Source organism: Lonchura striata, chromosome 9 (assembly GCF_046129695.1).
Source record: "Lonchura striata isolate bLonStr1 chromosome 9, bLonStr1.mat, whole genome shotgun sequence".
Taxonomy (NCBI): domain Eukaryota; kingdom Metazoa; phylum Chordata; class Aves; order Passeriformes; family Estrildidae; genus Lonchura; species Lonchura striata.
Window position 1 is genome coordinate 19,641,229 of NC_134611.1, and position 143,814 is coordinate 19,785,042.

Consider the following 143,814-nt stretch of genomic DNA (forward strand, 5'->3'; position numbering starts at 1 on the left):
ATGAACCCTTTTGAGGACATGGAGCGCAGTGTCAAGATGATCTTTAAGGTGTAAAGCCCTGCGTGCCCTCCAAGAAAGGAGCTGCACTGTGACCTGCGGCGATGGCAGGCACCAGGCGGTGCCCGGCGCGGCCCGGCCCTGTGCGGGCTCCGCGCTGGGGCAGCCCCGGGCAGCGGGGCCGGTCCGCCGGGCTGGGCGCGGGCGGCGGAGCGCCAGCACGGCCCGGCCCCGCGTGGGGCCCGCGCACGGCTGCCGGCTGCCTCCTGCCGACGGCCGCTCCCAGCCCCGGCCCGGGCGGCAGCGCCGCGCCGCAGCTGCTGCCGCGGCCTGCCGGGTCATACCCGCAGTGGGGCCGGGCCGTGCGGGGCCGGGCCGTGCGGGGCCGGGCCGTGCGGGGCCGGGCCGTGCGGGGCCGGGCCGTGCGGGGCCGTGCGGGGCCGGGCCGTGCGGGGCCGTGCGGGGCCGGGCCGTGCGGGGCCGGGCCGTGCGGGCCCGGGCCGTGCGGGGCCGGGCCGTGCGGGGCCGGGCCGTGCGGGGCCGGGCAGCGGCCCGCAGCGGCACCTGCTGTAGGGGCCGGGCAGCGCCGGGCTCTGAACGCCATTTGCCAGCGTTTCGGGACCGTTTAGCACACTCTGCCCACCAACCTCTGATGGGATTTCGGCTGGACTGCGAACCCTTCCAGCCATAGTTCTGCCTGCCTGAGCACCTGGCCCGTTAAGCAAAGGGACAAACTTCTGCAGACACCTTCCCCGAGGCTCAGCAGACGGCTGTGCAGCACTCGCTGTGTGGAGCCCGCATTCAGGTCAGAGAACAGCTGTAGCTCGAGGAGAGTTTACTTTGCTAGCCAGACCATCTTCAAAGTGTCTTTGCAGTAATAAAAAGGAAACATTTTTCCTTTGCAGTTTTTACTTACTCTACTCATGCTGCAAGAGTGACCTAATAAAAAAAAGTCTGATAGATATAGCAGTCATTTTATAACAAGTACTGGAATATAGCAGTAACAGGCTTCAGTCACCTCTGATGGATTTTGGAGCACAACAGAAAGTCTGTTACTGGTTCTCTTTGTTCTTCCAAATAAATTATTCATAGCCAGGGCTCCCACGGTAGGTCCTGAGCCCACTGATGCCAGGCTGCTCCTTGTGATGGTGGCCGGCTCCAGCTGTTGTGTTACCACGAGGCCATGGCTGCATTGTTTAATAATTTTGCTTTTGTTTTCCTTTGCAGAACTGTTAAAACCAGCAGATATTCAGGCAAGCAGACCAGGACTGGCAATGCTAAATGTTGCACACTCAAAACCATATGAACAAAGTGTTTGTTTGCCCTCAAACCTAGGGAACTGCCTACAAACACAGGTGATGGATGATGAAGGGTGGGCTGCAGGAACTGGAGGTTGCTGGGAGTGTGAGAAGAACCAAGAGTGTCTGGCTGATGAGGCTCTTTGCCTCTTTGGTGCTGCAGGGGGTGGCCTCCCTTCTTCCCCATTTCACGCAAGGGCAGGTGGGCTGCTGGGTAAGGATCTGAGAGGGGGAATAAACATGTTCGTGGGCATCCTTCAAAGACACATTTAATTTTCTTTAAAGATCTGTGCTCTCTTTTCTGTTAAGACATATGGAAATTGAGTGCATTGTGGCCTATGTGGATATTGTGTCATGTGGATGTTGTTTGTTCTGTTGTGACTAAGGATTCAATGCTGTGTAGAAGCCTGTAATGTGGTCTGATAGAGCATCTTCAGCTTGCCACTGTAGACAAGTTTCTGTGATTGCTTTGTGACTAATGCAATTGGAAACATATTTCAAACACAATGATGGGAAGAAAGGGAGGCCTGTATTTCCCTTCAGTGCTCTTCATGTGATCTCTCTGGATCATGTACCCATGCAGTTTTCTGTGGTTCTTTTGCATACACCAAGTGAAGTAAAAGGAGCTTTCTTGACCTAAAAGGAGCTATTCTTTCAAAGAATGAGGTTTTCCAGGTTTGTAATACATGTATCATTGTGTTTCATAAAGGTAGAGCTTCTGCAAGTGCAGTTCATAAACAGTGTCGTGGGATGTTTTCAGAGCTACTCAAGGTTTGCTCGACTTCCACAGAAATCATGAAACAATATCCTGCTTTACTTCGAGTTCTTATTCCAGCAGAAGAGAGGTTTCTCATGGTCCTATGTCATATCTGCAAGCCCCTTTGTGAAGCTGTGTCAGACACTGATTTACCAGAGGTGCAATAAAATGCTGCTTCCTACCTTCAAATTCCTAGAGACAGAAAGTGAATTCATAAGCTTTGGTCTGCAGGTGTCAATGCACAATTGTGTCTGTCCAGGTGGGAGAGTTCAGTCCTCTCCATTGGCTGCATTCAGGGTTTTCAAAGACCTCTATTAGCATTTTTCAAGCCTGTACACACTTGAATTGGAACAGTAAGGAAAAATCCACAAAACTCAAGTGAATGGACTGGGGAAAAATCTTGAAAAAGTGAAGTAGAGATCCAGTAACTGTGTGTCTGATCCATTCTTGTTTCTCTATGTTCTAAAAATTCTTGTACCATGTTGAGCAAAGACACTGCTGTGTCCAAACCAGGTGGGATCTGGCAGGTTGGCATCCCAGAGGTGCATGTACCACTCCCCTGTAATGCCTACTGCACTTGAAAGGCAGATTTTGTATTAGCTTTGAGACAAGATGCAAACTCCAATCCAGCCATGAGAACAGCAAGTGTTTGTCCATGGGTATAGTGACTTGCCTCTTTTCCAAATGATCTAGCTCTGGGAAAGGAAAATATAAGGGTCTTACACTAATGTGAGCTCAATGATTTGGGAATTTTTCTGTATGTAGTGGCTCTGCTAATTGAGTTGAGTGGAAAGACCCTCTCTCCTCTGCTCCTCCTGTTCTTTCCAAGCTGAAAAGAAGAAGGTAAGGACACAGCCTACCTGGTGTGTGCAGACAAACAAAAGGGGAGGAGAGCACCCTCCTTTCCTTGTGTCTCCAACAGCCTGGACACCAGCAGTGTGGAGCTCACCTTGTCCTTCTCCCTGGCAAACCAAGCAAACCAAGCTACAATTTCTGAGACACATTCTGCTCACCTAGATTTAAGAAATCCACACAGGAGTAAGTAACACAAAAAGAGTGAAATGGGTCTTAATTTAAGGGCTCTTCAGCTACCACCAGCCCCAGTTTCTAAAGCTAGGAGTTCATCCTTGTTCATTACATGCTTAAAGCAGAGATCAGCTCTTCCTTCCTGTTCATGCAGCTCTGAGAAAACTGGTTGTACTTTATTCAGAGAAGAATAAACAGCAACCACTAACATGGTCAGCTCATTCCTACCATCATCACCGAGACTGATCTGTCAACTCCTTTTGTTGCTTATTTGCTGGCAAAGAAACTCTAACCAAAAGTCTTTTGGGAGTTGCAAAGACAATAGAAGGAAATATTTGCCTGATATCTGATATTACCACAAAGAGCTGGCCAGTGCACATAGAAATATTGGACTTACGATGGAAAATTTAATGGGGAATATTGCAAGAATAGACTCTGCGCTTCGAAAGGCTTATCTGTTCCCTGACATGTACTCCAATTGTCTGTCCTTTCCCAGCACACACCTCCCTCTGGAGGAGGGTACTAGTCACACCATCTCCCCTAGTCATTCCCTGTTTTCAATTCCTAATCCTAATTTCCAGACTTCCAAATTTAGACAGTGCTTCCCATCTGAATAGTTCTGATGTGGAGTCCTTATTTAATTACAAGACACTGACTGTCCAATCCTTCCTGGAGCTCTTTCTTAGGTGCATTTTGGCTCTTCCCTCTTGCACAAGAAACATCCTGCTTCACTCACAAGCTGCCACTGCTCTGTGTAGCTGCTGCTTGTTATCAAGAGGTTTATGAGTGAAACAGAACCTAGTTATAAAAGAAGGGGGAAATGTGGATTCCCTTGAGCTGGGCATGAGGCTTTGGGACTGTCTTAAACCCCTGGAGATTAATTTCTGGTCCTGCAAACAAGCTCTGAATGAAAAACTTTGCCTAGCCAGCTACTCCCACCACAATTAATGTGTAGGAATTCAATATGTGAAGGTTGTATCTCTGGAGGAATTGTAATGGATCACTGCAGGAAACCTAGAAAAAGTGGCATAGTAAGTGGGCATAAATTGGAAAAGTTAGGCTGTTTTCAATGAATTTACTGTGGATTTAGTGACATTTATTTGTCATTTTATAAATATTCAGATTTACTGATTAGCCATCCAAGCAAAGGGGTTTGCAGTGGAAGCAACTGCAGATTGGGGACAATATATGTGAGTACCAGTAGAACTCATGCCACAGCAGCATCAAGCATAGGGTTGTGTAATTTGAAAGTTTTATTTGAAAGTGTCTATTGCACTTAACTTGAATTTGTTTTGCAGTGGAACTCATACAGGAAAGATAGGAATGGCTGGTTTTGAAGTAGAAAGACAAAAGAACAAAGAAGGGAAAAGGCACACACATAGAGGGTGTGCAAGAAGTATTTAAAGACACGTTCAACAACTGGTATTCAGATGTGAAGAAGAAATTCTGCAGTAAGCACAGGTAAGACAAGCTGTTCTATATAAAGAAGAAAAAAAAAACAAAGAAAAAAGGTGGTTGAGAGCTAACAGCACAGTCTCTTTTTCCAGAAGTTTGGAACTCAAGTATAGAAATTTCATACAGGGAGTAGTATAGAAATTTCATATAGGGAAAACCAGGAACATAAAGCTGCCAGTCTCCTCCAGGCCAGAATTGCCACAAAATGGCATTTTGAAACTACATTGATATAAGAAGCTTTCTCAAATACTGGGAAGCAGGAAAGAGATGGTCACAAAGCTAACTTCAACTGTATCCAGTATGCTGTTCCAATATAATGTACTGATCTCAGGGTCCAGAGGTGTCATTACAGAATAATGAAGTGTGGCCTCACTTCTCCTTACTTGAGAACACACATGCAAATTACTGCAGGCTGCATTAACAAGAACATGTGTACCTGAGACTACAGAAAAACGTAACACATGCCAAGCTAGCAGCCAAATGTGGTTCAAGAGTCACAGATGGTAGAGGAAGACTCTGTGTCACATTAAATTATGAAACCTTGTTGTTGTTAAAAGATGAGCAAAACTGGGAAAAGCAAGAAAACTGTTCAAGTTTTGCTGAGTTTTCAGATCTGAGTCTGCTAAATTAATATTTTAAGTAAAATAACACAATTTTATAATATGTTTCCAACTAGTCATTTTACAGCTTTCCACAGATGGTCTGAAGTATGTATGAAAATATAATACAAGTGGAAAATTACTTGCCTTTAGAGCATCCTTATGTGTTCTCTCATATGCACCTCCTGCATGTCCTGCAGCAAATGTTTAAATGTTACAATTTCATGACCACTGGTTGTTTTTAGGTGGTGAAGTGAAGCTGGAGAAGTGGAAGCAAAAGAAACAAAGCAAGAAAGAGTCATGCTTCTAGTAGGAAAACAGAGTGTACAAATGCAAAGGACTTGCAAGGAAAAGTAAAAGAATCAGAGAAGGTGATGTGAGCAGCACTCAGTTCATACAGGAAAGGATAGGGGTTGACTGAGATGCAAGGTGGAGAGACACCCGTCAGGAGTGGGGACCAGCAGAGCTGTAGATGTTAGCTGAAGCCCTCCAGGCAGATGAGGTGGTCCCCAGAAGGTCACCCAGGGGATATTTTGTCCTTCACAAGGGAGGAAGGAGTAGATAGGCTTGCTGGAGACTCCCAGGTGGACAGGGCAGGGAACAGACGAGGGCAAGGAATGATGAATAATGTGCCTGGGGATTAGAAGGAGGACAGTGGGTCCTGGTCCAATGGTCTTTGTGGAAAGAAAGAAGGCAGAAGAGAATAAAAGCAATTCCATGAGACAGAACGGAATACAGCTTCAAAGGGAACTTGTAATTAATGGCACCAGAAACAGTGACACAACCAGAGGGATGAGGATAGAGATGGAGGAGTGAAAGGCTGTTAAACTTAATGGTGCAAACACTGGAATAAAGGTATAGATCAAGGTTGTTAGGGTGAGGGTAGTGTTAGCTGTGGTGCTGGTTGGATTCTCCCATTCAGAGAACAAGGAAGAAGAAAGGTATGTAAGGGTGGGACTTAGGGACAAAGGGAAATTATAAGATGCTTACCTTGGAAGTCTTGATAAAGGAGCCTGAAGGACAGCGATGATTTGGAGCTGTGAAGAATTGAGTAAGGCTAAAGGAGGTGGCAGAAGATACAGTTTCTGGGGTATTTGGATAAGTAGAAGCAGAGTAATGCCATTGCCTGTATAAGAGCCAGGGAGAGTACAGGAGAGGAACAAGACCCGGCTCAGACCCAGGAGAAGCTGGCAGTACCCTTGCACAGGGGTAGAAGAAAGAGAAGACCTGTGTGAAACAGTAACCTGAGATGGTAGGCAGGGGGTCTAAAGTGAAGGAAACTGTAGGAGGACTGGGAGAGAGGATGGAGCAAGAAGTGTTAGGAAAGCACAGATGATGTGAGTAGTAGGAAGATAAAGAAGGAAAGGGTAGAGCAGTGCAGCAAAGCTTTGTGTGCATGAGGAATGCAAGAGAAAAGGGGATGGGAGTCAAACAGCAGAGGTAGTGTGAAGGGGGGAAGGATGGAGAGATGGAATTATTCCAAGGTGGGAGGGAAGAAGACAAATGAATAGGCAAATTATAACTAATGCAATAATTAACTGCTACAGCAGTAATCTGATTGTCACCCAAAAAAGAGGATGAGGCAGGGAGTTCGTGAGTGAGGGGGAGGCATGATCAGGCTGGCAGAGAAGCAGGAGTGGGCTGAGCCCAGTGGGGTGCAGAGGCAGCATGGCAGGGAGCAGCAGGAGCAGATGCTGGGGCTGTAGTTCCTATGGCAACATACCAAGGCAAATGCAACAAGTGTGCCAACGTGGCAGCGCTAGCAGGGGACAGCTCGGTGCCTTTCTGTGTCACACTCCTCAGGGTGGGAGTGGAGCCATTCCTGGGCACCAGGGCAGCATGGCTCTGCCCCTGCAGAAACCAGCACAAGTACTGGCACGTTTTGAGGTTGGCCCCCTCACTGCTGCTAAATGGGTGTCTTGTGCTCTCTTTCTCCAATCCTGGGAATCCCAAAGTGCAGCTGAGTGAGAGCTGCTGAGCATCTTGCCACTAGTGAGGCGCCTGTGTGCCACATGGCGAGGGGATAGCTCTGCAGAGAGCAATGGGAAGGTGGGAGAGTGAGCATCACCCCGCCTCATGGGCTGGGGGCTTACATCCCCCATGCCGTGGCTCAGCATGGCCTGGCACATACCTCCAGGCACCTGCAGTGTGTAGGTGCCCTCCAGCAAGGCTGTCATAGTGTGAGCCCAGTCTGCCTAGAGCACGCAGAAAAAGCACATGGCTTTCATAGGCTAGGGCCTTATTTTTCACTTATAAATTTTGGCAGAGTTTTCCCTTCCTTTCCTATAGTATCTCTTGTAATTAATCAGCAGTTTGGGACTGCAGTTACTCCACACCATTGTGCTCATGTCCTACTCTAAACAGCTGGAGACAGACCATAAAGGCAAATTTCCCTATTGCTCTGACACTCGGACAGAAAGAACAGCCCTGCGGGGCGAGCAGCAAGGATGCTACTCCATTTATTTATCCTGCCCCGCCGGAGATCCATCCTGCTCCGGCAGCAGCGCTCGGGCTTTCCGCGGGCTCGCAGCTGCGTCCAACAGCAGAGGGAGCTCCGGGAGAAGAAGAGGAGCAGGAGCAGCTCGGCAGGAGCAGCCCCAGGGAGGAGGGCAGGGGGGCACGGAGGTAACTGCAGGCTGCTCTGCTGCACCAGGTAGGGAGCTTCTAACAGCGTGAATGGACGAGGGGAAAAGGGGTCTGAGAGAGGGAATAGTTGAAAAGCAGCCGCCATGGAAACAAAATGCGAGGAGAACTTTAGGTATAAAAAACCAAGAACGAGACAAGCAAAATATGTGTCTGGGTGCCCTAAGATTTAAGACACAGGCTAACTTCAGGGTATCTTGGGCTAAATAGCTGTAAGGAGGAGGAGAGTATCTTAGTTACTTGGGGAGTGTTTTTTGTATATTTAAATGCTAAAACATCTGGCTGTATTTTTTTTTCCGAGGAGAATGCCCTGTGTTGAACACTGTTGTCATGTCAAATTAATTTCAGTGACATTTTGAGAAACTCTAGTGCCATGGGTTCACACTAGGATCAAAGGAAAGCAGTGAATATGCCTTTGTGACAGTGGAAATGCACCCATTGGTAGTTGATGGCCATTTCTGCCGCACTTGGGATGACAGCAATACCAGCCAGCCACATCACAGCCCCTACAAAGCCAGATCATAGCTATGACTCTCTAGCCACAGGGATCAGAGCAAGGAAATAAATATGTTGGTCTTTCCATCCCTTGTTCTCCGCAGTCCCGGGTGCAGCACAAGAGCGGGCATGATTCATTCTACGGTGTCTGGGCAACCCAAGGGAAAATCGCCTGCTAATTTCAGTTTCTGATGTCAGAACATATAATTAACCTGACAAAGCAAAACATTATTTTAGGTTAAGGCATGATCAGATCTTCCTTCTCCCTTTACCTATTTCTAAATGGTAATAAGTTGAAGGTGTCTGAGGCTGGGGAATATGTTTTGTGGTGGCTATACAGTGTTGGCAGTGAATTTGCTGCTCTTATGCTCTCTAATATATAAAAATATAACCAGTGCCTTCTCCAATTAATTTATATCTGAGTTAAATGCAGAGAAAACAAATTATTTGGATATTAGAGTAACCTTCTTCCCTGTCCTTCCCTGTGTGCAACACTCCTTTGTATCAGTCTTTGGAACAGGAGATTAAGTAGGCTTTAAAGTTAGTGTGCTGAATGCCATGGTGGCTGTGCACAGGAATCACAGGAGTCCTTGGAGTCTTTAAGGTGTGTTTATGTTAAAGTGGACAGAGTGATGCTAGACTGACAGTGGATATCTAATTGTAGAATTGTAGTGACTGGAATACTTTGGTTTACTGTTAATGTATTTAAAAAAGTGTTGGGAAGAGAATTTCAGAGGTGAATTTATATCATGTTGTTGCTATGTTTTCCCTTGGGTAGAATTGATAGAATGGAGCAATTGATTTTGTTTGATCTATGTGTACACACTAGCAGAATGTGCTGCATTTAAGGTAAGAAGATTAATATAGCCCATTTCAAGCAAAATCAACTTCTTTTAGTGCTGTGTTGGCAAGTCTGGGTTCTGTAGGCTTCCAGGCACAAAAAAAAGAAAGCAGCCTTTTTTCAGTTCTTGAGGTGGGAAAAGAGCTCTAAGTACCTCTGGGTCTCTGATTAAGGAGCTCCATTTTAAAATAAAAGTTCTGTATTCTCCTACAGAATGACTAGTGGTTTCTTTGTTCCACGGTAGAATAGGAAGGCAGAGAGAAAATGCAGCATATAAGATATAAATATTACTCCCTTATCCCTTTTTTCCCCCCCTGCTGTTTTTGCCTGGTATTCCTCAAATTTGGTAGTTTTTTGGTGGTTGCAGGTTTTTTGTTGTTTCTGGTTTTTTTGTTTGTTTGTTTGTTTGTGTTTGGGTTGGGTTTTTTTTGGGGGGCGGAGGGTGGTTGTATGTCTGGATTTTTTCCTGATCTAGTTGGGTGAGTCCTTAATCTTTAGCCATTTGAATGACTGGAGATCAGTCATTTGTAGGCTCAGAGCATTTTGGTCCCACATATGTTCTTTCTTTTTCTTCCTGCTGCTCAGAAAGCTTTGCCTAGCTGTGCACCTCATTATGCCCTTGTGGCTAGGCTGTTTTAAGGAAACTTATTCCAAAGGAAAAACAAAATCAGCAAGGTCTAACTACTGTACCTGTGTGATTGAGGAAGTAAAGGTTAAGTGCTAGCACAGGTACAGCTCAGCAGTCTGAAGATAACTGCCTTGCCATTTCTTTAAAGGCCACTATTGTCCTAGATCCAGGTAGGGCACTCAGGTTTTGTGTCACTCCGTTTGCACATGGAGCCACAGCCATTTCACTGAGAAAGCCAATTGAGATCTGAAGGGGGAAGAAGGGCTTTCAGGCATGATTTGAAGAAAGAAATAACAGACTGAAATGTGCTGGGGAAAGCTGGGAAACTGTTCCAGAGAGCAGGGCTGGACAAAGTGTGACACCTGAAAGCTTTTTTTGGTCTTACCCTGCTAATTCTGATTATGACAGCTTTTTATTTCCTGTTCAGCCTCCGTATTTAGCATTTAGTAATTGTGGAAATGGTGTTGAGCAGAAGAGGCAGAGATCAAAGAAGCAGTAAAGTGCAAAATAAAGAAAATAGGAAGAGCTACGTAGATTAAGTGGACTGGCACAGACTAACCCCTTCTGTCAGCAACTGGTTCTACAAATCTGAAGGTACTCAACATCTCAGCAGTGATTCCTGCCTGGGCACTGACTATACAGATCCATGTTACCAAACAGTACATTTGACTGACACAGGCTCTCTCTTGGGCTGGCCAAGCAATGCACAACCATATTCTTGCTTCTGCTAAAGTAAAGTCCTGCCCTGGCAAGCTGCCAGGGTGAAGGGCAGGTTTGCCTGCAGCTCAGTTTCTGGCCTTCCTGCCATGCCTCTCATCTCATATGATGCTGTGTGTTTTTAATAAAGGACTTTATAGTCCTTTATTGATAAGTACAGAATGAAATAGATTGGCTACCTGTTTGCATATCCACTGGATGAAATTTGAGAACTCACCAAAATTAGGTCTTCTGTGTAATCAGAAGCAGCCAACATGTTCTGCCATCATTTGAAAAACTTTGCTGAGGTGCAGTGTGATAACACACACTCCTTGCAATACACACTATCATGGCTTCTGCTCTTGTTTCAAAATACAAAGGTGCTTTGCTAAGAATGAGGCTTCAACCCTCAAATTTTTAGAAATGGAACTGCACATTGGGTGGCTGACATATTGTCACAAATGAAACAAAAGAACTGGTGAGAACATTGTGGAGTTCTGGATGTAAGTAGAAACTGCTGTTTGTGTAAAACAGTCATTCATTCCTTTTTTCAGCACAAAAACAAGGTAAGCAGTGATTTTTTTCCATCCAGGAAGTTCAGAAGCTGGGAGAATCCCAGCCAGAATAGGCTGGCTCTCAAGGTCTTTAAGAGTCACTGTGTTTTTAATACAGAAGCTGCTGTGCCAGGTGTTTGAAGACATGCATAATAGCAAAGTATCTTCAGAAAAAGTGGTAACACGGGTCTGGATAATTGTTTATAATGGAGTTATATAATGGCAAAGAAAGTTGGTTAGCAGGAATTTTTAAATATAATTGATGGAATTACAAATGAACCTAGTAGGGACAGGGTTTTGCAATGCTTTTTATATCAGAAAACCATGCTTTTTTTCATTTCTTCAATATGTTTGGGATTGTCAGTAAAAAATGTATCAAAAGGAGGATTGCCTGATAATTTTATTAGACTTTCTGAAAGCTTTGGTAGCTTGCCGTGCTGATTGGGCAGACTGAGCTGCAGCCCCATCATCCTGTCCATGTGTCCTGGGTGAACACCACGGGCTGAGCTGCTCAGCACTTAGAAACACTCTTTCTTGAAAACAGGTAGCCAGTAGCCAAGAGGAGTGATTCATATGCATCCTCCTCCTTATTTAAACTGGAGTCTTCCCCTTCATGCTTTGCCCATTCCATGAAGCCAGACTGCTGTTTCTGGAGAGGGGAAAGCCAATTCCCCGCCTGTGCCTCTTCTATGTAGCCATCCACACTTCTTCCTAACTGCTACCTCAGCTACTTCTTAATAATAGAATCATAGAATAGTTTGGGTTGGAAGGCATATTTAAATGTTATCTTGTCTAATCCACAGTATCAAAATTCCCCTTCATCTTAAATTTGCTTGGAAGAAAAATTTGTCAGCCCACTCAAAGACAGGACTGAAATACCTACAGGTAAGGAATTTTCTCACCATTTTCTGAGGAACCAATGGTGCACTCTATTTTTGACACTATCTCTTCCTTATGTTCACCTTCTGCTGGTGTTTCTTCTGCAGCTGGCTCCCTTGGACTGAACTTGGACCCCTGCTGGACAATGTCATGCAGGTATATATGAGATGTACAGTATGGCTGTTTGAGTGAAAGAAGGAAAGTACTGGAAATCATCTCAGAATAAATGGTCAGCTTTCAACCTGGCCAAAACTATAATTCTGTTGGAGGGCTAATATTTTCTAACATTTTTTAATTATATAAGAATGAGGATAAAAATAAGATTGAAAAATATGACATATTTGACTACTCAAGGTTATGGAATTTGAAAAATTGAAACTAAAATGCAGTTGTAAAACCAAACAGGATTGATTTATCCTGTAAGGCATATGGCTACACTGCTATTGCTTGTTAATGTAATCACTAACTCAGTTCTCTGAGCCACAAATCAAAACAACAATATTAGCTTATTTAATTGTACAGGGCTAATGTCAAAACTGTGCAAGTGGCAAAGATCCATTTTCCCCCCACAGCCTCTGTTTTCTTGCACCTTTTTTTTATCACATGGAGTAACTTGAAGTGGGCTGAGTTGTACTTTTGCCTACAGCCTATAGCAGGATAACAGAATAGCTGGGATTTTTATTTGCCCCACCTCAGCATGTTCTAGGTGGTCAGAGCCAGAAACAGCAATCTAGAAAGAGCTGCCCAGAAGTACTCAGACTTGAGCCTGGGGAAGACCAAACCTGAAACACTGGGAAAAGTCTCTACAAGCTAAGCTTGAAAGAGGATATGGGGAGGTTTAAATTAAAACCCATTTGGGTTACCTTTAAATACATACCAAAACAAGTGAAAGAAAAAACCAAACCAGCAATCCAGCATATGTTCTGTAGGAGGTAAATCCTTCACACTTGTGTTTGCCCTGTCGGAAAGGGAGTCTTAATTGGATCCGGATCTGCCCAGTTCCAGGTGTCTTCTCTCTCAGGTCCCCAGAGCCATTTGTTTGTTTTTCTGGTGTGCCTCAGCTTGGCAAAGTATTTTGATTGCTAAGCAAATGTGGATTCAGCCAGCTCTGACCAGCTCTGGCATTTAAAAAAATCCTTTTTTCTTCCGCTTGAATTTCTCTGCCAGCTGCCTTCGAGTCAGGATTTCCCAGCCAGCAGCTCTTGTTATTATCTGTTTTCACTTGCCTTGATGTTTACCAGATTGGACTGCTTTTATCTCTATTAACCCTCCCTCACTGTGGAGCCCCAGTATTACACACCCTATATGCCTTGGCCACTGGGTCAGAGCAGAAATAAGTAAATAGATAATAAAATCACCTTATTGAGAAAACAGTGAGGTCTAAAATATTGGCCAAAAATAACACAAGTGATGATGATCTCAGGGAAGAAAATAGCTAAAAGGCCAAATGAAGGTATTAAAAATCAAAGCTTAAAATAATTGACTTATTAGCTCATTAGACTAAATCTGAGCTCTGCTAAAATTCCCCACCAGATGAAAACTCTGGTATGAAAATAGTGCCGAACAGCTGAGAGCAGGACAAGCTGGCCTGATTTTTTCTGGTCTCAGAGTGAATTGTTGCTAAGTTCTTTAATTTGTAATCTTAGATACATCATACAGTCATTTAGACCAGAAGGTCTGATTAAAAATGCATCTAAAAATATAAAGGGGAAATTCTCAGTCTTTAAAGGGCCACAAAGCTGTTCTGAACAAGCACTTCCCATCTCTTCCAGTTCTTGAAAACATGGGGAGAAAATACAATATGGAAAAGATAAGCTCGTATTTTTTTTTTTAAATTCTGTTCTTCATCAAGACCAATATACTTTCAGAAGTAATAGAGCACATGCAGTTAAAAAGACCCGCAGGTCTGGTCACGTGACGGTGTTTAAGAACTATTTAAGGATCTCGGTGGCTTTTCAGTAAAAGGAGGAAAAAAATTTTCTAGTGGATTTCGGGATGAGGATCAGGGTCAGTTCGGCTTCTTCCTCAGTGTCCTGTGTTCAGCCTCTGGAACCGCCGTGGAGGAATCCATCCCTGCGATCCTAGCTTTGCCGCCCCCCGCCCAAGCTAAAGCTGCCTTCGACTTTTTGGTTCCCTTAAGGGCTGAAGATACACAAATAAGATAACTTTCCTCCTTCCCCATGATAATATTTTAATAATGAAGCCACGCAATTTGAACTTGTCGCTGCTTTATTTGGCTCACGCACTGCGCTCCATTTACCTGCGCACCGAGAACACCCCGCAGGCTTCGCCGCCCGCGCTTGGCTCCCGGCGCGGCCCCGCGGACTCGGCCCGCGGCACCTGAGCGCGGCGGCTGCGCGGGGGGCGAGCGGGCGGGGCCGGCCCGGCCCGGCCCTCACATGCGCGGCGCCGCGGGAGCCATTGGCCGCCGCCCCGCCGGCCCCGCCGCCGCCGGCAGCCGGTGCTGTCCGCACGCCGAGCCATGCGGGTGCGCGCTGCAGGACGCTGCTAGCAGCCGAGCCCGCCCCGCCTCTGCCCGCCCGCATGGCAGCGCCGCGGGACTGACCGCCGCCGAGAAGCTCTGCGCCCCCGCCGCACGCACGGCTCGGCTCGGCTCGGCTCGGCCGGGCGGCTCTCGGGGTCCGCAGCCCGCAGAGCCGTCCCTGAGGTGAGGCGTGCGCGGGGCCGGCGCGAGGCGGTCGAGCAGGCGGCGGAGGGGCCGCGGGGAGGGGGCGGCATCTTCACCGGCGCCCCCGCCGCTCCCTCCCCGCGCTTTGCCTCGCGCTTCTCTTTATCTTTCCTGCGTGCAGACCGGCCTGGGCCGGTTCGCGGTGCTGCTGCCAGCGCCGGTGCGCCGCGGCGGGACCCCGGGGGCGGCTGCGCTCGCCGCGCTGTTCTCCCGCGGGATGCGCATCCACGCGGGACGTGCCCGCATGAGCGGGGGGCCAGCGGCGAGAGCGGGGCTGGGAGGACGGCGTGGTGCTGGGGAATGCGGCTGGAACTGCCAGCCCCTTTCGAGGCCAGTGAGGTTGGATCTGGCCCCTCTGGGGGCCGCCAGCTGTGCGGCTTTTGTAAGGGGTCAGCTGTGCGTCGCAGATTAAAGCGGCCCAAGCCAGTCAATAAAGCACATCTTCAGGGCAGAACCGGCCCTTGTCAGATAATCATCTCTGTTTTTTCGAGGCGCGTCTCCTCCCGTCCCTTTGCTCCCCAATACGTGGCAATACCGACTCCTGCTCTTTTAGGATCCCTGAGCTTGGCACAGCAGCTCCTGTCTTGCAACCTGCATTTTCCCTCCGCTCCCCGTCACAAGTGCTGCCACTTCTCTTAAACAAATACGAATTCAGGCGCAGAAGGCTTGTGGCTTGCCCAGCATCCTTTAGGGGAGCTGATCTGCGGTCAGTGGGGGGATTCAGGCTCTGCGTTTTCAGCACGCCTGCAGCCCGTGGCACTTTCTCCTCTGGATGTTCCCAGTGTGTAAGAGCCATGAGATGGGGTACTCAGACTTGAAAATGGAGGACGGTAGTGGTGGTGGTGTTGTTTGGTGGATAAGTCTTAGCCGTACTTCCTGTAATGGTGGTGCTGAAAGTGATGTTTTACTTGACTTAGCTGCTGGTGCAGAGAGCACTTTAGGGTACCTACTACTCCTAAGCTTTGCCAGTTACGGCTTTAAAAAAAAAATCTCCAAACACAACAGGGAAGTATTTAATGTTTTTTCAGCATTATGTCTGTCACCATGATAGGAAAGGATAGTATTTTCTGCCTGTAAAACTGAAGGTGGAGTGTGACAATGCCCACTTGTTTGGGAGAGAGGGCTCTAGAATGGGAGAAATTTGCATGAACACGGGTGAAATTTTAAGCCCACTGCTCTGAGCGATGGAAAAAACCCTCTTGTGCCAGATGGGGTAGCTAAGTCTCTTTCTCTCTATTCTCTCTGTTGGTGTTTTTTTTTTTTTTTTTTTTTTTTTTTTTTTTTTTTTCTGTCTCACTTCTTGTTTTTCATGGTGGTGTTTTGATTTTTTTCCCTTACCTCTTCCTGGAGACAAAGGAAACCATCTTTCTTCAAACTTAGGGTAAGGTTCATGTTGTGTTATCTGCTCTTGATTGCCATCTTAAATTAATTCACCAAGCTTTACTTGGGGCCAGGATCCTAGTCATTCTTTGTGCTGTACAAATGTCCTAGAAACCTTTTATTGTTAGTTGAAACTGATTTATGAGGTCCTGACCTAGGAATATACTTCTGTGGCTATATTTTTTTTATACAATTTTCTCCTGTGTCTTTAGGCAGGCATTTCCTTTATAGTAAACTCATTTGGTGCTTTGCCTATATCTTGCTTAGTGTCAAAAACACTTGTCTTGTTTGCTGTGTCTGTTTTCTTGCACATAATAGCAGGGAATATTAAATAGATGCTGTTATTTGTAATTGTGATGACTTCAACACAAAATATTAAAACTTTACAACAGCTGTGTGAGCTTATCCAGGGAAGGGAGCAGTGTTAAGCTGTCATTTGTTTTGTAGAGAGTAGGTATGCACAAAATAAACAGTCTTGGCATTGTTGAGGGGATGGTAATCTGTCCGGTGTGTTGAGATTTGGAAAAGGCATTCTAACCAGCAGTGCCAGCAATGAAGAAAGACTGTGCTGCAGTCAGAGGAAGGTAATCATTAATAGGAGCCAACCTCTATAGTAACAATGCAGAGAGAGTGAAAGCACCTGGGTGCTTCCCCTGGAAAGATTAACTAGTGAACTTGTACTAACACATAGCTGTACACCTGAAATGTGGCTCTTGTATTCCAGTTCTTTCTTAGCCTTTTGTGCCTGTTGCCTCCTTCTTTTGTGTAGCAATACATAAGTGGTGGTACAGAGATACCACAGCTCTGCCTCCTGTTTATGGACAGTTTTCTTGAGTGCGTGCCTGGGTAGGGATGAAAAAAGCTAATGCTGTTTGTGCTATGCTTGCAGGAAGTCCTACCAGTGACAGAAGGATAAGAGAATAAAGGCTAGTGGAGAAAAGGGTATGTCCGTCTCTGTGGTCAAAAGCACTTGCAACTATGTGTGTTGTGGCTTGGCACAATTTTATAAGAAGGGACTGTCCTGAAGTTTCTTGGGTTGAAGTTTGTTTTTTTTAAATTCTCTAGGTCTTCCCATTTCTTCTGTGTATTGAGGTCCCATTCAAAGTCTGTTAAAGCCAGTGGCAGTAAGTGGATTTTGAATCAGGCCCTGTACACAGGCTGTGTGTTCTGTGATGGCACGGCGGCTGCGTCAGCTCCTGCCGGTGTGGCGTTCTCCAGGGCTGGCTTGGGCTGCTGTGCAGGCAGAGTGCTGACTCAGCACCTCAGCCCAGGGTCTCCCTTTGCTTTCTCCTGCGCCTCTGAGAGCCAGGGGGGTGCTACAGGTATATGGACACTGTGATCCCTGACTTGGTGTCCTGTGGCTTAAAGCACTTCATCTGTGTGGGGCTGCTGAAGGCTGTTTCGCTGGGAAGTAGCTTGAGTCACAAATGGGGGGACATGAGGGAACTCAGTAAACAAGTTTCTCAACTGGATGCAAAAAAAAAAAAAAACAAACCAAAAAAACAACCTTGGGGTTCCAGGGTAAGTATTTTACGAAATAATGAACTCTGAAGATTTTAATTTCCTTTCAGAAAAGCAGTCTTTATCTTCCAATTCATGAAGTTGCTGAAGATCCCTAAATATTATAAAACACAATTAGCAATTTTTGTTATACTTAGATGTTACATATAATACCACACTAGCATTAACTGGAAAGAACAAAACCTGTTATTTCAGATTCTGCTATTTAAATTCTTCAATTTCTTGCTAGCATTGAAATAGGGCTGCACAGTTCTCCTTTTGTGTTTTTTTTTTTTTTCTTTCTGTTTTATTTATTTATTGTCTCTTGGTGGTGGGGAGGTTATATCCTAACCAACATAAAAAGAAAAAGGTATTGCTGTGTTAAGAAAAATGGAAATATTTTTCCCCAGAAACTTCACATTTAGATAAAGACTTAGCTTTACATAATTGACATTTTAAATATCCTTTTTTTTAATAAGCAGTGAAAAGTCTGTGGACTTCACCATGCAAAGACTTATGTCCATGATTAATTTTCCATGTATGTATAGTTTCCTGAGTTCACATGCATGCACGAGGCTCTCTGGGGTCACAGTAGTCCTGCTTGGAAGTGTTTGTTCTTGGCTATGATGATGAGCTGCTGCAACTCCACACAGGGCTGAAATATGAAGAAAAGTGTTTGTGAAATGCAGTTTTCTAGCAGTTACTAGCGTTATGTTTTGTGAAAGCAACTGTAATTACTGTTTCAAGGCTATCCTGTGCTTCTAACCTTGAGAACACTTTGAGCTATGTTTTTTAAGTTTGACTTGCTTGCGTTGGAGATGGGTTTGGCTCAAGATCTTTTGGTTGGAGCAAATTGAGTACAATTTTCTTTTAACCATATAACAAAGAATAGGTACCAATTGCATGCCAAACAATTTCTCCCCTCAGAGATTACAAATAAATTTAGAAAAGAACAAAGCCAGGATTTCTAGTGTTTAACTTCTTGAGAATCGTCTTGGTTTTGGCACGTTAAAAAGAAAAGTGCGTCACAAGTCAAGTTGGCACCTAATACTGTCAGTAATACTAATTTCCACATCATTAATTTTAACTGACACTGCTTCAGTCTTTCTCTTACCACAAATTTATTTCATTAAAAAAATTGGAACTCTTTTCATTTATTTCTGTATTCTCTTCAGCTCTAGCAAGAACAGGTTCTTGTCCCCCTTCAGGAAATGGATAGGAAGAGAAGTTAAAAGACATTCATGTAGCAGCTACCAGAATGGCAGATATCCTTGGAAGGAGAAAATTTATTTTCTTGAGATCAAGCCAGCAAAATGCCACTTTTGCCCAACATTTGGAGGCAAGCAGTAGTATGGGGAGTGAGTATGGCTGTACCAAGGACTTGTTTGTTAGAACTGTTTTAAAAGAAATACCTTAGTTTTTCTTCTTTACCCTCTTCAAGTATAAATCAGGATACAAAACCATATTGTTCATGTAGCCTCAAAACTAATTTTCCTTCTTTCCAGTTGGGCTCTTTCTTCAGAAGTGATTTGTTCTGAGACCAAAGTAATTGCAACATTCAAGACTTGAGAAGCAATCGTGGTGTAAAATACAATCAGCCTTAGGGAGGAGGAATGATAGTTGTTGCTCAGCTATTTTTTTCTCTTTGGAGGCCCTTTTTTGTTAAAAGTAACTCTAAGAAGTAGAAAGAAATATCAAGGCTGAAAGTGTGTGACATCCAGCAGTGAGTGAGGATAGCATTTGTGTTTATCATGGTCTTGCTTTTTGTACTGTATGATCAGTAAAAGAATAAATAGTCTGATGCTTGTGATCTGCCTTGCTCCTTGTTAGTGTTTAAAAAAACCTCAAAAACCCCTTGTATATGGTCTTCTTGTCAAAAGTTAGGCATCTCAGGTGTTCTATCTTGTGATGGCCTACTCTGAAGATCAGAAAATTGCAGTGGAGGATTTCTCAGACCTAAGGGTTGGCTGCTACAGATAATTAAATGCTGTTGTTACCTTTTCCTATCAGGTATCTCTTCAAACTGTTTGCTGTGCTTATAAATTTGGAAAAAAAAATGCACAGTTCTCAGACTGGAGTTGCAAAAGCTCTCTATTCATTTGCCCAGGATTTTTTTGAGTCATACCTCCTGATGATTTCCCCTGCATAGCTAGACCATGGATAAGGCAGACTAAAGTGTCTGTTACTGTTTTACATGTCTTACCTGTGACACTCATATAGAGCTGGTAAATATGATGAGACCATCTGCTGGAGACAGTCATGCTCAAGATGAGCTCCCTCCCTGCATTCATTATGTAAAGATACATAGAGAAAGGAAAAACCCCATACATAAAAGTTCTTTATGGTCCTGATGAAGCAGTGAGACAGGCTCCTGCCTGTCCTCATGCAACCTACTGGCTACAAAGTCACAGCCAAGATACAGGTTTGTCTTTTTTCCTCTCTTGAACTTCATTCTTTTCGAGTCAGCATTGAGATAATTTCTTTATAAAAGTATTCCTTGTTGCCCTTGGGTCTTAAAGAAGCCAGGCTGCCACGCCTATAATGTTTTCAAGTCTGGCCAACTGCGCAGATACCAACATGCCTGTTAAACCAGAGATTTTTTTGTATGGAAAAAATTTTGAAGCACTTTACTCTTGCTGCTGTGATTTTCCAACCTGAGATTATAGCTTTAAGTAGAGAACAAGTGCATGGGATGTGTATATGAATATGATGTCTGAATATTTACCTGTTATTCATCCATTGCAGGATAGGAAGGAAAAGAAGCTTACATGCTATTAACTGGTGTGAGAACTTGTATAAAAAATGTGGATGCCTGCAATTACCCCAATGCAGACTTGCTGAATCTGTGTGTGCTAGGGATGGATATATTTTGATGTGGGCACATAAAAAGTTGATTTTTTTTCATGTTATGTCAGTAAAATACATGGTTTGTTGTCTATCTCAAGTAGACTGATTAAATAACCAAGATTATACAACACTGATTTGTTAATCATTGAAAATAACCTTTTGGTTCAAGAGCTTCCTCTGTGAGAATTAATATTTTATACAGAAGTGTTATGTAATAGACATTTTGTTGCCTTTGCAGTCCTGCACACAGGAACATGGTGTTAAGCTGATGTAGTTTGGATTGTTCTGTATTAATTTGTCCACTAAACCAATGCAAATATCAATGAACAAGGGGTAAAAAAAGGCCCATGTTGCATATTTGTAAATGGTGGTTTGTGTACAGATCATGGAAGGGGGGGATAGGAACTGCTTTGGTCTGATGGTCTCTGCATTAAAACTTGAGGGAGCAGTGTTAGAGGTAGTGCTCTGGTTTGCCTTGTTTCCAGGCACCGCTGAAGTTACACACACTTTCCACATGCATTAGCAATTGCCTTCATCAAGGATGCACGGAGCAGCCAGACTTGACGGTTAATCTGACTGGTGTTTCAAAATACAAACTGAGAACTCCACATACAGGGTTCCTCTCAATGACTGCCATTCAGAAGCTTTTATGTACTTACCTTCTCACTAGTTAAATTAAGAAACAAAGCCTAACCTATCTCGTTTAGCGGAGGAACTGACAAAAGGGAAATGAAACCTTTCATGCACTTGAGTTTTTTTTAAGTAATATTTGATGGTTTATAACCCATGCTAAATTTTTTCACAGTTTTGCCTTGTTGGCCTTGATAGCAGAGAGAAAGGAAAAACTGGTTTGATGGTTTTGCTCCTCTCCTTTTCTATCCTTCTGACAACAAATGTATTGGCTCTGGAAACAGGAAGTGGAGGAATGCAGATACATAAAGGCTTGTTGGTGCTGCAGAAATTGTGACTTTAACAAGTGTAGGTGTCCTAATAAAAAGTGGGTAGGAAAGTGTCTAATAGAAGAAAGGTATTCTTAGAGAAAGAAGTGGACTGAGAGAAACAAAATTGTGCTAATAATAATTCAGAAAAGTGAAAGATGCACAGGTTTAGACAAGAATATTTTTCCAGTGTTTAAAACTTCTATTTATGCTATGTTTATTTTCAGTGAAAGTTAATTTAATATGTAATTAGGTTGAAAGGTAAATTTAAGAGTGTCTTTTTTAGCATCGATGAGTTTAACCCAAACAGATTTTCAAGAAAGAAACCACTGAGGCCTGAGTTACAGGAGAAAAAAGATAGTAAAACCTGGAAATAAAAATATGAGAAACATGCAAAAATACAAAAGAAAGTAATATTGAGGAAAGAAAAGGAGATAACAAAACTGTGGAGAGAAGTGTGAGTAAATATATCATAAAATTATAAATCATGAGGTTATATATGCTCACTGCATGAAATGTAATGGGTGCCTGAAGCTTACGGGTGGAAATAGTCCAAGCCTTGTTTGGAGAAATGAGGCACGTGCAAACCATTAGTATTTTAAGTTTTGTAGTCTGTCCAAGTGCACAGTGGCCCAGGGCAGCCTGGAAACAACCTGTGTGCAACTGGGCAGCGTGAGGAGCAGAGTGCCCCTTCTCTGCTGTTTCTTCTGTGTGTGAAGAGAGGATGGTGGCCCTCCACACTCTCATAGCTGCTGATTTCTGTCACCTCATTCATGTTAAAACTTCTTCAGTGTGTGATTATTTACCTGCTTGCTGTTTGACTTTGTAAAATCTTAGATCTGGTTTGCTGTCTGCAGAAGAGGGTAAAAGAGAGTGACCAGCAGCAGCCCCCTCTGGTACTGCCTGTGGTCAAACAGTGAGCTCGCTCTAGCAGTGAGGAGGTTTCCCTGCTTGACCAGCAAGGTTTGATTTGTTGATGCCTTTGCTCTATTCCTGCTGTCTGCAGCAGAAGAGAGGAAGTGGGGAGGAGCTTGCACACAGCCTCTGGCTCATGGATGGGGGAAGAGGAGGTGGCCACCAAGAGAAGGGAGGCATTACAGGGAGCTCCCAAATTGAACTGGCTGTTGGGTGTCATGTGAAAAGCAAGGCCTAGAATGGACAATGAACTCCACAGGGAGTGGCAGTGGGATCCTGTAGGCTCCCATGTAGCAGGAGCAGTGCCTGAGGTGCTTTCCAAGGGGAGTGTGGTTTCAAGACCAGCTGGAGCAAATTTGAACTTGCACTGCTGTTGAAAGGGGAAGTCCTGCCTTCCAGCCCACCCTCTGCTTTGGGCAAGATGCCTTTCCCAGGCACATACCATGGAGAGAGCAGGAATGTTAAGTAGCAGGGTGGCCACAAATGAGCTTCAGCTAATTGCAAAACTTACTTAGAGATAGCAACAGAATCTGCTATTTATCTGGTTAGGTTACAAGCTACTTTTGACAGTATTTTTACAGGACATAACCGTGCTGGGGGTTTTTCTTCTCTCTTGATGAAATTACACTTCTTCTGTGTGCTGGTTTGTTGTTTTTCTTATGCAGCAGCAAGGGAGGAAGATGGCATTTTAACTGAAGAGATTGTCAAATGTCTGCTGTTGTCTGAGTACTTTGATATATATGTAGAACTGAGACTTACTCAGCTGTGCTGAAATTAAACCTCTAATGACTGGAACTGCTTACTTAATTAGCTGGGGTGTGGGGTTTTTTTTGTTTGTTTGTTGTTTTTTTTTTTTTTTTCCCAAAATATCTACTTCTTCCCCAAAATACCGTGACTTCCCTCCTTTTCATTTCTTTACAGAATTCATAATGATTTGTTCTAAGAGGATTGTTTGGGTTTTTTTTCAGTCTGTTAGCAATGATAATACTTCTGATGCTTTTAACAAGGAAATAGTTTTCCTTAATGGAAAAGATGTTTGATCAAGTGACTGTACAAATGGAGGCAGCCACTGTATATAGGACGTGGCATTTGGAGGTTGCATGTGTTATGCCTGAAGTGCCAAGTGCTTGGCTGTGATTCAGATGAAATTGGTGCTGGCTGATGCCAACACCCCAATGTAAATGTGATGTCTTTCCCTATGCTGTAGGGCCCTGAAAGAAAAGTATTGAAGAGAATGAGTGCCCGAGGGGACGAAGTTAAAGAGAAGTGGTGCATGTGCTCCTTATTTAATCTCCTTTGTAGCCACTGTACTGCATACTGACTATACCAGTGGGTGTGTATTCTTGTATCAAAGCAGATGTTTCTGTTTCTGAAGATGTTGCTTTGTTTTAATAAATTGAGGTTGTCAGTTCAAAAGTGGAAGAGGGAGGTGAAGGAAGTAGCATAAAGTGAGAATTTGTCAAATGGGATTTGGAACAAAATCCATGAGAATATTTGTGGTAAGAACTGCAGAGAAGAATCCTTCACTGGTCTTGGCATTGTCCAAACATCTACTTCTGCACTGCTATGATTTATATAAGAATTTCTTTTTTTAGATTGTTTTTTGGTTTGATTTGTGTTTTCTTTTGTTTGTTTTAAACCAAAATTTTGTGTTTTGTCATTTCTTATCCTTCATATATCCTCCAGGTGTGATCCAATCCATGTGCTCAGCCTATTCTTGGAAGGGGAGGGTGGTGGTGATGGACCTCAGCAGTCTTTCAGATTGTGATTCAGCTCGTGAAGACAAGCTCTCCTGTTCTTCCCATGCCTTACCAAGTGTTGTGGTGGTGCTGCTCAGCCTCTCCTGGCTCCTTTCCTTAAATGCTGATACACTCTCAAAACACAGCCCTCCTACTTTGAAGGTGGGAGCTGCCTTTGCCTGCTGGTTTTGGAAATGGGTTTGTTGCCTTTGGGAGCACTGCTGAGGAGGGATTGGAGGGCATGGTGAACTCTGTTCGGGCCCTTCTTGCATGGCTCCCTGACCTCGTGCAAAACAAGGGTTACAGAAGCAGCCAAGGTGAATGGCCTCGTGGCTGTGAGTATTTTCTGTTAGATCTCAAGTATGATCCAAAGGTCTGTTCTGAAGCTTGCTTGCTCTAGGTCCTTGGAAAGTATCTAGTCACAGTTTTTTTCCTCCATGTATTTAAAAACCTAGAGTTTCTGAAAACTCCATAAAAAGATTTGCTTCTGCATAAAAAGATTTGATTCTCCTGAGACTACTTGATTACCCGAAGCCCTTTCAAGAAGAAAAGTCTATGAGGCATATTTTATTTGAGGATTTGACAATGTTTTCCCTAATTTTTCCTTATCCTGGTCTATACTGTGAAGAAGAAACCTGGAACAGCAGGTTCCTGCTGACCTTTAAAATTATCTCAGTGGAAGGCCTGACACAGGGCTTGTTCCTGTGTGCTTCTGAGTGCCAGTGGGTGGCACCGCTGAAAAAGCTTCAGAAAAACAAATTAGAGGGAGATTGGGGGGGGTGGGGTGGCTTGTTTGCATTTTTTCTGCAGTGGTTTGGGAGCAGCTCTAGTGGATGAGTGCACTGCTCTCGGTGCTGGGTGCAGACCCTTATGGCAGAACAGCTCTGCTGCAGGCACTGCTGGGGTGGTGGGACTGGGATGGGGCTGAAGCAGGGGGTGCAGCTGGTTGTCCCTGCCCGTGGAGCATCCTCTGCTCTGGAGGGCTGTCCCTGTGCTGTGTACCTGCGGCTTGCTACCCTTGCAGAAGCACCTGCTGCACTGGTGTTGGCACCCTGGCACAGTGTGCTGTGGTTGGCAGTGCTAGGAATGCCTTGGGCACACAGCAGTGCTGCTTGGTGGGCAGCAAGGCAGTGGCAGCCAGCCGGCTGCACAACGAGAGTCCTGTAGAATCCTGCCTGTTGCTAAGGGACTCCTTTTGCATATGGAACAACACTGGTTTACATAGCAGCTTTCCCTGTGTTTGTTGATTGGAGGCAATTACTGTAAAATACTTGATTTATAACAAGGCATACTTAATAAGCAGCAAACTAAAATAAATATTCATGAATTACCTGCTGGAGTCTGGCTGTTATTTTTGCTGAGTTGTTGCTTTTCATCTGTATGCTCTGGAAGCCCTGGAGCCTCTGCATTGCTGGAGGTGAAGGCAGCAATGCTGGGTCTTAGCTGGTGGAAGCTTTGGGCTGAAGAATGAGGGGTACAATTCCACTTTTTCTCTGTTTTTTGTTCATTCCAGAGGATAGAGGTATTTTCCTCAGATTTTTCCAAGCAGTTCATTTGACTCAAAATGGTCTGCTTGCCTGGTATAGAGCTGTAATGCAGTAGTTGAAGTGTCATCAAAGTGTTTGTGTGGAACACGTGCCCTGTACAGCTTCCACATCATTGGGATGTGGTCTGGTTTTTGTGGTGCTGTAGGGAGGTGATGATGTACAAATAGCAGTGCTTTTGGTTAAGTTAGGATGAACCAGTATGTTTAATAAAATGTGTGGGAAATGACAAATTGCTCATTTGGGATCTATGCTCTTTGAGAACAGGACAACTCATTTAGAGTAGTTCCAAAGTTATTAAAACAAGGATCTGCTCAGTCTTCCCTAGAGATGAAGCACAGTCAGCAAAAGGATGAGTAACCTTTGTCTTCTGTATTGCTGAGTGGCATTCCTCTGACCCCCGCTACCATGACCACTTTATTTGGCCAGTTTGATTCACAGGAGTTTGTTTTTATTTAGGAGGAGTCTGTGGCACTTGTAAAAATGAGAAAGTGATCATCAGAGTCTGGCTTGGTATTCCTGCTGCTGGAGCCTTCAGGAGCCAGCACTCAGCCCTGCTGAAGCCGGAGGAGGAGGGCGGAGAAGCACAGCCTGATCAGGTACTGAGCCAGTAATGGGAAGAGTTGTCTGATGCAGAATTTAGTTGTGGATGATCATTAGTTATAAAAAGTTACATTCTTTAGAAGGTCTTGTTAACATGTGTGATGCAATGGAGGCCCAGTAAAGACAGTCACATCTGTGGGCCTGGCATGGGTGCATGTTATGAGTTCTGTAACAGAGCTCAGATGAACATAAACAAATGCAACACATTTTCTGAGGTATTCGATTTGCACGTCTAATGTGCAGTACAACTCAGTACGTGTTTGCAAATACCGTTTTCAGGCTTCATGTTGTAAAGAATGGGTTAGGAATACTCTTAACAAATGTTTGAATGTTGAAAAGCAGCTTGATGTCTTGAGAGAAGGTTTTTCCTCAGCTTTATTATTTGTTCTAGTAGGGAGACTTCAGTGCTAGCTTTTGATGAGCATTATGTTATGTGGGAACTGTAAAGCACAGAGAGGTAGCAGACTGATGGGTTTTAAGACAAAACCAACTGTCAGTTTCCTTGTTATATTTTTATTTGCTGAGATATCTGTAACCATTCCTGGAAACTAATATTTATTCTTGTATTCACATCTTTCAGATTGTCATACTTGAGAAGATTTAGCTAGGTTCAGCTTGTATGAAGACAGAAGTACAAGATTTTAATTTATTGTAATCGATTTGGGCTTTTTGTCTTATGTAACTGTACCTTCCAGTTTATGTGGAACTCCTGCTCTGAGGACCATCTTTTGAAAAGACTTTGCATATTTTTACATGCCATTAGAGATCCTTTAAGAACAGGGCTAGTACTTATTTTGGCTTGTACAATGCTTGGAGTGGCAGTGGCATGCAATTCACTTTTAGAGGGAGCATTCTATGAAGAGGCACAGTGTATTTGCACTTCAAGTGATGCTTTCTCTCCAGAAACACCAGCCTCTGTGGCTTAGACTGTCTGAATTTATTAGTCACATTTTTGTTATTTTATTATTTATTATTTATTGACCAGGTGGAAGCAGTGAGTGTTTGTTTAAAATCTGTTAAGAAAATTATTCCTAATGTTCTAGAGGTAATTTCCAGCTCTGATTATATCTTTCCTAGTGAGGTTAAAAGAGACTCTTTTTCTAGCATCCATTGTGAATACTTCATTTTTTTTTTTTTGTCTTGGGAAATAAGGATCAGCATTTATTTGATTCAACAACCAGCTTCCTGCTTCCCAAGGAAGAGATAGTGGCTTTTTTGCTTGCAAACATCCCTCCTGTGGAGTCTTTGTTGGGGAGTTAGGGGAAAGCTAGCAGTTCCTAGTGAAATAGCTGTGTAGCAGGATGAGGAGGGATTATTGAAGCATTACTAGGAAATTCATGGCTGTGTGGAAGACCTTATGTACTCCACAGACAAGCTGACCTAAATTCTGCAGCCAGGCCTTACTGGTTTCTGTGCTGATGTGATGTGGCAGGCTGGATAACCTGCAGCAGATCTGAGGATTAAAAAAAAAATGCAGAGGGAGTACAGAGAAGGATTTGTGTTTGAGTGGGAACACAGACAGGCAGGTCTTTAAAAGTGTACTGAATCTGTCTTAATTTTTTTTTGTTGTTTTCTAACCCACACTACTCTTAGTATTGAGTAATTTCCATGTAGCCAGGATGGGTCTGTATTACAAGGATACTCATTAGGAAAAGTGGAGATGTTGTTTACTCTTGGATGGGGAATATGTGGATGGTTTTGCTCATAAGAAGCTTGGACTTCTGAGATAGGTTTTAGCAAAGAAATTGTGCTAAGTATCTTACCAGTAGTGAAACAGTTAACACAACTGACACTTGAACTCTTCAGGAAAATAGGATTAGTATCCCCTTGACATAAATGGAATGGCTTATGCTTGAGTTTCTAGGTGATGTTTGTTTCCAAGATTATACATTACACAAAACATGACACAAAAATCCAAATAGAAAACAAATTCCTGATCTATCACAGTCAAGTTGGTCAGTCTGACCTGCGTGCAGTGTTTTCATGCTGTTACTTCTTGTAGTAGTGTTGTGACTTTGCAGTTCAGTTTCTGCTGGCACAGTTGTGGTGTGAGGGCAGTTACTGCTTCCTGCCTTTTTCTGTACACATAAGCTAGACTGATGCAATGCTCTCCTTTGCTTTCACCCTTCGTGCTTGCACACTTTTGTTACCTGGTCTCACTGCTTCCTTCTCAGGTTCCTCTACTGGTATGAGAGGATTTTTTTTGCTAGTACTGCTTATACCATGTCCTGTGAAAGGAACAGTTTATGCAGGCAGAAAAATTTTGCAATCACTAGAAGGGCTTTTGTGGTAAATTTTTTGCTGGCATAGTTGGGAAGCAAAAAAAAAAAAAAGTATTGGCTGATGCAGTTCAATGAACAAAATGTTAAAGTGTGGCTAGGGGTTTTGCTGTGCAAGTGTGCTGGTCTGGTTACTGTGATGGAGTGTGTGTGTATGTATTTATAAAACATTTCTGTCTGGAAACCTCTTTTTTGTGGCAGCATAAGCTTTAAGTCTTGATTTGTTTTAGAGGAATTTCTGCAACTGCAGCATCCTGAAGTGCCAGGGGAAATAGTGATATTCTGAAACATTGCTGGCTTATTTTAGATCACATTTCACTTGATGTGCTTTTGAGTTGTTTTAAGAACAACTTGTCTGTATGAGCTATTTGTTTACTATATGCACGTAATAAGCAGCAGTGCTGACCTTTGACTGGAAACCAGAATGACTGCTGGTCCTGCTGCCCCGCTGGCAGGAGCAGGTATGGTGAGGTGGTTGGAGAGCAAGGGCTGTTTCCCTTGTGTGTGTTTCAATATCAGAAGCAGTAATTAGAAGCTTATTAACTGACAGATAAATTAAATAGATTGAAATTCCCTCCAAAATGATAAACTGGTTTTTGCTTGCATTTGTGTTATTGCCAAGGCTACCTCAAGGCAGAAGCAATGTTTTCCTTAGTGCAGATATAGATGTCATTTTGAGTAATTCTTTGCAATAAAAAGAACTTCTGTGTATCTTGCTCCAATGTTACAATTTTCATGTTGGTTTATCTTTTCTTTCTTCCTGTCCTTCCAGCAGAATTTTCAATGCTATTGTTAGAGACAGAAACTGGAAAATAGCTGCAAAACAGCCCCACTTTGGTGTTTTTTTCACTGTTTTTGTCTCCTATTTCTTTGCCTAGACAGGAGACTTGTCCATTACTGATAGCAGAAGCCAGTCCTCGCAGCGACGGGTCAGTGAGCTGAGCTGCTTCCAGCTTGTCTTTCTGGAGCCTGAACCCAGCCTGGCTGCTGGCAGTGGCACTGACACAGCACAGGGGAGGAAGGGGATGGCCCTGGCAGGGCTTGTCACCAGCTTGCTATAGTAGAGAAAAATCTGAGCAGGGTCAAAATGCAGCACTGCTCTCTTTCAACCTTCCCTGGAGTAATGGCTTGTTGCATGGTTTTGTGTTCACAGACATGTTTTGTACTGGATGCATATCAAATTCAGTGGGCTGCAGTATTTTTAGCTGTCTATGTGTTTTGACATATTATGATGTTGTTTCGAAATACTTACCTGCTTTCAGTTCTCGACTGGAATCTCAGGAGGTGCCTTTTGGATAGATGGGAAGTGATTCTCAATATATTGCTCCCTCAGGCTTCATCTGTTATCTTTGGTAGGTGATGCTGTTTTGAAGAAGGCAGCACCGTCGCAGTTCTTGTTCTCTCGGAGGCTGGGTGAACACTGGAGCACTGAATCGGTGTAGCGAGGTGCAGCATCAAAGAGTAAGGTCTGCCTGTCCTTGTCCATACCCAGTTTGCTTTCAGGAGAGACAAAACCCTTCCAGCAGTGGAGAAACCACAGGAGAGATTGGACTGGGGAAAAGTTGACCTTTTGAACACTAGGTTATCCTTGTCTGGATGGGCACAACATGACTCGTAGTGCTGTATTTGCACATGATGGTAAAAAGGAGATACTGTAAGATGTTGGTGACATTACTGCCTTGCACCTCATATAGTAAAGATTGGGGAAGAGAGAGAGATTTGCGAGGGAAAAAATGAACAAACAGCTCTTTGTTGCTCAATTATTTTAGTGCTTCTGTGGTTTAGCTGTTATATTGTGTTACTCTGTCCACAGTTTTTTATGGACCTCTTTTAGAAAAATTTTAAATTTACATAATTCGTTTCTCTAGTTCTGTTTATTATTTAAAGTGCTAGAATATGCTTGCAATTATAGCATTCCACTTCCTTTGGTGATTGGATATATAAAATCTGGTCTTCGTTGCTGAGCAATGAGCTCCCAAACTTTCTGCTTAACTGACTGCATTTCATGAAGTAGGTTTTGCCCAGTGTTTTACTGGAAACATGGAAAAGTTTTCTATGCAGAATTAGAATTGTTTTGATCAATAAACCATCAGTCTGTTTTCCATTCCATTAACTCTTACATTCTGCAGGAGCTGGGCAAAAAAAGTGATTTTTTTTTTTTTTTTTCTGCTCATAAGTTGGATCTACTACTTTTTGAGGTAAGATATTTTTCCAGGCAGACTGCAAACAATTTTCATGGGCAGTTCAAGTCATTATTTAAGGAACAAAATGATTGTTAACATTACTGGTATTTGAAACATTGGGGGAAAAGATTGTTGCTTGTACCAGAGCTGCACTCTGGTGTCCAGCTGTCCAGTTTGCAGCTGGATCTGGCAGTCCCTCATGCTTTGCCATTTTGGCAGGTTGGTGTGTTTTGGTGACTTGCTGCCTCCCTGACAGCAGGGTGAGATGCTGGTAGTGCTGCTGAAGGCTGGGAGCAGCGTACATTCCTGTGCCGTGGGTGAGGTTGGAAGGACTGGAAATAGGGATGCTGCCTGGGTTTTTCTTTAGATGCAAGAAGCAGTGAGCTGTGATAGAACCAGACAACCACCTCTCAAGTCACCACCTTTTGGCTGATGACTGATGGCTGGTTTTTCCTCAGTCTCTGTGGTCTCTAGTCCTTGGGCAATCACTGATTAGTGGTAACTTGCAGTCAAGTTCACAGCAATACCACTTTTTCCTTTTCAGCTCAGGGAACAGGATGGGGAAGCTGCAGGTAGCCTCTGCAGGATCTTGGTGAGAATTTATGAAGGCAGATGTGGGTGGTGGTGGAGCTGGGAGGTATCATAACAGAGAACATGGAACATAAAGCACAGCCAATCTTGCCAGGAGTGTATTGGCCGACTCCTCTGGATTGTGCTGTCCTGGTATGTGTATTTAAACAAAGACAATCTGAAATTACTGGCTGTCAACTTGTTAAAATAATCAGGTTGCCAAGAACTCTATCATTTCGTTAAGCTTCATTTCAGATTTATTGTGTATTTTTTCACCTTTAACACAACTAATTCAGGGGATGCAAACGTGAGGTTTAGCACACTAGTTCCACTCCCTGCAGTTAATTTAAATTTTCTTTTAATTTGCTTTTGCACCCCTGCTCTTTTTCAATCAGGGTTCAATCTGAAGGCAGCAACTGAGAAACTATTCTTTCACTGAAAGGGTATGTCTAGGTTGTAGGAGATAGGAAAATGAGAATTGGAGCTCTCATCCATAAACATTAAATAAAGCTTATTTCAACAGCCTCTTCTGTCTTTGTTAGAATAGTTGAAGGTATGCCAACCTAAAAAGCCCTAAACCTGCTTGAATTTAACTTTCACCTAGGTCTTTATGTGTCATATCCTAACGAGGCACAGAACTGCTTCTGTTTTCCTTGTATGTCGGATAGCACTTTCATACACTGATTGTGGAACTTGGATGGGTTTTTTGCAGTACCATTGAGGTTTTTTTCCTTGTGTGGGCTGTTCAAATAGCTGTGCTACTGGGAAGACAAACACTTAAAATTGAAAAATATGATGAGGCAAGGGCTGTCAAGTATTATGCATCAATTTTGTACTTTGCATGCTGAGGTCTTGACCTACTTGAGGTCTCTAGGTACTTTTGCAGTGTAAGTATTTAGCAATGATAAACTGCAATGTCTGGCAGAGGGATTTGGTGTGCAAGGACACCTGAAAAAACAACCTTTAATCCTTTCCCTGAAATGAGCTGGTTTCCAGGTTTCTGTTTTTTTCAGAGAGGTTGGACAGGGTGCTTCCAGTCAGTGTGTGCTGGCACGATATTCAGTGCTCAGCACCTTGTTTTAATAGTTGTCAGCCAAGTAATATTGATAGAGCTGACTTACTGGACTTTTTCCCTGCATGTGTGTTGCATTAATTCTTGAATGTATTTTTTTTCTCATAATTAATCAAAATACCAGGAAAAGCCCTGTTCACCAATAATGTCTGAAAACAGTAAAAAGAGCAGAAGACCAGAAAGCCCCCAGATATCCCTAAATAGCAACAACAAAATGAGCTATAATGTGGTCAGGGGGAGAGCTGCTTGTTGCCAAAGGCACTTGCTAAGAGGGGGACAAATTATGAAAGCCCACCATTTATCTTGGATTTTTGAATGAAGGAAAATGTAATTGTGTTCTCTAAATAAAAGAGTGGAGTAGTTATGTATTGTTCCTTGCAGTATTAAATGACTTGTTAATATTAATAGTTTCACAGCTTGTCACAAAAGGCCTTGGTGTTTATTCTTGGTTTTCTAGATAGTCTGATAACAGATGATAGAACTAGACAGGCTAAAGGGTCATGGGATTTTAGAAAGATATCCTCTAAATTAGGATAGGACCTTTTAGAGTTAGAGGTGTCCCCAAGATAAGTTGTTACTGATCTGAGGCGACGGATACGAGTGTTTCTTGCTTATTAAATGCCCCAAATGTGAGTAGATGTGTGTATAATTAAAAGGCTCTGTGGGTCAGCACTGGCTGAAAATGTTTTCTGACTTTTGTGTAGGTAAACAGCCTTACTGATGTTTCTTGACACCTTTTCTGCAACATTATATACCCTATTAACAGCGTCTGTAGGGGATGGGCTTGTTTTCTTTCTGTGCCATCAGAGTGTGCATAAAGAATGTGTATCTTGCTTTCATAGCAGTCACAGACCAGTGTCAGGAGCTGACTCACTGCTATTTTGTAAGCAGGGTTTGCCTTCCTTTTATGCAGTTCTGCATTTTTCCATTCCACAGTCTATGGTAATTTAGATCTTAAGTGTGCTGGTGTTAAAAAGCCTGCTTCCGAGTAGATCTTATCTCCATGTATGTGGCGTGTACTTGGCCTAATTTGATACTAATAAAAGTAGCTTTTGATTATTTCACTTTTTTCTAGTTGGGTCCTAATCATGTTGTGTTACAAAGGCACTTCCCCTACAGCTAACATACATGGTCATTAACAAACAAGTATTAATGGTTTGGAGGGAATGGTATTTGGTCTGTTAGTTATTGTTATACTGTCAAACTTGTAGGGGCTTGTTTTCAAATATTCCTGCACAATATTTGACTTCCTTGAGTGTTAGATTGTCTTGTTCTACTTGTGTTGTAACTGAGCTTTGCTATTGGGATGTCATGGTAGGGTGGGAGTGGTAAAAATGGGCCACTGGAAAGATGCAGAAGGAAGGCAATGGCCCTCTATAACTTGAACATTCAAGTTAGAATTTCTAGTGTGTAGCATACCTTGAGTAACAGTGGATTCCATTATTGACTTCCAAAATCGCTTAAACTCACTCTCACACCTTAGTAACACTTTATTCATGGCAAGTCAGATATTTTCTTGTGACTTTTTACTACTTGCTTTTACTTGGCTCAGTTAGATGATTTTTTTTTCCATGCTGGCATATTCAGAGGAAGTAAAGTGCCAGAAATCTTCAGTGCTGTCATTATTTTTATTTTTTAATGAATAGCTTTTCTGAAAATAACTGGATACCAATGTGTAAATCAAACTTTTCCCAAAGTACTGCTACCTTTGTAATTTTTTTATAGCTTTTCTAGGTAAAAGTTGGAAGATCAGATTGTTTTAATTGATGTTTTTGCAAAACTTGTGTGGCTGGAAAACTGACAGTAGTCATGTGAATTTCGTATTACTTCTGCATGATTAAAATCAACAGAAGTACTCTGGGCTACTACTAGAAATATTTCCAGAAAAACCATACAGGAGACACTAGGGGAGATAGCCCAGCAGAGACTTTTTTTTCCTGTTCCTCGTATTTTGTGGTAGCTCCAAGGCTGAGCATAGTAGAAGGGAAAGATGTAAATCATTCTTAGGGAAAAAGGTTGACGTGATACTGGTTTTCTTGGTAGTAGCCAGGAGGCTGCAGAGAGGAGAGAAACAATAGGAAGCTTTTTGTTTCCTGGGTGGAGTTTTACATTTGGCACTGGTAAGTGGGGGAGCCTGATCTGAAGACATTGGGGAACAGCAGCACCTTCCCTGGGAGCTGCTGGACTTCAGCCTGGGTGTTCCTGCAGGAAACTCCACCCTCTCCTTCTGTCTCTTTGGTACGTTTTCTAAGCCTTGATGTCGTCTTGTTACTGCTGGCAAAAAGTTACATGTGTGGGAGATATGCAAATGTATTGTAGTGTTCTGATATAATTTTAGCACAGGAAAAGAGCAAGCTCTGTGCATAGGTATCACTAACCAAGCTGCAGTCTTGCAGCTCAGTCTGTTTAGTAGAGCTGTCAAACTTTGAAAAGAGATTTGCATGGATATGGGGTATAAGATCAAGTTTGTAATTTTGTAAACTTAAAAAGTAGCTTCTATCAATCCACAGTTCTATAAATTCCTTTAGAGACAGTAGAAATTGTCTGAATGAGTGTAGAAGAATTGTATAGTTCAATGACATGATAATTGAGGATTTCTGATTATGTGAATCTTCTTATTATTTACAGCATATACCATTGCTGGAAGAATACTGGCTTTGCAATGAATAACTGAGGTGGACCTTATCTTCTCTTGTTTCTCTTCAGTGTAAAATTCTAAGTACTGTTTCCCCTTTTCTCTTTTTTTTCTTTGCAGCTTTTTTTTTCTTTTTTTCTTTATTATTTTTTTTTCTTTTTTTGGTAGTTTTTTTCCAGGTATAATGAGGGCTTGATGATCTTGTGGGAGAGGAATGAATCTGCTAAAATCGTTTCTCATATGTGCAGGGTTAAGTATCACATTCAGGAGGGTAATGTTCCAGTGGAATTGCAGTCTCCCCATAACAGTTTAGACTTTGGTAAAGCAAGTGGATGAGTCATTGCAGGGATTTGATGGCTGAAAAGATTGATTAATAATTAATTTAAAAACAAGATGCCCTTTCCTCTGTGTCCTAGCTTTCAGCCATTCAAAAGATCATCAGATTCCCACATGTAGTTTAACATTTGAGTACTAAGGATGTGTTTACTTTGATGTCTTTCCCTGAACTGCAAATGTTGCTTTGTCTTTGCTTTTGCTCACACATTATTTATAGAGATATAAATGTCAAATTTGACTCAAGTGTTCTGATGAGGTTACTGCACTTAGAAGGAGCCAAATGTTCCCATTTGGTGTGCTAGGGTTATACTTGCTTCATGACCTTTTTGAGTCACTGGTATTCCAGGTGCTTAATGGATAATGGTATTCCTGATTTTCAGGAATTCTTGCATGCAGATTCTTTGCTTTTCTTCAGTCGACATTTGTCAGTCAAGGATTTGTAGTTCTACAGGTTTGCATTTGAGCTGGGTGTCTAATGGGAAACCCTGGGTCCAGGGTGCTTTCTGTCCTTATAATGGGCAGATAGGATAATGGTACAAGTGAAGAAGGCTGCTGACTGCAGTGTAACCCTGAAAGGATGACTCAAAATGGGCCTTTTGAATTCAGTTAACATAAATAATGTCTGTTTGAGGGGGGTTCAGCGGCAGTAGGTCAAAGATGTACATCAAGACATCTGTTTGCTGACAGTGTACAAAAGGCCACTGTCCAAAATTTCATTTTTACATATTTATAAGAGTGAAAGGTGAATGAAAATGCGTACTAATCTTACCTTGAGCTGTTGCTATCATTCATAATTTAAACCTGAAATGCTTCACATTTTCAATGTAATGATCCCACTAATCATTAAATTCTGAACTCTGGCTTGGCTGTAGTCTTCTGATCAGGCTTCTGTAAAAAGTAAAAGGCTGCCAGATATTTGTTACCAAGATGTAGCTACAACCTTCTGGCATTGGTGTTTGTGACATTGTGTGTTGTCAGATGCGTAAGGTACAGCAGCTGACACCTTGCACTTTGAAAAGCCTCAGTCTGCAGATTTGTCTAAATTTTCCGGCTTGCAGGTAATGAAATACTTTGGCCTCCTTTGACTGTGAACATTATTTTACTATAGTCAAAAGTTAATATTTAGTTGCACTGTTTTATAAATGCTGTTTAATAGTTATTGTATACTGCAGAATTATAATAAGTAGAGATTTTGGCCTTTGCAAGGATAGCATTGGAGTTAGACTTCAGGAAGTTTTGTAGAAATAGGTTGTTTCTTGACCTTTGTGATAAAACCACCATTTGCTTGTGCACAGAATATGGAAGTGGAAAACTCTCCCTCCCACTACCTCTTTAATTTGTGTTAAAAGCACTGAAAATAGGAAATGTGGAGATGAGATGTTAGTTGCACGAAAGAATATGTAATCTGATTTATAAAACTAGGTCTTCTTGAATGCTTGTTTTACTCCAGCAAAACCTCCTTTGGTAAACGTCATGTGCAGGATTGAGTGGGTGTTCACCTGCTGGTTTGTCGAGAGAGGAGGACAGGAAAGCAGTTTGCTCTTGAGGGGTGTTGGGAAGAAGTGGATGATTTCACAGCTTGAAGTGTGCAAAATTTGCTCCGGTGTCAGTATGGGCAGTGGAATTTGACAAGAAGTGGGAGGGGAGAAGTGTGTGTGACTAGTGTGGTACTTTGCATTCTGGAAGGAAGAAGCAGGGTCTGGAATTCATAGTTTGACATTTTTGGATGTGGGAAAGAAGCCAAAGGAAGCTAGCGGGTGTCGGGACATGACTGATTTGCTCCAGTTTACAAAGTAGGTGTGGACGGCAGAAATCAGAAGGACAGCAAGAAATCACCAGGTTTTGTTTAAACTGAAGAGGCAAAAAACTGCCAATGGAATGGTCAGCCAAGGCACCCTGGCCTGCTCTAGTCCTGATTTTGGAGCCTGGCAGTGCAGCTGTTTTCAGTTCACAACTTGAGAGCCACTTTGCTCTGGATTACTGCCATTGGGAACATCCTAAGACAGAGAAGTCCGTGAAGAGAAGTAGTTGCAGTTACATTAGCTTTTTCTCTGGGATCACTGTGGGACCCCTGGATGGATGAGAGATGGATCCATGTTTCCTCCAGGCCTTATCAGATTTGCCTGTGGAGAGAGTTGAGCAATGGTGCTGTAAGAGGATTCCAAGGCAGAGCGGGTGAATCTGGCTACTGGAACTTGCCCTAAGGAGCCAGACTCACCAGGGCAGCTTGCTTGAGTGTCTTGGTCCAGAGCCTATGGAGTGGGAGTTAACATACACAAAGTATGTGGCTGGGCAATCATTGTGCATTAACTTTGGTAACTTTTATAAGGTATCTCCTGTTAATTACCTTGCTGTTGAATATGTGAAAAGTAAGATTGGGGTTTTTTTTCTATTAAGCTGAACTAGAAATAGTCCCTATGGGTTTTGAGGCTTGGACAAGAACATTATTTATCATGTGGTGTCACATCAGCTGAAATCCTCAGACAGTAAGGCTGCTGGATTTCCCGACACTTGCCTTTCTCCTAGTCTGTCACAATTCTTCCAGCATTCAGATTGACATTTCTTGTATGTTTGAGTTACGGGGGTAACAAAGCTTGTGAAACAAGACAGTCTGTGAAAAATAACTCTGTAATGTTCCTTCAGCTTTTCCACTGGGATAATTTTTCACATGTACATTTGCATTAATAGCAGTTGGCTTCTAGTTAACAAATACAGTGCCCTGTGAAATTAATGGGTTATTAGGGTTGGATGGGTTCCTGTGGTGCCCTTAGTGCTGCAGCTTTCACTAGCTAGCTGTGCCTTTGCTTGTGTGCACAGCAGAGTTGTTTACATGTTAGGAATATGCTAGAGGCAAGGAGAAAGGAACAGCTTTAATGTGATGCAGCTTAGATGCTCTGTGGGGGAGGTCTCAGAATTGTTCACAACAGGATCAAATGTCAAATCAGTGTTTCGAGAAGAGTAAAGTTACTGTTTATGAGAAAATTAAAGAATAGTATATTACATGCTTTTCCTCCCATCTATTTTTGACCCTGTCTAGGAAAATGTCCCTCTCCTGTGGTTCTCTTGAACCCTGTAAGAGTATCAGTGATGCTTAGGAGAAGCATCTGCGCAGACCTCTCCTTTTGGCTCCAGCCACTCCTTTGGGCTGCTTTTGGTAAGGAAACAAGTAATAATGCCAGCCAGCTTCTTTCAGCTCTTGCATGAAAAGCCTGGTGATTGTGTTGCTGAGGACGCTGCTGGAAAATTGTGGCTACTATTAAATTTCTTTTACAGGCACATCTGGGGATTTTCTGCTCTATAGAGTAAGAAAACAGTTACTCTGACATCAAGCCATGAACATGAGAAAATGGCTTCTCCCTCATTGCAAGGGAGGAGAGAGAGAAGTGGAGAAGAAAACAGCTGAAAACCTCCTCCTCTCCCTCCAGAGCTATTTTTTGCCAGTGACAGAGAACGGTGGGATGAGCAAAGCTGATCTATATCTGCAGCAGGCTGTGGCTCTGATCCGAAGATGCATCCCCAGGAAAAAACAATGAGCTTAGCTGTGGGGGAGGGAGCATCCGAAGTCAAAGCACTTCTCTGCTGGTTGTGCACCTGCAGGTTCTGTTCCAAGCTGCTTTGCACAGTAGGCAGGTGATACTTAAAATTTGTCAAGAAGGGACTGTCACATTTTGTCTCAGATTATGCCCCATGTGTCAGCCTGTTAGGGCAACAGGCTGGGGTTTGGAAGAGCAGCTGGGGCATGCAGCTTGGGGAGAAGGGGTAGGGATAGGGAGGGAAGGGCTGGAGAGGAATTATGAATAATTATGTCAGAATAAAAGGCTTTTCAAGCCACGGCTAGGTGCCTGCTAGAAATGCTTCTCTAAAACTGGCAAATACACAGTCAGGAATTCCATTTACCAGAAATAAAGCTTTTCTGATTGTGTGGCTTCTTGAATTCTTCTTAGAATAGTTTGGTGTTGAACCAGTGTCCTGATATGTTGTGTTGTCTGGGCTTGTCTCCCAGGGGAGATATTTTGGACAGTTACTCCCAAATAAATTGTGTGTCATTCTGGAGTTAAGGGCTTGTCTTCACATGCCATTAGGAAATCATTCAAGTCAGCTGAAGATGTGAATTTAAAGTGAATTGTTTCAACTGTTCTACATCTTTGACGCAGAATAACTGAAAGTCACTCTGATTCTGAAGAAGTGCATCTGAAGAAGGTTTAATCAAATCAGTTTAATTTGCATGGTTTTTGTCTTAAGAATTAATCCAAAGTGCCTTATGCAGGCAAAGCTTCAAAGTGGATTATATTATATAGGAATGATTCCTCTTAAGGATTTTGAGAGTTTATGTGGATGTAGATGTATTACTAGTCAGGAATAGCACTTGTATTTTAAAGTCACCTTGCACTTTCATCCTAATTCATGTTTCAACCTTCTGACTGCTAACCTTAAGCAGAAATTACAAGAAGATGTGAACTGACTTTAGTCTCTGCAATAGATCTTTAAAATGCTGCTGGATGGCATCCTTAAAGCTATCACTAGTCATATAATGACTGAAAATTTCAGTAGAAACTTCTAGTTCACATATTTAATCTTTTATAGTGAATGGAATGCACTTTAATGGATAAAGGGGCTGATTTCTTCTGAGATTTTCTAAGCTGATGGGAGGAGGGTGAAGGAAATTAGAGGAGTACAAGTCCTCTGAGCAAATCTTGGACTTCCACCCCAAACTGAAATTCTTCCTATCCCATACAAAGTTTTTTTTCAGATGTGTGTATGAAATAGGGACCTTTAGCAAAATCTGGGTAGTAGAAAGGCTGAATGTTACCTGAGGCTTTTGGCAACCTGCATAGTTAGGTTTACCTCAAGCCTGAGAGGAAGAGACAGAGGAATCTGGCACAAGGATTGTGCACTTTGGACTGAACTGTCTGTGCAGACTGGCAGTTCTGAATATTTGCTGCCTAATTCAGGAGGAATTTTTTGAAGTTACAGACAGAGCTCTCCATTTTGCATTTTAATGTATTGCTACAATCTTTTTCCTTCTTTACTTCCCTTCCTTTTTAATAAGAAGAGGAATGTCTGAATTACTGTAGGTATTTTTCCTTAATCATTTTCAGTTGTGCAAAATAAATTGCAGTGGCTGATGTACAGCAAGAAAGAACACACATTATTGCCTTTTCAGTTACTGAATTTAGACTTGTGAAACATAGGAAGGAATTTCTAATTTAACTAAATTCATGTAAGTATGTGTCAGCAGCCATGTGAGATTAAGTGGAAAGGTCCATCATGTATGTTGAACTGCAGAATTCCATCTGTAGACTGCTACTGCCATGCTTCTAGAACACATAACAGATCACTCTGTGTGGATAGTTAGCATATTATTTAAATAAGGTTGTGAAAATAGGAGGTTGTGAATGTTTTTCTTACTGTTGAGGCGATTATAAAGTCAAATATTGTCATTTTCTTGCTGAGTACTTTTATTGTCCTGTGAAAGACTTGGTTCTAGAGAATAAGGACTGATTCTGCGAAGATTAAATAGACAGGATTAGTTAAATTTAATTAATTCATTAAATGAAGGTTTGATTGACAGGATGGGCAAATCCAGGTAGAGCAGAGATGTCTTCACCTTGGGCAGATGTAGGATGTTGTATCTATGCTCTGAGTGCACGTGCTTTGCACTGCCTTTCTTGGCTGAGGAGCAGTGCAGTTTCTGTGGCAGTGTCCCACTGGGATCAGGCTGAGGTCAGTTCATTTTGCCTTGTTCATCAAACATGCAGCAGATGGCTGGGCTGTGCAGAAGCTGTTAACCTGAGTGAGGGTCAGGCTGATGGCAGGAGTCTGAATTTGTACATTGCCCAGTCTGGTTGACTTACCAGATTGGTTACTTGGTAAATACCTCATCTTAACAGTCAAGGACTAGATTTTGAGGTGCTTTATATAAATGTCTGAAATGGCTGATCAGGAAGCGTTAGGTTGGTTTCCCTTTGTACACCCTGTTTAGTTTTGTTTTGGTTGCCTCCGGAGTGATTTCCATGATCCCATTGGCATAATGAAAAGATGTTCAGTGCCATGAAAATTTAGCCCATTGCAGGTCAATTCTTGTTTGACATCTTCAGCTGGCAAAGGTACTGTGGACTTTGTTATCACACGGCTAGAAGTTGGTGGGTTGCCATGGGACCATTGAGTGTGACCCATTTATGTAAAGGATAGGCAAACAGCAAACAGCCCCAAAGAAATTACACTTAATGCTTCAAAACAGCATATTTGTGATCACAGAGAACTCAGTGTCATTGTTGGGAAAAAAAAAAGTGAACGGAAAACAGATCCTTGTAATAAGATACTAAATGGTCCAAAAGGTGAAATTCTGGTTTAAAGAAAGACATCTACGTTAACAGCCCTCTGGTTTCAGGACACGTTTAGAAATTTAAAAGAAAAGCCAGTAATTAAGGGGAAAGTGGATATACGGGAATGCAAGTTAGAAGTTAAGGAAGTAAGTTAAAGAATTAACTGAATATTTCCTACAGTTCAACTATGTTAGGAAATATTCAAATTAATACTCTTCCATATTTGGGATAGTGTAGAATGTGATACCATCAGTGCAATTCCAACAGAGAATTAAATCTGATTTAATAAATTAAGATCTCTTCTAGGGTTACCCATATGCAAATCAGCAGTGCTGTGACTTGATTGTTCTAAAGACCTTGGTGAAAAGTCTGTAGGCATGCAGGCAGTTTTTAATAACTGTCAGTATTGGTGGTCTTAAAACCAACTGTGCCAGAATAGATAGGGAAAAAGTGGGAGACTGACTTAATCATAATCCAGGTAGTTTGACATTAATAATCACCAAAACACTGAACAAAATTAAAGCAACCAGGACTCTTGAGATGTAGTAAAGCTATGTCTTCAAAGACATCTAATGCAAGGGGCTGTAGACAATTCAACCTGTTATGGTACTCTGCTACTCCCTCGCTCCTTCCAAGTCCTGTCTCTCCTTCCCTCTCACAGCAGCAGCAGCAGAGGTAGTCAGCGAGGGCTGCTGTGCCCCCTGGGGCCTCCTGTCCTGACACGTTACTGCTCTGTGATATTGCAAAAGTAAATGGATTAAGAACTGAATAACTGATGTTTGAAAGTTAGTCACTTGTGGTGAATCATTGTCAAGCAGGAATGCTTCTAGAAATCTCGTTTGAAGGATTGGAGTGAGGGCGTATTCCATTGAACTTTTTCATCAAGTAGCTGGAGACAAAGGCAGGATCTGTACTGAGAGAATTGGCAGGCCATATCACACTAGGCAGTGTGGTAAACAAGGGCAAAGCAGCTTGGACACCGAAATTCACACAGCCTGGTGAACTGTAACAATCAAAGGTGCAATTTGATATAATCTGTAATATCATGGGGCCTGCAGGTGTTAGACTTCAGGGTAATGACAGAATAGGATTTCGGGGAGAAGACTACTTGGGGGTACTGTGAATCGACAACTGGACGTGACTGCCATGTTGCAGGGCAGCAAAGGGGATAACTTTGGGTGTAGGAGGGGCAGTGGGTGAAGGAAGGTGAATTGTCTACAATTCTGAGATCCAGAGGAGCCTATTGAAAGTGGGAGTTCATGTAAGATATTTGAAGGCTGGCTGGTGTTCCACAAGGTGAGCCTCAAAGGCTCATTCTGTTGCTGGGTTTGTTGTTTCCTGGTAGATAAGTGGAGGAACTTGATAATTGGTGGGAAACACCTTCTGAGGGAGAGCGCACTGGAGGCTAAAATGCAAACAGAAACAGGCCTGACGCACAACTCATGGCTGGAAGCTGCAATCAGGCAATTGGAAATAAGTGCATTTGTAATGGTGAGAGAGCATAAGTGCTAGAACAAATAAATAACAAAGGAAAGTGGTGGACTCCACCCAAAATGTTCCCAGAGCTGAAAGATTCTCTGGAAGTGTCCTCTGTGCTAAATACAGGAATTATTGAGAGTAGTGGTATGTGATGTCAAAATGACTTTAGTAAATCATAGATGGGACTATACAAACCTGCAAACCAAAATGTTCTTCATATGTGCTGCATAGTTGAGCATCAGCTGGCCTCTCTGCTAGAAAGTGTGTGTATATATATATATAAATATATATCTATATATATATAGCATATGTGTGTGTGTATACTTCAGGAGAGGCATATAGATGGGTGGTGCCTCTTGGTGTGAGATACGTAGCTCCTTTGTTAAATATTTCAAGAGCAACTGAAGAAACTGGAATCCAGAAGTGGTGACCAAGAGTTTCCTAACCATGCATATGGTTCTTCATGGACTTAAACTGGGAAACATGAGTGCATTTCCACTCTGCTCATGCTAGGAAATAATTGCTGTCTGCAGGGCAGACTAACTTGTGTGTAATGCTGTCTGAACTCTTCTCTCTGGAACTGACCTTTCTTGTATATAACCAGTTTTGGAATCTTCGTGCTGCTCTTCTCTTGCAAAGCAGAAGCTTAGATGTTTCTGTTCCTCTTCTTGAAGGTGCATCTAAAGGAGTGTTGAGGAAAAGTAGAACGGAATGGATTAAGTGTGACAGAAGGCTCACAAGCAATTAATTTATAAGTAATATTTGGGGGGGGGGTGTTTGGTGTAGCTTTTTATTTCTTTTTCAAAGTGGACAGTTAATTTATGAAACTCACTGCTACACGATATCAGTATGGGTAAGAATTGATAGGATTCTAGGAAGGATTAGGCACCCAGGAAATTATTTATTTAGTTTCACATAAATTTATATTATTCTCTTCTGCACTTAGAAAATAGTTGGTAACAGTGGGGTCTAATGTGGTGGACTGATTATTGCATAGCTGTTTACTAGGAAACTTCTTTTGCTGTATCTGTTTCTAGCTACTTTCACAACAGGAACTGGTGATTCAGAGTTCTGTTTCTAAATTTAATATGAGAAGGAGAGTAATTCAGGCTGAAGGAACACTGAGGGTGTGTGTATGAAGGGGAGGTGGTGATAAAGGGAGAACGCACCCTGTGTGCTAAAATGTGTCATTGTGCCTCTGATTGCAGGGCATACATGCTGATATACAAACAGAATATGCATGGATCAGAGTAGCAAACTGCTTTTTGAACACTCAGCTTTTCAGTGATGATACTTGTACAGTATATCTCTGTTGTACTAAAGTAATTGATCTGCAGGGAAAATTAAGCATCTTTGAGGAGTGATACCATCAGAAGTGGAGAGAGAAATAGAGCAAGGAGACTTAAGTTATGGAAAGAAGATGGTTTAGTTGTGTTTTTGTCAGGCAAAAGTCTTCCATTTCCTTTGTAATTACCTTTTGATACTTGTTTTGGAGAAAACTGCTCTCTGTTCTTAAATGAAGAGTTACAAATGCTGTAATTATCAGTACTTTTTTCTTTTCCCTTTTTTGCTTCTCTGCGTTACATGTAGGTGAGACAGGCACATCCACAACTTTACTTGGTGTGTGACAGTTGCATCTGGTAAATACAAGTAGACAGAAAGTATTGATTTTTGGGAAGGATTGATATCGGGAAGGTGCCAGGTACAGGCATGATGACTGTGAGGGTTGTTTCACTGTTGCTCCCCTTTCATGGTTTCCAAGCCCTGGGATAGCTGCTCAGCACTGTTAGCAGTGTATGCCTCAGTGTGCAGAGAGCTCCTCTGTGTTTGTCACTGTGTCCACACAGTAACACATGTATGTGATCAAAGCAAACAGGTCAGCGCTGCATGGATCCTGCAACCCATGTCTGTTCACCACTTGGTGGAAAGCAATCTGCAGTATTATAGAACATGAGAAAAATGATGTGGTTAAAGTTTTAAAACTTGAGCAGGTTCAAAAGATGAAGCATTTTTTTTAGCATTGCTGTCCTTGTAGATGAGAATGTTATTTTGTTGTCATGCCATTTGTGACTCAAAGATGGGGACCAGTGAATAGATTTTCTTCGAAGTTCTTTGCAAGGATAAAAAGAACACATCAGTCCTACCTCTACAGGCTGCCTTTCTAGCTTAATGTAGCACTAATCTGGCAAAGAATCAAGTAAGCATAACTGGACTCTGAACAGAGGAGAACACGATGTTGAAGTCGGATGCTACGAATTGGCTCTTAAGAGCTGCATCAAGAAACACAGTGAATTGTGATATTTTGTGGCTTTTGTGTGACTGCCATATTTTTCCCTGCATGCAATCATTCCAACACAAGTTAAATTCTTTGTTGTAGAAAAGCTAAATATTTTTGAATGCTGAGTCTGAAACACAGATGATATACTGCAGCAAAAGACTCTCATGGGATGTTTTTATGAGATGGCTTTTATTTGTTAAATGAGTTTTCAGTAGTTCTTCAGTGCATGCTATTGTATTGTTTGTGTGATGTCTTACAGTGTCACTGGTCTGATCTGGACTGTGATGACTGAATAAATTGCATCATTTGCTGACTGTGGAAAGATGGCGTGATCTGTAAGACACATTTGTGTATATGTGCATTTTGTAATGTAATCATAAATTAAAGATGTTCAGTTAAAGCCAAATACGAGCTGTATTCATAACTCTTGCTGTTCTTGCCTACCCACAGGAGTTCCAAGAGTCAGAGGGGATCACAGAGGAAACTGAAGCTGCTTTTGTACTTTAAGGGGGGGAAGGTAATGAAATATGTTATGTAGTCTAAGACATCTTGAAAAGGGAGACTTTTAAGTGGTCTTTGGGCTTCTACCAAGGAGCATGCTGCTGGCATTTAGGTTTTGTGCATTAGAGGAAATAAAGCACTAGAAATCCCTTGGCTTTCATCTACAGAGAAATAGCTACACTTTGCTGCTGTGTTTTGGCCATGTTGGGTTTTGGCACAGTTATGGTAATTTATAATTCTATCTCCTGTGGGTTTTCAGTGACTTAAAATTACTAAGAAGCTTGCCCTGAAGTGGTTGGTGAGATGGTTTTACAGTTGGCAGGGAGACCTTCTCTAGGAGTTGGAGGATCAGACCCTGAGTGTGTTGTGGCTTTGACAGTGACAGATGTGACAGAAGAGGACTAAAGAAAATTATAGTAGCTGGCTGTGGTGTTGTGATGTGGTTGATGGTTCCTTGCTGATCCTTGCCTTGGATGATAGAGGTGTAGGCCTTGTAATTAAAAAGCTCAAGTGCAAGTCTCATTGGGAAAAGTGGAATATCTTATGTTAATATGATTATGCTTTTGCACATTGCTAAAATGTTGAAATTTTGAGTCTGTGTTATAGTGAGGATATATTGAGATCTCTGTTCAAATTGCAACTATTCACAAACAATAACTCAGAGGGAAGAAATAATTTTATGTAATTTAATTTTAAGTGGTGCCATTGGCACATTATTTTTTTTGTTAGCTGAAGGCAATAAAGATTCTCTAATAAATGATTCATAATAGCATTATTGCTCTTATATAAATAACTTGAAATCTTGTAGTCTAATCCTGTTGGCCTTTACCTCCATGACTGTTTTAATTTTTGAAAGGGATTTTGTTTCTGTTTTAAACCACTTCATGATTAGTCAATTCCTACAGTCAGTTGTTTTCTCCCCACTTTAGGGGTGGAACTAAAACTTTATTTACAACTTGCTTCTCGTAATTTGACAAAGTGAGGATCAGTGAATATGGCCAGCTTCAGCAAATAAGTCTTTGTAGAGCACTAAGAAGCACTATACTCAGACCAACTGTGCAGAAAACTTGGCTACACTCCCAAAGGAAGAGTTTCAGTAACTGGAGAGAAATGGTTTTATTTGTGAATTGTACACCTACATAGACATACCAAAATTTCCTGCTACTTTGTATCTTTCAGTGATAACATTTGTTCAATCACTTTTCATAGTAGAGTTGCTTGGTAAGGAATAATTCCAACACACTGCCAATACTTGAAAACTTTTTTAGGATGACTTTACTTTGTGATTACTCCCGAGGTCAACGTGTTGCTAATGTAGAGAATAAAAGATTTATTCCAATTTCTAACTCATGGCAGAAACTTAAAGGTTCTTCCTTTTCAAAACTGGTCAGTCCTGAAACTCTGCCTTCCTCAAACACTCTGCTGCGTTATACAGTATGAAATCTGATGCAATTCAACTGAATTTTTGGGTCATAATCCTTTTGAAACAAGATGATGCACTGTATAATTGCAGTAAGGCTTTGATATAGACTAGGGTGTCAAACCTTTTATGCACTATAAATATCCGGTCCTAGCCAAGTCTTAAGTCCAAACAAATCACTTTTTTTTTTTGTTTGCGTCAATTTGAAGAAACTGACAAAGATGGAGGAGGTGGAGATGCAAGGCACATGGAACATACAATTCAAGTGTTGTGAAAGGTAGTGAGTGGCATCTGAGGCTTGGCACAATGAGACAGAGTGTCCCTACTGAGTCAGGAGCAGGATTGTCATAGTGCTCTGTCTCATACAGAATGCTTTAACCCAACAGGAGCTCTGTCACTCACAGCAGAGCAAGCAGCACAATAAGCTCTTAGCCACATTTCAAGACTAGGCTGTAACAACAGTGCCTGCTGATGTGTGATGAGCCAGGATCCAACTTTGGTATTGTGATCCAGAATGTGTCACAGTGAACGTGGACATGGCTATGTCCATATGCAGGAATTTAGAGCTCATAGCAGCAGCACATCACCTGCCTCTTTAGGGTCACTATTTTGGATCTTACCTGCTAGGTCAGTTGGTTTTGTGTGCGGATGTTGTCCCAAGCACTGTGATGAGAGAACAGTACTTCATCTGGCTTCCTAAAGTAAGTCTATTCTTGGGAAATTGAAACCAGTGCAGGCTTAAAGAAATAATTTACTTAGATTTTCATTAATCCAAAGTTGCTTGGTGGTTTTATATCTAAGAGAAAGGGTTTTTCTTTTAGCCTTTGAGGAACTTGAAACTGAGATTAGAATTGCTGTTTAGTCTAAGAGGGAACAAAAACTATAACAGAGTTCTGGGCCTTGATAAAATTTTTGTTGTTAAAAAAAATGTACTTCAGGCATGTTTTGGCAAGCAGAACTCTTGGTCAAAGGCTGTTAGAAAGCTTTATCTTAAATGGATGGTTACAGTCTGGCCTTGACAAATCCTAAACTCTTGACTGATGGCTCATGGGTATGTATGTGGTCGTATGTATATTGCTGCTGTACACCCACATGCACAGGCAGTTGTCCAAGTGGGTGATGAGATAACAGGAAAATGTAAATAACGTGGTTGGCTAGTTGTCCTAATGTTCTTGAGTAGATCCTTGTGAAAATAACGCCAGTCAGACTTACAAATAGGTCTGTATGGAAGATGATTTGTGTTCAGCTATGACGTGATACAGGTCACTGTGTGGGAAATTGTGGCCATTTTGCGTTTTATTTTGTGTTGAGTCAACAGCCTGAAATGCAAACCAAGAGCTCAGATAATCCCTGCTGTCCCTGTTAGTTGCAGGGTGTCTCCAGGCTACCCTGATCTGAGAGGGGTGTTTGCAGGCCCCTGCCCCCTCATCACTGTGAGTGTCTGGAGATCTCTGCATGCCTGGGAGGTTCACTCTCTCACCACCACTGCTGCACCAAACTGGTGTTTTCTGGTGTTCCTACAAGAACCTCATTTGCTCCACTGGTTCTGCTTTGATGGATGCCTGGTCCATCACACATGCCTGTAGAAATACTGCTGCATGTGATGTTAAGAGTTTGCCTTAGTTCTTGTTCTGCTCAGGACACCAGGGCAGTCAGGGGGCTGGATTGCACCTCTTTCTGAAAGCCTTGCATTATGCTTGATGGAAGCCACAATGAGAGCCAGGATGCTGAAATCACTGATGTACTTGCAGAACTTCAGACTTTCTGTTTCCACTTTTTTTTGAAATCTTGGCATGTTGATGGAAGGTGATTTAGAAGGCAAGGACAGGTCAGTATGATGTAGTACTGTGTCCTGAACTTTCCTTGCTGCTTAGTCATTCTTGCACAGAATCTCCTGGGGACCCGACTGGGGCCTGCTGAAGGATGTGAAAATTGCTTACAGCAGCAACAACAAAACCTGATTGTTTTGTTTTCCTCCAGTTAGAAGGCACTCTGTTTTTATTTCTGTAGCAGGCTAGGGAGCAGCTATTGTGCTACCCTTAAGTGATGTGAAACTTGCTAAAATGAGTTCAAATGGAGAGCACCTGGGATAAGGGGAAGCTGCCTACAGAATAAAACAGCTGCCTCTGCACTAATTTTCTGATGTAGCCATCCAAGCAGATGTTGACTGTAAAAGTCAGATAGTGACATGTTACATGGGTGCATGCGTGTGAAGGTGGCTGCCAAAACCTTTATTGCAAGTGTGTGTAGAAGCCTGGAGAAATCATGAAAAAGTCATAAGGGATGGAACAGTAGTGGTATCTGTCTGTAAATGGGATTGAATAAAGTGTCTGTGTTTTATTTTACCTGAAGTGAAGTATACTCAACTTCATTATCTATTTTAAAACAAATTTGACTGGAAAGGAAAGCTTCACTGTCCATTTCACTGGAAAGGTAGGATTCAAGAACTATTACATTTAGTGCCTTATTTTTGAGATAGCATCATCCTCAAACCAGTGGGAAGGAGTATGGCTAAGTGTATAGGAATGCTATAATTGTGAAGGGATTTATCTGGACATAATGTTAAGCCTTCTCAAAGATTGCAGTGCATTAAAACGTTAAATTTGATTATACTTTAATCAGGCTGTTATCCCACTTTTTTATTTATCTTTCTCTGGAAGCCTGAGGGAGTTTGGTTTTTTGCTTTGAATGTTAGAGCCACAAACATGCTTATCATTGCCTAACAAATAATCACTTTTAGATTGTGAACCTGCAGGGACAAGGGTTGTCTGCCCACTCCCTGCTGGAGGGCCCTCAGTTCAGAGGTTACAATTCCAGCTGGAGCATTTGAGTCAAATCATAATATAAATTTAGCAATAGTGAATATTTAAATTGGAAGTTGTGTGGATCTGTTAGTGCTGGTGAATGGCATCAAGTGATACAATGGAACCTCACTGAACTTTTTTGCAGAGCTGAAAGCCTGCTTATTAGAGCAGGAATGCTGCAATCACTGGTTGGACAGCAAGTCTTGGAACATTCTTTCTGTTCTTAAGGCAATGTTTTGAATGGGGTTTTGAGAAAATAAAGCATAAAAAGGAAGGAGGTGATCTGAACTCATCAGCAAATTTTCAAAAGAGCTTCCAAAGATGTGTTGCAGCACAGTTTCTTTTTATGTCTAAGTACTGAAGTACACACCCTGAACCAAACAATTATGGGACTAGATGGACTAAGCAAATAGCTTATCTCTTACAGAAAGCAGCTTAAGTTTAGAAGAGGAAAAAGAATTATAGTAAACTTGAATAAATCCCTTTGAGGATAAATGCTTCAGCTGCAGGCATTTTTCCTGGCATGAAATCACTGGATGTTCAGCTATTGGAAGCTTGGCAAGAATGTGGTAACATCAATAACTCACTCTTCATCTACTGATCAAGAGTTTTATGTGAGAAGTCATCGTTGGTACCCATCTGGAAGGATGTATGAGGTGTAGGAGATCTCTGTGCTTGATAAAGAGCAGGTAGGGTTGGCTGTCAGTTGTGTGTGACTGCCTGGGTCGGGGGAGACAACATGCTGGGGGTGTCAGGGGCTGCTTGGCTGCTACCTCGACTAGTTTCTGTGTCATGGCTTTACAGCTGGACCTTGGCTTGAGCGAGGAAGTATCCCCTTCTCCCTGGGGATAAAAGAAGCTGTGTGACATTTAAGTAAGAACAAAGTTAGACTGTTGTCCCATAAAGAGTGGAGAGACTGTGTATTTGAAAATTGATGGTGCAGCCTATTTACTGAGCTGTAAACTAGCATTTTAATCTTTTCATCAAAGCAGCAGAGTGGGTAAAAGAAAAGGTGGACTTTGAGTGTGCTTTTTCATATCCTGATTCTCAGCTGCATTTCATGCACCTTCCTACTGCTCTTGCCACAGAAAAGGTCTTGGCAGAAACAGAGGAACTCTGATGTATGAGTAGGAGGCTTGTATTTACATGTAGCTTCTTGTGTGACTGGGCACTTTTTTGTGTGTATGCATGTGTCATTTGCTTTTGTTATTTGAAGTTTTTTATTTAAGTGTGACCTTTCCTAGTTTGCTTTTAGCTAATGGGTATAATGAAAGTGCCACTGCTGATATTTGAAAATACAGTAGTTTGTATATGTGCAAATCTTTATGAAACTTCTGTTCCATATGTAACCCAGTGAGAGTCACTGTGTTTGCTGGCTGGAGAGATGAACCAGCTAAGATAGGGAACAATGGAGCCTGTTCTTGTCTCTAGATCTCCATGAGGATGCTGTAAATGTTCCAGTTCAAGGTTGCTGACATGTCCATTAAAATAAAAGGAAGGAGAAAGTATTCATTGAAAATAATTTACTTTAGTTACTCAGTAAACCTGCTTCCATATGGATGGGAATGCAGTTTAGAAATTAAGTAAAGTCAGAGTTTAGTACTGTGAGCTAAAATACTAAGGAGAGTTCATTTTGCCCTGAAGAGGAGCTATTAAAATCTGCAGTAAAGTGAACTTTAGCAACACATTTCTTTCTCTTTGGTAGGCATTCCTCCTTACTTTTTAGGTACATTTAGAGTGTGTAATTAGAGCTACTAATATATTTTGTAATAAGATTTGTATCTTTACATTCTGTGGCTTAAAATCACCAAACTATCAGCTCTGTCTATGCCAGGTTCAATTTGTTACCAGTTTAAAGTTGCCCTAGTTCCAAGTGAATTCAGAAGGAGACAGACAGACTGGCAGTGTGCGTGGCTGTGCATCAGAGTATTTTTCAGAGGAATTGCATGAGTTTCTGGGTGCTGTCTCTATCTGAGAGAAAGCAATTTCATGTAACAAACTTTGTAGCCATGTGGACTTATTTATGTAAAAGGAAATTGGAATAACTTGGATGTAAACAGTTTTAAACTGTTCTATTTTTCAGATTTCTAAACTAAAAAGGAAATAAAATTTTGGTGGGTTTTTTTACTTCTCTTCCAATCCTTTAAATTTGTTTTTAATTGTATTTCTGGGTTGTTTTTAATGATAAAAAGTAGCCTCTAGGGACAAGAGTAACCAGATGTGCTTTTATTTTGGTGCAGCTTGCTTTTGCAACTTGATAAATTCCCAAAGTGCTCTGGTTAGTAGAAGTGCCAGATGTTTACTGTGTGTTCCTCTACTTTTGATAGTGATCATGAAAACACTGCAGAAACCTCATGACCTAAAAGATAGGGAAACGGCAGATTAGAAATGGCAAAAGGATTAAATATTTATACTTGAGTGCAAGCAGCTGTTAGTTTATTGTATGGTGTAATTTCTAATTGCATTGTACATCCATGCCAGTGCAGGTTAAATGCACTTCAGTAGCTTTCAGTTGTGTCTGCACTTGAGTAAAAGTGCTTGGTATTAAGCTGGGAGTCCTGCAGACTCCAGTTGGGCTGTCTTTTCAAGATTACTGGTCTGGCTGTTTTGGGAATTCGGTGAAATGAGATACAAAGTGTCTGCTCACTTCTTTTCACTCTGTCTAGGTGAAACAGAAAATGCTGTCGGGAGATTTGGTTATTCAGCCGTGGCAGTGCGACTTTGATCACTGGGAATGTGCTGCCTCAGCTAAAAGGATGAATTGGCATTGCATAAATAAGAGGGGCTGTAGCAGCAGTGTAATGGTGGGATTGCATGTGCTAGGGTACATCCAGGGCATAGTCTCTGCCTTTCTGTGCCAGGTGCTTGCCAGTCTGCTGTAGAATTTCAGTTCTGGTAGCTGTGCCCCTGAAATGCCTGTGCGTTTATGGACTGTTGCTTACAGGTATGAAGAGCATCTTAAATTGAGTATTCACCCTGCTGGTGTGTCATTAGCCACCTCATTTGGTTTCTTGCATGTTGCCTTGCTAGGTGGTTTGTTTTGTAACTGTAAATTCACATGTGGTTAACTGTCTGCAACTGGAACACATCTAATCCTGACCTCTTTACCAGAGAGGACCACTCTCTCCAGTCTTGTTTGCTTCTCCCATCTCTTCTCTGCTGCCCTTCATGGTCTCTGACCTTGCCAGCTTGTGAGAAGTAAGGATGGAGCAGTGTTGCTGAACATCCAGCTCTGGGTCTGCCTGAGCTTTCTGAGGTACTCTGGGCACCAGCTCTGCACTCTGCAGCGTGGGGATAAATGTCAATACAACCTGAAGCAAGCACTTTTTGTCAAAGCAGCTCTTTCATAAGAGCATGCTCAGGAGTACTGCACTAGGCAAAGTGAGAAATTCCTCATTTTCTGTGCTCTGTAGACACAGAATTTGCATGCAACAAATACAGAGCTAATTGTGTTAATAATTTTGGGTTTTTTAGGGAGTTTTAATTGTGTTAATAATCTTTGGGTGCTTTGGGGAACTACTCAGAAATGTAAAAATGGGCTCCTGTTTTGAAAGTCATCTTTAAACAGACCTTTCCATTCATTTACAGCAAGGCAAGAATGAGGTAAGATTTGACAGTTTGTTGTGAGGGAAATAATGGCTGCTAATACTGCTTTTTAAATATCACATTGATTACAAAACCATTTGTGTAGGAGTGGTATATGGCACTAGACCTTCAAAGAACTGGTAAACAAGGAAGATTCAGTGTAAACACTTAAATAGCAGTATCTAAAAGTAGGCTAGAGTGTTACACAACCTGAAAAGCCCAGCTTTGAAGGATAGCATTTTTGAAGACTTTAAAAAAAGAAAAAAATGGTTTTTTATGGATTTCATTTTTGTAAATGATATTAATTTGACATTGATTATGTAAAGAATCTTATTTTTGTCTCCAGCTTACTGATGTCCAATATTTCTTTATGCAGTCCAAGAGAAATAAGATTTTTTGTTTTGCAAGTTACTGTCAGTGAGGTTCATGTTGTTCATAAAGGTGATGCTTCCTTAAGTGGAGAATGTATTTGCAGACTATACCAGAGATTATATATATTATGTATATAAATATATAGACATATATATAGAGAGAGGCATGATATATATGCCTTAAAGGAAAGTCCAAAATTAGAGCTGTGCAGTTTGGGCAGTGAGATGGGGGAACTAGGGAGATGGGTTAGATGTGGGGGATTTTGTTTGGTTGCTTTTGTTTCTCAAACAATCACTGTATGAGTTATTGTTTAATTAAAAGTTATTGTAGAACTCTTGTTCCTTAGTTGAAATGTTTTTTCTCTATAGGAAATATTCTTTCAGCTTTGTGTTCATTGTTTTTCTTTATCCAGTCATCATCCATTACAGGGTAGCAATACAAAAATAAAACAAACTAGATCTTGCAGATTAATTTCAAATTGGTAGATTTGGTTGCTGTCAGGTGTTTAGGGGAGAAACAGCAAGTGGGAATTCTTGTCATTCTGATTGGGGGGAAAGAAATAATGGAAATCTTTTTTTATGCAGTTTTTTATATTAAATCTGGTTTTGATTTTCCAGAGATAAAAGCACTGATCAGGAAGCCCCATCCTGGTGTTAATGTTCTGCAATGCCTTCCATCACTGAAGTAGCACCAAAGCATTTCCTATAGTAGAGAAATACTATAAAAACACCCATGTTGTGTTTTCCTGTGAAATGTTTCCTGAACTTTTCAGGCCATAGAGACACTTGGTGCACAAATCCATGCTTAGCTTAATTTTGGGGTTTGTTTGCAGGATGGTTGAGAGGAGGACCTGTAAGTAGCAGTTATACCTTCAGCTGGTTTTGTAGCTTGAGTCAGCTCAGGTAGAGTAAAGCACAATAATCCCTTGTGAAATAAAGCAGCAGAGAGCTAAGTCCTCTTAGCCAACATATTAGGAGCTGTAAACCAGGCTAGGGATATAGCAGGGCACTTTATTTCTTGATCACAAAGCCTACTGGTGGTTAAACCTTCAGTTTGTTTTAGGCTTCTCATCTCAGAAACTGAGTAACCAATGCGGGTATGGCTGTGTCTGTATGCTCAGAATGCCTAACCTGATTTGTAGACTTTCCTGTATGTCTTTGTGCATTATTTCACAAGGGTCCTGGGACTCCTTGTACTTGGTTTGGTGGAGAAGAAAAGGAGGGAGGGGAAAAAAAAAAGGATAGTGCCATCTTTTTGACCTTTGCAGATTGTCCGTGGAACAATTGATAATGGTAGGGTCCTGGCTGACAGGAATCTCATAATCCATTCTTATGACATTCAGGTCTGATAGTCTGCTTCTATAGGATATTGAAGAAGTAGAAATGGTTGGTGGAAAGAGACAACAAAATATACAGTGGAAATTAAATTTAAACTTACGGTCACTTGATTAAAAACAAGCTAGCAAAGCCTTTTAGTTATGGGAAAACTTTTCTTCTCCTTAATTTCCTGTGGGAAGGGAGAAAACAATTTTGTTCATGGTAGCACTTTTTAGCTAGAAATGTTGAGGTTTTTCTAGGAAATTCTTTACCAGATGCAGTAACAAGGCGGATTCAGGAATCTTTTTGTTTCCTGAAACAAAGTGGACTTGTTTGGAGTCTTGGGAACCTGAGAGTAAATGAGTGTATCATGTGCTACAATTCTCCTTTTATTTGTTTGTTCTGACTTTGAATTTGCTTTAACTTTAAATATGCTTTTAAGACAGGAGGGCCAGTTAGTTACAAGACAGACAGTTTTTATCTGTAAGTACAGGAAGAAGTAGGATGTAAATAAACATTAGTGACATACCAATCTGCTGCTTCCTTTTCTGCTAACTTCTATTTAAGCTAGAACAGTTTCTTAGGAAATATCCCAAATATGTGCATTTTGTATTTCAGCATTTATAGTCTGAAATGTGTCAGAAATTCACCAGGCTAATCTCATTCTGACCTCTTTCTATTAGAGCTTTTGTTTAAGACTAATTAAATTATTATAATTGTTAAGAAGAATGATTTATTAAATTAGTTGCTACCCCTGCTGATTTAATGTGGACCTATGACAATTCAGTTGTCATTGTTAATTTTTTTCTTTCGCTGTAACTTGTATAACTGCAAAATAAACTAAGTAGGTTTAATTCTAGAGCTCCAAATCACACTACTGCACTACTTTCAGAACTTCAAGTTTTTACACCGAAAATCTTAGAAGGTAGCAAGAAACAGCTGTGCTTAGAGCAGTTAGGCATGTATTTAGGCTAAAAAATTTTTGTTTGTTTTAGGAGAAAGAATACACCCAGTAGATAGCTAGAAGTGATAGATGGAGCTGAAAGAAATAGTACCAATTACAGATAAAATGCCATCCCTGTTAGAGAACTGGAGACAGAGTTTGGGAGGAAAAAAGGTTATTTGTTAAAATAAAAGCCCTTATGTAGCTGTGCAGCCCTAAGGATCATACTGCAATATCTTTGAATTAAAATCTATGCTTATTAAAATGAAACAAAAATGTGCTATTTTTAAAAAAAGGAGTCTGTCCTGACATTCCATATTGAGAATGAGAAAATTTCTCTTCAAGAACCTCACTTTTCTAGTGTGGCTCTCTTTGGATCTTGGGTATGTCAAAGCCCCATGTTCTGCTGACCCTTCAGGTCCATTTGGTGCCTTGTAAGCCCTGAAAAGGGCTGAAAGAAGTGCATGTTTTCACCATGAGAAATCAAGTATTTTAACATTTCAGCTGCACAGGACTTTGTTCTTCAGTTTGACCCACCTGCTTGCAGATGTTTTCTGCACTGGGGTTGTAAATAGAACATGCAACGACTGGTTTTGAGGGAAGACCACCTATGGCAGGGTGTTGCATGCTCTGCCTGCCAGCCACAGACTGGCATTTGTATCTTTCTTTTTTCCTTACTTCCTTACAGTGTTATCACTTAGAATGAAACTCAAAGCCCAGTTTGTCACTCTTAAAAGGACTTGAAAATTAGCAGTGAAAATACTCTCCACCTACTCTAAGGAATATTCCAGACAGTAGGTTTCAAAAGCTTTGAATAGTTTAAATTCAAATGGAATAAAGAAAATCCAAACCCATTACATGCTGTACAGACTTGTGGTTCTGAGTGTCTTTTAATTGTTTGATTTCTAAGTGTGTGCAGAAATATAATAAAAGTTAACTTCTATGGTTGTTAGTTTAATAAAATCAAACACCAATATATACTATAGTGGATTTAAGAGAGAAAATATCAAATTTATTTGCAGCCTGTCAGAATGTGTCTTATACTGTGTCTAGGTTTATAGTTTTTCACTTTGGTTCTTAAGACTCAGAACATTAAACAGTTTTGATATATAAGGAGACAAATCTGTTTTCAGTTCTTGGAACTGATTTTTGCTAGCTAGAAAAAGGTCTGTCTTTTATGAGACAGTGTTAGTAATGCCACAGAGGAGTTTTTTGTTTTATTACTGCTAATCTCTTCCAAAACAGGAGCTCTTCTCCGAGTATCAGTAACTTGAAAGAAAAGATGAGTTCAGAACACTGAATGTGGTACTTCTTGGTGTAAAGCTCCTGTTACACCATGCTGCCTACAGCCTCACAAAGAGGATTACTCAGGCTCCGTTGTATCTCCTAACCTTTTTGGCAATGATTTTGTGTATTCAAGGCAGAGGTCTGGTAGAGGTGATTTTTAACTTTTGCTTTTATTGCTGTTCTTTCTAAGTCTTCAGCTGGAACCACTTTGTGCTCTGTCACTTTTTTTCCATTATTTCAGTTGTTTAGAGCAGTCATGTCTGCAGTGTTTCCAAGCTTTATCCACATGTTCTCATGGCAGAAGCAAAAAAAAAAAAAAAAAAAAAAAATCACCTTTTTATGAAAGGAATTCTGGAGGCCGTGCCCCAAACCGCAGTGAAGTAATTTCCCATGTAATTAGCTAGTGCAGAGTTGAGAGAAGGGCGAGCCCCGGAGGAAGGAGCAGTAGCTGGCCTGTGCCGGGGACTCTCCTTGCCCTGCCTTTGCCTTTGTGCTCTCCTGCTGAACTCGCCTCCTGGGCGAGAAGGTCTTGTGGCAGCCAAGGTAGGCGAGACCACTGTGAAAACAGCGTGGAGATCGAGAGTATGCCTTCCATAGAGCTTCCTAGAAAGAAAAGAAATCCATTCAGTGGAAAAAAATCACCTCTGCTGCTGCTTTGTGATTCTCCTGTTCTGGGCAGGTGACAGGCAGTTGGGCCCTAGGAGTTAGCAGGGTCCTTTTTTATCAATCTCTTCACATTAGCACAAATGGCTAATGCTGTTCATGTGCACACTGTTCCTGTTTAAATGTCAAAGGTAGCAATTCCAGGGCAAGCAGTCATGCTGTGACTCGGTGTAGGTAAAGCACTGGGAGCCATTAAAGATGGGAATTTGTAGCTCACTTCCAAGTGAGGCACTGCAGGGCTTTGATATCTGGGGTGTGTTACTGGTCGGTGTCCTTCAGCACTCTGTACAGCAGCTGCAGCCCTGGGAGGTATGTGGGGGCAGGCTCAGAAACCTCTCAGGAAGGAGGTCCTTGTGGAGCTGGGAGGGACTGTAAGACCTCAGAAACTTATAATGAGGGAGGAGTATTTGACATTCATTTGCCCACTGGAAAATAAAGAAAGTGAGAACTGGAGGCTCCTTCTGCTGGTTCCCTGAGAAACTCAGCCCTAACTTTTAACTTCTGGCAGCTGTGCCAAGAGCACCAAGATGAGTGCTGCTGTGAGATAAAGTCCTTTCCTCTCTGGCTGCCTCCACCAGATCGCAGGGTTGGTATGCAGGACTGGTAAAGCTTCTGGGAGGAGTGTGGGAGGGCAGGGGCTGGATATCTCCCTGTGTTGGAGGAGACACTTTGATCATGAGCTCCGTGGTAGTAAAGACAAGTGCTAGCCTTTCCCACTGACTGAGATGTGGCAGTTGCTTGTACTGGTGTGGGGAAGAAGGGGTGCTAGTGCATGACTTTTACTATATAGGCAATTGCTGGTATTTGAATTCTGTGTGTAGAAGAGTCGGTTATCCAGAAATAATTAAATTATCACGCTATAGATATGTTGCCTCTGACACTGTCTTTACAATGTGTAAGGTGCAGGTCTGTATGAACTGTTATGCTGCAAGTTAAAAATAATAAATCTAGTGCATTTTGTTACTGCCTGCTTTGATCTCCTTGGGCTCTGCTAAGCTGTTCTTGTCCCCAGCAAAGGGAGACAGACTCTGTTGGATAGTGTGCATACTATCTCCTTCCCAGCTGCATGTGTGCACACAAGCTAGATATTTTTCTTTAGAAATGGCAACTTTGGGTCACACGTTCAGCAGTCAAAATGATGATTTTACCACATCCTGCTTGTGCAGAAAGCTTATTTTTTTTAAAGCTGATAAGTTGATTCCTCCATATTTTGTCAAAACAAAAAGCAAAGCAAGTTATTTAAAGCTGCAGAGAGGTTTGGATTCTCCCGTGGTCAGTTTGCTGCTTTGTGTCACATGCATAAGATTAAGACAAAGTGAAAGCCTTGCAGTAAGCTCCTGTCCTACGTGTACTAACTGGCTTCCTGTGATCATTAGGATGTGAGGATCATCTGAAAAAATGTTTTCCCTATTACATTAAGAAAGATCTGTGGGGTTTGTTCTTGGTTAGCTGGGTTAAATCAGTTGGGGAGAAAAATGTACCAATATTTGATCCAATGGTTTGGGAAATGGAAATGGCTTGATTTGGAAGGTTCCTAAAAATAGCGTCTAGTTCCAGCCGTGGGCAGGGATGCCACTCACTAGATCAGGTTGCTCAAGTCCCCATCCAGCTGTTTTTTACTTTAAAACATCCAAGTATATTAAAAAGGATTGTGCCAAATGTTCACATAGTGGCTGCAAGGCTTACACTTGTGCTGTAGTGATACTTAAAAGGGAAAGGAGCCAATCAATCTAATAAGATATATGGATGCTCAGTAGGAAGGAGTGAAAGATACTGTGTTGTGCTAGATGAACAGAAATGAGAGACCTTGCTGATGATGTAACAAGACCTAAAATGTGCTGTCCAAGTCATGAGCAGAGCATAAAGTATTTAGAAAAATGCTATTTTGTTTAAATGCAAGGTAATATGAAATACTGTTAGTAGTGAATTTTTTGTGCTCAGACTCAAGCAGTCATTTTTACAGAATTGGATTTTGTGCTCTGTAGTCTATTGTTGCTCTTTCCTTTTATTAATACATATTAGCTACAGTATTATACCTTTCAGATATTTCATTTGCAGAGAGCAGGCTTCAGTGCTGTGAAGTGGCAAAGATATGTAAACATGATGTGGTCTGAAGTGCAAAGCCTTCTGTTTTGCTAAAATACTTCATTGTTTTAGTCATGTCCTTTGGAAGAACTGTTAAGTGGCATGATGGACAATATGTGACAGGCAACAAAACATAAGAAAAAGCAAGACCTTCTGAGGTTGTGTACATCATGCTGGGATGTTTTTAAATGGTAAAATTAATGTCCCCAGTCAACAACAGTGATTTTGTCTTTGTTCTCTTGTAGGAATGTTTACCCTTGCAGAAGTTGCATCGCTCAGTGACATCCAGCCAACTTACCGTATCTTGAAACCATGGTGGGATGTATTTATGGATTATCTCGCTGTTGTTATGTTAATGGTTGCCATCTTTGCTGGAACTATGCAGCTGACAAAAGACCAAGTGGTCTGCTTGCCAGTTTTGCAGTCTACTGTAAATTCAAAAGCTCAGCCTGATACAGCAGGGAAGGCTGACTTCACCACTGTTGAAACAACCACTGGTCAAGAAGAAGCGTCAGTGAGAACTGTTTCCTTTGCCCCTGTAACTGTAACACCTGACATTCTTCAGAGCAGAGCTACCTCTTCTCAGTATCAACCCACTGAATCAGACCAGGAGCTGAAGAAGGAGCAGAAAGATTCCTCAGGCCGTAAAACAAATTTGGATTTTCAGCAGTACGTATTTATTAACCAGATGTGCTATCATTTGGCTCTTCCTTGGTACTCAAAGTATTTTCCCTATCTTGTTCTCATCCATACTATCATTTTAATAGTCAGTAGTAATTTTTGGTTCAAGTATCCCAAGACTTGCTCAAAAATTGAGCATTTTGTGTCTATACTGGGGAAGTGCTTTGAATCTCCTTGGACTACAAAAGCGTTGTCTGAAACGGCATGTGAGGACTCTGAGGAGAACAAACAGAGGTTAACTGGTGCCCAGTCCCTGCCCAAGTATGTTTCCACTAGCAGTGATGAAGGAAGCCCAAGTGCTAGCACTCCCATGATAACCAAATCTGGCTTCAAGTTTTCAGCCGACAAGCCGATGATTGAGATTCCCAGTGTCACAATTTTAGATAAGAAAGATGGAGAACAAGCCAAGGCGCTGTTTGAGAAAGTCCGTAAGTTCCGGGCTCACGTGGAAGACAGCGATCTGATTTACAAGCTCTATGTTGGCCAGACTGTCATCAAGACTGTCAAGTTCATATTTATTCTTTGCTATACTGCAAACTTTGTCAACACCATCAGTTTTGAGCACATCTGCAACCCGAAAGTGGAACACCTGATTGGCTACACACAGTTTGAATGTACACACAATATGGCTTATATGTTGAAGAAGCTGCTTATCAGCTATATTTCCCTCATCTGTGTCTATGGTTTTATCTGCCTCTACACGCTCTTCTGGCTGTTCCGGATACCTTTAAAAGAATACTCTTTTGAAAAGGTCAGAGAAGAGAGTAGCTTCAGCGATATCCCAGATGTCAAAAATGATTTTGCGTTTCTCTTGCACATGGTAGATCAGTATGACCAGCTGTATTCGAAGCGATTTGGTGTCTTTTTGTCAGAGGTAAGCGAGAACAAACTGCGCGGGATTAGTTTAAACCACGAATGGACTTATGAAAAGCTTCGGCAGCACGTCTCCCGCAATGCCCAGGACAAGCAAGAGCTGCATCTCTTCATGCTGTCGGGAGTCCCCGATGCAGTGTTTGATCTGACGGATCTGGATGTGTTGAAACTGGAGCTGATTCCTGAAGCGAAAATAACAGCCAAAATTTCCCAGATGACAAATCTTCAGGAGCTTCATCTGTACCACTGCCCTGCAAAGGTCGAGCAGACTGCCTTCAGCTTCCTCCGGGACCACTTGAGATGCCTTCATGTGAAATTCACAGATGTTGCAGAAATTCCTGCGTGGGTGTATTTGCTCAAAACCCTCCGTGAATTGTATTTGATAGGCAACTTGAACTCTGAAAATAATAAAATGATAGGGCTTGAATCTCTCAGAGAGTTGAGACACCTTAAAATTCTCCACGTGAAGAGCAATTTGACCAAAATTCCCCCCAATATTACAGATGTAGCACCACATCTGACAAAACTAGTCATTCATAATGATGGCACTAAGCTTGTGGTACTCAATAGCCTTAAGAAAATGACAAATGTTGCAGAGTTGGAACTGCAGAACTGTGAACTGGAGAGAATTCCCCATGCTATCTTCAGTCTCTCTAACTTACAGGAACTGGATTTAAAGTCAAATAGCATACGCACAATTGAAGAAATTATCAGTTTCCAGCATTTAAAAAGATTGACTTGTTTAAAGCTGTGGCACAATAAAATAGTCAGCATTCCTTCATCCATTACTCACATAAAGAATTTGGAGTCTCTTTATCTCTCCAATAACAAACTTGAAACCTTACCTGCCGCAGTGTTCAGTTTACAGAAACTTCGGTGTTTGGATGTAAGCTACAACTCAATTGCGGTGATTCCAGTGGAAATAGGTTTGCTTCAGAATCTTCAGCATTTTCACATCACAGGAAACAAAGTCGACGTTTTGCCAAAACAGTTGTTTAAATGTGTTAAATTGAGGACTTTGAGTCTGGGACAAAACTGTATTACCTCAATCCCAGATAAAGTAAGTCAGCTGTTGCAGCTGACTTACCTGGAACTGAAGGGAAACTGCTTGGACCGTCTGCCAGCTACGCTGGGGCAGTGTCAGCTTCTCAGGAAAAGCGGGCTTGTAGTGGAAGATCACCTCTTTGACACTTTACCCTCAGAAGTTAAAGAGATGTTAAATCAAGACACAGGCATTCCCTTTGCTAATGGTATTTAGACTGAGGCAAAATGTTCTGGTAGCTGACTTCCAAGTGGCACATGATAAAAAGTATGGCAACTGTGAGATCATGTGTTTTAGGAAGCAGAATTCCTTGAAAGGCAGAATTGCTAGCAGGATTAGAAGTGCAACTGAGTGTTCAATGTTTGCAGTGTTTTAAAAGTTCATTTCCAAAATTTTTGAGAGGATAAAGAACCTTAATAATCTCAATTCTTTTTTCCTTAAATTGTTTGTAACTTGGATGCTGCCGCTTTTGAATGTTTACAAATTTGCTTGCCTGCTTAAAGTAAATGATTAAATTGATGACCTTTTCTTACTATGCAAGTTATTCCTTAAGGTCTGGTTTTACTTTAGTGCATTATGGGGAGACAAACCAAGGCTAAATGTTGTATGTGGTATGGGCCTAACAGCACTGGAAACACAGGTTGAATTGTGTTGTTGGTATTTAGCTGTCCTCGGCAAATAAAACCAGTTTGGCTGTGTTTTGAACTGCACCAGAACCACCATTTTCCTGCATTAAGGTATGAGGTTTCATAGAATCATTTAGGTTGGCAAAAACTTGTAAGATCATCAAGTCCAACCATTAGCCTAACACTGCCAGGTCCTCCATGTCCCTAATCCCATGTCTGTGCTTTTGTTGAATGCCTCTGGGGATGGTGATTCCACCACTTCCCTGGGTAGCCTATTCCAATGTTTGACCACTCTTTCAGTGGAAAAAAAATTTCCTAATGGCTTATCCTAGCACAGCTTGTGTCTTTTTGTGCTATTGCTTGTTAACTGGGAGAAAAGACTGACTCCCGCCTCACTACACCATCCTTTCAGGTAGTTGTAGGGAGTGGTAAGGGTCCCACCTGAGTCTCATTTTCTCCAGGCTCAACATCCCCAGCATCCTCAGCCAGTCCTAACAGGACTTGTGTTCCAGACCCTTCACCAGCTCCACTGCCCTTCTCTGGACATTGCAGTACTTCAGTGTTTTGCATCAGGCCAAGTGTGTTTGCCTTCATTCTTCTCCTCAAGGCCTTATGTTTTTGGGTGAGATTCCTTCTGTGGTCTGGTGGGCTAGTCCTTCACCCTGGCAAAGGCCGGTCACCTTCCTGCAGCTGGTCTCCCCCCCCAGCCTCCATAATGCTTCTCTGTCCCATGCATCAGTGGGAGGCAAAAGGGAAAATGTTTCCACGTGGCTTTCGAGTTGGAGATAGTTTTGATGTTTGAACTCTTTTGGAAGGTGACTTTGAAAGCCATTAAACACCAAGTGACTTTACTGTTCATGTTTTGCTCTTCTGAGTTTTTATCTGGAAAACTCAAGGCGTTTTATGAGTTGGTGATTGTTCTGTTTCACAACCCTTGCTTAGGATGTGGGGTGTCATCTCTATTTACTAGACTAATAACTAGACATAAGATCTGCTTTTTCACTCAACCATGATTAAGTTTTATCATCTGTTGTGGTGTCTTCCACACCTGGACTTTACCATACCCCAGCCCAACTAATCTAATGTCTTTGAAGACTTACTCACTGTTAGAAATCCTAACTGTGTGCCAGATAAGTCATCCAATAAAGAGAAAAGCAGACAGCAGTGAGCTTGGGTTTGGTTTGTGTTGTTTTTTGTTCTGGGGTTTTTTTTGGCCTTTTTGGTGGTGTTTTTTTAACTGAGTTTGCATTGCCAGAACCATTAGACAGATATAATCCATTAAATCTGCAAAATCATCAGTTGTAATTCTCAGTCATTTACATTCCATGTGTGCAGAAAAGAAGTACTATGCTGGGAGATGATTGCATGATTACTCATGGCTTAAACACAATTCCCTATTGTAGTGTGGTCAGGACTGAACTAGTCTGTAGTTCAAGGAACTGTTCTTCTCACACAGAAATCCTCATGCACAGTGATTTCTACTGTAACTTCACCAGAGCTGCCCTGACTTACACCACTATTAACGAGCAGATAGTTTAGGCCTAGAGGCATTGAGCAGGCAGAAACATTTCAAATACTGCTCTTAGAAGTCTTGCATATTTTATTGTTAATAATTTACTGTTAGTCATGCTGGGAGGACTGTTCTCCCAGCTACTGTAGGTAGCAGTCTCTGAATACATAGCTGCACCAAATGTTTATGTATCTCAGAAGACCAGTTTATGGACAGTGGTTTTCCTATTTCTCATGGGGATACAGTCTGTTTTCCAGTTGCAGCAGGTAGTAAATTTGGGATGTTGACAGTTTTGCAACACCAAGTCACAGGTTAGGCAGAGTACTTGGAGTTACTGATCTGTTCTCCACTGGGAAACTTAGTGTAAATCCTCAGATTCTTTTTTAAAGTAGAAGTTAAGGCTGCAGCAGACTTTTATTTTTTTCAAGAAACTCCTTCATTTGTTTATTTTTTGCACATAGATCACTTTAAAACTGCTGGACTATTGACTCTTTAGAAAAACTGTGGACTATACTATTGGTGTATGCTTTGTATTTGCTGTTGAGTGTCATTTCAGTTTCCAAGAAATTGTATGTAGGAGGGAGGAAGAGTTGGAGGATGACAAAATGATTAAAATGTTTCGAAAAATAGTTATATTTTTAATATTTTTCCCCTTTTTTAATAGCAGAGTTGCACAGAATGTGGCTGTGTATTGATCTAGTTTTTAAAAGGTGTTTTTGGTGTTTCTGATTCTCCTGCTGGCCCTCCTGATGTTCAAAAAATAAACCTATGTCTAATTCATATGACTATGGTATACTCAGAAATTAAACCCATGTCCACTTAATGAGTATGGTATACATAACTGTTTTGACTAGTTAGTAGCCAACTGTACGTCTTTAAACAATTCCCTCCAAAATAAGTGTATGTTAAAATTATCATACTTCTAATGCTTGCTTAGCATAAACTCCATTCTTGTTTTTAGGAAATCTTTCTCAGAGTGGGGAGGAACTTCCGAGCACCCCCATGTCACCTCCCCCCAGTCCTTCCTCCTCTTTGTGACTGTTTATAATGTTCCTGTTTCCTGCGTGTCAACTGACACAGTTTTGCTTTAAAGTCTTGGAAGTTCATCTCTTTTCCATGTAAGGCATGTGAAATATATTTTGCATTTCTATTTGATTTAATAAATAAGATGTTTATATCTTCCTCTAATCTATCTTTTTTAATGGGTGAAAAATGTGTTTGCGTAGTAAAAGCTCTGATTTCAAGTACCTCATGCTGAACTTGTTCTGTGGTGCCTGTACTCTAAGAAGTATGAAGAGGTATGAGTTGCTGCTCCCAGTAAATCCTTTAGGTATCTTTCTATCTAGAAAACAGTACTTCAGATTTTTTTTTTCATGTGCACAATCTGTATGACCTACCACTGTTTTTATTTGGATAATCAAATTCTGCAGAACACATGTATGGCCCTGGAGAAAAAACCTGTGTTTGTTCAAATGAGAGGAAGTAAGAAATTGCCCATTCTGTTTGCTTCTGTCACTGTAGCTTGTTTTGGTGAAGATCCTTTAGTTTTCCAATAAATTGACCTTTTCGAAACTGCTTCCAATGATGCAAACTGAATGATGGCATTTCTGGGCCGGCATCAAGCCTCTTGGTGTAAGGGAAGATGCTGACACTCGTGAAAGGCTCTTTGCTGCTACATTAATGGCTTTGCAGTCCTGAGCCGCCCTCTCTGGTAGCAAAGCAGGATGCCTGGGCACTGTACATCATGTCTGACTATGGGGGGTTCTGCTTTGTGGGCTGCATTTTTAATAAAAATCTTCCAGAAATAGCTGTATATTGTGTTTCCATGAATGTGCAGAGAAATTGGTGTATGGTTATATGAAGGCAGTGGGTTACAGTGTGATTCCTTTATTTAAAGTCAAGTTAAACAAAGCAGGTGCTTCTATAGCTATGGTGTTGACTGTCATTCTCCTTTCTTACAGGATCTGGCTTTCAGACTTCTCAGTTCTCAAGACAGGGAGTTGAGAGGAAACCTGACAATCCCACTTGTAGCTTCTGCAGCTTGTTGTGAACATGAAAATGGGGTTTATGTTGAGTCTTTGGGTTGTGACCCTGTACGGTTGCTAAACATGAGAACTGAAGTCTCAGATTTGCTGAGGGATCTTGGTATTGATAGCAGAGCCGTGGGGCACAGTGGCACTGGGCTGAGAGGAGCAGAGCCGTGGGGCACAGTGGCACTGGGCTGAGGGGAGCAGAGCCGTGGGGCACAGTGGCACTGGGCTGAGGGGAGCAGAGCCGTGGGGCACAGTGGCACTGGGCTGAGGGGAGCAGAGCCGTGGGGCACAGTGGCACTGGGCTGAGGGGAGCAGAGCCGTGGGGCACAGTGGCACTGGGCTGAGGAGAGCTCATCTGGGCAGCTGTCACCAGTGTGATGGGATTGTTTTCTATGCATCAGCTGGCCTCAAACCACGATGGACCATGGCACTGCTTTTCAGTCCAAAGCAAGGAGGGAGGCTAAGCCTGTGACTTGACATCTACTTTACAGTTTGGTGCAACCTTCTCCTCACCTGGGGTAAAAGATATTGAAAACACTTAACATTTACTGTCTATAAGATGTGGATTAGTTAAGGGAGATAAAATGCCTGAATGATTGTGAAAAACACAAATCATGCAGAAATTATGTCATGTAGAAGGATTCAAGAGGCAGAGGCAGTCTCATCATTAGCTGCATGGCAGAGCCAGTATGTTTCTAATGTGTGATCCCAGCACAATTTGATGTAGATGGCAAATCATCATCGGTCTGGGCAGGACTAGAAGATACCTCAAGACATCTTTAAGCTTGCCACCCTGCCTCATGCAGAAATAAGGTTCCCTAACTCATTACTGCCAGATGTTTGTCAATATTAGAATGGGTTAGACAGCAATGGAAATTCCACCCTCTCTAGGCAAGCTGTTTACTTAATCATCTCTGTGTTGAAGCACAGCAAGAGAACTGCTAATGCTCTGTTAAGCCAAACCAAATGGTTAGAAATATATTGACCTATTAACTTGCAGAAGTACAGACAAACAGGCTATGTGGATATGTTGCATCCCAAGCAGTTTGGGCAGACTGAAGTTTAGGATTCCTTTGAAAAAAGCCCTGAGGGACAGCTTGCATCAGTTCAGCTACAGATACAGTGCAAACAGTTGTGTTCTCCAGTGACAGCAGGGCAGACCACGGTGTGGTGCATCCATGACTGGACTGCCTTGTCTTAGGCTAGATTGATATCCTTGCCCTTGCAAAGCCTGGGTGCTTTGTTTCTTCGGAATGGCATTTAAATAAAGTTTCTTGAGCAAGTTTGCTGTAGGAACATGCAAGTTGATCCTTAAGATTAACAAATTTGAAAGATTTGAGACTAATTCTGTAGTGATTTTGTCCCTGTGCCTCCCTCTGTGAATTGATGAAATTACTGCACAAACTAATGATTAGCTTACAGTGTTACCCAAACGGTTGGCATTTCAGCACTACAGAAGAGTTCCCAGTTCAGGCTGTCTGCTTGTGCTTATACTGCATGTTCAGCACTTAAACCAAAGGCATCAAACATTGAGGTTGCAAAACCCTGTGGGTTTATGCTGTTACCAATTTCCCAGGACAGCAAATCATTCCCCATGCTGCTCAAGGGAGGGTACACTGTGTCACTGAGTACAGTTGTTTCTGTAGCAAAGATGAGGCTTTAGAATTAAGCTCAGAAACAGATTTAACAAGCTGATTACAAACACATACTCATTTCATGATAAAAGTCATGAGAGATGTCATTTCTGGCTGAGATGCTGAAAATAGTTCCTTTAAGTCAGCCAGGCATGGGTGCAGAAGTGGCAGCTCTAATGCTGCACATCAACACAATACAACTCGAGTGAGGATCTTTAATACCACACACCCTGGAGTTTGGCCAGGCTGCATCTCTCTCCCTTCCCTGAAGAGAACAGCCCCTAAGCACTTTTACAATTACTATCACTGGGACCTTTGTTCTGTCTTGCCTCCAACAGCACATAGCCCCTTGATGCTGGAGGTAACACGGGGTTATTGGTTTAATGATGACTGTTTGGGAAGAAAGCCATCTTCTAAATTAACACCACAGTTGCTTGCAGGAAGTCTTCCAGCACAGAGCAGGTCTGTTCCCATGAAATGAACATGCTGTGCCCACAAACAATAAAATTTCAAGTTAGGACTGGGTTGTGTAGACTATTAGGAATAAATGCATGGACATGTTGCTGTTCTGCTAAACAGTTCTGGGTATTTTTGCTGCTTCGCGTGGTTTGTAAAAATGGATTTTAAAACCATTTTCCCTAACACCATGCTGCAGCAACTCTGGAGTGAATGTTGCTGGCCTGGGGAAGGCAGGCTTACTCCTGAGGGTGTTGCTGGAGGTGCTGTGGCAGAGCTGAGGTGGGAGAAGGTCTGGGTGTTGTGGCTGTTGCCAGCATCCCGTGGAGGGTTCACTCTTGGGAAGCCAGATTTACCTCACTCCTCCTGAGGCATCTATGGGAGATGCCACACAAGAAAGAGTGTGCCCTTAACTACACAACAAAGGGAATACTGGTGAATGAAACACACAATGTTTCTGAAAAATGGGGGTTGTGATAATAGGAGGAAATGCAGAATGAGTAGGACTAAATGCTCCTGAGAGGAGGTAGAGCCCCCACCTCTGGCTTGAAATTCCAGAAGTTTTAGAAAGATAGTGTAAAATCTGGAATGCATGTTGCAAGTGCTCCTGCCTTGAGCCAAGTTCAGATTCTCAGAGCAGTGGATGACTTTGCCTTTTTTTTTTTCTATTTTGTTTCTTGATATGTGTCCCCTCTGCCTCTCGGAGCAGGCCTCAGGGTGCCCGTGCAGCTCCCACACGCTGTCCTCGCCCTCCTGCCGCCCTGCAATGTCCGTGATAAACCCGCCTGGAGCCCGGCCCTGCCTGCTGCTGGGGGAGCCCCGGCACGATGAGGGCCAGAGCCTAATCTGGGAGCGGCAGCTTCCCCCAGGGGCTGTCCCTGCGATACCGGCCGGGCCGGGCCGGGCTCCCGCTCCAGGGCTGCTGCCCGCGAGTGCTCACACGGCTGGGGAGCACGCTGCTCCCGCAGCCCTCCTGCAGGAAAGAGTCGCCGGAACATCCTTAAATTGCCATTTCCATAGGATCCCCATGGCTCCTGCAGTTTTGTGTCTCAAGAGCCTCCCGTATTTTTGTTGGAAATTGGGTTGTGTGTTTCTAACCCTGTTCAGGGAGGATGCAGACAACATCTGATGGTTGTCGCAGCCTGTGCTGCAGTGAGTGCTTCTCCTCCACCCTTCTTACTTTTCCTTGTCCTGGGTTAAACCTGTTCCTTCAGTAGCTTGTAACTCCTGTTTCTCTCCTCTCAATCCTCTCAGTTTACCAAGATGGATAAAAGCAGGGTTGTCTGTAATGGGATGTGGGACGTGGGCTGAGGCCTCCCAGTGTGCAGCCCTGACCCTGAGGATGGATACACAGCCAGGAGACTCCCCAGGAGCGACTGTCACCCAGTGCCTGGTTTGCCCAGCACTGCACCTGGCCACGACCTCCTGGTGCCCCCCACAGAAAGGGAATTCGGAGGTCATTTTGCAAGGTATCTTTGGTCTGGTGGCTGGGCAGGGCAGAACGTTGCACAGGGTCTGCTGCCCTCGTTTGCTGTTTGGCTTTTCTGAGGTCCAGGGGATACATCTGAAGGCAGTGGTTGGTCTCCAAGCTCTCCAGGCTATTACCTATAATGACAGCTTTATTGTGGAGTTCTTCCCATGCTGTAGCTACAAGAATATCCTGTGGATGTAAAATGCTGGCAAGTGGAGGCTCTTGAGTATGTACCCAGGTCTGTAGGGCTGTAATGCACAGCAGAGCTGGAAACCAGGTGCCTTTCTGGACCTCAGCTTTTAAGCTATTGTGAAATGCTTTTAACAAAAAGCAAAGGCCAGCTGGGTTGTAAATTGCTCACTGTCAGTATCAGTTTGTGTATTTGAGACCTAAGAAAATACCAGCATGATCTGACCCAGGAGAATGAGATAGGTTTCTAGCTGTCTTTGTACTAAAATCTTGTTAAGTAAATTGGCTTTAAAATTGAGTGTGTGTGCGGTGGTGCTGTCCCTGCGAGTCAGCATTCGTGTGGATGAATAGTAGTACTTGGGAATGTTCCTCAAACCTTCAGAGCTCTCTGTGGCTGGCTGAGTGCATGTTCTTCTCACCACAGATTTCAGCATTCACCCGCAGCAGGGGTGTTTTCCCCAGGTGCTGCTGATCTGAAACCCCAGTGATTCAGTGCCATGTCTGCAAGACAGAGGTCAGCTCCGGGAGTCCACATGGGCATTGCACAAAGGAGCTTTAGTGTGTCCTCTCTCAGGGACCTCCTTCTCTTTCAGTTTAGGACCAATAAAGCTGACAGGCTGCAGTTTTGAACTAGAACTCTGCAGAAGAGGTTTTAATTAAAACATTTTTCTGAAGTAATTAAATACTGTAAAATAACCATGTAGACAGCATAGTTTGAAACCTGCCTTTCTCCTTCCTGCCAGGAAGTCAAGTGAATCTTGGCCACATCTATCCCGGAACAGCAGGTGTGCTCCCAGCCAGGGTGTTTCTGAAGGAGTTGCCCCACAGAAAAATTACACCCACTGTGAAAGATAATTTCTGAGGAAGGCAGGAAGGGTTGTTGCCCTATGTACACTTCCTTGTGCCTGTGGAGATTTGTTTTTGTTTCTTCTTACATTGATCATTCTTAGCAACATCTTTAACTCTGAATAGATTTGTTTAATTAAATGCTTTTAGCATTTTTTAACAGGGCTTCTGACTGCTGAGTGCCCCAAAGGAGCTAGCAGCAGTCAGCATGGGTTGTGAAACATTGAACAGCCTTGTTGGGGCTCTGAGGGTCCAAAAATGAGGATTTTAGCTTTACATTCTGCTGCTCTCTCCTCATCAGAGTGAGAAGGGGCTGATAATGGAGGAGACCTCAGAGGTGTAGCATCACTGTGGTTTTGTTAGGCAGCATTCAGTGCTCCTGACAGCCTGAAGGGCTGCTGCTATTATTAACCAAATGGTGGTGGTGGTGTGATTAGCTCTTTGCAAGACTTGAGTTCAAAAAAGCTTAAAGGATGGACAGATGCAAACTGGACTAGGCACTGGATATTATAAAACTATGTCAGTCCTGTGTGAGGTGGAAAAAAGTGTGTAGATGCTGGTTCTCCACTTGTTACCCTGCTGGCCACAGCATTTCCAGTGCTTAACAGCAAATGGGCCTTAGTGTGAGCTGCTGCTCCTCATTGTATGAGAGTTGAACAGGTGGGGTGCCTGGGATGGATTTCTCATGCTATGATGTATAGTGAGGCTGGGCCATTTACAAGGACCTAGGTTAAAAATGCCCTGAGCCCCAAGATCATTGGCCCTCATCAGCCCCATTGCCTGCAGGGGTGTCTCTTCCTGTCAGCAGCTGTGAAAGATACATTTTAGGGAAGAAAAACAACTCTAAACACTAATTCTAGTACAAAAGTATTTTGCTGTGGTGCTGTTTAGGAGGTTTAATGTGAAATGCCTTGCTACAGGATATTTAGGATGATACGAGTTTTCTTAGTTTAAAGAGGATGCGAAAGAAATTAATGGGAGAGAACTCCAGGGAAGATTAACAAATACATGGGAAGTACCTCTGCTGTGGCATGGCCCTGGCTTTTGCTCTGATTTCTCTATGATCTGCAGCACCTCCTGTCAGGAAGGGAGGTTCTTCCACAAAATACCCTGGTGGAAAGCATCTTCCCATCAGGAGGCACCACAAGTACAACGTGCTCATGCTGCAGAGCGCACAGGATGGCCACCAGTCTCAGGCATGGCTTCAATTCCTCCATCATGACACCTTTATTACAGGCTGCTTGGGATAATTTTCTGTGACAGGAAAGCTAAATTCTCTGTCCTTCTCAGTTTTGTCCATCCTTCAGAGCACATACATATTTTGCTTTTTCCAGACCAGCCAGCAGTGTCATCTGGGCACACAGGCACCATCTGCTCAGAGGGGAGAAGCTTTACCCCTTGGTGTAAACCACAGTCTTTGATACATACCTCTTCAATTTTGTCACACAAACAGACCCAAATGTGCTCCCTGTCTGGGGGCTTCTCCCTGGCAGGACCCCTCTCCTCCGTGTTCCTTGCAGGATGCTCCATCATTTGCTGGCTCCTGAGTGTTCTGAGCTTGCGTGGCCTTTCAGGACTGGCTCCAGCATGGACTCCTGTGCAGGAGACAAGGATGGGACTTCAGTCACTGCTGCCAGAGGATATTTGAGTTCTACTCCTGCTCACAGAGGGGGAGAAGGGACTGCCAGATACCCCCATCCTCCCTGATTTGTACTGAAGACAGGCATGTCCTTCTGGTCTGACACATGGAGAGGAAGGGATGGATGGCTAGTGCCTGGCTTTTGCTGATTTTGTCTCTCCAGAGCCTTGTCACAAAAGGGCCCAGATGGGGCTCCTCCTCCTCACCTGCATGCTGGGGAGTGCTGAAGGGAGGTGCTGATTTTGGGGCAGAATGAACCAACCGTTTCAGAGCTCTTTCAAGCTGGCTTAAAAATGCAAAGGTTTTTTCAGACTAAGCAGACAGAGACTCTTACTGTCTCCTAGAGCAGGCACGACATTTGGAGATGCAGCACTTGTTTCCTTCTATGAGCTTTTGCACAAAGGCAGTGGCAAAGTGGCTGTCAAAGGCCAGGGGGATGGAAATTTCCTGTTTCTAATGTTGCAGGGTTGAAGTGAGGCACAGCTTGTGAGATTAATGCAATGATTATGAGGAGTTTGGAACTGGTCCTAACACATCACAGAAAGCAAAGAAGTCCTGCAGTTCAATGTGCTGACTGTTCCCAGGGCTGGTCTGCCTTTTCACTGCTCACCTCCTGAAGCTCTGTCATACAAAGCATATGGTTGAATGAGCTCCAGTGAAACAATCCTCTAAAAAACCAGGTTGCTTCTCAGAGCTTCATTGCTAACTGGGGTAGAGGTGAACTGTTCCTGCTCTAACCCCTCTTAAAGGACTTTTTTCTTTTACCAAAATGTTTGTTCTGAATTCCTTTGGCTTCACATTTAAAATTAATTGAAACTTGTTTTTTTCCAGATGCCACTTTTGAAAACTGCAGACTTGAGCCATTGTGCATGGTAGCTCTGATTTTGACCTGCTAAAAGTTTGACAACAATATCTGCAGTTTTTATTTTCTCTTCCCTGTGAGTTTTGTTTTGGTTTCTTCTTTTTTGCTGTTGATTTGGAACAGGAAAAATTCTGGCTTAATTCTTCCTCCCTAATAAAATCTAGTGCAAAACTTCTCATCTGAAAGAACCATTCTACTGTATCATCCTGTTAGTATGTGAGGAACATGTTCTTCCTGAAAGGATGTTACTGTACATTTATGCTAACTTTATCAGATAAAAATCCACTCTCTAAAATTCAGGGCCATTCTGGAGATACTCCTATACTTCATTAACTAATTTGCTGTTTTACTGAAGCCACAGAATTGTGGGGAGCATTTCTGTGCCAGGCCTTCTCAATGGGCTGGTTGTGCTCAGGTAAGTGCTCAGTGCTGCAAGGGTTGTACAACTCAGTCCTTTAGCTCCTGTAAGTATCTTTTTACAAGCTCTAGGATCAGGATTCGTACTTGCAATGTTTTTGCTTTGGTGCAGTTCTGTTAAGTAGTAAAGCACTGTGTATGGGGTGTTTACTGGGGAAACACCATGGCTTCAAACTCCTGCAAGTGAAACTTTGTTTTATTGATTTTCACTGTTCCAGGCGTACCGAGACAAAATACAAATACCATATACAATGTGGATCTTAAGATGCCATTTGGGGATAAATATTTACAAAGAGATGAATTACAGGTAAAGAAACATGCTTGTGGCTGAAAAGAAATTCCAATCTTTATGTTGTCCCCCTGCTTTGCTGATCTGGCTCAGCCAGGGAAATAGCAGTGAGCACTGGCAGGTCAGCCCTGCCCTGGCACCCAGACCCAGAACTTCACAGGGAGCTGAGAAGAGAGGTCAGTGCTTTGCTCTGCTCTGTGTGTTTAGCTGAAGAGGAGAGCCAGATGGTGTTTTCATTCTGGGGCACGGAGCAGCGGACACTGGCCTGCTGGGAAAAGATCCAAGCCCATCAATTCATTTCCCATGAATGGTGAGCATATCGATTTAATCCAAGAGCTGGAATTGACAATGCCATATCCATGGTTGCTGATATACAGCTTTGCTTTTCTTGTGACTTAGAGCATCTGGAAAGTAGCTTTAAATGAATAGATTGTATGTCTTCTTTCAGGAGGGAACTGGTGAAAATTCATGTAGAGACAGTTGGTCTGGCACAGCCCTCATTAGGCTGGAGGAATCCTGAGCAGATTGGGAACTACCTTGGTTTTGGTCAGCTTACAAATTTCTTTAATTTGCTAAAGGAATCATACCTGACAGGGCTATAGGACTTCACCAACTTTAATTTTCTTTTTCCCTATTCTTACTTAGATCCTCAGGCAAAGAAGACATGAAGTTTTAATTCAAAATCCTGCAGTTGATTTCCTAGGTGTCCCACATTTAACAACAGGTTGGTTTGGCTTCTGTGTTTTAAAATATACATAATGATCTCTGACCTTTTTGCTTGAGCTGAACTTACATGTTAAGGCAGGGTATAATCACTGCACCATTCCAGTGCTGCTGCCTTTTACTGGCTTGACCAGCAGTGGCATGGATGTCAGCAAAGGGTCTAGAGACTTTCTACTTCAAATGTCTGTAAAAATACCTCTCCTACTGTTGCTGGCAGAGCCCTGACTGTGCACACAGGAACTCCACCTTCACTGGCTAGTAGGTGGCTCTGATTTCCCATGCTTCTGGTGCCAAGGAATTTTGCAAATTTTTTTGTGTAACTTGGATGGAAAGTGATATTTCAGTGTTTTTTCTGTTATTGCTGATTTTTCTTTTCTTCGCCTGGTATATATCTTGGAGAGTTTATACATCTTAATGAAATTATGCAAAGGGAGGTGGTGGCAGAGGAAAGGAGAAAGTGGGAAAAATTATATAAGCTTCCAAAAATAACACAGAAACCTCTTTTTCTTTTTTTTCTTTTTTCTGTAATAATGAAAGCCTGTTCTAGCTGAATAAATTAAAAGTGTTTGTTAGTAATACACTGGAAAGACAATATAAGTGTATGGGTGTCTGTTAGGAATGCCCGCTGGAACAGGATTCCACCTCCAGAAGTGCTGCCACCAGAAAATTCTGCTGGTACATCCAGGGGTTTTCCAGGGGACAGAAACTGGGATGGTCCTTTTCAAATGCCATCTGATGAATCACACCTTTCTGAGGTGGTTGTGGAGCAATCTTTGGCTCTGCATACAAATTCCACTGAACAATGCAGGAAAAAGTCCTTGAATGTAAGACAAGGATAAAGCTACAGCCTGTCTAGCCTGCATCAGTTCCTCGGGCAGCCAACTCCCACATGGACTCTGATCCACATGGAGCCTGGACTGGCCTTTGCTTGTGGGTGTGTCTGAGCAACCAGAGTGCTTGGGCCAGTGTGAGGCTTTGCCCATGGTATATACATTTCCAAAACCTGGTATTTTGTGTGCAGGGATGCTGCAGGAGGCAAGGCAAGCCCATTGCTTTGTGGAGCACTAACCCTGGTGTTCTGGGTCTCTGGGCCTAACTTTATGTTAGATGTATATGTTTGCATTTGATTATTACCTGTCACAGAAAAATACATAAACAGATATCCTTCACACTGTAGCTCTCTGTTAGTTTGCCTGTAGTTGCTGGAGTCATTATTGTGAAGGGAGAAAGAAAAAGGAAGAGAGGTCTATCTCAGCCACAGGTTAGATCTGGTTCAGAGCCCATAACAAAACCAGTTAATTAGTGCCCCTGTCTGGGGACAACTGAGCTGGGTAAGAATTGTGGACAGGTGGGGGCAGTGTATGTATTTTTTTTTTTTAATCCTGATTTGACCTTTCTGTCACAGAATACTTAATGTACACCACTCAGAAGGTTAAAATACAAATCTTCACAGTTCCCTCGAGAGGTACCTAAAATACTTCTGGGATTTGTGCAGGGGAATCTCAGCAGAGAAGGGGGTGAATCCTTTAACCTAGCACTACATGTCCCTTGGTAGCAAAATTAGATGAGAAAAATTGCCTTTTAATCCCCCATCACCACAATACTCACTCCTGCTTCTCTCAGAAATTCCCTTCAGGCATGCTGATTCAGCTATTTGCATGACTGTGCATAAACTGGATGAAAGAATGAGATTTTCAAAAGCCCTCAAAAAGGGGGAAGTTGTACACCTGTGCAGAAAAGCCATGCTGTGCACCCACATTAAGATCTAGTTGTGTTTATCTGCTCTTAAAGTCTTTCTGGATTGGGACCACAGATGATGGATCTTGCTAGAACCATGTGTCCAACAAATATATGACCCTAGAGCACAGAGCTGAGTGAAATCCATGTTTCACAAGGATTTTTGAGAGACAGCCAGCACTGTTTTCAAAGTGCTCTCAAATATTGTGGAGGAAATGTTGACAGATACTGCAATACTCATACTGATGAATATGCTCAGGCTCTGTAGAGTATCTCTGCATTCATGCCAGGACTTGAGACACAGAGTAGCAAGTGCAGTGCAAGAGAAGGAGGAAGGAAAAGCTGCTAATGAGCAGATGCTTTCTATCATTTTCTGGATGAGCTGCTTTGGCCTCAGCAGAAGCAGCTGTCTGTCTCCTGGCAGGCAGAGCTGCACTGCAGAGCAAAGCAGGCAGAGTTACCAGGGCACAAGTCATTTTCAGACCATAAAGAGAAATTTCTTTCCCGGGGAAGAGCTGGGGGGATGTGAAACCTCCATCGGTGCCAAGGCATTAATACCCATGACGCCCTGAGAGCTGCTGCCCTGGCTGCTGACACATGGAGGGTGGCACAGCAGCCACCTTTTGCAGTGAATAAACCTATCCTGTCTCCAGACCAAGACTTCAAAGTGAGTTTACCAGCACAGTTATTGAGTTAACAGAGTGTATAATCATCAGACATTTCACAGAAACAGCAATATTTGTATGTGAGGCTCCACACTGTAGATTAATTCAAAGCAAAACAAATGGGAAGCAAGAGAATCATTATTTTCAGCATTAAATTTTCATGTTGCACTACATACAAAAATCTGATTCAGAAACATGTGCAGCATATGTAAGTTTTATGAGCCTTGAACAGTAAAGGGTATACTGAAACTTCTGTCATCCTTGAAGTGCATGGGAAGTAAGCATGAATGCAGTGTGAGAAAGAAGCTGTAGCTCTTTTCCTCTCTTACAGTTTTTAAAGGGTTTTGCATATGTACCTTGTTTTCATAAAACTATGCAGCAGTTCCCTATAAAGTGTCAGTAACCTGGAAATAAACTGTTATATGAAAGTTTGACTGTGTTCCATGATGTTCACACTATATCATAGACCCAGGAAAAACACAGGGAAATTTTCCCTTCCTGCACTATAGGAAAAATCCTTCTAGTCCTTCAGTAATACTCACCAACATAACACAATTTAAGGGAAAAAATGCTGAGCACTCTCATAGCAGGAAGGATTGGGCCATGTGGAAATTGTTCCTGGTATGAACTACTTTGGAAACACAGAAAAAAAATATGTGAAATGTTATGTCAAATCATATGCTGACATTCTGGTGATTCTATCACAAGTCTTGTAACAGTGTTTGCTGTACACCTCTGCAGTCTGACTCAAGAGAGCATGAAAACTTGAGCTTTAGGTAACAATAAAAACTATAAATTAAAAATGAGTAAAAATGTGACTGCTCAGTCACACTGAAAGGTCCAAGAATAAAACTCAAGAGCAAAGGCTCAGAATTGGCCTGCAAGTGTAAATATATATATACATTAAACCTTTTTTTGTTCCCACTCCCACTCTTTTTTAATGTATTTTTAAAGTCTCTGTGACTTCATGGCAGTTTTCAGGAAGGAAGCACAGGCGCATGGGCAGTCTTGTACCTCTGTGAACAGTTCCTGTAGGAAACCACATCCAAGCCTACTGCAGCAGGAAAGAAAAGGAACTGGGTATGTGCTCTTTATGATACAGAATTACCTATACAGAAGGTCTGAAAAATCCTGGCAACGAATATGTGTGTTTGTGTTAGTTTGGCTTTTTTTCTTTTTAAGGAAAGAGAAAGTTAGGAAGGGGTATGGCACAGGCATCTCTAACATGGGAGCAAATGGGCACGTAATAAGCAACTGAAAGAAATGCTGCAGGGCATAAGTGGGCTGAGAGAGAAAGAACGATGGCAACTCCAGTTCTGTCCCTACTCAGGGCAGCTATGCAGCTCTGCTATAGAGCAAAGAGCCTGACCAGAGTCCCACACACCTCTTGCAGCACTTTTCTGCATGTTTAGATAATAACTAGAGCTGGACATCAAGGAGTGCAAAGTAAAAGCAAGTTGTAAATATAAAAAGCAATAAGCATAATTGCTAATTCTTTTTGTATTTGCATTCAAGAAAAGTAAAGCACTTCACTAATAATTTGACAATTACTGGAAAGTTGTTTTGGAAGATCCTTTCTCCTCTAGGGCTGTGTCATAATGAAGCTGATGGCCTGTCTCTATTCCCAACTAACCAGCTGTTGGCAAGCATGCTAAAAACCAACCCAAAACCTGAGATGGGTTTTGTTACCCTAACTTAAATGTTCTACTGTGTAAGAGTTACAGCAGTGGCTGTCTCTGGCAAATGCCCACTGCTGCTGGTAGGATGCTGATGAGGCTCCAGCAGGGCCACCCAGCATGCAAGCTCCAGCAGGTCTGTGTCCAGCACATTTGAAGGCTTCTAGTCTTTCCTCTAAGGAGCTACATAAAGAAGTTTGTTAAGTTTGGTTGATTTTTAATCTATATTCTAAGTAGTTTTTTTTCCATGGAGGAAAGGAGAACATGATTAATTTCTGCATTAGGATATTTCTACTCCCTCCTGTTGAATTTTAGGGCATCTTTTATGCTTGTGTTCTCAATATATGCATTCAGAGAGCATATTTGAGCTTTGGAAATCCATATTATGGCTCTGATTTATGCTGTGATGACAGACATAAAAGCCCTGAAATCAGTGTGACTCTGGATGGTTACCATGGTTCTTCTGTGAAACTGGTATGGAAGGATCTGTTTCTATATTATTATCTAAAAAGAAACAAAGGGGATTATATTTCATGTTGTAGAAAGAATCAGTGTAATTTTCATATCTCTGCCCTACTCCACATCATCCTAAAATGCAAAGAAGACTACTTCCTGAAAATGTCAAGTGTCAGTGGACATCCATGTTAAATATATGCACACACACACACACACACATACACATATATAGCCCTGCTATTAACACTGCTTTAATGGTACTGGAGAGGGGTGCTGTTGGAGAGATGTACTCCTGTAGATTTAAATATTATGTCAATCACACTTACTCTGAACAGGGTTAATAGACAGATTCCATCAAAGGCCAGAAGAACCCTCTCTCTTATTTTCAGTGAGACATAAATCAACTCCACTGCAATTAAACTGTCAGAATAAGGCTCTCTCTTATTTTTAGTGAGATGTAAATCAACTCCACTACAATTAAACTGTGTTAGTGTTAGGTCTCCACAATTGTTGGTACCTGGTTGCTAACCACTGTTAGCAGCAATTGATGGTTATTTGACAGAATTTCTTCAGTTTTTAGACAATGCTTTAAAAGGAAGGGCAGAGGAAAATACAGCACTTGGGAAGAGGAGGAGAGGGTGTGGGTAGGCACGGTACTGAACTGCAGAAGAACTGTATTTCACAGTAACCATGCTGCTGTTTGCTCTTGAAAAAATCACTCATTGTTCTCTTATCCCTGTACTGCTCTAAAGAATCTACAAAAAAAAAAAAAAAAAAAAGCCAAAAAAACCTGAGAAAACAAACCCAAGGAAGCAGTAGAACATGAATACGAGAGCAGAATGTGATTGCACAGGGAGATTTTACACTGAACTGAAACATTCATGTTTTGATCATTGAGAACAAATGAAGTACAATGCTGGTCTGTTCCCCTTCTCTTCTCATGTCTCCATTTTGTTTTACTTTGCTTAGCTTAGATTTTTTCCCTTTTTGGAGGCCTGCAGGGAGGAAAGAAGGAGTCTTTGTTTTAAAAAGTCTGAAACCAACAGTAGCCCATTGATCATAATTAAGTCTAAAATAATACGCTTTTGCTGACCTGTTTGTATTGAATCCAAAAAATTGTATGTTATACCTGCTTTAGTCTTGATCTGCCCCTAGATCCAGTTTCTTCTTCTTGAGCTTCTGGTTGTGGGACAGTAAGCCCAAATAAACCTCTGTGTTTTCAGGGCTATACTTCCTCTTCTGTATGAAACCAAATTTTTCATCATCAGGTGTTCTCTTTGGCACATGCCTCATTTCTTTGACTGGTGCCTGTCCCCATAACAACCATCTCTGTTGTCAATAACTTCTTCAGACCATGAAAGGACACACAGGACAGCAGTAATTTTCACAGGAACACTGGGGAATTGCATGGAAATTTTAAGTAATTTTGACATGATGTTCATGGGCCCAATTCAGAGCCTCCTGAAGTCCGTATGAAACTGCTGATTTCAACGATCACTCATGTCTTCAGGGGCTGCTTCTGACCTTTTGAATTCAGATTTTTAACATAACAAACTATAGAGGCTTAACTCCATGATTCTTGGTAGGCTAGTGTACTCTAATGAGTTAATTTGCTGATGATTAGTCACAGAATAGATGTGCTTTAGGAAAATAGTGGAGAAATTAACAAAAATATGTATTTTGGCATAATTTCCTATGAATGAGGAATGTTAGGTGGCGTGGACCTACTTCTGCCCATTCTCAGTCTTGGTCTTTAGAGACTCCCAACATGTAGGCAGGCAGCATGCATAGCCTGATCCTGCTTCTAAGAATGTGTGCATTGGGAAAAATCCTTCAAGGATCTCCCAGCACTTCTCTCCCAGACTGCTCATGTGACTCACCAAGTCGACTGGCTCGGCGTTCATTATCAGCTCATATGCATGGATTCAGAACAGAGGACACAATCAATCACATAAAAAAATAGATAAAAAGAGAATTTGAAAAGATCAGACAGACAGTGGCAATTAGTCATGGGGCTCAGTCACACAAACACACAGACCAGCAGCCTGCTACCCTGCAAATAGTCCTTTTTATTTCCCTTTTCCAATGCATCTAATTATTTTTTGTTTTCCCTGGCGCACCGTTGGTTGTCCCTTCTTTGTCTATGGCCTTTTGCCTAAACATCTCATAATGTTTATCATTTTAACAGTCTCCTGTTCTGAGTTTCCCTCTCAGACATTTCAGTATAAATTCCCTTCTTCTTTAAACAGTAATCCCCTTAGGTTGTGATAGGGAAGATGTGTGCTAATGTCTTTACAAGTAATTTGATGGGTGAAGGTATGGGTGTTTTCATCTTTGAAACAGGTCTTAATGTCTCTATTAACTTCAAGCAGCAGGTTTGCTACAGAGCCCAGAGGGCTTGGCTTCTGAAACAGACAAGTGGGTCTGCACAAGCTTGACTTGCTGAAGTTTGGTGTAAAATGACAGGTTCAATCAAGGGGGCATATGTGGAAGGTGATTTGGGAAGGCTGTACCTTCCTCGTACCTTAGCAATGGGGAAAGGAAGAGGGTAACATGCAGGCCGGACTTGAGGATAAAAGGAGGCTGCCCCCTCTGAAATCTCAAGAGGGAAAACTTGTGGGCATGTGCTCCAGTGGACTCTCTCCCTTTATTGAAATAAAGCAGGACTCCTCTGTCTCCTTTACGGACACTGGGTTTTCACAGGGTGATTTACCATACAGTTGCATAACCAACCAGAAGACTGTCAGTTGTTGAGTCTCTCAAAAGGTTTTGTGCCAGGGAAAAACAGCTAAAACATTAACCTTTGACAAACTTATGGGCAATTGATTCAGATAAATCAGGTTTCATGAATTTTTGTGTTTATTTTGAATAACTATTATTTGCACTGATCACAAATCTATCTATTCTGTCTGATTTCTTCCCTTCAGAGCCTTAGGGCAGCGGGATGCTGGTTCATTTGTCTGTTCACAAACACGAGTCTTAAGGATCAGGCTGGACCATCACAAAAGGCTGCAGAAAAGAGGCTGCTGTGTTGCAAACACGAGATGTGCAGCCCCGGACATTCAGGAGAGGGGTACAGAGTGTGAGGGGTATTTGCACCCTGGAGCCATCGCTGTGGCCAAGCGCTCGGTGTGTCCGGGGGAGAGGCCGGCGGTACAGCCGGGCCGCCCCGGCGGCGCTGAGCGCGGCGCGCTCCGGCGCGGGCGCTTGCGCTCGGCTCTGCCGCCCCCCAGCGCCGCCGCGCGGCACTGCGCCCGCCGGCCGCCCTAGCCCGACCCATCTCCGCGCTTCCCCGCACTGACTCAAACCCTGCGTGCCTGCGGTGGAGCTTTCATTACTTTGCGGATGGCAGAGACTGTTACGGCCATCCCAGGCTGAAGCCACCCTGATTCCCCGGCAAAATCAAAACCCATGAGAGAGTGGCTTTGCTTGCTTATACAGCCTGGAAGTTCACCCACAGCCTGTCCTCAGAGACATTTTCCCAGGTTTTCTGTACCAGATCTGCTCGTTACCATCTCATATGTTTTTTCTTCTTATTTTCTGTTTTTTCCCCTTTTTGTTTCTTTCAGGGTTGTATAAAACATTAAGAAACTCTAAGGAGTGGCATACTCCTCATGTGAACTTCACACAGGTCCGTTGAGGATTTTTTACATGATCATGTGTCTGGGTGAGGTCTGTTTCTTCAAATCTTTTGGCTGCATAGATGAGCACAGTGTTACCTTACAGCCAACGTCAAATGAAGTCCGTGTTTAACTTCAGCCATTTTGAGTGTTTCAGTGCTGCCTGTTACAGACACAAAATACTTTGCCTGGGGACTGATGCATCACAGAATCACTGAATCATAGTATGTTAAGGGGTTGGAAAGAATCTTAAAGATCATCTAGTCCCAACCCTAACCCCCTCCCACTCCTGGCCAAGGGCAGGAACACCTCCCACTAGACAGTGTATCATAACGTATGCAGTAAAGAATTTCTTCCATGGGTGAACTGGTGGTGTTAGGCTCCTCAAAGGAAGGCAGCACAGAGGGCATTTCTTAAACAAATGGTTTATTTCGCAAAGCCGCTTGGTTTGTGTGACGCAGCAGCAGCTCACACTGGGAACTGGCAGGGTCCATGGACAGGGCACCTCATGCCCAGGGCTGTGCAGTTGCAGGGATGCCACTGAAGGCTCAGTCCCGCCAGGCGCTGACTTCAGTGCCTGACTTCAGCGGAGCGCATTCCGAGCCACTCCAGCGGGCCCGCTGGGCGCGTGTGGGAGGGTGATGGCCTGGACGTCTCGCCACTCCTCGTCCTGCAGCGACTTCTAGCTGGCAGGGCCCGACGCCAGAACACAAAATGGCGGCTGCCAGGGCCCAAAATGGCCGCCGCGCAGCCTCCCTCGTGACCCAGCCGGGTCCGAGCCCCGCGCGCGGCGCTGTGCGCGGCGGGCCCGGGCTCGCGCTCCCCGCAGGCCGACACAGTCACGTGACGCGGCGGCCGAGCCAATCGCCGCGCGCCGTGGCCGTGCGTGCAGCGCGCGGGTCCCGCCTCGCCTCGTTGTGGTGGAGGGCGCCATTGGGAGCCGCCGGGGCCGCCGCCGCCGCCGCCATGGACTACGGGGAAGGTGAGGGCGCTCCCCCGCTGCAAGGGCAGGGCCCGGCCGCCGCCACCGCTGCCGCCGTGGGGCCCGGCTGTGACTCAGAATGGCAGCGGCCGCTTTGTTACGCGCAGGACGGAGCCCCCCTCACCCACGTCCTCGTCCTCCAAGCCTGCCGCCACTGCCGGGCCGGGGGAGCTGCGGCGGCGGCCGGCGGCGGGAGGGCTGCGCGGGAGGAGGGCCCTCCCCGGGGCTGGCGCGGGCGGGCGGGCGGGAGCGCGGGCGGGGGCGGCGCTCCGCGGGGCGAGGCGCCCTGGGGCGCGGGGGAGCGGGGGGCGAGGGGGGGGCGGCGGCGGGCGGGGGGCGCGGGCAGAGCCGGGGGGAGCTCGGGGCGAGCTCTTTGAGGGGGTCGTGTCAGGAGCCTGGAGATCCGACAGGAGAGAGAGCCGCCTCTTGTTGCGGCTCCCTGTCTCTCCCCTCCAGCTCTTGCTAAGCACTAAGTCATTCTCACTGACCCATCCTCTCCAGCTGAAGACAGAGATTGGAGATTCCCAGATACCCCCATGCATTGTGGTGTGAACATGCCCAGTGGGTCAGTCTCAGGTATGAGCTATAAATACGTCTAACCTGTAAAAAGAGTTGGGGCTGAACAGTCAGTGTTAACAAAAACGAAAAAGGAAACGGGTTTTTAAAAGTGCGTAACATGGTTTGAGTGCTCATGTTGTTTTCTGGAGGAGTGGTAACTGTCTGGGAGTGAGACTTGATTTTCATCTTGGGCATGTCAACGTGACCTGCACAGTTTTTCCAAATGAAAAACTGTGAGGAAAAAGAGTGGGGATGGGGGGATGGGGTAGAAATACAGACTTTTCTTAAGATGATGCTTTTTTTTACATAAACCAGTATATTCTTACAGAGTACTATTTCTGTTAAAAAGAAAGGATATTTTCATTTTTTATAAAAAACAGAACCTGTAACTGCTTGGGTTTTACTTACTTTTTGCCCTCTGAAGTTTACTTTAACAGTTTGGAAAGGAGTATAGGAAAAAATATAAAGCCAAGTCCAAAAGCTACCTTTTTTTTTTTGCACTGTCAAAAGTACTGTGTGGATAAAACAAAAAGGAATGCACATACTTTGGTAGCATGATCAAGGTTATGAGTTTAGAAAAGACTCCAGAAATGTTTTGACATCTGTTGCCAGCATGCAAGCAAGCGTTAAAACGATCTTAATATAAAAGCTTTACTGATACTGTATCCAAGCTGTGTTTACAGATCCTGTCAAATAACTGCTTGCTGTTGGGTGTCTTGGCACTCTTGCTGGCTGTTATATGGAAATAGCACGTTGTATTACAGATGCATCTTTGATTGCAATATAATTTTGTGACACATTTCTTGAGTCTTAGTTTTTTCCTCCCCCCAGTTACATTGTTTTGTGTTTATCTTTCTGCATAGTAAAATTAATAAATAGTAAATAAATAAATATATTGCCTTGTGTTTTCATCTTCTGTACTGAGTCCTAATTAAATGTCCACTTGATTTTTAGAATGAGAGTTTTTTTTTTAACTGCCAGTCTAAGTATCTTATTGGAATATTCACTATAACTGTTAACCAGAATTTGCTTTTCTGAGATCTGATGACACAAATATTAAACTGAATCCAGGCTCATTGTAGGGGAAGTAACTAATCAAATGTGTATTGTACAATTAGAGTGTTCCTTTCATTTGTTTCTGTAATAATAGTTTTCATAGTGTTAATTGAACTGTTATTTATAATTATTACAAAATTTTAATTACGATGTATACAGCTTGAAACTTTTACCGTGACTGTTTATACATTGTATGTACATGAGCAAGGCATGCATAAAAATTGTTTTACCCAGATTCTGAACAGGAGACTGAAGGCTGTTTTGGTAGGTTCAGAAGACAGGCAACAGAGGGTGGATGCTGGGAATTCTCATCTTTGCCTAGTTTTCATTTGAGCTCTTGGCAAGGTTCTTCCTGTTGGAGACTTTCAGCCAGTGGGAGGCACTTTCAGTTGTATGTCTGACTCCTGTGATTGCACCATTGTCCCTTCCTGATGGCTCAGTTTGAGCCTAGAGTTGATATGCTCTTTGGAATAAATTGTTAGTATGGTTAGCAAAAATATTAATGTTAATATTTTACTTACTGCAGCTAATGTCCTTTTAATCTGGAAGGGGAAGTGGCCTAATGACAAGGTTGTGATCTGAACAACCTAGGCATGGTTTTATAAAAATATAATGTGCCTGGAAAAAATAGTGCTTCCTATTGCATAATGGACCCTTAAGCTTCTGGTAATCAAAATTTAGCTTTTTTAATTTATAATTTATTTTGCAAGATTTTTCTCATTTCCCATTTTCTGAAGCCTTTTCATCTGCTTCACATCAAGCACACTGTTTAAAATAATTTCTTGTCTTTATGCTGTGAATATGATTTCAATGTTCTCTGCTCTAATGCTTTTTCTTTTAAATGGAGTTCTTTGTACCAAGAGATTCTGATATTCTTACGTACTGTTTGTTTGCTTTGTTCTTTTCCTTTGGAAAATTTGATTTTTCTTTACTGGCTATTAAGATTTATTTTGCAGCTATTTTAAACAATCTCTCTACCAAATATGACTTTTTTTTTATTTTTAATTAATCTGAAGAAATACATATACATTAACATTTTAATTTTTAAATTAAACTTATGTTTTAGTATCCCATTATTTTTATTTTAGAGGCAATATATTAATTTCACCTTTTAAGTAGCTCTTCTTCCCTCTTTTCAATACAAGTTCAATACAATCTAGAAATTAAAAACCGGACAGCTCTTTGCAAGTTCTTGTATTTCCATACTTAAGTTCAATGGCTCATTCATCCACAGGGTATTTATGCAAAAAGCTGCATATGCCAAAACCTGATTTATTCTGTTTATAAAATCTTTGTTTCAGATGCTTTGATAGTGCCTTCATCTCAGAGGATCACTCTCTTCCTTTTTAAACTTTCAGAGCAAATATGGACCACTGTTTTAAATTTCTTTTTAGTTCTGTGATTTTCATAGATGCACAGATACAATGTTTCTTTGATAAGCAGTTACTATTCAAACTTAAATGAACTACTATTTTGAATTTTTGGTTTGAGACACTGGAATACAATTCCTGCTGGTTTTTTTGTAGTGCTTAAATACATGTTCTCTCAGCATGTGAAAAAATTTCAAATTTAGTCTGCACAGACAGGGAATTTCTCTATATCTCTACTGGTGGTGACAATGATTATTAATCATTTACTACACTAAAGTCCTTTCTATTTTCATGTATCTAAATGAATATTTACTGCTGTCTTGTATGTTTCCCCCTTTTTAGGATAAAGCTTGTCTGAAGAACATGCTTTCAGAATAAAGTTTAATACCTGAAGAAATACTATATTTGTTAAGTTGAATGCAGTTTTTTGGTCATGCTCTGGTCATGCATAAAGTATAAAATGTAGGAATGTTTGGTAAAGTTTGCAGCTGATGGTTGAACCAGGAGGGCAGTGGTTGGAATGATAGATTAACTGATCAGCAGTGTGGAACAGTTAATGAAATAGTTGGAAGGAGTTTATAAGATCACCTTCAGTAGATCAGGTCAAAAGTGTCTATCCTACCTCACCAATATCCTGCATGTTACTCTGTGTTTGGAGACATGGAACAAGATGTACAAGTACTCTTTTGGTGTATTTATATGCCTTCACTGGTTTGCAGCTTGAGGACTTTCTCAGTCATAGTCTGTTACACATGTCTTGCATTTCTTGTCATTTAATTTATCCAGTTTCCGTCTTAAATTGTTGTTAATCATTAGTAACTTACTACTTGTAACTCAGTTCTGGGACTTGTATGTCTGCTCTGTGAAAAGTGACTTGGATTCTTCTTTAGCTTGTTACTTGTAAATCTCATTTGCTCCCTCCAGTTTCTTGCAGTAAATCATTCAAGTCATCATCCCTCTTCATGTCTTTGTACTTTTTGTATGCTGTGTTAACTGTTTTCAAATGTGAGTATATTATAATGTAGGTAAATGCAGGGCAGTGAGTCTGGAAAGGGATGAATAAATTGTTCAGTGTTAGGGAGGAGATGGTGGTGATGTCCTGAAGGCAGGGGTTTGAGGATTTCAGGGACTGGCATAGCTCTATAGCAAGACTGCTGATGTTATGTAACATGAACTAAGGAGTGTTGAGCAAGTATGGATGTCAAGAGTTACCCTGTGATTCTAAATCGTATTTTAGTGTTTGCTTTCATGCTAAAAATTATAGACTAAAAATGTTTTTCAAAATGAGTTCTTTGCACATGCATGTTTTTGTGTTTTTTCCAATGCTGAACTGCTCGCATATGCATAACACTGGTCCTTAGTTCATGTGCTGTAGTAGAATTGCATTGCAGTGGCAGGGATCTTGACAGTATGTTGTGTTCTGCCTTGTTGGATGGTTGATTCAGTTCTCAATTCTTAACCTCACTGATTCTGTGACATCTTAGAGCCTGTAGAGAATAGGGAACAGTTGAAATTAAGGTGGATTATTAGTAGCTTTCAGGTCAGGTATGTCAGTTTTCAGAATGTTAGTGTCTTTTGATTAGTTGTCCTGTATTAAAAAAACTTAACAATGTGGATCTGAGGTTAATGATCCTATGGTCAGTCTTAATTTCTGTGAAACTGAGGTTATTTTCTTGACTTGTCTTCTCTTTGCTGGTCTGCCTCTTTATGTATACAGTCTTATGCTGGATTAAGTGCAGATCATTCAGAAACACCAGAGAGAAACATTAGATGTTTTTATTAGAAACCTCATCCATTTCTTTTTGCAGTAACTCTTAGTAATTTAAGTTGGTGATGGGTGATACTACATAATCAGTATTTTGAAAATATTTTTTGTGCTATGGTTTTTGAATCTTTATTGTATGTTCAGAATAGGAAAAGGTGACTTCTATGTTAGAAGTTTTTTTCTTTTCTCAGAAGTATGACCTCTGATTTTTTGTAAAGTACCTATGAGCATTAGAATAAAAAATCAGCATTAGGTCTTTATATGTTGGAGTCTCTGTTCAGGCATGCTAGGAATATCTATGTAAAAGTGTTACAGTCATATAATTGATATCATTTGCAGAATTCTCATTGTTGACAGATAGAAGTAAATTACAATGACTTGGTGCTGACAATAACTAGGTACAAATGGGATATAATTTATATATGTATTTTCAGCACTACAGTTATTTTCATTAAATGATAAGCACAGAGAGTTACTGTATTTCTTTAAATAGGACAACTTGTTATGACTTCAAGAGAGCTAATTGTCCTGGAAAAGTCAGTGGTTTACATGTGGAGATACTGAAATGTATAAAATACTCTCTCTTGTCAGAGTAAACAGCTACTTGGTTTTATTTTTATCCTTCCTGTGTTCATTGTGTATTCCTTCTCTGTGTTACTTTTTCTGTGAATCTTGACTTGCCAGGTTTTCTTGGTATTACCCAAACCTTGTTGTTGGTTGGTACTGGGAAGCAGTTTTGGTCTTCAGAATGCCAGTGAAGTGCAGATTGTGTACATTGCAGGAAGACAGTGGATCATACTCTTTATGCAGATCTCCAGCTTTGTTTTATAGCTTTGAACTTGAGTGATTTTGCCCAGAATTTTTACGCAGACCTTCCGGTGCTGAGGAGGAAGTCGGTTCTTTTGCCAGAATTCATTACAGGATGCTGAGATGTTATTAAGTGACATCAGTTCGACCATGAAATACCGGCACCTTAGCGCAGTTAGTGAGCTGCAGCTCAGTGCTGATTTGGATGGATTTTTGTTTGTGCTGGAGGGCAGAAAATTCTTTTGTTTGACTGTAGCCTATATACAGAGCCTGCACTGCAGCATGATAGCTTGTAACCCTTTGACCTAGGGTCTCTCAATGTGAGTGAAGGTTTCTTGGGGCATTGGATAGAGAGAGCTCTTTGTATTCTTAAAGGGTTGGAAGTGGTATTAATTCTCTACAACTTCAGACATATTCTACATCAGGTATCTTCATTTAATTTTCTTAATTTATGATGATTCCAGCTGATGGAAGTTAAGAATTTAAACTAGATTACTTAATGGGAATTCTCACTTGCTTTCTTTATAAACGTTTTTCTGCTCTTTTTTTAGACATGGACCGGGATTATGGGCATGGAGGCTATGGTGGCCCACGATCCATGGACTCTTACCTTAACCAATCCTATGGGATGGAGAGTCATGGAGGTGGAGGCGGAGGAGGTGGTGGTGGTGGTAACAGGTAAAATAATCCTTCAGTTGTCCCAAGAATCTATCAAATCCAATTTAAGTTTAAATCATTCTTCTAACTTAAGTGTTCCTGAGGCATGTTGTTATGATTTTGTATGAGCACTTTTATTCTGAGTCTCCATGTTTGATAAATACTGGCAAATACTAAACTGTAAGTGCTAGATTCTTGTAATAATCAGCATTTTTGTGGAAAAGTTTGACAGCGGAACAGTGCGTCTGAATGAAAATAGCAAAAGTTTTGTTTTTTCAGTATTGTCCAGTAATTTCTAGTTGATTGGCTTGACACACCATTTCTGACATAGCAGACTAGACCTAATTGGTTTAGTGTCTTAGACTGAATCTATCAACATTCCGTTTTCAAGGAACATTTAGGGTATGTGTTCTTTGGTTTAAATGTGCAGTGGTCAAGTGATATTGGTATTGAATCTGAAAGTCATGTCCAGATTATTTCATTGGAAGGTACTGTTTACACTTGAAACTGTGTGCATGTTCTGGGCTGCTTTGTAAGTTGGAATAGTCTAAAACTAAAAATTCTGATGCAGTGGTCTGAAAGTTGTGTATTTAATGCTAGGGTACTATTTGCTCTTTCAGATGAAAACAATAGGGAGCAGCTGATTTGATTTAGGTCTTAAAATTGCATTCAAAGAAGCATACATTTCAGAGTAGTGATTCTATCTTGGAGGAGATAAAATGTGAAGAAAACTTAGATAATCTGATGGTTTTCTTGTGTGCATCCTTGAATTTTGTCTGGCTGTTGCCATATTACCGTGTGGTTCCTGTCTGTAGTCACTGTGGTGCCACTGGGGAAGGACAATACTAAAGAGGGAGGCTGGAGAAGTGTTGTGTCTTGCTGCTCGGTTCTATTAAGCATTTTAGTTAAGTATAACTTGTTTAATAATGAACGTTAATATTGATTTACAAGTCTGAGCAGAGATTCAGGAATGAGCCGTACCTACCATATAGTAATCTGCATATGATGGAGGTTGACTGAACACCAAAATGTCACTTGCTGTGTAACCTAATGTTATGCATGGACTTTTTCTAGTGTCATTTTCTGTGTATCTTTGAGTCTTCTGACATGAACAGATTTTAAAATGAAGGCATTCAGTTTACTGTAGTGCAGTTAGTAAGTTGAGTCTCTTGTAGGTTGTATTGTATCAGTTAAGGGATTATCTTTCCCAGCTGCTTAATCACCCTGTTATAACCCTGCAGGGACACTAATGTGTTTCCCTTCCAGGCAGTTACAGATACTGATTTCTAGCCTGACACTGCCCATGTCCTAGGCAAAGCAAAGTCTTGATAAATAGCTGAAGATTGTAGCTCTTGTTGCTTTACTCTGAAATTCCAAGGACTCTTTTTTTTGTCCATTGTGCATGCGTTGGGGAGACTTGCAGAATCTTGAGTTGCTAGACCTAATGGTCTGCAAGTGAAAGCTGGATACACTAAAGACTATGAACTTTTTTGATTGTGAGACTGAATTTTACAAGGAAAAAAAATTTCAGAAAGAACAAGTGTGAGCAGAAGAGCATATGTATTTTTCCTTTAAAATGAGAACTGTAGGGTACTTGGAACTCACAACTGTACCACTAAAAAAGCCAAATTTTTTTTTTTTTTCTCAGTTCAGAACTAAGCTGCCTTTTAACTGCTGTTTAACTGTTAGACTGTGAGGGTATGATTTTGAAGAAAGGGGAGTTTGACTAGGTTTTGAATGTCTGCAGGTGATTATTTTTGTGAGACTAGGGCTGGGCTCCAATAATGTTTTAGTAAATAAATGTTGCTGAAAATTTAAGTAAACAAAGTTCAGGTATACTGAACTTTAGAATTGTTTGTAACAAAAATGGCTCAGATAGCTTTCTGTCTGGTCATAGTGTGAATTGCCCAGCCCTAATCAAGATTAAACAATAACACAAATGTACAGATCAGTATAGTATTAAATTGATTTTAGTTGATAAATGTCAACTGATAACTTGTCTTTTGAAATGTATAACATTAGTAAGCTTACTTTTTTTTCTCCTCACTGTGCAACTTTTCCAGGTTTGGACCTTATGAGTCTTACGACTCCGGGTCTTCTCTGGGTGGGCGAGATCTGTACAGATCTGGCTATGGTTATAATGAACCCGAACAAAGCCGCTTCGGAGGTAGTTATGGTGGTCGATTTGACAACTCCTACCGGAATAGCCTTGACTCTTTCGGAGGTAGAAACCAGGGCGGGTCTAGCTGGGAAGCACCTTACTCCCGTTCAAAATTGAGGCCTGGGTTTATGGAGGACAGAGGAAGAGAGAGTTACTCTTCCTACAGCAGTTTTTCTTCACCCCATATGAAGCCTGCACCTGTAGGCTCTCGGGGGAGAGGAACGCCTGCTTATCCTGAAAGTGGATTTGGAAGCAGAAACTATGATGCTTTTGGAGGACCATCAACAGGCAGAGGCCGAGGCCGAGGAGTAAGTACAGAATCTTTTCAGATTCTTTTCACTAGACACTCTTTTAAACCCTTTCAAGACCACTGCTTTAAAATGAGCGCACTGTTCAGTACAGTGTGGGGGTTTTGTCCAAGCAAACAATCATGGTTGGCAATATTGTTTATCCCTTTGAAGCTGTCTTCAAGTAGAATCCAGTCCCTCTTTCTGCTGAAAGTAATGAGTAATAGACTAGTTGATAAGGTTTGTTAAATCTCTCCTTTTGTTTGAAAGGTGAAGATAAAAGTAGTAGGTTTGGTCTAAAAGGGATTAAAAGGACTTTCATTTTTCCTTGTAAACACTAGCATCTCTGCTGCTGGTGGGGAAATTTTTGAATATTATGAAAGTTGAATTCAAAGTCTTCTGAAGTTTTGAGTAGGTTAAAGGTGCAATGTATAAGCAAAAAATAAAACCCAGGTTGTGAACACTCGATCAGTTTTTGGTTCATGAAGGGAAAAGTTGAGCTGGTTCTTTAATATGTTGAGTACATGTTTTATCAAACATCAAGTCTTCTTTTAAACTTAAATTCTTATTCTGACTTGTTTACTAGAAGGGTGATGGGGAGCAAATGGCAAAGGTGAGTGGTTAGCAGCTACAGTGATTCTTTCTCAGAATTAAAGCATGGTTAAAGGGGCATCATCAACTTGAAATCGGGTCCTTCCACAGAACTGAAATTAATTTCCACACAGTGTGCCTAGTCCTCTCACTTGTATTTGCTTTGAAGACTTAAGTTCTAAGTGCCTCTCAGTGGATTCCGTTCCAGTATGGGATGTAAAAAGTATATGTCCTAGAAACAACATTATTAACTGTATGCAAAATAGTGGATCAGTTTGAGGAAGTAATGCTTGATGTTAAATGAACTAGGGGGAAAAGAAACGCAGCAGAAGAGAAAAAATAACAAAACCCCAAACCTGACAGAAATACTAACTTTAGGTTGATGGTGTCCCTTTGTCTTGGTTTTATAATCCCAATTTTGATTATTTTTTTTAAGCACGAAATACTCAGTGAACACCTTTCTGCCTGTACCTCTAGGTGTAACTTTTCTTTTAAAATTTCTGAGTGTGCTATATTTCTTTGGGCAGTGATTCTTTAAGTTTAAACTATACAGCTTGAAGTGTAGAGGCAAATTATTTTTAAATGGATCTTTTATATGCTTAACATGTGTGGTGGTTTTGTTCCAGAAAGTCTACTTCGCAGCATTCTTGAGTATTGTGGTTGCCATATTCAACTTTTAGCTCAGATTTGCACATGGCTGTTAGCTAGCATGTAGCATGGTATGAGAAAAAGATTCTAATCTTCATTTCTCTGCTTGTGAAGCTGAAAATGTTACATTTTTAAGCCTTTATGCTGTTCTGAACTCATTTAGATCTGAAAAGCTTTGTGCAGAGTTACAATTGAGTTTTTTTTAATTTGCTTTTGGAATTTATCCTTTTAATCTTTCATGTAATGAAGGAGAATGTAAAGGCTAGACTACTTACCATATGTAAAATGCATTGCACCTTTAATAGGTAGATTGACTACTTAAAAAAAGCCGAATTTGAAATTATCAAGTGCGTACTTCATGTCAAATTTGTCTGATAAAAATGTACGTGCTAGGTAGTCTATTGCTAGCTCAGCTAAATAAATTAACATGGAGATCTTGTGCATGGACTTCTGATTCTGGAAAGTGCCTGTTTTGGTGCATTCTGTCTGTAATTTAAAATCTGCTTTTAAGAAGTCATACTTTTCTTAAGGGTTTTAAAGTTATTTTTATGATATTTTGACAGTGTAATATTAATTCTCTTCTCATGGAAAGAGATATATTTCTGCTTATCCAAGTCACTCATCCAGTCTGTGGGCTCTCTTCTACCCTTTATTAATCAACCAATTGAGTTAATATTAAGAAGTATGTTAGCACTTCTGAAAATATTCCAGCTACCTAAATTCCCCTCTTCAGATTACTTGTTTATAGTCTTCAGAGAGATAACTTTCATATACAAGTATCCCCAAATAACTTACATTTTGATCTACATGACTTCCATAACTACATAGTTTTAGAAATAGTGGAAAGGTTTAGTCTTTAAATGAAATTTTCATTCCTATTGCTGCATTGTTTTTATATCACTCTCCAGGCCCAACTTAAAAATTCTGATTTTATTGGGCTTCCTTCAATCAATCAGTGTTAAACACTGGGCAACCTTCTTTACTCAGTTTTCAGATCACTATTACATAATTTTGTGTAAGATGCAAAGTAAGGAAATTTTTTTTGAAAGCTTCTTTTTTTTCCTTAGTGTTGGAAACTGAGTTGTTAAGCTCTTTTTTGTTTTCCCAGAGGCAGATGGAATTAATTATCTAGAGAATCTGAAGAGAGGAGCCAAGATGTTAGGCTGAGATATGACAGATATGTTCATTGCCTGGACAATGGTTCTGAATAAGCAGAAACACAGTTTATGCATAAGTATTAGTTCTACTGGACAAACACAAAGACATTGCACAAATGAACAGACCAGGAGCTTAAGTTTCCTCCTGGATTTTGCTCTAGAACACAGATTTTAGTTAAGGTCACAGTCATACTGGACCAAGTAGTTGTTTTATTGACATTGCTTTCATATACTAATGCCTTCCTCTTGATTTCACTGATTTTCAGCATATGGGAGACTTTGGCGGAATGCACAGACCTGGAATTGTCGTTGACTATCATAACAAACCCAGTCCTGCAGCAGTTGCTGCAAGAGGAATAAAAAGAAAAATGATACCACAGCCATATAACAAACCTGGTGGGACATTTATCAAGAAACCCAAAATGACAAAGCCTATTTTGAAGCTGAGCCAGAAAAAATCACCTAGTAAGTAGCAAGTGTCTAAGCTTTTAAATTAAAATTACTGATTTTTTTATTCATTAGTAATTACTTCGTTTTACTATTCAGAAAGAGGGCTGCCTATGCTGTTTTGTAATTCTATATTTTCTACCTTTCAAAAATTCACGGTGGATTTTAGGAATTTGCATGTCTAACTTTTCTTCTGTAAAGATAATTTGCTAAATGATACTGAATATTTTGGTGTGTTCAGACATATGCTATTGAAAAATATCTCCTTGAGACTTCATGATGATAGTTCCTGGAGACAAATTTACGCCACTAAAAATAATGTCAGAGCTCAGGTTGTCTGAAGGGACAATGCCTGACAAATACTAAAATGTGCTCTTGCATGAGCCTGGGCCCTGCTGTCCAAATTCCTTGGATATAAAAAGTAATGCATCAACTGTGATGCAGTTAAAATAAAGATATAAGGCGTGGGTGAAGAGTAGAGGGAAAAGGAAGGAAACTGCAAAAATGGCAAAAACTGTTACATAATAATTTATGAGAGGCAGAAAGAAATTACTCCCACTTGTAAATTAAATGCTCTAATGACAAGAAGAACTGTAAATGAGATAGATTGAACTAAATCCAAACTGCAATTTGTATTAGTGATGCTTGGTTTCTTTAACTTCCATAAAGGTATTCTACAACTCTAATATTAAATTTTTATATTGCAGTCAAAGTTGGAGAAAAAAGTCACTAGTGAGGTTTGAATTAAGTAATTGCTTTGAAGGAATGTAAACTTGAGTATTATGTATTGTGAACAGAAATCAGATTTTATTTTTATGCTTGTGATTTCCTAGTAATTTTGATCTGCAGTGTTTTATGTAGTTTGGTTTTAAATCACCTGTGAAAATAGTTTAAAGTTCCTGTATCTCATAGCCGGCAAGACAAATGCACAGACACAGCAGAGACTTCGAGGCATAAATTCTGGTTTTGATTTTTTATTCTGGTTACGTTATTATGTATTACATAACTGTTTCCTTAACTGTAATGTCAAGAATACTGTACAGATTCCAGGAACGGGCTGTATAGAACATGTTCCTGTGCCTTTTGTATAAGGAACTTTAATGGTGGTCTTGTCAGATTTATTGTTATGAAAAGGGTCTCTAAAATGCACATCCCAGTTCTTTCAGTACTCTTGTACATTCTCCTTTCTAAGCTAAGTTCAGGCAGAACGCTTCTAATTTATTATTGCATCCCCTTCACTGATTTCCAGAATCCAAAGACTGATACGTAATATTGGTGTTACTTTAGGAAGTGGAATAAATAGTGCCTGCAAGAATGCACCTGTCCTGTGGCTCTGAGATTAGGGGGAAGAAAATGTTGAGTAGTTTAACACAGTTTCTGAAAATTGAACTGAAAGACCTTAGCAGTACCATGTAGTTGAAAACTAAAAATTGGGTAACAACTAAGAGAAACTTTGATGCATTTGGTATCTATTGTATGAATGAAAATATCTCAAAATTGTATTGTGCTTTCAACCTTGAAATGCTTGTTTTGGATTTAGATATAGGTGATTGCTTCTGAAAGTGTTTAGTTTGTATTTCTAAGGTAACTGATTTTACATTTAACAGTATTACTAAACTATGATAAATTGTAAATGTGGACAATCTTCCCTGCATGACAAGCTGATTTTTTTCCTAAATATCTTATTGTCTTAAAATGAATTGTCAGTGACAGCATTTTTACATTGTTTCTCATTTTATGTTAATAGACATGAAGACATCTTACCAGGATTCTACTGTAGAGGTAAAGATTCCCAGAACTGGAAAATGTTTTGTTTCTTGAGAAGTTCACATAGTATACCTGAAGACACATAATTCTTAAGCTAGAGTTACCAAATTAAACATTAAACTAGATAAGTTTTTCTGAACACAATCTTATTTTTATTTTCACTTTATCTAAAACAATCTTATTTTGATGGCAGTTGATTTTGAGTGAAAGGTGTAGCTTGTGTAGATAGCCTGGAAAGTGAATTTTAAGGCATATTTGTAGACCCTACCTGTTCATGTAATGCACAAGAGAACTCTCATATGAACACTTCTCCTGTTGCCACAGGTAGACAGCTTGAGCTCATGCAGCTATGACCTACTTGGGTGGGTACAAAGGAGATCACTAAACAGAAGTGAGGAGAAATGGCTAAGACATAATACACATCAAGGAGAGAGGGTAAATAAAAAAGGGTCAGTGTTAAAAGGTGTTTTCTGATAGGGTGGGAAAGTTAGTCCCTTCAGACAGATCAGTTGCAACAGTGTGAGAGTGTAAGCTAAGCAAATGTGTATGTGTGTATATATATATATGTATGTATGTATGTATCCTGATTTAATGTTGCAAGACTGGAATGGCATTTCCCTTCTTTTTGAGTGAGGGTTATTAACACCTTCTCAGCTAAGTAAAAGTCTGGATTGGAAGTCAAAATGTTTATATATAAAACAATTTTGATTATGAAAATAATTCAGTAAGGCATTATGGAGAAATGCAGAGCTAGAAGTGTTTGTACATGGAGTTCCACAAGATAATTCACTTTCATAGTCATATTTAAAAAATAGCAAGTAACAGGTCATTAGAAATAATGTAAATAACCCTTTCTGGATGTAGAATGGCTTTTTTAATTTATTGATTTGACTTTATTAGGACATTGAAGTTGATACAAGTGGTGCAGTTGTTATATATGAAGACTTTACAAGAGATGCTTATGATCTTGGATATCAGACTTTTGGAGGTAAGTCAGTTTGCTTTGTCAGGTAAGGTATTGTAGGTATTCTATTTGTGAGACTTTGAGAGAATACATTTTGTAAGCCTGTATTTATGAACTCTAGTAATTATTTGGTAGCAGGGCTGCCTGGTTTTTGTTTAAAGAGGCCAAAATTTTAGGCTGTGGAGATACAGTTATTTGTAACATCCATCCATTACTTGATTGTTTTTTTTTCATGGTTACTGTGTCTCTGCTCTCTGATCATTCCAATATGTTGTTGTGGGCTTTTTTTTGATTTGTTTTTTTGTTTGTTTGTTTTTTTAATTTTTGCGGGGAAAAAAATTGTGGTCTTCTATACCTGCTACCATTCCATTGCATGAATGTTGTTCATCCCACTGGTTCCTCACCCATATCCTATTATTTATCCCACTAGCTGATCAACCTCACTCTTAAGCCTTAGGTGAGTGAAGTGGATTCACTTTTAATAAATGGATTCAGTTACCTTGGAGAGCTACTGTCAGGAATGCAGGATCTATTTCATGTACAGTCTTAATGAAACAGGTTTATTTTTAGTTTTCATAAAAACAGTTCAAGTGTGTATTAACTGTCGTGATTCCAGACACATAGAAAAAGAAATCCAGTGGTAAAGCTGAAATTACTTTTAGTCCCTTTTCCTTGTATGGTGCCCTATTTTCATATGGCATAGTCTCATTTTATGGCAGGATGGGCTGGAAATTTGCAGCCAAATGAGTGTTTCTTTTCTTCAAGCAATAGTAAATATTTTGAGTTTATTTTTAAATTGTGTGAGTTTCTTTTTGTTTTAAAAGTTAGCATAAGTACACTGAAGGACAGAGGGAGTTTTATATATAGATTCAGGTCTCCATTCCCCAGCTTATCACAGGAGAGGCACTTCAATTTATGAGCTTGAGGGTCAAAGTAGAGGCCATTTCATGCCACAGAATATCATACCAGATAGTTTTTACAGCGATAATACAAGTGATCCTTTGGATATTTCCAGGGTTAGTGGTAATGCAGTAAATGAAATTTAAATCCTGAGATCAGTATGGGAATTGCCTCTGTGGGCAAGTAGGTGGTTTTTTGTTTTCAATTTGAATTTTTAAAAAAATAGTCTCATGGACAGGGGTTTTTCTCCTCTCTGGATCACAGTAAATTTTGAAATTCTTTGCTACAAAATGATAAACTGTGGGATAATCAGGAGCTGCTAGTCACGAAGATGTTCTCGATCCACAGGGTGTTTTGCAGTCTTGGTCTTTGTGCATGATGCTATTTTATCTTCCTTTCTGTTGCTGTTTGGATGGAGGTAGATTTCTTGGAGGCTGACTTCTCTTCTAAGGTTGAACTGTAAAAGAAAACAAAGTGATCCTCTTTTTTTCTGGTCTGAAACTACTCACTGAATAATATTCTAATTGTTTCCCTTTGTCCATAGACTTCTAAAGCAGACATAGAAAAGACAAACATAAGTGTACTTATGCAAAAAGTTAATGTCCTTGGAAGTCTTAAATGTTGTAGAATCAAATTATATTCATTTACTCATTGACACTTTTGCTTGTATACCAGGTGGTAACTTAATCAAGATCTTCTCTGAAGGTCTGCTTGGGTACTTTGTTGTGTGGTGAATCTGTCCTCTGTCCTTGTCTCTTTCTCCCCCACCCCCATTAACTGGTTTATTTCTTTGGCTGAAAATCTTTGGAATATTTTTATGTGAAACCAAGTGAAATCTAGTGGGTAAAAATAATGAAGTTGTTGAATTTCAGTTTGGGTGCCATACTTTGAAGCAACACTCTTGTCTCATTTATGAGAACCTTTGCTTTCACTTTTGGGACCTGCCATCTCAGTAGAAGAGATAGCCTTTAGTTGGTTTCCTTATTTTAGGGGACTGTAGCAAGGGACCCGTTTTTGTAGGGGTGTTCTAAAACCATGGGAGAATTTTAAAATTGTGCTTTTCTCTATGCATTTCCAGTTACCTTTTTCTGGTCACTTACTTGAAGAGGCCTTTTTAATAGCTAAGCACAACAGGGAAGGAGTTTCTTCAACTCAAATTTTTTTATGATTGTAAATTACAGTGTAAAACCTTAGCTGCAAAGTTGAAGGCAAGTGTTTAAATTGGTTGTCTCTAGAGGGGGAAAACAAAGCAAAACTTGCAGAATATTTAAGAAAGCTTGGAACCATGTGTTGCAAGAATTTTCTGCATTTTGAAGTGTTTGTGGAGGAGACAGGTACTTCTGCTATTGTTTGTTTTGAATTTGGTTTTTAATCCTTCAATTATATGTTAAGATGGCAAAGGAGAAGCTAAAAGTGAGGAAGAAGAAAAGCGGCGAATTGAGGCAAGAAGAGAGAAGCAAAGGCGTAGAAGAGAAAAGAACAGTGAAAAATATGGTGATGGATACAGGTTTGTGCTGTAAATTCTGTGTTATATGCAGTGTTTTTCTTGCCCTTAATGCCTCTCTGAAAACACATGTTTTTTTCCTTTGGACTGATTTTAGGAAAATAAAATTATATTTGATTAATCTAGCACTTACCCTTTGTAATATAAAAAGTCTAGTTTTTTTAAAAAATTTATTTTTCACTTCAAGTAAATGCTAGACTTTTTCAAAGAATGCTTTTCCTGTTCCCTTTATGATTGGGTTTGTCAAGTGTCATCATTTTGAGGAGTTTTAATAGCAATATTTAATGTATTTCTCTTGATAGAATGGCATTTACTTGCTCATTTTGCAAGTTTCGAACGTTTGAAGAAAAAGAAATTGAATCACATCTGGAGAGTGCAGCTCACCAGGAGACATTGGATCATATCCAGAAGCAAACAAAATTTGACAAAGTAGTGATGGAATTTCTTCATGTAAGACGGCTGGTTTTGATCTGTATAATACTTTTACATGAGAATAGTTACAATTTACCATTTATTTCCAAAATGTACTTTATTTGCCATTAATCATTTTGTAGATGACTTTTGGTGCAGCACATACTACTAAAAGTCAAAACAAATTAAGCAAGTTAAAAATCTGTATAGTACTGTTACTTTTACAGTTGAAAGTAGTACCTTAAGAAGTAATAGCAATTATTTACAGTTTATTATAAACTGTATTGAATTGTTAAAATCTGAGATAGTACTGGAATGTAGACAATTGTACGTCATAGGTATTTACAAATTTTTTTCCCGTTGTAGGAGTGTATGGTGAATAAATTCAAGAAGACAGCAATGCGTAAGCAGCAGACAAGTAACCAAACAGAGAATTCCCAAGCTGCTGAAAAAGATATAATGGAAGGTAATTTGGAGCTCTCCTGGTCTTTTCTCCTTTTGTTCTTCTTTGAACTTCATAAAATGCATAAAACCAGTTAGTTTTCACATCTTTTCTGGACCTGGTTAAGATTCCTTGCTTCGTTTCTGATATAGTGTGGAATGGAAGCACAACAGGAGATGCCAAACCTTGTTAGTTAGGTATCCACGTAGCCTTGTCAGAAGGTGAGAACATCGTGCAAGGTGTCTGACAAACAATTCTGCAGGCTTTGCCACAATCTCATTCAGTATAAGGCATAAGGAGTGCTAAGAGGTGGATGCAAGTAGACTGAAAGAGAGTGTAATAAAGCAATAAGGTGATAGTGGTCAAATACAATGGCAAGGATTTGGAAAAGTGTAAATATGAGAGTTGCTGTGGTTTGGAGCGACAGTGTAAAAAGGAAGAGTTGGAGCATTTTTTTGCTTACCCAGGAGGCATCTCAGCCTGGATTTTTTTTCCCCTTGGCTGCCCTACAGATAGTTTTCTGGAGCAATTCATGTGTCCCTGCCTTGCTGTGCCATATCCTCCCCTTTGCTTGAAGGATTTCAGAACATGGGCTACAACCAGACGAGACATCTTTGACTATCTTTATTTTAGGCTATAACTATTTCAGTATTACCTAATTTGAACTTAAATACTAAAAGCTACTTAAAAATGGATATAGGCAACATCTTAACAATCCCACAAATTCTTTTGTACTTTCCTTAAGTACTGGAGGGCCTATTTTCCTTTGTGATGAGAATGTTCCGTTACCAAGCTAATATTTAAAATTGCAAGAGGAATTGGATTCATGTCCTTCTTCCTGATAGTGAGGCAGGGCAAGGAAGTAAATTAGGTTTTATAAGAGGTAAAGTAAGTGCAATTACTTCAGTCAAGCTTTGTTTGCTGTATCAAAGTGTGTATTTTTAAGGATATTGGTTTTTGTTGGTTGAAAATAGATGCATTTTTCTACTTTGCATGGGTCTTTTGTAGTCTGGGAAGAAGGGAGTATTGAAGTGAAAAACTTCCTCTTCCAATATTGCCCTCAGAGAGCCTAATTTTGATGCCTGAATTTAGGTGACTATTCCTCAGTGGTTAAACATGTTAACAACTGAGAGCTCTTAATTTTTGGGAAAAAAACAAACAAGCTACTTTTCCAGTTGCCTAAAGTAATGTGTTTTGTGTTAATGATTTATTACGTCTTCTCTGGCAGGGGTTACGGCTGATGACCATATGATGAAAGTTGAGACTGTTCACTGCAGTGCTTGCAGTGTCTATGTTCCTGCATTGCACAGTTCTGTTCAGCAACACTTAAAATCTCCTGATCACACAAAAGGAAAACAAGTAAGATATGACATACTATTAAAAAATAAGTAGATGGAAAGTGTTACAGTCCTTGGTGCAAGTAATTTCTAAGTTCTTGTTGATATGACTTGTTCTCTAAGAAGCTGTGATGTCCTTATTGCACTTCGTAAGTTTAACACCTCAGGAAGTAGCCAGCACTTAAGCACCCCAGCTAATGAAATATTGGTGTACTTAATAGCTGCCAGTAGAAAATCATGACAGAGTTACTAGAAATCACTTCTCCATTTGATGAGGATATGCTTTACAGAGTTTAAGTATTGGAAACATTTTGTTATTCAGATTGAAAAGCAAAAAATCTTTTTTTGGTGATTATCTTTTTAATTTGAAGACAGCTGAGAGCAGTCTAGAATTAGAAATCATGTTGTATTTATCATTATAAATTATAACAGGGAGAAACTTTAGGACTGGTAGAAGGGTTGAAAGTGTAATGAGTATGATAATAAGCAAGATTGGTAAAGTTACAGGTTTTTTAAGTATGAGTTTCTGTGATTGTGGGATGTTGTAGAATGTTTTGAGTTTGAAGGGACCCTGAAAATGAGCAGAATCGCCTTCAACAATATGTTAGACTGTGATGGAGAAGCCTGGATGTTGTCTGTAGATGAGAACAGATAACTGGTTGTAGTCCATTATGTAAGCAAGACACATCTTTTGATCAAGCTAAAGCAACGAGCTATAAACACTACTAAACATAATTGGTTAGGTACGTTTATGTGGTTTGGACTTATGTACTGAGAACAAGCAGTTCATACTGTAGTATATTCATTATTTTATTTACAGAAACTGACCATGAATTCAAATTCATGTGACAGTTATTATAGGAACATTATAATTATTCACTGTCAAATTTGTTTCCTAGGCCTACAGAGAACAAATAAAAAGGGAGAGTGTTCTTACTGCCACCAGCATCTTGAATAATCCTATAGTCAAGGCACGATACGAGCTGTATGTGAAGGTGAGATGCAAATGGAAAGAAAATAATTGTTTGCCCTTTTCTCCGTGTTGATAGAGTTTAACCTCAGTCCTCTCTTTTATACAGCTCACAGATTGAATATACTTTTAATGTATTTTGCCATTCAAAAAGCATTCTCAGATAAATTGTTTTGCAGCAAAAATTACCACCTTCAGATTCACCAGCTTTTGGTTGTAATTTAAAACTTGTATTTAGGCAATTTTAAGTTGGATTCTCTAGTAAAAAAAGCTTCAGGCATACATCGGCAGTGCCTTTAATTTGTAATGTTAACTGCAGAGCACAAACCAAATTACTCCCATCTTTACATTTTGAAGCAAAAGCTCTAGTGTGTGGGTTTGTACTGAAGTATAGTGTGCACACTACTCAGCTACTTTTTATTCTGTACAATTTTTAGGGTTCATGACAAATACAAAAGCTTACAACAGTAGTTGATGGGATCAGAGCATTTAAAAGGCATGGAAACCTGTGTTGTAGATATATGGCCTGATAAACAGGTGAATTAATTTTAGCAAAGTGTAAAATCTTTTCTGCTGGGCCACTTACTTTGCTAAGTGACTCTATAATACTGTTGTTAGCTATTTCTGGATTACCTTTAATTGATTCATGATTCTGCCTGTACCATAAAAATATGACTCTTTCAGACAAAACAATACTGTCTTTTGGAAATATGGCAAGCCAGTGGCCAAATTAATTGTGATTTAAAATGTCAACTTAGGCTTGTCCTGAAAAATTATGTATGGATGGGTATGGGAATCAGTTTCAGACTGTTGTGTATCTGTTAAGGAAGGGTTACAAATTGCCGGGTAGCAGAGCCTGGAATAGCTGCTGGTGTTCCCGGCACCTCTTCCCAGTTCCTTATGCCTGGTATGCGTAGTCCAATACAGCCCCCTAGCGGGAGACTGGTAAAAGGGAGAATGGAAATTTGCCATTCTTCAGTTCAAAAACAGAGGAGAGAAAAACTTGCAAGATTGTCTTCATAAGGAGACCACTGACGTTTTCACAATGACTAGCACTGCTGTTTTTTGTGGTGGACTGAACTTAATACACTTTCACCAGGACCTGCTTAATAAGATGTATCTGGCTCCTGGTTATGCAAATTCCTTTCATCCTTATTCAAGTGTATAATTAACTGAGACTGAAGTAGTTCAGTTTTCTTACACAGCATGTGATGGAGCAGAGCACTCATGCATTCAGGACCTGCAGACTTCCAGGAGAGTGGGAAATCTTTGTTATAACATGGTCTCAATTCTGCTTTCTTTGGGTTAAATCTAAAAAGCATATGAACAGGGGAAGGCTGAGGTATGTCATGCTGAACAATTGTATGAAACGGAGAAAATATGAAACCATAATGCCAATGTGTTTAAAGTACTGAGAAAACTGATAATTTTTCTAGCTTGACAATGGAATGAATTTCAGGCTAGTCAGTGTAATAAATTCTGGATTTCATTTTCATTTTTGAGGAGTATGCCCTTTTTCATAGGAATATTCAGAGTGCATGAAGACTGTAAATAAGGAAAAGCAGAACAAAACTCTTCTGTTCCAATTTGGTTTTAATTGGGGAGAAAAGGGAAGCAGCTCTAGTTCTTAATTAAAACATGTTGAAACTTAAGCATGTAATTTTGATTTCTGAATGTTGAAGTGAAATCTGTGTTTAGCATACTTGGCTTTTTCTCAGTGCAATTTCTGCTTTCATTGAACAAGTTTATTGGGATATCAGTTTCCCATGTGCATAAAGATGTGGTATGCTAGTATTAAATCCAACCTATTTTGATTTTCTTGCAAAAAACCCCACAACTAAAAAGCTGTATAAAATAATGTAGCATTTCTTAGTGGCTGCCCCTTTCATTCACTGAAATGAGGAGTATAACTTTATATTTGAAATAAATATCAAGGTGTTTGTTTTCAATCTTCTACTTCAGGGTGAAAATCCTTTTGAAATTAATGATCAGGCTCAGGAGCAGCAAGCAGAGGAAGAAGACAAAGCTGATGAGCCAGCTGAGGGTGAGGAAGAGGAAGAAGAAGAGGAGGAAGAAACTGAAGAACAAACTGACTTCACTTTAGACCACACTGAAGATAACTAAGTGCAAGAAATGAAAATAAATTAGTGGGGACAAACCAGCTTTTCATTTCTGCTTTCAAGTGGTTCAGACTTTTTAATAGTCTCAAATGTATCTGAAGGTTCCCCACTGTATGCATGCATTCCATTTCATGGAGAACTTGTTTATACTCTGTGTTTCCGATTTTGTTTAAAATGAAATTAAGACTATTTTAGTTGAGCTTTTTATAGAAAACTGACTGTTAAAGCTGATCAAAACATTGTGTTGTATATTTTTTTAAGCATCCTATTTTTTTGGTGTGTGTACTGAAAGTTGGATATAATAACTTCTGATCTAATCAGTTGAAAAGGAAGGCATGTCTGTGGGGTAAATATTTGAAAAGCTTTATGGTGTAAGCTTACAAATGTTTACCTCATAGTACAGGATGAGTAACTACAAAAATTGTGCTGTTGAGTGTGGCTATTTGGGAGACTGCATTGCACTCTGTATAATAGAGTATGTGTTTATAATATGCCTTGTAGCTTTTTGTGATAAGATGTACCAGTTTGTAGCAATAAAATAGGTAAGAAATATTACTGTTTTAAATGTCTGTAGTTTAAGTATTTCAAAAATTTCCCCGTGCTGACTACTAAACTGGTTTCAAATTAAATCTTGATTGATACTATAATTGAAGTTTATAGTTGCATCTTAAGTGACTCATTTATTGCTGAGTTTTTATGTATTCAGACTCCACCTACCGGGACAGGTAAGTACTTGGGCCCTCATAGTGTGCCTGGGGGAAGTGTACTTTTGGGAATTACAAGTACACCTGTGTTTTTTCTGTGGTTCCTGCTGATGTAGCTTTTGACTAATAAGAACTGAAAATGTCTGATTTGACTGGTTCTAAGTGCAGTGAAGTAACTTGCACCTTTTTTCCCCTAAATAAGGTAACTTGACACAGTAACCACTGTGGTAGAAACGGAGATTTTTTTTTCAAGATCTCATAATGTGATGTTGTACATTTCTTTTGGAGAGCCATTGTGATAACAAGTAGTCATTGCTGTGTAGAGGTGGTAAATATTTATAATACTTATATATAAAAATACTTAAAATCTTACCTGCAAACCAATATGCTTTTTCAGAGATATATTTTTGAACTGGGGAAGGTGTGCAAGTGTTACAGAGGAATACTTGATTCAGATATTAGGCCACCTGAAATCCTAATAGCAGTCAACTTTGAAGAGCGCTGTGTAGTGCTTTTGTGTAGCTTGAAGAGTGAAAAATCTGACAAAGAGAGAGGAAACTGAGTTTGGTGTCTTGACCTCTTGTTTATGGCTTTACAATTTTTATATTTTAAAAATCAGCATGATGTAAACTAGATTGTTGTACCTGTAAGTATCAGCTTGGAACCAGAAGTTAGCATGGGTTGGTTGGAAGATGTGTTAAGCTTGCAGCTGTTCTACGTCTCTAAATACTCCTGTTTTCCATGTTAAGGCTAGATTCAAGATTCAAATTTGTATTGTTTTTAAGGTGTAATCTCCCCTTCTGCCTTACAAGCTGGTCATTCAGCTATTTCTGTTCTACTTGAACTTCTTTTGCCTTACAAGGGAAAGATGCATTTTATAATCTCTTCCCAGACAATGTAACAGGAAGTGTGTCAGTGAGAGTTTTAGCATGAGAATTTGAATAGTTAAGAGAATTGAGATGCTGCCCAAATTTTGGCAGGTGGTGAGTTTTTTTTCTTTTTGTCTATGGCTCCTTTATTGAAGAAAATTAAGTTGCTTCTACTCAGCTAAGATAAGACCTTCCACTTAGGATCTCAATACTTTATTTCCATTGCTGCACTGATTTCATCCATGATGAGTTCAGGATCTTTGAATTCAAAGCTTTCATGATTTGACTGATACCTAAAATACATAATTTGCTACTTATGCTAACAGTTCTCAAATGTAAAGTGTGTTAAGTGATACCTTAAACTTAGAAGACAGATTTGAGGGAGTGGGGGCACAACTGCTGATTGTAATGGACAAAATTACTCTATTCCTTAGGCTTAGGAGGAACTTCAGGTGGAGTCCTTATGTTCCTTTTGTAGCTAATGTTTCATCACATTAATTTTCCTAGGTCAGTGAAGTACAGAAATAACTTCGGAGGGACTGATGGCTGCCCATGCCAGGCGACACCATTGGTAAGACACACACACACAGAGATTCATCTAAACAGAGTGGAAATTGCATTTGTTTGTTTCAGAATCTCAGAAATGAAGACCATGGCTTTAGGCAGTTGTGGAGAGAAATGCCTCCTGATTTACACAGCTCTGCTCAGAGACCTTTATATTTCCTTTACATTCACCAGCAATCATACTGTTCAGAAGTATTTGATTTGTGTTGGGTGTGCCTTTCCCCATTTCTAAGAATCCTGAAATGTTGACTATTGTGATTGATACAATTTATAAAAATGCAAAAAATTTGGGAGCATTTTTGTATCCTCTGTCCCTAAAAAACCATTTTAGATGAAAGATCAGTGAAGTACTGGACTTGAAATGTAGCTGATGTTTTGCAATCACACAGATGATAACTGGTTACTCCTGGTGTTTCTTGGAGAGTCAGTTGATTAAGGGAAAGCAGTTGGAGTTTAGGCAGATAGGGTCTGTTCTGAAACTAATATTGAGAAGTTCAAAAAAACTTTGGAGATGGTAAAGTGACATCAGGTGAAAAGTATTTCATGGTGTTTAAAAATATCCCTTGGGACTAAAGGCTGTCATACATCATAGTCAAGATCTCTCTAATCCTCTTTCAGTGCATGAGCTGCATAACTTCTTAGGGTTTTGAGTGGAATCAATAGAGGTTTGTTGCCTCTTACCTGAGTAGTCAAAATGGTATGGAATGTTTCAGGTGGTGATTCACATCACACAAGAGTGGCAAGGTTTTGACTTGCACAATGATACTAATGCTATTTTTATTTCTGCTGGAAACATCCTGATGCATTTTTAATCTTTCATGGGCCTGAATGGTGTTCTTGGTTTACACTTGTGCTGAAGCATAAATACAACTTATCTCACATTCTACCTACCTCAGGAGCTAGAACTCCAATCTTTTTGCTCTGAGAAATGTTGACAAATACTATGTAGAGTTTTGTTTGTGTTTTCATTTTGATTAGGGCTGAACTTGCAAGGTGACCAGTAGAGTAGTAAGAAATATGGGCACTAATCCTTGCAATGTACGCAAAGGGAATAATTGCCATATATGTAAGCTCTTATGTGTATTGCAGGCAAAATGCACTAGGCTTTTTTACCTACAATTACTTTTTGGTACACAGTGTAACTGCAGGGTGATTAGTACCATACTTGTGTAATACTTGGCTTGATTTCATGCCATGTGAAGGATTGAAATCTTGAAATAAGCCTGTTGATTCTCTTGCTTTGGCTTTTCCTGTTTTTCTTAGTTACAAATGTGAAAGATGTGGAGACTTACCATCTTCATTCCTATTTACCCTGGACATCTTCCTGGTGGACTCTAGAACTCATGTTCCAAACTGTTGCTGTGTCTGTAGAGTGAAATCAGTTTTCAGTTTGCTGCATAGAAGCTTTACATTTTCTTGCTGTTGTCTATCAGACTTTTACGAAAAAAATGAAGCTTTTATTTAAATGTTTTTTTCAGCTTCTAGAATGTCTTCTTTCTAAGTAGCCCTAAAATAGAGGATCCAGAGATTTTCTTCAATTGGTTGTCCTACTAACTGAAGTCCTCACCCACTCAGATTTAAGATTATAGGGAGAAACTATTGTAAGGAATGCCCCTAGCAAGCAGGGAGTTGGATCTCTCCTAGTCTTGCTAGATACCACATCCTTGAGTCAAAAGCCTGCTGTGAAGTCCCTCAAATCATGTGAGAGGATTAGAATGTTACACTGTGTTTGTTAGCAGTGAAGTCTGTTCTGAGTTAGGTGTAAAAATGAGTAACATACCATCTGCTTAATTTCTTAATTTCTAAAATTGTGTCACATTTTTAGGCTTACAGTAGTGTAGTTCTCTTTAAAGTTGTCCTGCACCTCAATTCAAACAGATTTGTCTGGTTTAGAGTGCAGTTAGCTGATGAATAATAAGCCTTTTTGTATAAATAAAAAGGAGTATAAACTGAAGTCCAACATCTGATACAAAAGAGCTTCTGATCTTACTCTCCAAATCTAAGCTTTCCTCATCCCATTCTTTGGTACTTCAAAGCTGATGCCAACAGGGAAAGGTGTAAATACCCAGAGGGTAAATTTGAGCATCAAAATCTGCTGAGAAAAAAACAAAAGACTTCTTAGAGCCCACAATCCCTTACTATCCTCTGATTTTGATTTAAGAGAATGTCCTTTCTGTATGCAGAAGTGTGGTTGTGCCTTTTTTGTGTTTTTTTTTTTCCTTCGTGTCTTTAAGATTACCAAGTGTTACAGGAGAACAAGGAAAAGTAACCATTTTCATTCCTGTTTACCCTGGACATCTTCCTTGTGGACTTCAGAACATGTGTTCCAAACTGTTGCTGTGTTGGTTGAGTTCTTTATGTACCCAAAGCTGTGAAGGGAAGTCAGCAACGTTGGGAGTTTTTGTGAGTCATCAAAAAAGCTAAGGATGGGTTACATGGCAGGAGGAATGCATGGGAATAAGTACAACCTACTGTGTATATAAGTGAATATTTGTCAAAGATTCTGAAGAGCAGAACAGCTGTATGGACTTAGGAGAAGCACCACAAGAAAAAACATCTTGTTTATTGTATAGTCCTTTTCAATCTTCTCACTTCAGATAGTTCATAAGGTAGATGTCCTTCATCACCAGCTAATAACATGGTTGTCCTTTTGTTTTCTTGTTATCAGTAAGGTTGCTGCATCATTAACCATTAGTTGTTAAAGTTCCTCCAAATGTACCTGTAAATCAGTCGTTGTGTTTTCACACTGAAACACATTGGAGCCTGTTTGAATGTCTTAGAACATAGCTAAGCTAATTAGCTACTACACATGTGGGAGTAGATAATTAACAGTTGCTTTACCATCAGAGTTGGGGTCAAGCAGTGCTGAGTGTCCATCTCCTTAGAGTTTCTTACCTGGGCCTGCTCTCCATCTGCATCGTGGGATACTGGAGTCATTGGGATGGAGTAATGTCTATGGCCTGTCCCTCTTGCCCTGCAGACATCTGCTGAGTGTCTGGATTTTGTATTTCTGGTCAGATTTTGTATTTCTCTCTGACTTTCTAACAAACTCTGTTGCATTTGGAGTCAAGCCAGGTTGCAGGCCAGTGTTGTAGCATTTCCTGAGGGAGACTTCAGAGGATCTCTGGGGTCTCCCGGTTCTGAATCTGACTGAACAACCTCTTGGTAAAACACAAGTGCTGTGTAAAATGGGTATATACAAAGGATGGTGCTCCTACTTCTGTGTCCAGTCCCTGAACACTACATTATAAATATCTTTCAGTGAAGGGTTTATTTCTGCAATTGAAATTTGCACCTTTTGAAGTATAAAGATTTCTATATTTTCTATATAAATGCTTCTGTCAATATATCAGCAACAAAAGGAGGGATAAGGAGACTTTTACTGAATGTAGGAGGAAACAATGACAAATGATGAGGAAAAGGCTGAGGTACTTTATGCCTTCTTCACCTTAGTCTAGTAGAAAAACCACTTGTCTGGTTAGCCAGCCTCCTGAGCTGGAAGACAGGGACAGGCAGCAGGATGAAGTCCCCATAATCCAAGAGTAAATGGGGAGTAAAGGATCAGCAAGAGCTGCCAAAGGCTACAGAGGGAGGTGGCAGAAGTGCTTATCACTACTTTCCATTGCTGACCAGCAGCCCTGGCTAACAGGGAGGCCCAGATTGTTGGAAGTTAGGTGTCCCATTTGCCATCTACAAGAACAGGTGAAAGGAGGATCTGAGGATCTACAGGCCTGGCAGCCTGACCTCAGTGCTGGGGAATGTTACAGAGCAGACCTTGAGTGCAATCACACAGCACATGCAGGACAACCAGGGCATCTGCACCAGCCAGCAGGGGTTTAGGAAGCAAAGGTCCTGCTTGACCAACCTGGTGTGTTAAAACACAGTGACCTGCTTAGTGAAGGAGGGAAAGACTTGATGTTACCTGTCTAAACTTCAGTAAGGCCTGTGGCACTGTCTTCACAATATTTTCCTTGAGAAAAAACTGGCTGTTAATTACTTGGACAGGTTTACTCTTTGCTGGCTAAAAACTGGCTGGATGGCTGGGCCCAGAAAGTGTTGGTGAATGGAGTTAAATCCAGTTGGTATCTGGTCACAAGTGGCATTCCCCAGTATTGGAGGCCAAGGCGTATTGAGGCCAGTACTGTTTAATATCATTATCAATGATCTGGATGAGGGGATTGAGTATACCCTCATTTTGCAGGCTTTCTGCCCAAATTTAGCAGGGGTGCTTCTCATGGAGGGTAGGAAGACTCCACAGAGGAGTCTCAACAGGCTGGTGTGCTGAGGCCAATAGTATGAGGTTCAACAACACAAAGTGCCAGATCCTGACCAGCAGGGTCACCATGGCCTCCTGCTGTACATCAGGTTTGGGGAAGGTGGGTGGAAGATGCCCACAGGAAAAGGAGCTGAGGGTGCTGGTTGGCAGTGGCTGAACATGAGCCAGTGTGTTCCCAGGTGGAAGAAGGCCAATGGCGCCCCGGCCTCTATCAGCAATGTGGCCAGCAGGGCTGGGGCAGTTGTTGCCTCCCTATACTTAGCATTGGTGAAGCTGCACCTTGAATTCTGTGTCCAGTTCTAGGCCTCTCACTACAAAAAGGTGCTGCAGCATGTCCAGAGAAGGGCAACAGAGCTGGTCAAGGGTCTGGAACACAAGTTCTACAAGCTGCACAGGGAGCTGGGGATGTTTGGGGTAAAGGGGGCTCGTGGGGGATCCATGTCACTATGAACAGCTTCCTGAATGGGGAGGGGTGGGGGGGGGTGTCAGTCTCTTCTCCCAGGCCACAAGCAGTAGGACAAATTAGAGGAAGCGGCCTCAAATTGCATCAAGGAAAGTTTAGATTGGATATTAGGGAAATTTTTGTCACTGAAATGTTTAGCAGTGTTTGGAACAGGCTGCCCAGGGAGGTGTCTGAGTACCCATCCCAGGAGGTATTTAAAAGACATGTAGATGTGTCACTTAAGGTCATAGTTTAGTGATGCACTTGACAGTGTTGGGATAGTGGTTGAATGTAATGATCTGAAAGGTTTTTTCCAGCCTAAATGATTTTATGGTTCTATGACTGTCAGTAGCATATATTAAATAATGTCATAACATCTTGCGTACAGCAATTATAATTTAAAGAATGTCCCTCATTCCATGTATTGCTTGGCTGAAGGTAAAACTTGGTGCAGCCTGTTACTACTGTTAGAGTGCACAGCAGTCCTAATGCTAGAGTTTTCAACCCACTGTGTACCAAGGGGTTAATCTGTTTCCATCACTGGGGATTTGAATTCCTTGTCTGTGCTGAGGTCACTGTCACTGTTAAATGACAGATGTCTTTCTGAAAATCCCTTGCATCTTTCCTTGTGTTGTAAAGTTCAGTGACTGCAATAACAGGGTGTTGTTCTTTAATAACTGTTAAATTTATTCTTTAGAGAATTTACAAAGATGTCCTATTGCTCTGGGAGAGCTCCCTTGATGCCGAACTCTGCATTTTCTTTTTGCATAATGCCTACAGATTTAGAGCCACTGTACTCCCAGTTGTATAGCTGCTGTATCCCTTGTTCAGTGCTGCTGAAATACTCGTAAATCTCCTTTCTTCTAGTGGCTTTGTGCAGCAGCTGGGGTATGACAATAAGGTCCCTGATCTATAATTCCAGACAGCCCCGGAGGGTGAACAGATCGACCAATCCTCATCCCCAGCGTAAGCCCAGGGAACTCACTGTCCCTGGGAGGTAGTTGTCTAATGCTTTCTATTTGTATTCTGCATGAAGCTCTTCTTGATGCTGGACTGTTGTTCACTTAGAGAATTATCCAGTGCACAGTATATAAACTCCCACTAGAGATTGAATGCATGTAAATAAAGCATGCCTTAAGTCTAGCATAATGTAACTTTAAGTGAGAAGAAATAGACTCAGTCTAAGCACCTTGTAAATCTGCATTCACTGCTAAGATCTGCACAATGCAGTCACAATCTGCATTTCTATGTCACATGGATAAGAGGTAAGGAGGACAGCTGTATAGGTTTTCTAATTCCAGGGATTTCCTGCCTTTTTATTGATTTAATGAGAATACAACACTGGCCTTTTAAAATAACATCTGTTTTTAAATACTCTTGTGGAATAGCAACATTTATGTTGCAACAAAGAGACATAGTTTGAAAAATGTGATTGATTGACCTTTATGCTACACACGCCTCATGAAAATGTTACTTTATACTCTGTTTTCACACCACCTAAAAGCCTGGCAGGCATTCCAGAGTACAGACAGAAGATGATCCCTGCCCTATAGCTGTTGCCATCTCCTTGTAATCTCTAGCTATATTCAACTCGGCTGCATGATTTTTGCAACTTTCATGTCTGTGTAGCAGCATTGACATGTATTTTAACTATAAATTATTTAGAACATATCTACTTGAAAGCTAGTACTCGTTTACTCCTAAACCTCCATCATGCTTAAACATTGATGTTAATGAAATTTAAAAGGCCATTTTTAGGTGTGAGGCATTATGTACATGCTATCAGTCTTTGATTGCACTTGGTTTATCCAAGCATCTTTAATGCTGACAAAATTGTCATACTAATTTTATTTTCTGCAACAGCTTTAAAGGAGATGAAACTGCTTCAGTTTAATGATTTCCTATTTACCAGAAAAATGTATTCAGCATATGGAAAGCAGTCACATTTTGATAGAAGTAGTGTGCTCTGAGCCAAGCCCCACCCTGCATGGAGGCCAATGGCAGCAGTGCAGGCAGGGCAGCTCCCAGCCTGCTTTAGTAAGGTCGAGTGTTGGATGCCTCCTCAGCACTACTCTTGCAAAACTGCAGAAGTATATAATTCCATAAATGTTCTGTGTAAGCTAATCTCTAAGGAGAAGATGGAGTCTTTTATTGTTTTCATCTGTGATTTCACATTAGTTTCTTGTGCATATTTTTAAGAACTGGTAGTCTTCTCTGGAATTCCTCCAGAAAGGTAATGCACCACTGGTCTGCTAGAAGATGTAAGAATAATTTACTTACAGAGGATAAACTATATAAGGCATATTTGACTTGTGTTTCAGTCCACTTTGTAAAGATAGCTCTGCATTTATGGTCTTTAATCTGTCTTTTCTCAGATGGGAATTCAGGAAGGTGAGGAAAAAAATCCTATTTAAAGCGTTATTTCAAACAAAGGATTCAGTTTCTCAAGTTAAATATCAAACCGTATAAATTCATCCCTTATAAACTTGGATTTGGACTGAGTTAAATATTACTAATCTGCAGTAGCCTTTTTGAATTAGGGTGGTGTTTGTTTTCAGATGATTTAAACAAAGACTATCTCAAGCTCTGAAAGTAAATGTAAAATAATAAGTCTTTTTAGTCTTAATTAGTAGTTAATTGCAGCAAAATTTAGTTGGGACAAAGTCCTTGAGAATGTACGAACATTTACATAAAACACTGTTCAGAGTACTCAGAGTTCCATGCCAGAGCAAAGTGGTTTTCTAATTACTTTTGCATAAGAGCTAAGCACTGTGCTTGTTGTGGAGATGGACATTATTGGTTACAGTATTTGTGTAATGTATAATGTAAATAACATAGCCTTGGTTAGCTAAAATGAACATCATATCAACATCATATCACGTGTTTTATCTTTGCTGCTTTCAGGAGGTTTGTTTTATCTGGAGATTCATGACAATAAGATTTTTTGGACATTAAATATAGCAAAGGTAAGGAAAGACTTTCATTGAAGAGAATTAGCTTGCTTCCATTTCACAGAGTTTTCAAACAATCCTATTATAATTTTTTTCCTTACCAAAAATGCTCACAGACCTAATCAAACTTCTTTAACAGAGATTGAAACATTTTTCATTATGATTGTTTTTTGATAAAGTACAAGTATTTCAGAATGTTTAAGGTATGAAAGTTAGCAGTGTGGGACATTTTAAATGCAGCAGGACTTTTTAGTGGAAGTTTTATTCTTACAAAAAGGCATTATTTCAAGCAAAAAGCCCCTAACTTCCTGCCTTACAGAAGTTGTGGGTCTCAGAATGTGAATTTTTCTTGCTATTTTTCTAGATGCTGTAGTCTTTACTTATTTTCATCCATATCATAAATACTTACTTAATTTCCATGGAAGTAAGCTGAGAGAACATGTCAAAATCAGAGGCAGCTAAATTTCACATATTTGTTAAGATATACTCCACATTTACTCTTTTTTGCTCTCTTCTAAGAGTCTTTTGCTTCATTCAGAATCTTTAATGTCTTAAGCCTGTGGAGGGTGCCATAATGTGCTTGGGTACTGTGTTGTGCTAATTGTTCTTTCTATATATATTAGCTTTGTCAAATCTCATTTCTTAGGTTGATGTCATTGTAAATCAAGACTGACTGACTTTCTCTTCTGCCTCTCTTGATTCTTTCTTCCTGTATCACATTTCCTTTTCCACTCATGGTCTCTAATTTGTCATCAAAGTGGTAAGGATATTTTATACAGACTGATTTCTTCTTCCTTATCCCACAGTTGTTCTATTTATCTTTGCTAGCCTGACTCAATGATAAATATTGCTGGAAGTGTGAGTATGGACAGACAGGTAAGTATTAATCTTTGAAAGAACATAAAGGAGTTGTTCACATTCCAATATTTTTGTTTACTATACATTTATATTAGAAATTATATTTAAATCCACATGCAATTGTAGCACTGAACATATAAGCTCAGATCTAACTTCAGTGTACCTTTGTATTTCAAAACTAACGTGCCAGAGATTTGAAGTAACTAGAATAAGACACACAAAATGCAGAACAAGAATTCAATGTTTCATGAGTCCTTGAATTTAGTTTCAGACACCTACTCTCTTCCTGTAAGAGTTTGTTTGGAGTTTGGCCATAATTTCCCCCCTCCCCCAAGTTACTGGGGAATTCTTTTTCCTAACTTAAGAAAAAATAATTGTCTATTATAAGGGGCTTTATTTTTATTTTTCATAAGTTTAAATCAATGTTCCTATTTTTTAAAATCCTTTTGGAATTTTTTGGCAGACTGTCATAAGTTCAAGCTTATTAGCCTTTTTTAACATTACAGTAAGAGTATACAAATGCAGAATGTTTGTTTTGCTAATGATATTCCCTAGCAATAGTACATTTCTACTTCTAGTTTTGTTGCACTTGCATGATGGAGTACAGTTGTGATTATACTACTTTAAAATCCTTAACTGTCCTCATAAAACTTCTTGTATTTGTTCCTTTCCTCTGAGTGGGTCAGAGGACATAACCCTTCACAGGAGAACAGGCTTCAGGTTGCTCCAGTTCTGTCAGTGGAGGTAAACTACATTCTTCAACTTGTGCAGGTTAGGTCCTTTACACTGACCTCTCAATTTGAAGAGCTGTTATGGGTTGAGAAAGGATTGCTTTGAAGATGTTTTGTTGTGGCCCTTCTAATTTCTTATTTGTTTGTCTGCTGTTTGGGAGCGCTGGTAGTTAAAAAAACAAGACCAAACAAAACAATCCCAAACAAAACACCAAAGTGTTCTTGAATGAGTGGTAGGATCACAGTGAAGCATTGCTTTAGAAGTAACTGAGTAAGAGTCAAGCAAGGATTCTATGCTTGTGTTTAGCTGTTTAGCTCTTCCAAAGACTTCTAATGTTTTGTGCAAATTTATTTGGTAATGACTAATCTTCTCATTTGGATAAGGAAATTATAAACGTTAATAAAGCAGCTGAAAATATTTTGAGATGCCAAGTGAGAGGGTCTACCACAGAATCACAAATTTTGTTGCTACCATGAACTTAATAACCCCAGGACTTCTGTGTTCTTTTCTTGAAGAAGATGCTTTCATTTAATTCCTTTTTCATGAGCAAAATTTAATTCCTTTTTCATATGCTGGCTCACTGTTTCAGTCCTTGAATTTCCAAAGTGGCTCTCCATGGTTTCCATTCAATAGCTTGTTACTTGCATTTGAAGCTCATCAGATTTTCAGGTCCTCTTGAAAGACTTGGTTTTTTTTTTTTTTTTTTTTTTTTTCTGGGAAGTTCACAAAAAAAGGAGTTGTTGTTCTTTAAAACAAGCTCAGGATTTAAAAGAAACCCCAACAAAGTCTGAATTGCTGAGTCTGTCTGGCTATCTGTCTTTAGACTTTATAATGGAGCCCACTGGTGTAGTTTCTGTGCAGCAGTGTGGTTAATAAAATGAGATCCCAAGTGAACTTGGAGGCTTTTTATCCTCTGCGGTGGTAGACAGCAGAGCCTGGTGTAATCCTGAGATGATCAGTGTTGATTTGTTAGCTTTGTCAGGGAGTGGAACCTAGACCATGACTGAGAAAAGGCCTTTTTGCCCCTTCTCACTCACTGGATAGAGTATTCTCTTCTTACATCTTTACAAGCTTTACAAATCAGGAGCTGTCTCAGAAGTTTTGCCATTAACCCTAACAAAAAGTAACTTTTACTCACCACCCCAATTTTTAGATTTTAGTAAGAATCGGGTCTGAAGGGTTGCTTATATGTCTGGAATAAAACATGTTGGAACAACCATTAGTGGGGTCTCGCACTGTGTGAAGAAGGGTTTTTCTCTGGAGCAAATCAGGACCACAAGTAAAAAAGGTGTGCTCACTTTGTTTTGCTTCATAGTGGATTTCAAAGAGTAGAATTAACAAAGACAATGTAGCCTGTGTTTTTATACTCAGTAGATGCAAATCCTTCGTTACATTTTAAGGTTAATGACTATTCTGGATGTTTGACCCAGTGTGCTGTAGTGTGCAATACAGGTAGCATGAGTCATCTGTCTTTGTTTAGGACTTCATTAAAATACAATGGATGTTCATTACATTCCATGTACGCCTACTTTTGGCTGATGGCTTCAGTAACAAAAGGTGAGCTGACGGGGTGGAAGGTGTCTCCTTAGCTCATAATTTCATATCAGCAGTAGCTGGTTTATTCCTATTTGGTTTTAGCCATCATAATAGTAAAGATATTGTCTCAATCTCTTGATTTCATAGAACCGACTGGGGACACTGGAAATATTCGCTGGAAGCACTTCTTACTCTTCAGTGAGAGAAGAGGCTGGACAGAAAATGGCATTCAAAGAGGAGGTTTTTTCTTTTGATGTTTTAATTAAGGGAGTATTAAGAGAAAGCAGTGAACAAACTGCAGGTTTAAAAAGGAGGGGTAAAACTGTTGACATCTAAATTAACAGTGACTGAGTGTAGTAATCATTGTATTGATTCTGTGATCACAAGCATTTAGCACAAATGAAACTTAAATTTCTCATGGAAAAGGGAGAGTAATGAAGAGAGGTTTTCTTCTGTTTCAGTTATTTCAGTCACAGATGTTCAGAAAGAAAATCAGAGCAGACTGATTCCTGCTTTTCTTGTCCAGGTCTTGCCTTATATAACAGCAAAGGAAACTCAGAAGTTTTGAGGGATATAGCTTGTAAAAAGAAAGACTGTGAGAGAAAGCAGAGGTAGAAACATTGCTGATGTCCTTCATGCACTGAAATGGAGTGTCTTTGGCCTGTGGGAAACCATGCTGGTAGCTTTGGTAATGGATGACTGAATGAGTTATTTTGGGATCGTGTCTTACAGCTGAATATAATTAAAAGCATTTAATGATCATTCCTCCAATGGCACTTCTCATGTTTAATCACAAACTGGTTCATTGGTTGTTTTTTATCATATTTTCTAAATAGTTTTAGAGAATTCATATAGAATTTATAGCATGACAGGTCAGTCAGTCTCATCTCAGTGCCTGGCAGGATCATGCAGCAGGATCCTTCTAAAACTTGTGGAAAGGCCAGTACCCGAAGGGTCTGCAAGAGAGCTGGAGAAGGACTTTTCACAAGGACAAGTAATGATAGAACAAGGGGGAATAGGTTTAAACTGAAAAAGGGTAGGTTTAGATTGGATTAAAAAGAAATTCTTTACTGTGTGGGTGTTGAGGCACTGGAACAGGTTGTCCAGGGAAGCCTGGGTAGGTCTTTGAGCAACTTATTCTATTGGAAGGTGTCTCTGCCCATGGCAGGGGGTGTTGGAATGATACGATCTTAGTCTCCCTCAGACTAAAACTAAAGAATCATCTGGATGCGATCCTGTGTAGTGTACTCTTGGAAGAGTCTGCTTGAGCAGGGAGGTTAAACCAGATGATGCCATTGTTGCTGCCAACCTTACCTACTTGGTGATTGTGATTCTGTCATCTTCAAGGTCCTTTCCAACACAAAACATGCTATGGTTCTACTTCCTCATTTAAATTCAATCAATGGGGACAATAACTGTGACCTTGATTTTCTGCTTGGTCAAGACAGACTGTGTAAATGCAGCTGAATTCTGACGTCTCTTTAGACTTCTGTGTAGTCTGGGATTTTGGACCCACTTTTGATTTTTCTGTCTTAAACAATCTGGGGATTGACAGGTAGAGGGCAGTAAAGTTCTATTTTTTTAAGTAAAGTTCAAATCTTTTTTTATCAGGGTAAATTATAATTATATCAGTTTGATGCATTGGTTAGTACTCTTCTGAGAAGTACAAAAATTGCAATTGAAAATATTTGCTAAAGTACAAATAAATGTAAAAGAGCCTTGCTGCAGTATGTCTTAACTGGTTGTGAACTAGCTACAGTAAAGGAAAAAAAATAATTTGCAAGACCAATTAAGGGATGGCTTTTTGATGTCATAGTGAGAAACTTGTGCTGGTTTGTGCCAAAATATATAATTACAGACTACAGCTGAATTTTTTAACTGGAAGCCAAATGATATCACCCATAGATATTTGCCACTTCACTTAAGAAAGAAAATATGAAAAGGAATCTTGCATGCAGCTCTAGATTGATTTTTGGATAAATGCCCCATTTTTGCCTCATTTATCTCATAATGTGCAGTTATTCATATTACTCAATGGTGACACTCAATTCCCTGGTGAGTCCTTAAGTGTAGTTATGAAACGATGGTATTGAGTTTGAAATCAGTTACTCCTCCAGCATCAGTGTGTGAGCTCTAAACATTTCACAAGAGGAACTGGAAAAGGATTAAAAACAAGTGGAAGTGAATGCTCATGACTTCACCCAAATTCACCCGTGCATTATTTCAGCCATTAATAATGAATACTGATTATTAATGGAGAAAGTAGAATTTACTTGTTAAATGCATTGGAACATACATATTATCTTTTAGAGTGGTTATGATGTTGTACTGTTTATCTAGTACTGCTGCCTGGCAGAAGTTACTGCCTGTTACATACTATGAGTGTGCAGTGAGTTTGAGCTCAAGGTCCTGGATTGATAAGGAAGATCAGGGTCAGAAGCTGGCATCATGCTTTACTGTGACTTCCTGGTCTGAAATACATATGTGGAAAAAAAAAAAACCAACCTAAACAAAACCCCAAGCCTCTTTTCAAATGTTGTGGCTCATTTTCAGAGTTAACTTCCATGTCATGTAGATTCTCTGAAGACAGGGACTTGCACAGCTGTGTAAGGACTTCAAGTGGCTCACCAGGTACGAAGTGTTCAGATTTTGTGCAGGCTGACTGAAGCTGCCAGGTTAGGGGTAGTTCCTTGTCCTTTTTGCTCTCTGTATTCATACTTGAAACCTATACTTTCAGCCATGTGCAAGTTAGCAATTAATGTGACTTCTTTGTGCATAGTGGATTAATGGATGTAGGGAAGAAGTTTGCAAAATGGAAAAATTAAGTATGAATTTGAAAAGTGTAAACACAAAGATACTGTTTGTACTTTAATTGCATATTTCAGAGGTGGAAAGTATTTTGCAGATTTGAATTACAAGACAATGTTAATGCCACTCAAATATTTTAAATTATTTTTGGGAGGTTTCTGTCAAGTAGTGTAATTGTTTTAAACATATTGCATTAATTTGATCTTGTGCTGGGGCTTTTCGTTGTTGTCAACAGGTGCTGTCTTTGAATGCCACGGAGAGCACAATTTGTCATTCACATTCATAGCCTTACTGTGCTTGAGAGTTTGTATCATGTTTGGTTTTCCCTCTCTGTTCATTCTTCATTTCCTGGGAACTAGTACTGTTCTTAGTTTAAAAATATGTTTTTGAAGAACATCATATTAGACTTTCCTTGCCCTTCCTTTGTATACAATTCCTCTTGAATCTCTCCCAGACAAAAAGTCACTCTTGAAGTGGCTATTCTGGCTGAAACTGTGACCCCAGATTATTGCAGATATTTTTAAATACTTCCTGCTCTATCTAAACCAAATTTTCAGGCATATTGCTTTGAACTCCATCACATCTGCATAAATGAGTCTTAAGTAGTGTCTTGGCAATGGTTTTATTTTAAAGTCTTGTTATTTATTTATGGTAACAGTTTGCTATACATCAAAAATGTATTATCAAAAATGAATACACACTTGTAAACACTGTATTGAAGTAAGAACTATTTAAGCATTGGATTAGGAATATATGTATTTAAGTATTAAAATATTTATTGCATATTAATTCTTCATATAGGTGACAAATACTTGTATCTGCAAAAGAAATGGTAAGAAATGTAGTAATTTTGTACACAATATAGTTATTAAAAAACAACAATCCATAAATCAGAAAAATAACATTAGCTAATGTGTTGCATTGTAGTCTGAAGTTATGTGAACCTTTATGCTGTAAGAGCATAAAGCAGCTCTAAGCAAATTGGCTGTTTTAATTTCTGCATGGCTAACATTTAGGAAGTATGATTAATGAATTTTTAATGCATGGGTTGGTTTTGTGATTGTTTTGTTGTTATTTTGTTTTGTGGGTTTTTTATAGCAGAAAATTGCAAGGAGGGTAAAGGCACACTTAAGGCATTACTAGTTTGAATCCAAGGTAGGTCCAAGACACACATTTTGTGATCAAATCCTATAATCTAAAAATAAGCTACACTGAAAGACTGAAACACCCTTTACTATGTAACATCACAAAAGCACAGCTACTATAATGTGCAAAATATTGCATTTTTCATTGGCAAGGCTACGTCTGTAGTGCTGCTGGTAAAAAACAGATTGACATTTGGTCATTATTTCTTATCAAGGGTGTTTTACTTGTAATGCTATTTGACAGCTATATTCTAGGTCTGACAGCATTGAACCAGCTTAATTCCCACTGAACTGCTCTAAATACGTGGTATTGCAATCAGTTTAACAACCCCTGGAGGCAATAAAATCTCTCCTTTGAACACACACAAGGGGAAGAAATCTAAGATTTATAAAGGGCAGCAAGTATTCAAGATAGGGGCAAAGTTTATGTGTGAGCCTATAATTGATGTTTCCTTTGTTGGAAAAGAAAGCTTGAGGATGCTTTAAGAATTAATCTTTAACAAGATCTAATCTGCACTAACAAGATCTGCTCAAGATGAGTGAGAGTAAGATATGATACCAAGAGTTTTGTCATATTCAGCCAACAATGAAATTTCAAAGGCACTCTGTAGTTTAGGAACATTTTTGAGAAGATCAAGAAACTTCACAATTAGATGTGAAATCTGTTAGAGCTCCCTGCTGCAGGTGGAGGAGAGCAGAGCTCATAACCTGGGCTGCTTTTCCTCTGCCATATATTCAGGTGAGCTTTCCTAAGGCTGTAGAGTTTTCCATTATCCACTGAACATAGAGGATAGGTGGGAAAGTACTATAAATTTGCTCCTTTTGTTCTTGCAACATGTAATTTGGCAGATCAGGTAGTGACAAAACAAGAGTAGATGCTGATGAACTTATCAAATAGTATCTTAATTTCTAAGGGATACCCATTGCTTTAAAAAATTACTGTATTTGGGTTTACCCCTCAATAAAATGTAGCTGCCACTTGGATGAGTGATGGTCTTTCATCCAAAGAAAGAAGAGTATTATGGAAAAATATAAACCCCATCATTGTTGTGTAATTTAATAAGATACTATTAATGCCATAGGAACATGTCATTAAAATGTATATAAGAACGTTTTTATTGCATATATAGGAAGAGCATGATGGAAAAAGGTTTTCAGAGTCTTCCTGGCTTCCCTTTGCAGAATTACACTATGGGATTAAAAGATACCTGTCTAAAGGAAGTCTTTTGGTTCCAGGTTACCACCTGACCACTACTTTCATATCTATAAAGTATCAGTTGATACAGGGAGCTTGGGGACAGTCTCCCTGGTGAGGGGATGAATAGCAGTGGTACTGAAGAGGACAGGAAATCTCAGCTTATCCTAACTTGTGAGAAAACCTCTCAATATGGAGAAAATTAGCAGGTTTACTCTGATATCAGAGAAAGTGAATATCATATCTACTAGCATTGCATGGTGGAATTGTATCTGTGAGAGGCAGCAGAAACTTGAATGAGTGGCTGTGGGACTTTGCAGGTAAAGATTGAAGCAGTGTGCTGTGCTGTTGTGTGGTGCTGTTGTATTGAAATTTTAGAGAAATTCTAATACTCTTTTCTAATATTACAGTAGAAGTTCAGTTACGCCTTTCATACCTGGTAGTTTTGTATTACCCACACACTTCCTGCAGGAACAGACTATCCCTTTCTCCTAATCAGTAACCTGTATTAGCAAACTGCAGCTGTGGTTCTGATATAACATTTACTGTAATGTACTTACTTCTATAATGCAATACTTATACTTGTATTATTAAAAAAATTGGTAATCTTTTATTTCTTACATAGCCAGAAAATGAAAAAAGACCTGACCAAAATCTCCTTGGCAGGTTTTGAAGAGGTTGTTACTCATTAATGTGAATGAGGAAGGTTCTATCCTAAGTAATTAAAAACAAATTAAGTAGAGGCACTAAATCTTTGTCTCATAAATGAAGGTTTCATCAGGGTGAAATTATATTTCATTGGTCATAGAATGAATAATAAATGAACCAGTGAATCTACTGGATCATTTCAAATGACTAGTCTTAGTCAACCAGGTAAGTGAAGATGGCTTTAAATTGGGTTAATTACTGTAGCTTGAGTTTTAACTCAACAGCTCTTAATTTCAACTTTCAAAGGCTACACAAACCAATTTTGTACTCTTAGATTATAATGAGCAGTCTTTATTCTTTAATCAGTTCATCCAGTATCTGGCTGTCTACTGTAACATTCCTTTGAAGTCAAGAAAGATCTAACATAATTGAAGAAATGTCTAACTACTTGACTCCCTCTTTTTTAATATAAAGGAATTAAACATTAATCAGACTTGTGCATCTCAATTAAGCCAATTAAAATTATCACAGAATGTAGTGCACAGAGCAATAGGTAGCTTTAATGTTTGAATACATTATCAACTTTTACCTAATGTTCCTTATTTAAGATGTTTGTTACTCAAAATGGGAATGCATGCAATGCATTAAAGAACACTACCATTGTTTAAAAAGTTTGACTAACTTAATTTACTTAGTGTAATTGCCTACATTTATGCACAAGATATGTTAAAATTTGTTGCACTTAGTTAAGATTCATATGTGGATTACTTTAGGTCTTCCTGCACCAGTCTGATTTCCATATGTTTTTGTGCTGATTAGTTGGTTTTTTTTTAAGAAAAATACTATACACTGTATCTGACTTAATTTATATCACAGGGAAGTATGGCTTAGTCTTTACTGGCTGATGTATATACGCAAAGTCCATATAATTACTAATAATTTGTAACAAGTGTTAATTGATAAACAACTCCCTTTGGTAGCTTAATTAAAGCTGTAGGATAGCAAGGCGATTTACAACTGGGATTGATCTCAATTAGTCAACAAAATCTGTGTAGTCTGTTCAAAGAAGAAAGAGGAAATTTAGCCTAGCGAGGCTTTGGGGATTTTGTCTTGTATTTTTTTTTTTATCAAGAGAAATAAAATCACAAAGCACAGTAATGTTTTCTGCAGTTATCTACCTACTGTAGACCGTGCTTATCTTTTACACTACCCAGCACTTGTTCTTTCATTTGTTTGCTCATTGTCAGGTTACAGAACAATATTCAAACATTTCATTATACACAATGTGATAAAAAAGTAATTTCATACAGGGATGTACATTTTAGAATAACACCCCCAGGAGACCACAAACTAGAGAATGAAAAACATTTAAAATATGTCAGTTTTTGATCTTACTTAGAGATTTGTTTATAAACTGGCATTATGCAGCCTTAATTAAAAGATAACACAGGAAAGATGGCATTAGGGAATAACTGGATATGTGGAAGCACAGTGATCTTATAAAGTCAGCTATGCTGTTTCAGGATTCACTACTCTTTTATCATTTGGACTGATAGTAAGAATATAATCTACGAAATTGCCCCTGTGGAATAAAAAAAAGTGTCATCTCTGTTTAAACTAGATCACAGACTGGCTGCAAACAGCTGCTGAAACATTAATTAATTTGTTTGCAAATAAATCATGGATATGTACTAGCTGAAAATACAGATATAAACAAGCATGAATATTGTGCTTCTTAGATTACCTATGGATCCCTGGTTTGCCTACATTTTTAAAGATAATTGTGTATGCACCAGAAAAACAAACACATAGACCAAATAATCTGAAAGAGCTGAGCCTCTTTATTAAAGTTGTTCTATAGATACATCGATGTGCTGAAATGCAAATCAGTTTCAGTGCTTTAAAAAACACACATCCATTTTACATTTGTGTAGGACTGAACCTCATTTAAGAAAGATTTGTTAATCAAAGAGAATGAAATATTTTGGTGGAGGCATATGAATGTGGGTTTAACAAGTTTGCAGCTAAAAATACAGCTTGATTTCAGCTGTGCAATTTATGTTCCTCTGTATCCTGAATGCTCTCTCGGTAGCTGTGTGGCATCCTCTATACACTCTGCATTTCTTGGTACCTGCTTTTCGTATCCTATCAAAGCTGCTGTTCAATATCTATGGATTCTTTAAAGAAGCAGGCTAAATGCTCCAGCCTTGTAATTCCCTGAGCTAGAGGTGAGGCAGATGTACCCAAATTCACACTTGTAATGACACAGGCACTTCCTTGGGGCAAGCCTTGAGCTGTTATGGTGCTTCCATTGTAAGGACAAATCCTTGGCTCTCCCCAGTGCTTCCCTAGGCTCTGCATATGGTAAGCAGAGAGGAGGAAGATGACTCTGGCCTTGACCCCTTGACATAAGCTTTATTTTCAAGAATGGGGAAAAAAATAAAGGTTATATTCTGCCAAAGGATGGGACTTGCATGTGTGATATGAGCAATACAGGGAGGCCTCTGGCTACTAACTAACCTTCAAGTGGCAGGCTGCTCTGTTACAAGCCAAACCTGTTGGTGCAGGTTGTAGCACGTGGCCAGGAAAGGTTGCATGGTCCAAATTCTGCATTCTCCAAAAATGTTACCTGCCTCACAGAGCTGCTGTCTTATGTACACAGCTTTTTCTCTGCTTTTTTAAGAGGCTTTGTTTTGAATATTTTCTAACACAATGGGTATTCTTTTTAGTCTTTGGAAATTAAGTGTTTGTTAAGAGGAAAAAAATCACATTTTGACATGACAAAATAAAATCAGAACCCTAGGGAAAACACAAAACTATAGAGGAGATAACATGATGATGTGAATTTGATTTTCTTCTTCCTTCTAGGGTCTGTTTTTTTGTACACTAGCTGAACTGCCATATGAAAGATGCTATTCCAAGCAGATCCTGCTATCCAGATGTTTTTGTGAGTAAAGGGATAGATTTTCTTAAGTTTGACTGAAAATTATTTGAGCGGTATTGATTTTTGGGTACTGAAACTGCATCGTGCCTTAAAATCATTGTTTCTGTAGATAGTGCAAGCTTTAGTGTTAGTTCCAAGAGCAGTCTTTGACCTCGGGGAGCATATTCCTGTAAAGCACTCAGGTACTGTTAGCACCCAGCTACCTCCTTCATGCCTTCCTTTAATCCTGAAGAGAAAGCTTCAGGTCATTTACTCTTTGTACTTGAGTTAACTATAAGCCCTTTGCTTGGGATCTCAGAAAGCCTGTCTAGAGCATGAGCTCTTTCCAAATTCAAAGGCTGTTAGGGCTTTTTCAGAGGTTAATGTGACCACTCTAGATAGTATCAGTCATGTTTGTTTACCCGTCCTGCCCTAAGGTTCACCCACCAGCTGCTCCAGGTTCAGCTCTTTAGCTTCTTGTGGCATAGCACTTCCACTGGCCTGATTCAGTGATATTATCTGTCTGGAAGCTTGACTTTCACATGTTTAAGGAAAGAAGGAGAAACTTGTACTTTATTTTTATTATTACTTTTGCCAGTAATACCAACTAAGCTCTCTTTTTTAGCTGAATCTGAACCTTTGGGATTTTTTTTGTGAAGTGGGGAAAGAAGGGTTCATCTGAATATGTGGACAGGAATTGCAGTACCTGCAAGCCAGTGACCTGAGGGAAGCTGTGTGCTCCTACAAGTTATGATTTTACATGAAGGATGGTGACAGCTTTTGGAAGCCAGTTTTTGTTCCCTGGCCAAACTGCTCTGTTACAGCAGGCAGGGAGTCAGGAGAAAAGGTTTTGTGGGTGGTGCTATTAGGAGAGATTTTATTAATGCTTCTATATTTCCAGGGAAATATAGAAAAACTAAAAACTCCAAGGAAAGTTGTAACCATCACAGTTTTTGGATTAAATTAGGGAGGTACAGATTTTAAGAAGTCGTTTTGCTCCTGTATTTGTCAAGAGAGCTGATTTTTTTTTTTTTATGGTCTACTTTTGAACTTTTACTGTGTATTGCAATCATTTTGGATGAAATGTAAGCTCATTTGTGCTCACAGCAGTTAGTAAAGTCAATGGACAGCCAAGGATAAACACAGTTCTCAGAACCCCTAGCATTCCAGCTTGCCATTCACTGTTAGAAGTTTGTGCTGTTATGGTGACTAGATTAATGTATAATGTCTCCTAACCTACACAATATATTGTTTGTGTGATGCATAATGTTGTCCAGGTGGAATTTTGCCACGTGCCTCCCATTTGATGTTCTTTATGAGATCATAATTGATGGTATACCTTGTCATACCTTTGACTAAAATTGTGTTATATTCCCAGAACTTACCCCTCTTTGAGAGTCTCTCAGGGCTTTTGTTGTATTTTGTTGTTCGGGTTTTTGTTTATGTTCCACTGCCTGCTGCCTCCTTTTCCCAGTGCTGTACATATGCACTGACCTAAAGGGACTTCAGACAAAGCTGAAGCATGAGTTGAGGGTTCAGCCTGGGAACTTTTCAAATAACTGTGCTGCTGGTTTCCTTGAGAGCTTGTGTCCCCTCTGTGATCAGCTTTGGAATGCTTAATTTATTGATGTGCTTGTTTCCAAGCAGTATCTCTGTCTGCAGCCTCTTTTCCTTCCGGGAGGGCAGGAGCCCTGTGGCAGCGCAGCCCACGAGCTGACTGCAGGGCGCTCCTGGGGCAGGCAGCAAGGCAGGGGCTCTTGATCATGCTGCCAGACCATGAGGAGCTGTACTTAGGACCTGAACACAGCCCTCCCTCTGGGTTTGGCTGCTTGTTGCAGCTAATTATAATTGTAAATTTGCCCTTAAAATCAAATTCTGTTTAAAGAGCAACTTTTGCCTTGGGGCACCCTTGTAAGTGGAAAATACTTATCCAAAAAGCAGTTTACTTGGCTTATGATTCCCTGTAATCCCTATATTGTTCTTCAAGATATTTGTATGAGAATGAGGAATTGCTTTTCACAGTTTGGCCTCCCCTCTCTTTTTGTCTGATCTTGTACAGGAATTGCCACCTTTTGTTTTATGGTATCACAGCCAGTTCCATTGAAGTTGCTGGATGCTCCCAAGTTTTATGTCTCCCAGCAGGGTCTTCCTTTTAAGCTACCACTTTCACAAATTAGTGTTTGGGACATGTCTTCTCGGAAATTTATGCTGTTGGTCCTTTCCTTAGGACAGTTTAGATAGAATTGCTGCCCAAAACTACAGCTTATTCTGGGCTAAAACATAAAACATATTTATCCCTGTGGATACACTTCAGCAATTGGGGATCAAGAAGCAAAGAACAACATCATGCTTAACTGAGGGCTGCTCTGATCACTTAAGTGTCTGAAGTCTGGTTCTCTGAAACTGGAACAGGGTTATTTGCCCAGCGATGCAAATATTTGGGAGGTTTAAATAAATTTGAATGCATGAAGCTATTTGTGCAAAATATTCCATGGAATAATTGAGTACAGCAGGTGCAACTGCCATTCTTCCAGCAGGTCTGGAAGACCAGGCTTTGAGCTGCACAGGTTCTTTCTATTGGCACTCATCAAGAGAAAGTAGAAGGAATAACTAAGCTTAGCTAACCCTCTTCATTATCTCACGTCCTCTTGATTCATAAAGAGTGAGTTTCTGAGCAGTTTTGGAACAGTTTGTAGCTTTGGTTCTTGATTAACAAGTTAAACATCAAGTAATGGGTTGCAGGGTCAGTCAGAAAAATACAACTGCTAGGACTCCACCCCTGGTAATTTGGGATCAATTCAAGTATAGTGGATTCAGACTTACGTAAGCTAAACGAGAATCACTTACGTAAGTGTGAAAGTGTACATAGATGGAAGCAAGCTGAGAAATAAGTAAAGAAAAACATATTAAAAAATAAAAAGGCCCCAAGAATGCTATTCTGTTCCAAAATGCCATATGGTCAATTGCTTGGCATCATCTTCCCAAATGTGCTAGCAATGCTTTACAGGTTGCTGAACATCAGTGCCTGGATGGAAGGAAATGGCTGAAATAGCATGATCTGAAAAAGGGAGCAGCTTGAATGCTTTCATCCGTGTGTTAGCAGCCAGACAGCATTGGATTGTCATTGCTTCAGAACTTCCTTCAGTAAGAGGCAGTAGGAATTGTTTGGATGTAAGTGATATAGAGATCTTTTAACACTGTCCATAGTTTGGATAGCAGAATTTTAAGGAAAATTTGTCAAGGATTTTTTTCTTATTATTTATTTTCACAAGAAGTAATTGTGTTTGTTGTTGGGGACCAAAACACACATCAAGCTACTTAAGGGTAAACAAGAGGAGTAAACAACTGTTGAGTTATGACACACACTCACAATAATGCAGGGAAACAATGAGGGATATTATTGAAGCAAAACTAATTTTTGTTCTTGTATAACATTCTGAACAGAACAGTGAAGGACATCATAAATCCATTCATTTATTTCAAAATTTGCAAAACAAATCCCTTCTTACACGTAGTATTTGTACAACATGAAATTATTATTCAATAAGTTGACATTTTAAACCTATTACTGCCTAAACCCATCTATTACTGAGCTATTCAGAGCACTAAGTTAACATTTACCAGAACATTCATCCTCACATCATGGGGAGATCAAGCTCAAATCCTTTATTTCATATTCAGATCTTGTTGGGTCAGGATTGAAAACTGCTACCTTTCTGATACTTTACCGAAAAGCCACTCTGAAATCCACAAAAGAATTATTATCAAGTTACTGCAGTTATTCAGCTAGATGTTGACTTTGATATGTCAACTCTCTGATCTTTAATAGAAAATTGATGGTCTTGCACTGAGGGTCAGTCATATGCATGACCAGGATAGGCCAAGGTTTGCATTAAATTACACCCAGCCTTGCATTTTATTCTCTGGCTGGCAAAGTCAAACAAAGCCAAATGGATACCTTGTTAGTTTTGTTTTCTTCATTGTTTTCTGTTGGCATATGGATTTAATTCTGTAATGGGGGACTGCTGGGCACAATCTGCTTTATTGATTTTTCTGGGGAAACTTTTTGTGAGAGCACACAGAAGTATGATAACAGAAAGCAACTGGTGCAGTTTTTGTTCTTGTTGCAGTAGGTGTCTATTATACAATTTATTTAACAATTTACTGTGTCACAAAAAATCAGGTTAAATTTGTGCTGTTAGTAATGTCTTCCTTCAGCCTTGGGTCAAAGTTGTGAAAATCACTGTGGCTTTTTTTGTTTTCTATAAATTTTGTACCTGTGGCGACTGCAATGAATCATGCAAACTTTGGCCCTTTTCAGCGTTGTTGGTTGTCAATTCATACAAAGCTGCATTTTTAACTAGTCTGAGGAAGGAGTGCTATATGGCAGAACTAGGATATCCACGGTCTAGGACTGCATTTTCAATCTCAGCTTCTAAAGTGTTGGCTGAAGCCACAGGGGGTTGGGTGAGCTACTGCTCTGTGCATAATTTCTTTGATGGCTGCAGATGAATATGTTGTATGGCAGCAAATAAGGAAATGAAAGCAAGGGAATACATTTGCCTTTAAAAAAAAAAAAAAAACAAACAACAAAAAACTGTTCTTCATCTTCTCTTTCCTGCAACTGCTATTATGCAAACACCACATCAAATATGCCTATAGAGACTTGAATAGCTCAACAGCAACTTCTGGTTTTATGTGTAGCTTCCTGCAAGGTTTTCAGGTTTGCTGTTCATATAACACTGCTCAAAATAGTGACAGAAGGTGAACATACATCCTTTCTTTTTCAGAATGAACCAAAATTTTCCTATCAAGTCCTCGTAGGAGAGGTTGGACAAGTTTGGCCCCTTTAGTTAATGGCAACAGATAATGTCTCATTTCTTTCAGTGGAAGCTGGCCAGCATGGAGGTCAATACAGTGGGCCTTGTCTGGACAGTCACATGAAGCATCTGTGGATGAACTGGGGCATCCCTTTCCTCATGAAATCTAGAGAGGGTCTTGGATAGAGGGTAATTGTTTTTGAGATATCTTACTAAGTCTAAGTGGACTGATCATGGAAAGTTTACACAACTTTTGTCTATTGTTTGTGTTGGTTTTGTGTCTGTGTTTTTTGTTGGCTAGATTTTTCAAAGCCTTAGCTGGGAGGCAGCCAACTCTCACTGAAGTGCAATAGGATCTAGTGTTCAGAAAACCTCAACTGACTTTCAGTAGGATTTACATGCCTGAGTCTCTTAAATGCTTCTGAAAATGCCAACCAAATGTGTGTTAAGCATTTTCACAGAAGCAGACTGGTCACAGTACGTACAACTTTGCAGGACCAAGTTTCACAACAGATGCATATAAGGCATTTAGCTGTTAGAGAAAGGATGTCAGACGTCAGATTTGAAGGGGAATGCACAGCCTAAAGTAAGTATTAATGCAGCCCTTAATGCCAAGTTAAGAACATCAGTGACTATATAGGAATGATTTTTAGGAATAGTCCATGTTACTACTTTGATGTGAATCTCCTTCATCAAACTCAGAATTAGCTTTGCTGAAGTCAATAGACTCTTGCACCCTTGTAAGTGACTGCAGTTAGGCAACCCTCCAAGTATGTATGCTCTTATAGAGCAAAACATACAGATTATAAATAACATCACAGGGAGACTGGGTCTGCTTTATCTCTGCAGTAATTCTTCTGATATTCTTTGAGTTACATCAGGATAAATTTGGCCCACTGAGATTAGTATAAAAAACCAGGTAGAGTTTCTTAGCTAGAAAGGTGCATATAAATCCCTGTATTTCTAACTTTGATCAGCTTAACACTCAGCTTTCTGTGTGAATCCTTTACCTTCTCCCTTATTTCAGAGCAGCTAATGCTGGCAAATGCCTGTTGGACCTACAAAATTACTGAGCTGTACAGCAGAGGTGCTGTGAAATTCCCAGAGCATACAAGTGATGCTCAGATCAAACTGCCTTTCTCTTCCTCCTAGTCTATGAAATTGTGTAGATGACTCCTTCAAATCTCTCTTTCATTTTAGAGCCTGATCCTGTGACCCACTGATTCCTCTCATCTCCCTTTAAAGCTAATGAGAATCAAAAGTGCTCATGACCATTCATGGTGCAGGATTAGGCCCTTAATTATCCTCAGAAATAGTCATTCTCTTCTGGATGATGAAACAGTGTTGTACCAGCCTTACCTGGTGATGGTAATGCCTCTCCACGTTTGTCTTAAGATGCCTTGCTTTGCCAATAGAAGGAAAATTTCTGTGTCTGCACTCCCCTCCCCAGTCATGCACAACATACAGTGAGGTACAGCACCAGCCTGTTTTTGGTTTGTCCCTTAGGAAAGAAATGATCGTATCCATGCTTTAAAATAGCTCTTCATTTAATACTTTCCTGTATAATTAGGAAATGATGTTCATCTGACAAAGTACATTCATTAAATAATTTCAAAATAAGCCAGAGGCATTGTTTAAACATAGTGTCAACATAAACTGTAAAAAATTTGCAGAATAGTTAAATTTTAGCCAAAAGTGTATGTTAATGGAACAAGAACACTAAATGTTTTTTCTGCTTTTTAAGGCATCGAACTATCTTTTAGTGCAAGTTCTGCCTCACAGCCAGATCTGGCCCCTTCTTCACCCTAGCCCTTTCATCTCCCTTTGTTCCATGTCTATGCTGAGACTGAGATTTTCCCACCTCTCTCAGTCTTACTGTGGCTCTGAAAGATGATTGCCTTCCGGTGAAGCCCTTTCCCCTTCTTCTGTACCCAAGCTCCATGTTCAATGAACATCAAAAAGCCTTATCATACCCTGATGGTTTAAATCTTTAAACAGAGAGTAACAGCCTGAGTACATCCAGACCCCTCACATCCTATAGTCTTGTCACTATGTGTTCCTGCAACAATTACCAGGAGAGGGAGGCTGCGGAGTGAATCAAGTAGCGTGTGTTGTCTCCCTGGACTCCATGCTGATGCTCTGATCAGGACTTCAGCAAAATTCTGTTTGAAATGAGAATAGACTAATTTTCATCAGACTCCTCTCAGAGGAATCCCATGTGGGCTAGCATGCCAAGGGTCATCATTAGAAAACTGCCTTCAAAAGAGCTGAGGTTTCTTGTGGCAAAGCTCTTTCCCTTTACTAAATTTATAAACATTTATGTAAAAATGTATACATTAATTGTTCTGCTTCCTTGTGTGCCTGAAAAGTAATGTCCAAAAACATACTTGAGGAAATAGGCTTGTAAAAATAGCCCAAGTAAGGACAAAAATGTCCTCATTTTGACTGAAAATTCAGAATACTGTGATCAAAGGATGCTGTAACTCCCAGCTGTTCAAAGGGACTTGTATTAAAAAAAAAAAATCAGATGTGACCAAGAATAGAAAATAACTCATTAAGAGCTTAACTAGATGATGACAGGTGAAGCCATCAGTTGCTTAAATACTGTAACATTTTTCTAAGCAGTTTCTGTTATTTTTCTGGTTTTTTTTCCTTCCCCCTGGAATCAATTTATACTTTCTAAAAAATAATTATGAGATCAAGTAAAGTTTGTCTGCTATGGAAAATAAACAGATACACAAGACACTGGGCTGTGGGGTAATGAAGACATCACTTTACTGCATTTTTAAGCATAGATAAACTACTGAATTTATTTTACAGTTCCTGTTTATCAATTTTTGTCTGAAGTAGCTGTAGTTCTTAAAAGGCAAAAGAAAGGTAATAGGAGTCTATAAGTAAAAGAATCATCTCCGGAAGTTTTAAGCCTTCAGACATAAAGAAAAGGTCTTTGCTCTGTCTTTTGTGACTTACAAGCAATGAATGGTAGGTGGATATGGTTCTCTTCATTTTTATAGCTATTATTTTGCTACCACAGTGTTTGCAAAGTGCATTAAAAAACTCTTTATAATTCTCTTAAGCAGCTTAAATCCCTTTTCACTTTCCCCAGGCAAAACCTGATTCACTTGCATGTTTTTGGGCTCTGACCTTCACAACGCTGATCTCCCAACAGTAGTAGCCAGTTTCTTATTCTTTAAGTGCTGGAGGAATCATGAAAAATTCAGACACTGGGTTTCCCTGAGACCAATCTGGTGGCTTTGTCTTTGTGCTAACTGCTGCTTTCTATGCATCATTCAAAAGGTACATACTGTTGTCAGCCCCTGAACTGCTACTTGGTGTTAAACATGAATATTTGTAGCTTAGCAAGGGACTAAATTTAAAAAAATTAATATTTGACAACCTTTGAGAAGACATTACTGGCATGAAACTATACGAATGAAAGACTGTATTTGTGAAAAATGAAAACTTTCTTCACTGGGGCAGTTTTAAAAATTATCAGATCTGTTTTTGAAACAGCTCTGGTTGCTGGACTTTCTTTCTAATGCACAGATTATGATTGTACCAAAGAAAATACTATAGTACATTTGTTTTTTCCTGTGTACTGCAGGGGAAAAATTCATTCTGTGCATGTGCCACTAATCCTATCTGACCAGAAAGCAGAGAAAGATGGTGTGTGGCTTATTCTGGCTACACATCAGAGATACATCCAATGGTAAAATTGCCTTTTTCCACATTTCTTAATTAGAAATAGAAATGGCTTCAACTAATAGAATCTCTTATTAATAACAAAAGGAATTGCTAGCTCTCTAGTTCAAGTGGCATATCTGCATAACTTATAGCCTTAAGAGCTTGTAGAGTCACTCACACTCCTGGCAGAATGCCTTTTACTCTCCCATATTAATGAGTTGTTCTAAATTTAGTCTACTGTGACAAACTAATATTAATACAGTATTTTATGGCCCAGAGCATTGTTAATGCATAAGAATGAAACACTGAATCAGAAGAAGGGGAAAGGAGGCAAGATTACTTAGTATGATTGTCAAGATATAAGATAATCCAACTATGTAGATATTAAGACTTAAATATAATGCTCTGCTTATAGATTTATATTATGTGAAACATTTTCTATTATTTTAAATCCTTGCAGTATTACTTTCTTATTTTCAAAGGTTTATAACTCGGTCATAAAAATTCGCTCTGGGCTGAAACTTGGCATACAAGGTCTTAACCTGGGAGCATTTTCTTAAGTAAATTTTCAAACAAATCAGTATTTTTCTTCGGTAAAAATGAGACAACAGTCAACATACATATATGTAATTTTCATAACAGGTCTCAGAAAACAATGGAAACTCATAAGCAAAGCCAAAAGGAGTCCATAATAAGATTTAATAGCTCTTTTTATATTGTTTTAATTCTTTTTAATTGCAAAATGCTAACAGGACAACATATTTGGCAGGCAGTGGCTATTTAGATGTCAGAGTTTCTTCCACTGCAATCAAGAGATTTTTGTCACTCTTTGAAGAGGAAGTAGGATACAGTGCTCCATTTGATACCTATTTGATAGTGATGATTTTACTATCTTAGGATTTACCTAAATAGATATTTGCATGAATATTACCTAAATATTGTTTTGCAGGAGAAAAAGACTTTATGCAGATTTTTTACATGACTTGAATAGCTGTGTTTTATAAACAAACATGTGCATCCATATGTACAAGTACATTTCATCTTTGAAACCTAAAGCCTAGTCCAAATGGAGTTAAACCATCTACCTGTGTAAAATAAGGGGAAGAAAAGCATATGACCCTAACTCATGGAAGGGATGCTGCTCCTAACTATGTCAAGTGTGTCTGATGCCTGCCAGAATGCTGCCAGTTGTAAGGTGGATCATGGATTTTCACTGTGAACAGCAGGCAACAGACAGCAGAGGAGCCAATGTGGAAGCATAGGGTCAGCAATGAATTGTATTAGGTGCTTGACTACCTGTGCCATTACTGAAAATCTACCTTAAACTAGGAGGGATGACGAAGTTTTTTGACTAGCTAATGGAATAATTAGCTATATTGGATGATTTTACTGACAAACTTTGGAAATGGTATATGCAAAATAATTCTTGTTTTACTTTGGATTTCTGACCCATATAATTGGGAGATAAAATTTAACCCCTGATTTGACTTCTCTCTTCTCATTAGGAAGTTCTATCTCCAGTGTTTACAGGAATACAGATTAGTTAAAGAGTCTTGAGTAGATGTAAAATTGAAAGGCCTGGGATGTGTGATTTCAGTGCCCAACAGACCTTGGAGGAAGACAGTTCCCTTAACCTCATTTGGGTCGTACTGCAGAGCTGTCAGGATGGAGGCTGTATTTGTGCAGGTGGAGAAATGTTCCTTTTGACACTCTTCTCAAGGAAATGTTTAGAAAAATCTACCTACTTACGGCTGTGGGTTTATCAAGGTTGGTTAAACTGCATCCAGTTCTTGTTGTAATGTGCTGCTTTGAAACATGCAAAGCATTTCAATGCTTGGTTGTGGGGTAAGAACTTTGTTTTGGGAGTAGTGGCATAAGCTGTAACTGGTGACATTCATGAAAAAAAAAAAAAATCTAATTGCAGTGAAGATTTGGTGGACAGGGAGGTTATGGAATTAGCAGGAGCCCAGCTAGTACAGAAGCCCAGCACAAGCTGGATTGTTAATTTTTGTGCTAGTCAGACAGGAAACAGTGTGTAGAAAAGAGCAGAGCTCTCCAGCTCTTTCTGCAGCTCCCCATGCTCTGGGAGGAGGGCAAGCATTGGAGCTGGGACGTGGCTCTGCCCAGGGCCCCCTGTCAAACTAAGGTCACCAGGTTCCATGGGCAGTGGCAGATCCCTGCTTGGCTGGGCAGGGGAATAGCAGAAGTTGTGTGTAAGTGACACAGCCTGGGTATCAGGAGCAGTGGTAGGGGGCTGCAGCTCGCTGGAGGCAGATTTTAACGAGCTGCTGCACCAACTGGGCAGAATCATTTCCAGCAAAGCCCTCATTTCAGCACTGATTCAGTCTCTGTAAGACCCCTGTGTGCTGACAGAGAACCACAGGCAAGAAATTAGCTAAAACTGATGTAATTTGGAATAAAATCACAAGAACTGACACTAGGGATTAGTTGTTTTGCATAGTATGTTGCTCAGGTTGTACCCAGCCGCTCAGGTGGGTGAGCTGTGGCCAAGGCTTGTTGCACTGCATCCCACACACACCACTGGCAGTCTTTCTGCAAGACAAAAGTTCTGTTCACTCAGAATTTCTTCATTGTGTGGCATGCCAGTACGTCCCACATCGTACAAATTATGGAGTTCATTAATCTCCCTATGCCATAACTAAGCCTGTTTAAGTCTACAATGCAGTCTATGGATTCCTTTTAGTGGGTATTTGGGGACCAATGGATCAGTTTTTTCTTTGCTGTCCCTGCCAGTGCTAGTCCTTTACCAAGCAAAGCTAAAGATCCACCCAGCCATCTTTGTCCCTGAATCCTGGTCACACACACATTCACTGGAGAGTGAGCAAAGTGTCATTCTGAGGCAGGAGTGTTACTGAGGGCTCTCTCATTGCCTAGAAGCCAGGATGAAAGAAAGGAGAAGGCAGTCTTCTGTCAAAACTGAAAATTATTCCTACACTTGCTCTGCACTCTTACAGAAACATAAAACAGATTATTGGAACTTTATGTATTTGGATAGTATTTTGGTCTAGCCTTTGGGTTTTGTTTCCTGCTGTTATTCCAGTCATGCAGCTGTGTTCCTGCATACCCTCCTGAAAGATCCCAACACAATCACATCAGAGATCTAAGAACTGAGTGGCCCATGATGGTTATGAATGAAAAGTCACTGCCAGTGCTGCAATTTTGTGCATCACCTTCAACAGATATTTGCATTACATAAAGCCTGGATTTTGACACATGTAGCAGATCTTTTTACATGATAGTGATGTATATTTTGCTTGAAATAATTTGAACAAAAACCTGACTTTTCTATTTTCTTAAATATAACTTTTTCCTATTTCTCCCAGTTTATTGTTTTTGTTGTTGGGACTTTTTTCATCATTCCTGTCTTTTTCAGATAAAGCTAAAATCAAAGCTGCCACACCAACAGTTTCAAAAATGTGCTGTGCCACCATGCATCTCTGTTGGGTAGTATTTCATCTGAGAAGCTTTAAAAGAGCCTATTTTTAAAGAGGTAAGTGCTAAGCATCTTCTAAAAGGCAGATCTCCCAAAGCTGTATGGGGGGTAGCCACCTGGAGCTCTGATGCCCTTAGATTTATCAGTTCTTCTTAAGACCTGCCATTCTTTGTCATTGTTGTTCCTTTGCAATGAAAATCTTCAGCATGTTGGTATTGTGGAAGAAAAATAAATCAAGCTGCCAATATTTGGCTATTTCCCATGCACAGAATCTGATACGTCCCAGTTTATGACTCAATATATCTCTAAGATGGATTGGAGGATGAGGCTTCAAACTAATTCACATGGCTGCCTACTACTGTAGTGGACAGAATATCTATTTGGTAGCAGTGACTGGAAAGATAATTTTTAATGTTACATGTTTTATTTCATGTGCCTCTAATAAAACACAAGTGTTCTATTTTTCAAGAAGAAGAAGGCACAACCTTACAGAAGTGCTTCCTTATGACCCTGTTACACATGGAGTTTTGGACTTACTTAGCATATGCAATATGCAAAAGGAGGAAAGCTGAGCGTTGGAGCATATTACCAGTGTGCACTTAAAAGAAAATCATCCCATGAAAAGCAAACCCCTCGACTTAAATGCTCCTCATAAACTATAAGGCAACTAAGTCTACCTTAATGAGTGATATTACTACTTGATGAGGAAATAAAACCAATGCTACTAAAATATTGAACTGGTGTAAATGTTGTCAGGTAGGAATCTATAAAGTGCATGTTATTGTGGGAGATGGAGAGGTGTAGTTTGCGTTGTTTTGGGTTTTTAAAATTATACCTATGGTTTATGAGAATTCCATTCTTTTTTCTGAGTCTGTCAGTGCAGTTCTTTTCATCAACGGGTAGGTAGGAAACCAAAGTTTAATTCTTGTGTAAGCAAGTGCAGTATGGGAGATATCCCTTTCAAGAGAAAGGGAGACAGAATAATAAGAATCAGACATGGTGGTAGACATTTTTCACTGTTATTTTGGTTCCCTTACACATTTGTTTCTATACAATGCCATTGAACTTTGCTGTCTTGCAGGCTACTTTAAGGTTCAGAATTTAGCTCTGAACAGACTTACCTGTATGATGTTGGAGAGTCTCAAGAATGGTGAAACATATTTTTGAGACTGAGCACATGAAATCCAAATGTCTGACAGCAAGGTGCTGGACATATGCAGGGTCTGTACACAGTAATGGCTAAATGCACTTATCTCAGATGCTTCTAAAATAGGAACAGAGAAAAAATCACCAGCAATGATAGAACAATATGAGAATTTCTGCTAATGAATCAGACATCTCTTTTGACTCCTTTGTGTCGACTGGCGCGCACTTTGGTTATTTTAATTGAGTTTCTCATTCAGACCATGCAGGCTGTGTGTTCCCGGGAAGCCAGATGTTCGCAAGAGGGCAGCATTTGATAAAATGTTTAAAAGCCAGCGCCGCAGGAGCGAGGAAAATACACGCAGATCACTTTAATAACAGTTTTAACTGTGTTCTCTGACATAAGTTTTCTGATCTCTTTGTTGGTCTGGGGCCTGGAACAATGTTTGGGTTGATGAGAATTTTTGAAAGAAATTTAAGGATTTATTCCACCAATAAATATGAATTGGTGTGAGATGGATATATCATTTCAGGTTTGCAGAAATTGCATCCTGCAGCCCTATCTTCTATCCTTAGCCTTTTAAATGTACATAAATTAATATTTTAAATTTTATATTATTGTAAAAGAATAAAACATGAATAGGTTCACTTGTCTATTAGCCTTTCCCTTTTATTTTATTTTTTTTATTACTACTGATTTTCAAGCAGTTGTCTTAGCATTAGTATTTTATTCAGCAAAAATCTCTTGTTGCTGCAGTGTCGCAGTAGATCTGTATGGTTGGGCACCTGTGGAGTCCTGTCATGATACTAGAGGCAAAACCTTCTCTTGTGCTGGTGCTGGTTCTCAATTGTTTGCAAGGCTTTGTCCTGGCTTTGCCAGGGCTTCCAGCTATCTTGGACAGGCCAACAGCTCCATACATCCTTCACAGGGCCAGGGATGCAGATGGCCAGGAGGCAGCCTACCTGGACTGGCTGATCAGACAGGAACCCTTGAAGAGGTGTGATTTGGCATTTAAGGTTAGATAAACAGGTATTTTCTGATTCATCACTAGCCAAGAAATGCCATTTTGCTTCTCTGAACTAGGGACATCAAATGAAAAGTGACTTCTGCCACCAAGCATTAGAGATCTATTTGAGGAGACTACATCACCCTTGGCTTTCTAGTTGTGGGGGAGGGAGAGATTGTTAAAAAGGACAGTTTAACTGACCTAAGATTTGAAATGCCTTCTGGAGATGTGCATTCTCTAGAGAAAGCATTGAGTGATAAGACATATCATTTGTATCTGTCTAAAATGAAGGGGTGTAACCTGGACTGCACAGCCACATAGGTCACTTTTAACAGTGATGCCAATGTTTTTCCCTGGTGAACAGGAAGCAGATATGGCCAGGCTTGTACTGGAACCATTATGCTGCTGGGAAAAGCTCTGGTGCTTTAACAGACTTCTCTTTCTTACCAGGTTAAGTGGCGCTGACTTAGGTGAACTCTTTGTAAATGACATCTTTGCTGGGATTGCTGTGAAAGCCTGATCCTGAGGATGTGTGTGCTCAGCCTTCAATAAATGATGTGTAGGGGAAATTCTGATTTCCTATTTTAAACTGTTAAGTCTCCAGTACTGACTGCAGATTTATGGTTACAGATATTCCTGTTAGAAAACCAGAAGAATTTGGATAGCATGAGATGTATTAATGGAATATCATTGTCATTATCTTTAGAATTACATCTTTCACATGCCAGGTAAATCCAGGAGGCAGCTAAACATTTTCCCCCATGACATTATCACAAATGTCATTTGGTGCTTCAAGACTATTTGAGCAAAATAAATCACCAGCCAAGTGATGTTTGTATCATCATATGTCCGTTACTTTTTGCTGGAATAGATTGTCACAAGAGAGACTTTATTCAGTTCTTTGAGACAAATCTGTTTTTTGTTCTTAATGGTGGATTTTAATTTTTAAACTATTGTTAAATGCTTCTCAGTGTGCCTGTTTGTCTTGAAGCTTTGCAGGTCTGTGGGCTTAGAGATGTTTAGAGAACTTACCTTATTTATGCACAATGTAAGATATTTTTGTCTTCTGTCCCTATTGCATATTTCTATCTGATTATGTGATGTCTCTGCTCAAGACCTGCCACAATAAAGGAAGAGGAAGGAACCATCTGTAACATTCCTGGTAACTGTAGCTTCCTGTGACCATTCTACAAAAACTTCAGTCTATTTTTGTATATCCTGATGGGTTAAACTGTTGCTGCCTGGTGAGCGAAACCCCGTGGTGCCTCTAAAGATCACAGTCAGCTCAGGGCTTGAGTGGTCTTCATCCAACAGCAGAAAGAAAACAAACCATTTGCTTTGTGTTTTAATCGTGGTAAGAGTATATAAGAAATGTCTCATGATGTTAGGAGAGAGTGGTTTCTCCACCTACACCAAAGGCAGAGCACACAGCCCTATGTCTTCATTTCATTTTAAATTAATAGTCTTGCCAGTTTACTCTGAAGCCTGCAGTCTAACCTCCACAAAGATCACAGCTTACTGATGAGATATGGGGCAGAGCTGTTCTAATAGT

General features: G+C 40.5%; 2 protein-coding genes and 2 long non-coding RNA genes across 13 annotated transcripts; 3 read left to right on the plus strand and 1 right to left on the minus strand.

Moving 5' to 3' along the window:
• Positions 1-4,308: 4,308 nt before the first annotated feature.
• Positions 4,309-6,739, minus strand: LOC110470372 (uncharacterized). Its single transcript, XR_002465404.3, has 2 exons — positions 6,123-6,739; positions 4,309-5,326 (listed from the first exon to the last, which is right to left on the minus strand). It is a non-coding gene; the product is annotated as an uncharacterized LOC110470372 (long non-coding RNA).
• Positions 6,740-7,721: 982 nt separating this feature from the next.
• On the plus strand, positions 7,722-14,077 carry LOC116183882 (uncharacterized). 3 transcript variants are annotated; one of them, XR_004148582.2, is made up of 4 exons: positions 7,722-7,785; positions 11,793-11,874; positions 11,976-12,024; positions 13,853-14,077. It is a non-coding gene; the product is annotated as an uncharacterized LOC116183882 (long non-coding RNA). The 3 variants fall into 3 exon arrangements; XR_004148580.2 differs by lacking the exon at positions 7,722-7,785 and adding an exon at positions 10,217-10,333; XR_004148581.2 differs by lacking the exon at positions 7,722-7,785 and adding an exon at positions 10,217-10,333 and having other exon boundaries at positions 13,898-14,077.
• Positions 14,078-14,399: 322 nt separating this feature from the next.
• LRRC8D (leucine rich repeat containing 8 VRAC subunit D) lies at positions 14,400-66,077 on the plus strand. Of its 7 annotated transcripts, XM_077785437.1 has the most exons (4): positions 15,850-15,938; positions 23,824-24,038; positions 25,880-26,019; positions 60,403-66,077. In XM_077785437.1, the coding sequence occupies exon 4, from the start codon at positions 60,405-60,407 to the stop codon at positions 62,967-62,969; it is 2,565 nt and encodes an 854-aa protein (XP_077641563.1). In that variant the 5' UTR covers positions 15,850-15,938; positions 23,824-24,038; positions 25,880-26,019; positions 60,403-60,404; the 3' UTR covers positions 62,970-66,077. The 7 variants fall into 7 exon arrangements, with proteins under 7 accessions (XP_021382195.1, XP_021382144.1, XP_021382189.1 ...); XM_021526520.3 differs by lacking the exons at positions 23,824-24,038; positions 25,880-26,019 and adding an exon at positions 14,400-14,536 and having other exon boundaries at positions 15,908-15,938; XM_021526469.2 differs by lacking the exons at positions 15,850-15,938; positions 23,824-24,038 and adding an exon at positions 14,400-14,536.
• An 18,383-nt stretch (positions 66,078-84,460) lies between these two features.
• Positions 84,461-107,150, plus strand: ZNF326 (zinc finger protein 326). Of its 2 annotated transcripts, XM_021526453.3 has the most exons (13): positions 84,465-84,584; positions 85,086-85,160; positions 90,692-90,818; positions 92,861-93,266; positions 95,908-96,106; positions 97,836-97,870; positions 98,756-98,843; positions 101,112-101,226; positions 101,526-101,673; positions 102,001-102,100; positions 103,305-103,435; positions 104,313-104,408; positions 106,346-107,150. In XM_021526453.3, the coding sequence occupies exons 1-13, from the start codon at positions 84,569-84,571 to the stop codon at positions 106,505-106,507; spliced, it is 1,698 nt and encodes a 565-aa protein (XP_021382128.1). In that variant the 5' UTR covers positions 84,465-84,568; the 3' UTR covers positions 106,508-107,150. The 2 variants fall into 2 exon arrangements, with proteins under 2 accessions (XP_021382136.1, XP_021382128.1); XM_021526461.3 differs by lacking the exon at positions 85,086-85,160 and having other exon boundaries at positions 84,461-84,584.
• The last annotated feature ends 36,664 nt before the right edge of the window (positions 107,151-143,814 follow it).

What these genes read in the sequence shown, in the direction of transcription:
- LRRC8D (XM_021526520.3), top strand. Translation starts at nt 60,405, where the DNA reads ATGTTTACCCTTGCAGAAGTTGCATCGCTCAGTGACATCCAGCCAACT.
- ZNF326 (XM_021526453.3), top strand. An exon ending in AAATATGGTGATGGATACAG is followed by an intron (nt 101,227 to 101,525) that starts GTTTGTGCTGTA and finishes TTCTCTTGATAG; the next exon opens with AATGGCATTTACTTGCTCAT. An exon ending in TAGTGATGGAATTTCTTCAT is followed by an intron (nt 101,674 to 102,000) that starts GTAAGACGGCTG and finishes TTCCCGTTGTAG; the next exon opens with GAGTGTATGGTGAATAAATT.